Genomic DNA, 127,923 nt, shown 5'->3' with positions numbered 1-127,923 from the left:
AAAAAGAAAAACAGATCAAAAGGTTGACTCCGATTGATTCTTCTCTGTTCTGTTCTTATTACTTATTCTTCATTATGTTTATTTTTATTTTCTGTTTATATTTTTGCATTCGTAACAAAGATAAAATAAAAAGGAAGAGGAGGACTTACCGTTCGTTTCGTGCGCTGCATGGGCTGCCGTCGTTGAATCGCCCGAAAGTTTGAGTTAGGGTCTGCTCTGATTCAGGCTATGCGAGTAAAGCTTCGATCGGGTCTCAAACCGGGACTAGAACGCCCTTTGCGACGGTGGCGCAATGGCGCGCTAAGGAGACTAAGGCGATGTGAGAGGGGAGAGAAAGTTTTTTTGGATTTCTAAAACAAACATGCTGAATTTTTTGTAAAAATTGGCTTAAATACATAATAGAAACGGGCCGTTTTGATGCTATGGGCGTCGAAACGACGTCGTTCTGCTCTGGACCCGCGTGCGACCCGACCCGGTAGGAGGGGATCCGCGCGTTTCATGAAGTGGGCTATTTATGCCCTTGGCCCTTCCTCGTTGTTGATTGTTTAATTTAGTCCTTTTGCTTGTTTATTTATTTTCTTTAATTTGGCCCCACGAAATTTCTTCATGATTCAATTTAATCAGCGCACGAATGTTGTGCCTCAGGACTTGGGCATATGTCCGATCAGTCCTTTGCACTTTGTGCATGATTCATTCCAGCCCTTGAACCTTTTATTGCAATTTTAAACCCCAAATCTTGTTTCAATGTTTAATTTAGTCCTTTTGTTATTGTTTATTTCCCTTTTTATAAAATAATATTATTACTGTTATTATTAAGTTGTTCATTTATTTTTTATTTGGAATCTTTGTTATATATACATATATGCGTTTTCATGTTATATATATATATAATATCCATATTTTTTTTATGATCTATCTATCTGTCTATATATATATACACATACTAATACCCTTATATTTTATATTTCGTAACTTTATACATATCTATATACATGTCTATATATGTATTCTATTTCATAAATATATATATACTTACATTCTTCATATTTTAAATATGTATCTTATATATGTTATTATATTCTATGACTCATATATATATATGTATCTATATATATACTTTTATATTTTATGATAGTTACATACGTATATATGTATATGTTTACTTATATATATATTTATAATGATTTAAATATGTACATACATATATTTTTATATTTCCATAATTTATGTATATACACATATATGTATGTTTATTTTTTTATAGTTTTATACATTTTCTTTGCTCATTCTTCATTTACATTTTCATTATTTAGAATGAATGTTTAATTTTATTGCTTATATGCTTGTGATTGTATATTATATTAGTTTGTCTCGTATTTATTTACTTCGTAGCCTTTGCTTGTATTATTTTAATTACATCATCATTATTGTTATTCCATTACAACTATTTTTATCTGGATTTCAAAAAAGAAGAAATTTTAAAAATATGAGTAATACTCGGAATTTGGAACTTCGAGAGAATCGAGCCCTAACGTATTGGGTTCCGATTTTCTTCGTTGAATTTAAATAATCGAGATTACTCTTTTAAAAATGATAAAAAGCTCGTTATGAGAATTCAATACGTTGTGTCCTAACGCATTGGATGTGACACGTTGTTTCTCGAGACGAGGTTTTTTTTTCGAAATAAATGCAGTATTCAATGTTTAATATTTTGAGAAATTGTGCCCTAACGTATTGGGTTGCGATTTCTTCATTTGATTTAAACAATTTAATATTCTTTTAAACTTTATTACACGAATTTTTTTAAACTCAAGTTTTAAATGATATCGGGAATTAAAAAAATCGCGTCCTAATTTACTGGTCGTGATCTCCTTTTTAAATCCGAGATAGCTAAAATGTCTTTTAAACAAGCATTTTTACGCATCGAGAATTCGAGATATTGTATCCTAACTCACTGGATATGACGTCTATTTCTCAATTAACGTGAAATGTGCTTCTTTCTCAAAAAATTTCTTAACGTTTAATCAAGATCGTATTTTTAAAATTTTTAAGTATCAATTTCGACATCAAGACATAACTAATCAACTAGGTACAATTTTGGGCTTACGAGGGTGCTAATCCTTCCTCGTACGTAACCGACTCCCGAACCCGTTTTCTGAATTTCGTGGACCAAAATCGTTGTTTAATAAAATTAAATCATTTATTAGAAACAACCAGTTTTTGAGGTGATCCAATCACACCTCATTAAAAAGGATTGGTGGCGACTCCCGTTTTTTCGTTTTCGTCAAAACCCAAGTCGATCCCGTTTTTTTCATCCAAAAAATGGTGTCAACAGCTTGGCGACTCCACTGGGGAACCGATAAGAGGGTCAAGCCACGTGGTGATTACTTTTTGTCTTTTGTCAAAAATTAAATTTGGTTTAAATTACGATCCTTTCATCGCATTTTATCTATCTTATCATAATCATCACCATTGGGGTTATATTGCTCTGTTTGTTAAATTTTGGTATCTTTCCGCATTGCATTGCATGACCGTTGGTCACACCTTTAAGTGGGAGTGAGAAGCTACGCCTTCGTGAGGTTTTCACCTCCGCATGGGATAGTGAATCGCTTTCGGGATATATCGTACCTATGTCTTCGTGAGATTTTCATCTCCGCATGGCCATAGGGAAATGTATCCCCTGAATCGAACTTGGTCCGTATGAGCCTATAATGGGTGAGGATCGAGGAATCTGCTGGTTCAGGTACTCTACTTTAGAACCAAACCACATGTAATGAGCCATAGGAACTGACCTAAGTGGAGCTACTCCAAATTTTAGTGCTTACCTAAATGAATGTTGTATTTATTGTCGCTTATTTTAAATCTTATTCTGTGTTTAATGCTAATTTACTTTATTTGTGATTGCATGGCATCTTCATTCTAAAAGAGGTGTCGATTTACATTCAGTTTCTTGGTAGAAAGCTTATCATGGAAAAGGGGTTGTTGATAAAGTAGAGGATAATGCGGCTGTGCGAATATGGGCTGAAACGACACAACAAGAGAAAGGCGATAGTCTTACCGAAGGGTACGTGTCAGAATTGTGGGATTTTACCCGTATCGGTGTAATCCAGAATGACCTTCGAGAAATGAAAGAAGTCTGGGATCAATGGGATGTCGAGGCCAAGCAGCTGTTCTGTTGTAACTACGGTGACCTACCTTATCTGCTTAGTGTCAAAGTGGACAAGTATTTGTTCCGAGCCCTTGCTCAGTTTTGGAATCCTGCCTACAGTTGTTTCACTTTTGGGAAAGTAGATTTGACGCCTACTGTGGAGGAATATACGACCTTGCTTCGGTGCCCAAAGATTCAAGTCGACAAGGCTTATTCCAGAGCTGCTTGTGTCCCTCCGTTGTTAAAGAAATTAATGAACATCACTGGGATGAGCGAGCAGTGGGTCGCTGCCCGGATCCAACAGAAGGGCGACAGTAAATGTGTTCCTTGGAAAAGTTTGCGAGACTTGGTGCTTGTACATCCTGACTTAAAGAAAAGGGTCGATGTCTTCGCTTTAGGTATCTATGGACTAGTGGTTTTCCCCAAAGCTTAGGACACATAGACGAGGCTGTATCTGATTTGTTCGATCGGCTTAGTAAAGGGTTACACCGGTTCCGGCAATACTCGCTGAAACTTTAGATCCTTGAGTGCGTGTCGGAAAGCAGGGGAGGGAAGGTTTATTGGATGCGCGCAGCTCTTATTGGCATGGTTCCATAGCCACTTCTGGAAAGTCGAAAAGGTCTCTTATCGGGTATCTCTGATAACTACTCCCCTCTAGGAGAATTGGTGGCCACGCCAAGACGGGATGATATTTCAGAAGAAAAATGGATAGAGATACTCCAGAATCTCCAGGATGAAGATATTGAATGGAGGGCTCCTTGGTTAATTCCCGATGAGATATTGTACCGATGTGGAGATTTTGACTGGGTTCCGCTGCTCGGGATATGGGGAGCTATCGGATATGCTCCTCTACTCGTATCAAGACAGTATAGATCACGACAATTCATACCAGCAACGCAGGGGTTGGCTTATAGTGATTTTCCTATAGGGAGGACAATTACAAGAAGAAGGTTCGAGAAATATCTAGTGCTGGAACCAGACTCGTCGAATGAAGATCTTAGCCGTGGGTCCGACAATTACCCCCGAGTATGGTCAGTGGCGTGATCAAAGGATCAACGACAACATCCCGGCGTCAAATTCAGAAACTGCTCGATCTTTAGAGGAACGCTTACAAGTTTTGCCTTCTGAGATGGAAATCATCAAACAAGAATTTGAAAAAAGGAGTTTAGAATTGGGGAAGAAGATAGAACAACTAGAGGAAGAAAAAATGCAGTTAGGACTGGATGTGGACATTCAAAGATTAGAGGCCATAAATTGAGAAAAGGAAAGAACAAAGCAGAAGAAGATTTAGACAGCCTGAAGACAGATTACAAGAAGTTGCGCAGGTCGGTAAGAACTGCTGGCTTGGGTAAAGCGCCAGAACATGGCGACAAGAAATTAGGAGGAAAAGACGAGAGCTAATCAATGGGAAAAGAAATTTCAGGATACTCGGGCTCGAGAAGTCGCCTTGGGAAAGAGTCTACTAGTTTGCCAAGACGAGAAGACGGAGTTGAAGGTCGGATAACTGAACTAGAAAGATCGCTTCACCAGTACTGTAATCGTAATGCTACGGTTGAATTAAGGGCGAGCTTAGACAAAATTGAAGAATTAAAAGGACAAATAGGAGGGCTAGAGAATGCATTGCAAAATAGTGAAATCCGGATAGAGCTTCTGGAAGAAAATAATGAGCAGTGGCAAAGACAATTCCGTCGGTCTCAAGAGCAGATTAGAGAAAGAGATTATATTATGGGAGAGGCGGTGGCTCAAGTGCGCGAAGTAGCTGATCATCTGCAGACTCTAGCGGTTCAGGCTGATCTATTAAGTTTGAAGTATGAGTCAGAGTCGGACAGGGGCCGAGAATTAGCTTGGCTTCTTAGAAAGGTTAAGGCTTTGAGTGTGAGGGCAAAGCCGTATATGTAGTCTATTTTATGTAAAGAAGCTCTTTATCTAGTAAAGTTTTCTAATGAAGTTGAATTAGAATCAGTGCCTCTTTTCTTTGCATTCTTTTCATGCATTGCATCACATCATATGCATTAATGACCATTAAAAAAACCTAATCGAATAAAATCATTTCAGTTAACCTGGAAAACCAACAAAGTTACGGCACCCGAGCTAAGGCAAAAATTATGGACCAAAGGTTGGAGAAGCTAGAGCGACTTCAAAAAGAAATGCAAGACCAGTTGCAGGCGCAAATGAAAGAGCAAATAGAAAAGATTCAGCGTGACATGGTGCAAAAGATGGAGGAGTCCCAAAATGATCTGGTGGCTAAGATGACGCAATTATTGAAGGGAGTAGATAAGGGTAAAGGTCCTGTGATTGTTAGTGAAGAAGAAAACAATGGTGAACCACTTTATCCTCCAGGTTTCACGCCTCCGCATGCGCAAGTACAGACTGAGCTGCATTCGCGGAGACCCTCTGTGTCGGTTAGACCCCAGCAGTTCCAAGGCGATGCTTCAATCCCAATGAATTTTCAACCCGGAGCGGGCTTTAATCCCGGTGATAGCCCGAATAATATTGCGGTCCCAGATCTTGACGAGATGGTTGAAAAGGACAAGGCGAAGGAGGAATTTCCAAAACAATTTGAGGAGAAATGGAAATGGATAGAAGAGAAGTTTAGGGCAATAGAAAGCATCGAAAGCTATGGAACAGATGCAAAGGATCTGAGCTTGGTTCCGGACTTGGTGCTCCCTTACAAATTTAAGATGCCGGAATTCGAGAAATACAACGGGACTAGTTGCCCAGGATCCCATATTACTATGTTTTGTAGAAGAATGACGGGGCATATTAATAATGATCAATTATTAATACATTGCTTTCAGGAAAGTCTTACGGGAGCGGCGTCAAAGTGGTACAATCAGCTGAGCCGAGCTAAAATTGCTACTTGGAGGGATTTAGCACAGGCTTTCTTGAGACAATACAATCATGTCTCAGAAATGATGCCTGACAGGATAACTCTGCAAAATTTAGAGAAGAAATCGAACGAAAGCTTCAGACAATATGCGCAGAGGTGGGAGAGGTGGCGGTTCAGGTGCAACCACCGCTTTTGGAAAAAGAGATGACGACGCTTTTTATTAATACTTTGAAAGCCCCGTTCATCACTCACATGTTGGGAAGCGCTTCAAGAAATTTCTCAGATATAATCATGAATGGTGAAATGATTGAGCATGCCATTAAAAGTGGAAAAATAGATGGAGGAGAAAATAATAGGAGGGCACCCCCGAGGAAAAGAGAAAATGAAGTGAATAATGTGAATACTTATGGTAGGTCAATTACCGTGAATCAGCCAAAGAAAGTGGTTGCTAATCAACAGGGATCATCAAGACAAGAGTCGGGAGCTAGGCAAACTACTGAAAAGCCCCAATTCACGCCAATCCCGATGTCATACAAGGAGTTGTATCAGACTTTATTCGATGCACATGTTGTTGCTCCTCGTTACTTGAGTCCTCTACAACCCCCGTATCCAAAATGGTATGATACGAACGCGCAATGTGATTATCATGCGGGAATTTCTGGGCACTCGATAGAAAATTGTACGGCCTTCAAGAAGGTAGTAGAAGGACTTATCAATTTAGGTGTTGTCAAACTTGACGACTCACCTAACGCAAAGAATCCGTTACCTAATCACGCAGATAAGGGGGTGAATATAGTTAGCGAAGGTACGGGAGAAGAAGTCAAGACTGACATTGCTGAAGTAAAAACTCCATTGAAACGGGTCTGGAAAGAAATGGCGAAAAGAGGGTTGGTTATTTCAGATTCTGAGAAAGGGCATGAGATGGGAAATTATTGTGAATTTCACCATGAAACAGGGCATGAAATCCAAGAATGTGAAGGATTCAAGGCCTTGGTTCAAAGCATGATGGATAACAAGGAGATGAGGTTTTATGAAGATGTGAAAGAAATGAGGAGCATATGCGCGACAGAGTTGGGAACAAAGGCTCCAAAAATAAATCATCCTGTGGTCATTATCTCACGCCCTAAGGGTAATGAGGTTAGGGCTCAGGTAACACCGAAAATTGTAATCCAGAAACCATCAAATTTCTCTTATAAGATAACAAAATGGTGCCGTGGAATTACGGGTGTAATGTGACCATTTTGGGAAAAGAAGCAGAAAGAAATCAGGAAATAGGTTCTTACGCGCGCAATGGAAAAGGATATGACGCTCAAGCAGAGTCGCCCAGGGAAGAGGATTGGAAGAAAGAGCAGAGGAAAGGGAAAGCAGTAGAAGTTGAGCCATTGGTAAATGAACCAATAAAAGAAGAGGAGGCAAAGGAGTTTTTGAAGTTTTTGAAACACAGCGAATACAGTGTTGTGGAGCAACTGCACAAACAGCCAGCCCGCATTTCGGTATTAGCTTTACTCTTAAACTCAGAAGTACATCGGAATGCACTCTTAAAGGTGCTAAACGAAACATATGTGGCTGACGATATTTCGGTAAACAAGTTGGATCGGTTGATCAACAATATTGGTGCTGACAATTTTATCTTCTTCAATGATGATGAAATACCATCCGGAGGAAGAGTTCTACTAAAGCCCTGCACGTTACTGTCCGATGCAAAGGGTACACACTCCCGGGGGCCTTGGTTGATAATGGATCTGCACTAAATGTATTGCCTTTGTCCACTCTTAGTCGATTACCAATAGACAGTTCGCACATGAAAGCATGCCAGAGCATAGTAAGGGCATTTGATGGAACAAAAAAGGAGGTTATGGGGAGAATTGAGGTGCCATTAAGGATTGGCCCAGTCACTTATGAGGTGGATTTCTTGGTAATGGATATTAAACCCTCCTACAACTGTCTATTGGGGAGACCGTGGATACACTCAGCAGGGGCAGTACCTTCATCATTACATCAGAAGGTGAAGTTGGTATCGGAGGATCGTTTGGTAACAATAGATGCAGAGGAGGATATTATCGCAATGATGACTAGCGATGCACCTTATGTGGACATCAACGATGAAGCACTAGAATGTTCTTTTCGGTCGTTAGAATTTGTGAACGCGATGTTTATTGCGGAGGGAAATAGAATTCCAGTACCGAAAATATCCAGGACCACTGAGATGGGATTGCGATTGATGGTAGGAAGAGGAGCCTTGCCCGGGAAAGGATTGGGAAAATATCTTCAGGGAAGGATTGAGGCACCAATGCCGAAGGAAAAGTTTGATAGATTTGGTTTAGGGTACAAGCCAGACATGAAACAGAAGAAGAAAGAAGTAGAGAAGAGACAAGAGAGAAGAAGGGCGCGTTTGAATGGACATGAAGCTAAGTGTGAGCCTTTAACCTTTCCCCACATATCTACATCTTTTGTGTCGGGAGGATTTATTCATTCTGAATGTGGAGTGTCCGGTAGCGGCATGGGAGGAATGTTGGAAAATGTTTATACCAACGCCATAGAAGCAACGGAAAGGAGGGCTTTGTTGGAGATCTGCCCTTATGAGCCTGGAAGCGAGCTAAACAATTGGACTGCTGAAGAAATCCCTGTAGTCTTTAGGGCTTATTCAGAGTAATGCTCAAAACATTCCTGTTGTTTGTTGGCCTAGAAACGATATGAAATCTTTTGTGAAATAGGCATTGGGCCTAAATATCATTATTTTAATGAAATACGTGTCTACGTTCATCTCAATCAGTCATTTTTTTTCCTTTCATATTTTTATTTGGTTGATTGTCTTACAAATAATTCTTTCATTTGTAATTCTTTTGCACAAACATATTCATAAATTTATATTCTTGGTATATTCTTTGATATGCCCTCATAGGTCTTCAGATATCAATGACATGAGTGACGCTGCCTCAAACGCGGAGCCTATTTTTGAGCAAGAAGTGTGTTTAGAGGAATCCTGCGACTTTGAAAATGACGAAGATTATGATGCATCTCCGGACTTGTTAAGAATGGTGGAACAAGAGGATAAGCATATCCTACCTCATAGGGAATCATTAGAAATAGTGAGCCTAGAGGATGGAAAGGAGGTGAAAATTGGAACTGAAATCACCGCAAAGACAAGGCAAGACCTCATTAATTTGCTCCGAGAATTCAAGGATGTTTTCGCGTGGTCGTACCAAGATATGCCTGGGCTAAGTACTAACATTGTGGTGCATCGTCTGCCCATAAAGGAGGATTGTAAACCCGTTCAACAGAAGCTCAGGAGAATGAGACCTGACATTGTGTTGAAAATAAGAGAAGAAGTCAAAAGACAATTCGACGCTGGATTCTTACAAGAGGTCAAGTATTCGGATTGGGTAGCCAACATCGTCCCTGTTCCAAAAAAAGATGGAAAGGTACGAATGTGTTGGATTATAGGGATTTGAACAAGGCTAGTCCAAAGGACAACTTTCCACTGCCTCACATTGATACTTTGGTAGATAACACGGCGGGCTATTCATTGTTTTCTTTCATGGATGGTTTCTCTGGATACAATCAAATAAAGATGCATCCTGGAGACATGAGGAAAACCACATTCATTACCTTATGGGGAACATTCTGTTACAAGGTAATGCCCTTCGGATTGAAGAATGCGGGAGCAACATATCAAAGAGCTAGGTGACTTTGTTTCACGACATGATGCACAAGGAGATCGAAGTCTATGTTGACGATATGATCGCAAAGTCTAGATCGGAAGAAGAGCATGTTCAGGTCTTGAAAAGGTTATTTTTGAGATTAAAGAAATTCCAGCTCAAGCTTAACCCGGCCAAATGCACGTTTGGAGCCAGATCAGGGAAGTTATTAGGCTTCATAGTTAGCAAAAAGGGGATCGAGGTTGACCCAGACAAAGTAAAGGCAATACGAGATTTACCTCCCCCGCGCACTCAGAAGGAGGTTCGAGGTTTCCTAGGGAGGCTGAATTACATTGCTCGGTTCATCTCACAACTGACAGAGAAATGTGATCCAGTATTCCGGCTCTTAAAGAAACATAATCCGGGTGAATGGGATGAAGAGTGTCAGAAGGCTTTCGATAAGATAAAGCAGTACTTGGCTAATACCCCAGTCTTATCACCTCCAAGTCCAGATAGGCCATTGATATTGTATCTAACAGTGTTGGAGAATTCCATGGGATGCGTATTGGGCCAACATGATGAGACGGGAAAGAAAGAAAGGGCAATATACTACCTCAGTAAGAAATTTACCGATTGCGAAATGAGGTACTCATCAATTGAGAAGTTGTGTTGTGCTCTAATCTGGGCGACCCGAAGACTGAGGCAGTATATGTTGTATCACACGACTTGGCTGATTTCAAAGTTAGATCCTTTAAAGTATATGATGGAATCGACTGCTTTGAACGGGAGAATGGCTAGATGGCAGATCTTGCTCTCAGAATTTGATATAGTATATGTCAGTCAGAAGGCCATAAAGGGAAGTGCAATAGCCGATTTCCTAGCTAGTAGAGCCTTGGAGGACTATGAATCTTTGAACTTCGATTTTCCAAACGAGGACTTGATGTATGTGGCGAATACTGAAGAAAATCCTCAAATGGACCATGTATGGAAGCTAAATTTTGATGGAGCTTCAAATGCTACGGGTAATGGAGTTGGGGCAGTTTTGGTATCCCCAAGTGGAGATCATTATCCTGTTGCTAGCAAGTTGGACTTCGATTGTACAAATAACATGGCAGAATATGAAGCATGTATTATGGGCATTCGTGCAGCCATTGAACGGAACATCAAAGTACTGAGAGTATACGGGGATTCAGCGTTGGTGATATACCAACTCAAAGGGGAGTGGGAGACTAGAGATCCTAAGCTAATCGGTTATAGAAAACTAGTTCTTGAATTGGCTGAGGAGTTTGACGATATCACCTTCTATTACCTCCCACGGGAGGAAAACCAAATGGCTGATGCATTAGCTACTCTAGCTTCGATGATTCAGGTGAATAGACTTGAGGCAATGAGGCCTGTTCAGATGAGTATCTCTGAGACCCCAGCTAATTGCTGCAATATTGAGGAGGAGGGAAAAGATGATTGTCCTTGGTATCAGAGTATCCTACAATATGTAAAGAATCGGGAATACCCTGATCAAGCGACAGAGAATGACAAAAGAACTCTGAGAAAGATAGCCATTGAATATGTCTTAGATGGAGAAGTGTTATATAAAAGAAGGAAGGATCAAGTACTGTTAAGATGTGTGGATACTGTGGAAGCCAAGAAAATTTTGGAAGAAGTCCATGAGGGTATTTGTGGGACGCACGCCAGTGGTTTCACGATGGCCAGACAGATCATGAGATTTGGGTACTATTGGCCCACCATGGAAGGAGATTGTATTGATCATGCCAGGAAGTGCCACAAATGCCAAATTTACGGAGACAAAATACACGCGCCCCCTTCACCTCTTCACGTATGACCTCTCCTTGGCCGTTTTCCATGTGGGGTATGGATGTTATTGGGCCAATATCACCAAAGGCTTCTAATGGGCATCGCTTCATCTTCGTAGTAATTGATTACTTTACCAAGTGGGTGGAGGCTGCCTCATATGCAAATGTCACGAAAGCAGTAGTCAGCAAATTCTTGAAGAAGGAGATCATTTGTCGATATGGAATGCCTGAGAGGATCATATCTGACAATGCGATGAACTTGAATAATAGCACAATAGCTGAAGTTTGTAGCAAATTTAAAATTAAGCATCATAACTCATCGCCGTATCGTCCAAAAATGAATGGTGCAGTGGAGGCGGCCAATAAAAACATTAAAAGGATTGTGGGGAAAATGACTGAAACCTACAAGGATTGGCATGAGAAATTATCATTTGCTCTCCTTGCCTATCGAACATCTGTTAAAACTTCTACTGGGGCAACGCCTTTTTCTCTGGTTTATGGAATGGAGGCAGTATTACCCATTGAAGTTGAAATCCCTTCTCTACGGGTGTTATCTGAGCTACAGTTGGATAAAGCCGATTGGATCCAATCTCGGTACGATCAGTTGAACCTAATAGAGGAAAAGAGGCTAAGGGCTATTCACCATGGGCAAATGTACCAGAAACGAATGATGCGAGCTTATAATAAAAAGGTTCGCCCCCGAGAATTTCGCGAAGGGGACTTGGTACTAAAAAAGATTCTTCCTATGCAAAAAGATTTTAGAGGAAAATGGATGCCAAATTGGGAAGGCCCTTATGTTGTAAAGAAGGCCTTTTCCGGTGGAGCTTTGATCCTATGCGAGATGGATGGCAAAAGTCTACCAAATCCTGTAAACGCAGATTCCGTCAAGAAATACTTCACTTGAAAGAAAGCGGAACCAAAGTGAAAACCCGTGAAGGGCGCTTTGCTTCCTAAAAAAAAAAAGAAAAGGACTTTGGAGAGTCTAAGGTGAAAACCCGTAAAGGGCACTTTGAGACCAAAGAGGGCTTGAGTCGAAAACCCGAAAAGGGCGACTCAAGTATTGGGCAGGATTGGAACATCAGGACTTGAGCGGATCAAATTTTGATCGGGGGGATATGATGATCTTCCTTTACTTGAACCAACAAGAAAGGATATGCAACGTCTTGAACATTGACAGAGTATTGCAGATCTCCTGAACACCTGTCAAACTCAGAAGGGTCTTCGGAAAGTTTGTACAGAGAAACTCAATCTGCGATAACTGGGGCACCTAGTTCTTATGTGTATTCTTGAAAATACATTCTTTCTTCCTTTCTTTTTGTGAAAATACACATTCTCAATCCACTTCTTTGTTACCTTTCTTTCGCCATCTTTGATGTTTTATTTGAGTTATGATCAGAACCAACTTTATTCTTATCCATTGTTATGACCTTTTTGCAAACATGTTGCATTGGAATAATGATTAATGGACTAATAAAACGTTCACAAAGGAAGTTTTGCATATTACTCTGAAAAGTTCTAAATAATATAGGAACCTGAAACAGGACTATTGTTTAGAACACGCCAATTTTAAAGGTTGGAAATATCTAAGAAGGAAGAGTCTAAGTTAAAGACTATCTTTTCAGATTTTGTTGTCTAAACATTGATTGAACAAAATGACAAGATGTCGTGTTGGTGGCAAAGCTTCAATGAACCAAAAAGCGATGTTTACCAGGCAAGAAGAAAAGGTCTTCTAGGAGAAGAAAATTTTGCATTTGTGCATGAGCATTTGGTATGACACCTCGGGGATGAGGTAAAGGACCAAAGAGTTTCACATTCAATGTCATTGAATTGCGATAGGAGAAGATTGAGAAAAGCCATACCTTTCCACCCTTGGGTTACAGTGGGAGATTGATGGCACAAATTTTATGTCCCAGTGGATTGAACTTTGACGTGCACAGTGGGGGGCAATCAGATTAAGTGTTTCTTTGGATATGCTAACCGAGCAAGAAGGCGGTGTAGCGCGTCAGTGATAAAGCCTTAATAAGCTTTTGTGTGATGATAACCTAAGCATTAAGGAATCGTTTTCATGACATTTTGCATGTCATTCATACACATCTAGTTAGGAGCATTTGTTTCATTTTGATAATGTCATCTTAATCATTAAGCATAATTAGGTTCATTATAAAAGGTCTTATTCCCCTGAGATTACGATGGAACAGACCAAAGAATTGCAGATCTTATCTCCTTGAGATTACAGCGGAGCAGATTGAATATAGTAATCCTATCTCCCTGAGATTACAGTGGAGCGGATTAAAGGATCTTATCTCTCTGAAGTTACAGTAGAGCAGATCGCACCAGGTCTTATTTCCCTGAGATTACAGTGGAACAGACTAAAGAATTTCAGATCTTATCTCCCTGAGGTTACAGTGGAGCAGATTGAGGCCAGAAATCTTATCTCCCTGAGATTACAGCGGAGCAGATTGAAGACACTATCCTATCTCCCTGAAGTTACAGTGGAGCGGATTAAAATAAATGATCTTATCTCCCTGAAGTTACAGCAGAGTAGATCGCATCAAGTCTTATTTCCCTGAAGATGCAGTGGAATAGACTGAAAACAACAAGTCATGCCCCCCTAAAGTTGTAGCGGAGCGGACAGTAGATAGCAATCTTATCATGTCTAATCTTATTCCCCTAAAGTTGTAGTGGAATAGACGGAAGCGAAGTCACAAACCTTGTCTCTCTGAAGTTGCAGTAAAGCAGGTTGAAGTCACGAATCTTATCCCCTTGAAGTGAAGGGGGCAAGTTGAAGATATGAGTCCGATCTCCCTGAAGTTGCAGTGGAGCGGGTCAAAATTATGGACCTTACCCCCTGGAGTTACAGCAGAATGGATTGAAGCCACAGGTCATATCTCTTCTTGAAGTGCAGTGGAATGGATTGAAGCAACAAGACACAGTGGACTGGAGTGAAGCTACTAGAAGAAAAGCACCACGACGAGTCCAAAACAGGCGAGACCGGGCAAAATTGGCCTTTCTTGGTCTTTGCTCTATTCTCGTTACATGACAATGAGCAAAGAGGGGCAGCTGTTGCAGGCCCATTTACCCGGTGGCCCACTACCCGTTACAAGCCCAATTACAAAATAAACCAAACCCATCTAAAACCTAACCCAAAACCCGAGCCAATTCCCCCTAAAAACCCAACTAGGGTTTCAGAAAAACGAAACCCTAGCCAAACCTAGCGCCGCATCCCTCCCTCTGCCGTCTGCCTTGTCCCATCGCCACCCACCGTGCCTAGCTTCATCAACACCTGCAAAATGGCAGAGAAAGTCGGAGCACACAACAGATAATGCAAAGAATACAACTAAAATACAATGTAAATGGGATATAAAAGCAAAAACAATATCTCTGTAAAAAGGGGAGGAGACAACGTTTTTTGAATCGGAAAAAAAGAAAAACAGATCAAAAGGTTGACTCCGATTGATTCTTCTCTGTTCTTGTTTCTTATTTACTTTATTCTTCATTTATTGTTTATTTTTATTTTTCTGTTTATATTTTTTGCATTCGTTCAACAAAGATAAAAATAAAAAGGAAGAGGAGGACTTACCCGTTTCGTCTTTCGGTTGCGCTGCCATCGGGGTCTGCCCGTCGTTGAAATCGGCCCCGAAAGTTTGAGTTAGGGGGTCCTGCCTCTTGATCTTCAGGCTATGCGAGTAAAGCCTTCGATCGGGTCTCAAAACCGGGACTAGAACGCCCCTTTTGCGACGGTGGCGCAATGGCGGCGCTAAGGAGACCTAAAGGCCGGATGTTTGAGAGGGGAGGAGGAAAGTTTTTTTTTTTGGATTTTTCTTAAAACAAACAACAGCTGAAATTTTTTTGTAGAAAATTGGGCTTAAATACCATAATAGAAACGGCGCCGTTTTGTGACTGCATATGGGCGTCGAAATGACGTCGTTCTGCCTCTGGACCCGCGTGCGACCCGACCCGGTAGGAGGGGATCCGCGCGTTTTCATGAAGTGGGCTATTTATGCCCTTGGCCCTTCCTCGTTGTTGATTGTTTTAATTTAGTCCTTTTGCTTGTTTATTTATTTTCTTTAATTTGGCCCCACGAAATTTCTTCATGATTCAATTTAATCAGCGCACGAATGTTATGCCTCAGGACTTGGGCATATTGTCCGATCAGTCCTTTGCACTTTGTGCATGATTCATTCCAGCCCTTGAACCTTTTATTTGCAATTTTAAACCCCAAATCTTGTTTCAATGTTTAATTTAGTCCTTTTGTTATTGTTTATTTCCTTTTTATAAAATAATATTATTACTGTTATTATTAAGTTGTTCATTTATTTTTATTTGGAATCTTTGTTATATATACATATATGCGTTTTCATGTTATATATATATAATATCCATATTTTTTTATGATCTATCTATCTGTCTATATATATATACACATACTAATACCCTTATATTTTATATTTCGTAACTTTATACATATCTATATACATGTCTATATATGTATTCTATTTTCATAAATATATATATACTTACATTCTTCATATTTTAAATATGTATCTTATATATGTTATTTATATTCTATGACTCATATATATATGTATCTATATATATACTTTTTATATTTTATGATAGTTACATACGTATATATGTATATGTTTACTTATATATATATATTTTATAATGATTTTAAAATATGTACATACATATATTTTTTATATTTCCATAATTTTATGTATATACACATATATGTATGTTTTATTTTTTTATAGTTTTATACATTTTCTTTGTTCATTTCTTCATTTACATTTTCATTATTTAGAATGAATGTTTTAATTTTATTGCTTATATGCTTGTGATTGTATATTATATTAGTTTGTCTCTGTATTTATTTTACTTCGTAGCCTTTGCTTGTATTATTTTAATTACATCATCATTATTGTTATTCCATTACAACTATTTTTATCTAGATTTCAAAAAAGAAGAAATTTTAAAAATATGAGTAATACTCGGTATTTGGAACTTCGAGAGAATCGAGCCCTAACGTATTGGGTTCCGATTTTCTTCGTTGAATTTAAATAATCGAGATTACTCTTTTAAAAATGATAAAAAGCTCGTTATCGAGAATTCAATACATTGTGTCCTAACGCATTGGATGTGACACGTTGTTTTCTCGAGACGAGGTTTTTTTTTCGAAATAAATGCAGTATTCAATGTTTAATATTTTGAGAAATTGTGCCCTAACGTATTGGGTTGCGATTTCTTCATTTGATTTAAACAATTTAATATTCTTTTAAACTTTATTACACGAATTTTTTTAAACTCAAGTTTTAAATGATATCGGGAATTAAAAAAAATCGCGTCCTAATTTACTGGTCGTGATCTCCTTTTTTAAATCCGAGATAGCTAAAATGTCTTTTAAACAAGCATTTTTACGCATCGAGAATTCGAGACATTGTATCCTAACTCACTGGATATGACGTCTATTTCTCAATTAACGTGAAATGTGCTTCTTTTCTCAAAAAAATTTTCTCTTAACGTTTTAATCAAGGATCGTATTTTTTAAAATTCTTTTAAGTTATCAATTTTCGACATCAAGACATTAACTAATCAACTAGGTACCAATTTTGGGCGTTACGAGGGTGCTAATCCTTCCTCGTACGTAACCGACTCCCGAACCCGTTTTCTGAATTTCGTGGACCAAAATCGTTGTTTTAATAAAATTAAATCATTTATTAGAAACAACCAGTTTTTGAGGTGATCCAATCACACCTCATTAAAAAGGATTGGTGGCGACTCCCGTTTTTTCGTTTTCGTCAAAACCCAAGTCGATCCCGTTTTTTTTCATCCAAAAAATGGTGTCAACACACCGCATAGCTTCCAAAGGTAAATCCTCCACTTAAAGCTTATCCTCATCATAATTCCGATATATCTTTGTACATGATAATTTTTTAATTTTCTATATATTATCAGTGTACTAAATACTAACCCTTCAAATATATATATAATTTATTAATAATATAAATAAAATTGTCTAAAATTTTAAATTCATATTCCGAAACTTATTTATGATATTGATATTATACATAAACCTAATCTAAACTTAAACTGGCACAGTTCATACTCCCCTCTTCAGCCACCTGTTTTTACTTTTCTTTTAATTTTACAATTGAAATTTGAAAAATGGAGGGGTCAGAGTAATGAAATTAAATAATTGGAAGGAGTATGCAGAAATTAGCCCTTTGTTTTTTTATTACACCGAAAACCGAATACAAAAATAGAAAACCCTAGCGAGTCACTGCAAAGCGAAATTTTCCTATATAACCAAACGCTGCCGTAAAGACCCGTAACCCTAACTCTCTACTTCAGTACTCACCACCCGCCCTTCCTATTTTAGTTTATATACTCCCTCCAAAACCCTAGCGCTTTCACTCGCCGCCGCCAATTTCAACCAGTGAGCTCTTTCAAAAATTTCAATCTCTTGATTTACTCTTCGATTATTACAGCTGATTTTCAGATATAGATTTATTTTTTTTAGAATTTTTATTTATTTATTTTTGCAGCAATTAGATAGATTCTTGATAAGATTCGAAAGCGATGTCAGACGACGAGAGAGAGGAGAAGGAGCTGGATCTCACCTCCTCTGAAGTTGTTACAAAATACAAGAGCGCTGCTGCGATTGTTAGCAGTTAAACTCTTCGCCTTTAGCTTATTGGAAATGTGTTTTTAATGTAATTTTTGTTTAATATTTTGTTTTTTTGTTGTTGTGTTTGGAAATTTGCAGAAGCGTTACAATTAGTTGTAAAAGAATGTAAGCCCAAAGCTAAGATTGTTGACATTTGTGAGAAGGGTGATGCATTTATAAGAGAGTAAGTGTTTAGTTAATATAGGATATATGTTTGAAAATTGATAATGAAATTTGTAAATTTATGGTTTTTTGTTTGTGTAATTTAAAGGCAAACAGGTAACATGTACAAGAATTCTAAGAAGAAGATTGAGAGGGGTGTTGCCTTCCCTACTTGTCTTTCTGTAAACAACACAGTCTGCCATTTCTCTCCACTTGCTAGTGACACCTCGGAGTTGGAAGAAGGTGATATGGTCAAGATGTAAGCTTTATATTAGCATTCATGGTAAATGTTTTAATGGGGACTTCTTGTTCTGAGTGGCAACTGAATTGTTTGTTTTCTTTTGTCCCTACCTTGAATGTAGTGACATGGGTTGCCACATTGATGGGTTTATTGCAGTAGTTGCACATACTCATGTTGTTCAGAGCGGGCCAATCACTGGTAAGCAGGCTGATGTTGTTGCTGCTGCAAATACTGCTGCTGAAGTGGCCTTGAGGCTTGTAAGGCCTGGAAAAAAGGTAAATTGTTTTGAATATCTGGGCTATGCCATTTCCATGTTTATCTTTTTGTGAGCTTTGAATGTTTGTTAGCTAGTTCTGCTTTTGCCGCCTCAAAATTCTCAAGCCTAACTTCTGGTTTTTGAGTTGAATCTGTGGTTGATTTTTTAAAAGAGTAAAGACTGTTTTAATTTGTCACATTCACTTGACCCCCTAAATGATGAACTCTTTTTTATTGGCTATGGATCTATGTCCAAATGAAGCTTTTTTGTCATAGTTACTCTGATAGGGGAATTGTTCTCTCAACTCAGTTTTTGCAACAAATTTTGTGGTGTTCCTCTATCCTTTTGCTGTAAGTAATTCTTTGAAGTGATTGTAACATGTATGGTAGAAAATTATGTTTAGCCAGGTGATCTGTTTCCTGTCAATCTCCTCTTCTCTCTGTTACTATTATTATGTTTGGCCATGCTAGGCCTTTTATTGGTTTTTATATCTGGGCTATGACATTCCATGTTATGCTTTTGTTGTCTTTGAATGTTTGTTTATCTAGCTCTGCTATTGCTGCCTCAAAATTCTTTAGCCTAACTTCTGATTTTCGAGTTAAGTCTGTGGTTGATTTTTGAAAAGAGTAAAGACTGTTTTAATATGTCACTTTCACTTGATTCCCTAAATGATGAACTCTTTTTTATTAGCTATGGATCTATATCCAAATGGAGCTTTTTGTCATAGTTACTCTGATAGGGGAATTGTTACCTCAACTCAGTTTTTGCATCAAAATTTCCATCCTTTTGGTGTAATTCTTTAAAAACAACCATAAAGTTGTTACTCTCATGGTTTTACGAATCTATTGTAAAGTGGTTGTCCCTCTATGTAAGATGTAGAATAGAAATTCGATGGCTGGGCAACTTTGCCGAGGTGGTCAATTTCTTATCGATCTCCTCTTTTCCCTGTTGCCAAAATTATGTCTGGTCATGCTAGGCTCCCTAAGGATATAGACATTTTCTTGTTTTATTCCAATTGCCTAAGGGACCTAAATTTTATTTAAAAAATACTACTAAGTGGCTGTTAGCCTCATGATTTCTTTTATCAAACAAGATTTAGAGTAGTTACCCTCGGAATTGTTTTTATCAAATTATCGTAAAGTGGTTGTCACTCTGTAAGATGTAGGCTGGAATTTGAAGGATGGGCAACTTTGCCGAGGTGGTCAATATCTTATGGATCACCTCTTTTCCCTGTTGCCAATATTATATCTGGTCTTGCTAGGCTCCTTAAGGATATAAACATTTTCTTGTTTTATTCTAATTGCCCAAGGGACCTAAATTTTCTTTAAAAGTTACTATAAAGTGGTTGCCACTCTGTAAGGTGTAGAATAGAATTTGAAGGCTGGGCAACTTTGCCGAGGTGATTAATTTCTTTTCAATCTCCTCTTTTCCCTGTTGCCAATATCATGTCTGGTCATGCTAGGCACTTGAGGATATAAACATTTTCTTTTATTTCCAATTGCCCAAGGGACCTAAATTTTCTTTAAAGCTTACCTTGAAGTGGGTGTTACCCTCATGATTACTTTTATCAAACTAGATCTAAAGTAGTTATCCTCGGGCTGGTTTTTATCAAACTATCGTGAAGTGGTTGTCACTCTATGTAAGATGTAGAATAAAAATTTGAAGGCTGGGCAACTTTGCCGAGGTGATCAATTTCTTATCGGTCTCCTCTTTTCCCTGTTGCCAATACTATGTCTGGTCATGCTAGGCTCCTTGAGGAGTTAAACAGTTTCTTGTTTTATTCCAATTGCCTATGGGACCTAAATTTTCTTTAGAAACTACCATAAAGTTGGCATTACTCTTAATGTTGTTTTTTTCAAACATTGAGAAGCTGTCTAGTGTCTACTTCTCTATTTATCACTATTCTAAAGAATTTTCTTGTTTCCATCTGCAAGTCGCCCTATGTGATGAATAGTTTTCAAAAGCTATGGACCAACATCCAAGTGAAGCTTTTGTCATAGTTACTCTGATAGGGAGATATTTTTATCATTTATCTTTTTTGAACAGACTGCTTGTGAACTGCTTTTCTGATAAATGCATAGCCAGTTTCCTTTGCGATTTATATTGTTTTTGCATCATTGCGTATTTAAAATCAGAATTGTTCATTGTACTTAGTTTCTTTTCATTATTGTTTTAATGGCAGAACAAAGATGTATCTGATGCAATTCAGAAGGTAGCTGCCGCTTATGATTGCAAAATTGTTGAAGGTGTTCTTAGCCATCAACTGAAGCAGTTTGTGATAGACGGGAACAAAGTCATACTAAGTGTCTCCAATCCAGATACCAGAGTTGATGATGCAGAGTTTGAGGAGAATGAAGCTTATGCTGTAGATATAGTTGCAAGCACTGGTGAAGGCAAGGTAATTGTCTTTTCTTGTCTTTCAACATTGTTGCTATACTTGTGTCGGGGTTAATTTATCATTGAAGATTTCAACGTGTTATTGAAATTGCAGCCAAAGTTGTTGGACGAGAAGCAGACAACTATTTTTAAGAGAGCTGTCGACAAGAACTATCATTTAAAGATGAAGGCCTCTAGATTTATTTTCAGCGAGATAAATCAGAGATTCCCCATCCTGCCATTCACCGCTCGGTTTGTAATTGTTTTGCACTTGTACTGAGTTATGCCATTGGTGATTATTTCTGCTGTTTGACACTTAACATGAGTTTTCCTCAAACAGTGCCTTGGAAGAGAAAAGGGCTCGTCTAGGTTTAGTTGAATGTGTGAATCACGATCTCTTGCAGCCATACCCTGTTCTCTATGAGAAGCCTGGTAGGCATTCATGGCTGAAATCTTGTTTGATAATGAACAGAGGATTGTATCTTGCAATATATTCACAATGAGCTTACCTGTTATGTACCAAAATTCTGCAGGTGATTATGTTGCTCATATCAAATTTACAGTATTGCTAATGCCAAATGGATCAGATCGGATTACATCCCATCCCCTGCAAGAACTGCAGCCAACCAAGATGATAGACGATCCTGAAATCAAGGCCTGGTTGGCTTTGGGAACAAAGACAAAGAAGAAAGGTGGTGGGAAGAAGAAGAAAGGTATGATGTATATGTTGATATTATATTGGAGGTTTAAAAAATTTTGCAGAACAGTGTTGACCGTTGGACATGAATTTTGATATTTGAAAAATTGAGGACTGAATTTTAAAAAATAAAAGTATAGGGATTAAATTTCAAGTTTACAATGAGTGCAGGGACTTATGGCATATTTAAACCTATTTCGGAAGCAAATGTTGAGGGTTTTGTAGTAAAAACTTAAGAACATGTACTTGGTTTGTGCAGGTAAGAAGGGTGATAAAGCTGAGGGTGGAGCCGAGGGTGAGGCCATGGATGCATCGACAAATTGTGGTGCATCATAAGGAAACAATAATAAAAATGTTTTTGCGCATATTTTCTAATCTGCCCTTTTATATATTATGATGATTGCCAAAATTTTTGATACTGTGTTCACTTGTAGCTTGTTGGTTATGAGTTAAAATTTTAATAGAGTAGTTTTTTATTTTATGGCATGACATCCACTTGGAGTCTTGTGTTTGTGTGTGATGTGCAACTTAATAGGAAATTCAATTTGCTTCATTTCTCTATCGTCTGCTTATTTTATACATCCAATGCTTGTTTTGTTCTTCATTGCATGCAGATGCTGGCAAAATTTAGATGTTCAACCAAATAATTCAGATATTTTCATATTTGGATCACCAATGCAGTTTTTTTTTTCCTCTGCAAATACTCGGTTTTATATTTACATTGTTATTTATGGGAAATCTTTTTTGTCGCTAATTAAAATTCAAAAGTTTATCTAATATATTTTTTAATGATAAAAATTACTGAAAATTATTAAAATAATAATTTTAAAAATTATCATCAGATCTTCATTGAAACAAGCATGTCAATTTAAATTTTCCATCAAGAAAGCATTAATAAAGCATAAAATACTGAAATATTTTTGAGCTAGAAAGGAGAATATAATTTGTTTTTTAATTTTATTAAAAAGTTTCAATTGAATCCTTAATTTTGATACCATCACATGTAATACTCCACACTTAATTTGATCATCAGATCTGTGTAATATCATATAATTTGATCATCAGATTTGTGTAATATCATATTATGTTATCGAAATAACTCAGACTAATTTATTTCTTAATCATATCATTCAATGTATAATCATCATTCATATCAATTCAAATATCTATCTTATTTACAAACTTAACGTTTATAATGTTAATAATTTGATTCATCAGATTATAGGATTATGTTAAATTAATTTGGGAGGACAAACTTTTCCTATTTCCTTGTTTTAACTTCAATGTTCCTTATCTCAAGACTTGGAACAAGGTAAAATGAATTTAACTTCGATGTGTCCTTGTCTCGAAACAAAGACTATTTTATCTCCAGACATAAGTTCAATTATTTCGAGACTTTTTAAGTTGATCTCGATTTCAAGCCTATTACAATGTCTCAATTGGCAATAATTTAAGTTTAGTGTCTCGAAAATATATTCCAAGTGTTTCAATTTGTTTTTTTTATTATCAATCTACTATAGCTATCAATTTAAACATTATATCCCATCTTGAACTTGACTTGGTTAAAAATATTAATTAATCTACATTTGTTTAGAGTTAAAACATATTAGAATAAGGGCCCTTTTAGATAGGTATTAACCTCCAGTGTGATGCTTTTAGTTTTTTTTTTCATAGTACAGTATTGCTATAATATTTATTTTTACTTCTACTCTTATTTTTATATTGACTGTAAATAAACGTACCACTCATCCAAAAAGATTTTTTAACATGATATTTAAAGTCGAAGAAAATTCTATTATGAGCTACTTAAAATTACTAAATTTGGGTTGCAATATTATAATGTTTTCAAAAAATTATTGAATTCACTCTATATAAATTGAAATTCTTCCAAATTATTTAACAAAACTACTAAAATCTCTTACAAAATTATTAAAGTTTTTTGAGCTCATGAAAAATCCCTTTCAAAGAGTATTTTCTGGAAGTTTCCATAACTGATTAAAAAAAATTGGTTAGAACTAGTACAAAAAACAACTCGATTAAAGCAATATTTTAATTTAAAAATTCACTTAAAATATTTAAAATAAAATTAAGAAGTATTTTAATTTTAAAGAAAGAAAAAGCATCTTTACATCTGTATGTCTGACGTAAGCAAAGCCTGACAAGAGAAAACGACACCGTTGTTCGTGGGTCCGTCCCACTTGGCATTTGCTTCCTTTCTTGCCTTTTTCCTCTTATAGATATAGCAAAGCAAAGGGCCAGTGGGTTTCACTCATAATATCACTTCGCTTTCTCTTTTCTTTTCAATTTCTTTCTTTATATTTATATATTTTTTTGCTTGTTTAGCTGCACCAATGGCGACCGATGCTAAAGCAGATCCAGAGCCGCACTGCAGAGAAGACGATGACAACGCTCCCGCCACCGCCGCAGACGATGAGGACACCGGTGCTCAAGTAGCTCCTATCGTCAAGCTCGAGGAAGTCGCTGTCGCTACTGGTGAAGAAGACGAGGATCCGATTCTCGATCTGTGAGCTAAATCTCTGCTGTTTAGAATATTTTTCTTATATTCTTTTAGAGATCTTTCTCTTCTTTCTTTTTTTTTTCTGCTGAAAAAAATTAATGATTCGTTGCAGGAAGGCAAAGCTGTATCGATTCGATAAGGAAGGGAATCAATGGAAGGAGAGAGGAGTTGGAAATGTGAAGCTCTTGAAGCACAAAGTCAATGGCAAAGTCCGTCTAGTCATGCGCCAATCTAAAACCCTTAAGATCTGTGCTAACCATTTCGGTCTGTTTCTTTTACTACAGTCTCTTACTATTTTTCTGATTTTGCATATTTAACGAAGTTGAAGTTTGTTCAAGTAGAATTTAAAGTGTTATTATTTTGATGTAAGTTACTTTAGGGTTTAGTAAATTAAAAATTTAAATCTTATTACTGTTTCTATTAGAAAATCTTAATTTAATCATTAATACGATTAGTATTTCTGTCAATATTTTTTATCGAAAATACTGCTGATCTTAATGATTGAAGCTAGAAGAATTTAATTTAAAAATTTTAAGTACATGACTAAATCTCATATTTGAACCTTATTTTTGGTTATTTTATTTTATTTTTGGTTGGTGGGGATTGATTTTGATGCTTTTGAATCTGCAGTTATTCCAACAATGACGGTGCAAGAACATTCTGGAAATGATAAATCATGCGTTTGGCACGCCGCTGATTTCGCTGATGGGAATTTGAAAGAAGAGATGTTCTGTATCAGATTTGCTTCTGTTGAGAGTGAGCATCTTCTTTTCGTTGCTTTAGTTGTCTCTTACTCTTTCATCTTTCTTTTATTTGCTAATTTTATAACACTTATCAACATCTTCTGCTGCATATATGTTGGTACTCCGACCGTTAGTTAGAATAAATAATGCTTGTGTGATTAACTCATTCTAATTCTTAAATTTAGTTATCAAAATTTTCCATTTAGGCCCTTTATAATTTATAAAAATTTAAATTAGTAATGGTAAAATTTCACTTGACTCTCCCAAATCATAAAAAATTGATTAATCTCTTGAAAATTATAAAGATATAAACTATTAAAATGGTAAAATTACATTTTTACTATCGTAAAAATATATAATTTAATTCCGACCCTCCCCAAATTCTGGCTCCGCCACTGGACTTGGAATCCACTCAATTGTTTCCTTTTAAAATGTTTAGTATGCAATGCAGACTAAATAATGTCAATATATAATCTAAGGATAGGATTTTCATGTTTAGCTTATATCAACATTTTTGTTTTAAACATGCTTTATTTGATTTAAAAGTTACTGTAGTGCAAACTTATGGTATAATTCAGAGTGAAATAACAAACTTATTTTGGTGCCCCTTAGTTTTTAGATTGCTTCTTGTGGTACATAAAAGCTTAAAAGATCATTTATGAATATTAGTGCCAATGTACCTTCAGTGAAGGAAATAAGATGAAACAGTTGTTTGGTAATCTTAAGTGAAGGAAGATATAAAAAACAAAACCCATTTATTTGTATTCCCCGCATATCTTGGGGAAGTGAAGCATGTAAGGTGATTATTTGCTTCTGCATGTTTGAGTGTTTGTTCTATGAGGGATTTTTTCAACCAATGTCCATTTTCGAGTTCAACATCTTTCTGATCGAATCTGTTCAATCGTGTAACAATGTTACTTGGACTAAAGTGTGAGTGTCGGATATAGGTATCTATTTGTCATGTGTAGACCTGTCAAAACCGACCTGATTAACCTGAATTTGAACTGAACCCTTTATATATGCTTGGGGATCACTGACATATTCGTGAATGTTCAGATTGTAAGACCTTCATGGAGACAGTTCAAGATGTTGCTGAAAGTCAGGGAAAGAAAGAGGAAAATAAAGACGCCACAGTCACTGCTGATCTCCTCGACAAGTTGAGTGTTGGAGAAAGTAAAAGTGACGGTAAAGAAGAAGATACGGTCGTTGCCTCCGACACCAAGGAAGCCGTCAAAGATGAAGCAAAAACAGAGGAAGATAAGAAGGATGAGGCTGCTTCAAAAGCATAGACCTGAAAGAGAAAGCAACAATATACTCGAGTAAGTTTATTATAAAAAAATTAATATTTAGTGGTTTAAGGAGAGAATTATATAAATATATTCCCACTCAGGTTACGTAGTTTTATTAATATTTGCAAAAAAATCAAATTATGTTGGAACCTGTGGATGGGAGGGTTTGTTTGTTTGTCTGCATGGAATTGTAAGAGTTTTAATTTGGAAAATCTAAATGTATTACGTTTGGTTTGAAGGGCAAACCGATGTTTTGATGGAAATTTGCGTTCTAGTTGGATTTAAAATCACAATTCTAAAAGTAATTTCAATGTAGAATTGAATGAATCCTTTATATCTGGTTTACCAGTATTAATACAGAGGTATTCAATTTGAACAATAATGTATTCTTTTCGAGTTTCCCATTTCTTCTTGAACGTCTAGCCCCTCTCTGAAAATAAAAACCATTTCCAAAGTGGCCGGTTGACTGGTTGCTGGTGCTGTGCTTGTTGGTTGCTATTGTTTTAAAAGGTCCTTTGGGCTTAGGATTTTGGCTTGAGGTTTCGCTCTTTTCTAGTGTATATTAGTTTGGCTTAAGGGTTGGTTTCAAAGCTCTTTCGGGGAATGCATGCACTTTACAGTCTTGTGCTTCTTGTTTAAATTTTTTTTTTTAAAAAAAAAAAAAGCAAATGAAATCGGAACTCATTGATATTGATCCCAAGAAAACTGGAAAAGCCCAGAAGTAAGAAATCCCTCCAGATATTCTCTTTAATTTGTTTTCAAGAAAAATAAAAAACTTTCATTTCGCTCGCTCGCAAGTAAAAGACTAAAAAGACCATGAACTCACTGTTGTGTTGCTTTAAAAGCACCCAGGTAAGGAAGCAGCAGGGCTATTTACAGTCTTTTTTTTGTTGCCCATGTAACAGATGAATAAATCAACACACTCCAAGCCAAGCAGCCATTTAGGAAAATATACAAAGAATGTAGGAAACACCACCAAATTCATCTCAACAGAAACCTTCAATATCACCTGGAATGAAACCAATAAAAAACCCCCTAAAATTAGATACAGGTACGGCATAACTATCACATATTAAGATTCCAATGGTTGGAAAGTTTTTATTTTGCTCAGATTACTGACAAAAGTAAAATTCCATGAATTCCTACTTACGGTTAAAAAAAACAAGTGCTCTGGCCAAATTTGAGATATAACCATTGTACTTGGATAAATATAAAAACTACACATGAATTTTGATTCACAAATTATGGACATAATCAAATTAGCACTATTTTACATTGATATTTTGCATACACAAACAATTATATTAATCCAAAATGAAAACAAATGTATGTATTCATTCTTTAAATGCATACAACTGAATCAAAATTAAAGCTTCATGTAATATATGAACCACAGTTCAAGTGCCATGTGTACAATTACACCAAATCAAATTCATTTATCAATTGCACATACAAAATTCATATATAAATTTGATATATATCCCTACTAAGAAAGCTAAAAGAATTTTTTTTTAAATTCCTATTCAAAAGGAATAGTCCTATAGTTGACACTGTTAGTATTTGTCAAAATTTGTATAAGATCAGGTATGCTTATTGAGATCATAATTGTTTGCTTTTTAAGTTAGTATGATTGCTTAAGAGTTAAGTGACACATTTTGACAAAAATACTTGCATGTCTAAGGATTGGACTAGGTTTTTTTTTAAATCCTAAAAGAGGGTTTAACTTTTAACGGGGACTAAATGTCCAACTCCATCCAAGGATAGGGATTAGCAGCAGACCAAAATCAAACAATGCAATGGTAAAGATGGTATTTATAAAGATGGTATTTAAGGGCACGCCTACTATATAGAAGATTGGAAAATCTTACCTAGATGTTTTCTCAATCTTTGGAAAAATGGAAAATAATCAGCCGGAAAAGAAAGACCTCAGTTGATAAAAGAGAACATCAATGCTGGCTTATGGCATCTTTAGCGCCTGCTTCAACTGTGCAAAAGCTGCTGGATGTATTTTAGCAATGGCAGAATTAAACGACTCTCCATGAAGGGCAGCACAAGTTTGAAGGTTGTCTCTCACTGAGTTTTCTAATGATAACCGGTTGATAGGGTCCGAGACTTTGATCTGAATGATGGCACAACCAATTCGTCACAAATAAATAAATGGTATAATAATAAACATAATTTAATCCTCAACGTTTATATTCTTTTGTCAATTTGACCCTAATTCTTTTTTGAGCTAATTTGACCCTTCACTTTTCAAAAAAAAAAAAAGTCATTGTTTTTCTTAATGTCGACTAAAACATTAACCTTTTCAATATGTTGGCAGGACAACCTGTTAGGCAGTCCATGTGCACTTCATGCTAATATAGCATTATTTGTTTATATGCCATGTCAACAAAAACTTAACATTCTAATCAGTATTTCCATTAAAATGCATCAAACAAACTCTTTTTCAAAGGTTGATGGTCAAATTTGACTCTTTTTAAAAAGTTGAGGACCAAATTTACTAAAAGAAAAAAGAATTAAGAGCCAAAATGACAAAAGATGCAAATGTTAAGGGCTGAATTGACATTATGCCTAAGTAAATGTAATTCTACTAATGACCTAACTAGAGAATGTTAACCTGTCTTCTCCTTAACTCCTTACTAGGAAGCAAATCCTCATCGTGCGACCTGCCATAGCTCATGTTATCACCACTGCAATTTCTTACCAAAAATTAGGATTAAAAATAGTTACAAATCTCTGAATCGATTAAAATAACACAAGGGTTTGAGGGTTAACCTTGACTCTTCCTCAGTTAAGTCATCAGTCCCTCCGAGAATTACACTAGTGCAAACACTGCATGAATAAAAGTTTCTCACCGTTCCCTATAATATAATCTTACACTATGAATCAAAGTTAAGATTGAGCTCATACCTTAGTATTTGATCTAGTTTGTCTAGTACTTGAGGCAACCTTAAAGTTAAAATTATGGAAAGTGCTAGTCCAAATGCTTTCTTCTGGGGCAAAGATACATTGTCTACCTGTAGAAACATACAAAGGTTAATAAGTTTGTGCGTCTCATAGACTGATGCAGGAGCATCTAAATATGTTAGTATTGACCTCATCACTTTGGGTTTAAAAGATTCCTAGAGTGTCTACTTTATCAAAAACATTCCCCAATCAAACTGTACTGGTAAGTCTCTAATTGGATTCTTTTAATATCTGGATTTGATTCCCTATCAAGACTCTAGTTGGCCAATTAAGCCTCTAGATAGTCAGAATGGTTGTTTTCTTGGAGTCAAAACATCGATTCAAATAGCTCAGAAAACTAACAAACACTTTGATGATCTTTTGACTAGTCTCCTTAGGTATATATTTTATACTAACCTTGTCAAGCCATACGCCAACTAGAGAAAGAAGAATATTATCTTCAATAGCTACACCAGTTCGCTGCAGTACTGATGAAAGAGAAGGTTCTGATGTTAGTTGTGCAAGATAGTTGGTATTCATCACCAAAATCCTTGCTATGATAGCAGCTGAAGATGCTTTCACGGCCGTCTTGGAAGGATCACCATCATCTCCACTCAAGCAAATAACAACTAGTTTCTACCAACATTTAACAAGGCATAACAGGAATTAGATTTACTACAAGGTATATTACCATGGAAATTATAATTGAGAACATGAACGATGAATAATCTCTGCAGTTAAAGAACAATGCTTACTTGTAAAGTACTGCTGATTAATGGCGGCACTTCCATGGGGAAACACTATAAAATAGCAAAAAGTGAGCACTTCCAATGCAACTTTAATGATCTAAATCTTTATCATCATCAATCAACAATTTTATCATCTATAGGTATCAATCAATTTAAGGAATAACTGTATTAAGTAAGACAAGTAAGTTGACAGTATATTACCAGTATTAGAATGTCAATGATGGAAGAATTGAAAGCAGCCCTCTATCGTTGACGTTTCCAACAATGAGATCTAGAAGTTTAGCCACACTGGAAGCGTGCATGCTAAGAAATTCCCTTCCACCCAAAATAATGTAATCTTCAATAATATCAACAGCTACCTGCAAGTATATTCAGATCAATGTGATATTAAAAGAGAGGACAGGTGAGTCAGCAATAAACAATCATTTCTGAAAAAGCCTAAAGCACCAAATGCTGTTTGTAAAGGGGGGATGAAAGCACAGACCTAACAAGGGCAGTAATAATTCAAGAAGTCTAACCTGCAAATGGTCAAAATTTCTTTCCAGGATTTCCAAAAGACAGGGAAATATGCTAAGAGTTGAGGCACCATTGCAGGTGCATGAGACAGTGTGGCTTCCCATAACTGCAAATATGAGGATACTTGCACAAAATGTTATTGGCTATAAAGGCAGCCAGATAAATAATCGAATATTTGCACAGTAGTCTAACCAGCATGCTATCCTCCAAAAGATTGAGTTCATCAGGGCCATTTATATCAATCCCTTCTGAAGAATGGGCAAGAGCATGCTGTAACAACTAGGTGACTGATATCCAAGGGCAATAACAAAGTTCCGCAAAGCAATAAGAAGCTGTATCCGTAGAAGGCTTTCTCCAGAAGATTCCTCCCAACCTTTTCATAGGAAATTAATAGAAATATTATTAAAAAGACAGCTGCTAAGTATAGTTGGACATGTCCAGATATGCACTTAACTGGCATCCCAAATTATAAATTCTATTGTTGTAGTCAACTACTTATTAGGACACACACACTTCTTGTAAAAGTGCATCAAGTTCCGTAACAGCAAACATGCAACTCACAGAGAAGAAAGTAAAGCAGTGACAACATACCATCTGGAAAAATGCATCAAGTTGCTGGCATATGGGATGACTTCATTGACATGGCCAAGAAGAACAGAAATCAAATTTAAAACCTGGACCTGAAATTGATGAGAAAAGCACAACATATGAATTGAATGTCAGAAGTATACAAAGATGCATATCATGTGCATAAGCACAAATACAAATACACACACTAAAAAAAACAAGAGTTACAAACTCATAAAAACATCTAGATTTCTGACTTATACTTTTATTTTTAATGAGAACCAAAGAAATCAATTATGATCTTAAGTAGGACTGGACAAAGAAAAATCTGTAGTTTTCAAGTAACATCCACCATCTATTCAACTTTATCATCAGAACTTTACAAGCATGAAAGAATTTTTTTAAAGCTCAGACTGTAGATTCCAGAAAATTTCCACAATGCAATAAAATACACATATCACCTTCTCTTGAAAAGCAGATAGGGAGAAAGAATGCCTTAGTAAACAGTGAACATTAACAACAGCAGCATAATATACCTTTGAATCAAACTCTTGAACTTCTTTGACCAACTTAAAACATGAATCCCAGCAAACAGGAAGTAGATCAGAAAAATCTCTCTCTGAAAAGTTTGCATCTTCAACATGTAAACATAAGGATCGACAGGCTGCCAGCTAAAACAACAATAGACAACATAGTAAGTGAGCAAAGTACAAAATAACCTTCGCATTATGAAGGGCAGAGAACAAAGCCGGGAGTTATCATATAGAAGAGAAAGCGAATGATGGAGCATACCCTCACAGATAAGTCTTTGTCCTGTAACAACCGTATCAAGGCACAATATACAGCTCTTTTTGTGTCATCCTTTATCTGCAGGATCACAAACATCAGAACATTTATGACCAATTCTCCTGCTGCAACCAATGCACTTTATTAACATTCCCATTAATAGAAATTAAAGAGGAATAACAAATTATACACAATACTATTTGACATTAGGAATTCCAGACTCGTGATGCATCACTCTTCTACTATCACAACATACAACAGATTACCCGATTCTTGATGCAAGTCAATGCAAAAAGCACTCTTCCAATGCTCGCCAGTTGGAGCCTATTCCTAGTGACATATTCAAACTTTGCATTTGATTTATGTACTCTATATTCAGTATTGCAGCCAAAGAACAGGATCAAGTGCCAAACGATATTACATCTCACACTTTTCTTGAATCATCAGTTTCTTCCCTGAGGGAATCAAACTGCAACACTCAATTAGAAATCTACCATGTCTGAAACATTATCTACCATTAGTTTTCCAGAGGGGAAGATTCAATTTTGATTGGACAAGCTTCTGACCTGAAACTATTGGTCACCGTGATGCTATACTGATGGAAGCCTCAACATACTGCTGTGGCATGCATACAAACACATACATTTCACAAGAAAGAACTCAGAGATATGAAATGGCCTACAGAAGAATATTATGTTACCTCAGAAACCCATTGTCCCAGTATTAGAGCAACTTTCCGGTGGATGATACGCATATTTGGATGATCATTAGAAAGTTCAAGGGATAAAGCACCATTAAACCTGCAATCCGGGATTTTTCAGGAAAAATGAATTCATTGTACCACCTATTGAAACATAAGAAGATGATACTCATTTATTATTTACAATGCATTAAGAGCAAACTTCAACAAGTAAGAACTGAACGAAGATATATTAGAAAGAAAGCAACTAAATAACATTCCCACTTTGCTTGGATTATTAAAATTAGGGTTTACTAACAAAATAAGGTTTAGGGTTTAACACTCCCCCCCCCCCCCCCAAAAAAAAAAAATCTTACCCCAAATCAACAAGGGCAGAAAGCTTATAAAAGCAGCAAAACTATCAAGCAAGTATAAACCAAATATAGCCTACTAGCGAGTGGGTATACCAATCTCTGAAGCTGAGATAATTTGAGAGATCATAATATACATATGCAGCAGCACCATAGGCAGCATCTTTAAGAAGTAACCCCGGAGTTATTTCAGTTGTAGAAGTTGGGCAACCATTCATTGCCTCTTGAAGGATGGACACCACAATAGGAGCCAGCAGCTAAATGCAACAAGTTAAATTGAATAAACATACATGCATATAAAACAGCTGCCAACAAGGAAAAAGAAAAGAAAGGATCACAATAACATGCAAAATGATTAGTACTATCACATACTTGACTGTGGTTTTCAAACAATACAATATATAAAGCCTCCGCACAAGGCCTCAGTTTCTCTGTCCATTGAACCATATCCTGCTCATGATGAAAAACCTCAGGATTCTCATACCATTCCTCCAAATCACTCGTGGTTAGAACAAAATACCTGTTAATACATTATTTCGGACAGATATAAAGCAACGCAGGAAAAAAAAAAAGAAATACAGGGTGCTTTGCTAACAGAACTATTGATGTAAAATCATGATAATAATTTAGAAAATATTAATTTTAACCGTGGTTTTCCACCACAAGATGGGTTAATGGGTGGAAAAGGGAACATCAGAACATGCAACAGGCCAAAGACAAACAGATAAAGAAGGAAAGCATAATTACCTTCTTATTAACACATTGCATAAAAGTACTATCCGTTCATTGGGCAGAAGTCTAGTCAAAACACCAGCAACAGCATTAGAAATGTTTTTCTTCATCTGCTCTAGTGTAACACCATTCTCATCCATAACCCGTCCTGTAACACTTGGTTTATATTCTTTACATTCAAATACACTTTTAGCCATTACCATACACTTAATCAGGAATTGCTCAAAGGATAATATATCTGGCTCAGGATCTGTAATCTTATTTAGCAGAAATTTAGAACAGGCTGAAGGACACATATATCACCAAAAGAATAAGGATGCCTTTGTTGAATTGCAACTAGAACCTTCATCAATTTGGTACATGCCCTCTTTATAAACTCCCAAAATTTAGGATGTCTATTCTGCAAAGATGTATCTGTAAAATAAGGTAACATAAAATAAATCAATCAGACAAATCTTCTACAACAAGTATTTGAGTGGCTTCAGCTTTATTGTTCAAAACAAGATTAAAAGTTCTTTTTTGTTTACTGACCAAAATAAAAAATCAAAAGTTCCAGAATAAAAATGTCAGTTCCTTCCACAATGCGAATGGAATAACATAGATTCCCATCGGACCAAGGAAACAGAATTTCTATATTCCAGAGGTTCTACCTAGTTCTGTATGTACATGAAAAACATACACATATAGATATTAAAACACACCAAGGAACATGGTTCAGTTTCATACACTAATTCTAGATGAGGTCACTATTCTGCAACAATGTTGTAAATATCACACGTTCATAGTGTGTACGGGTATGAGTCCTGCAAAATAGAAAGCAGGAGAAATATTTGACCAATTTGTAAGCTAATTATATTGATTGCTTATTTTGTGGCTAATTAAAATTACAATATAACTCATTTGACCAGACATGCTTATCGCCTAATTTTTAGGAGAGGAAAAGGCAAAGTTCAAGTGTAAATGAATTTGGTTTTTTGCACATGGGAGCAAAAATTGAAATCAAGCACAAGCTATCTTACAATATGGAAGAAATGATTGGGCAGCATTCAAAAGCACAGGAGAGACCTCTTTGACTGGTCTTATCTCCTGCAATATGAAACATTCAAATAATATGCTCTCATTCCAAACTGCTATAGAAGAAAACAAGAAAATATAATGAAATGGTGATTGACTCTAAAATCCTCAAAATATTCTAAATGGAAATGGAAAGAGAAAGAAGTACCTGTATACATTTCGCATCACTTTGAAACCCTGAAATCACTAATTGACATATTATCTTTAGACAAAACAACCATCTCTCACATGTTAGATAAAGATCATCATGACGCTCCTCCTTGTCATTTGAATTATAGCTCTGTGTGATTATAGAAAAACCGTGTGATATTGTTTGTAAATCACTCTGCCAAATATGCCAGCAATATTTGTATAAATGGGATGAGATCTGCCAACAAAGTTTAGTAAGTCAGACTCTTTCAGTCTATAGAACAGGACAGTAAATGCAAAATTAGGAGTTTGTATCTATAGCAAATAAATTACAATCTCTAAGTGAAGAATGTAATGTAACACATATGAAGTACTCATAAACCAAAATGCAGAAGCCACTAATTAAAGTTCTAAATGTATATAGTAGGCATTAGCATGAAAATGTTTTTCAATTAAGCTGTCAGTGTAGCATCCACCTTAATTTAAGCAAAAATGAGAGGTCCAGCACAAGACTTTCATTTAGTGGGGTGCTATAAAAAGGAAGATGTTTCAGCATTCACATACCTCTGCAAAATTCCTTTGGTCTGCAGTAAGACGTTTTGTGGATAATTCTTTCAAAGTTCTAAAGAGAATCATAAAAATCCTGTGGGAGGTAAGAACATCAGCGGATGGGAGCTGCTGTGCAAGAAATGAGAAAAGCTCTGGCCTGAAGTCATTACACCAACAAATCAGTAAATATTATTAGCTAGAAAAGGAAAAGTCAATGAGATGTCATAATGCCGGAAGAAGAAAGACTTATTCTAGCTCAATGAAGTGGGAAAAATCATTAATGGATATCAACAAATTTAGTGAGTGATGATAATACACCATTCCCGGGGATAATCAAAGCGAGCAATTTTTGAAATAAGCACTGCCAGCATTTGAGCTATCTGTATCAGAGAAAGAAAATGAAAATGATAGAAAGTTATTAAGGACTACTAAACTAAAATCAAATTAACATAAACAAGGTCCAATTCATACGCAACTTCAATCAAAGCCCTAAGCATCTGCTTCGCCAGTATAAGTGAGAAACAACTAATACAAATAACCTTAAATTCTTTACCAATAACAACAAGAAAAAGTTTAGAGAAACACCTGATAATTCTCTTCTCTCAAGTGTGATAACAATTTTTGTTTTAAATGTTGTTTCTCTTCATTGCTTATCCCCCTGAATATATAATTTCAGATCATTAATATATCTATAGTTAACATTCTTCATCAGCTTGTAGCTGTACAGTGTGACTTGCTACTCAAAAATTCAAATGCAGTTTCCAAAGAGTTAAAATGAAAAACCGATCCTCATATTTGAAGTTTAAGCTTACTTATGAATAACATGCATGAGAAAAAAGAAAGTGCACAGCTTACGAGAAATCGCGTCGCTTCCTCCAATACCGATTAATACTGTTTTTGAAATATACAGAAGCCATTAATCGAATATCCACTTGCGACGCTAAATCTTTCGCTGTAATCACTTCCTAAATCAATAAACAAATACAAATTGCAACTTAAAAGCATATAAATTTCAAACACATTGTACAGAAAAATGCAAAATGAATACAACTAAATTTACCATAAGACAAGAGCAGAAACCAGGCCTGCTTTCAGATTGAGCAAGATCCGACTCAGCCGGTTTACGATTAGACTCATCTTGACTCATTGAGTTGGCGAGCAACGAGTATATGGCAGACAAATCAGAAACCGAGAGCGCCATCGGTATATCCTAAAATCTTCTCTCTTAAAACTTTTTAGTAAGAGAACAAGCTGAGTCGAGTTAGCGAGTCGGACCGGTGAATCGCGAGAAGATTCGGAAACGGCAGGAGAGGCTTTTTCACATCAAATGGATGATAGATGGTGAAGTTTCTTAGATGGAGTTGTTTTCAAGCTTTCTCTTCTGTTTGGCTAAAGTGATACGACAGATCTTGGTGAAGACGATGATGAAATGAGGAAGTGAAGAAGAAGAGATGGTGCAGAACCACCGTCTTTTAAGCCTTTTTCGCAGCTATTTTATGCTCTTCACCTCACTCACTCAGCCCTTTCTCTCTATTTTCTTCCTACTCGGAGTATATATATATACTTTTAAAAAAGGTTAAAACAAACAGAAAAAATATATATAACAAACAGAAAAAGATAGTGAAATGATTTTATGGATGAAATTTAATATTTGATTTTTTTTTTGAATTTTGATAATATTTGAATATGGTAAATATATTAATATTTCTATATTTTTTTATATTTATTATTCGAATTTGTGGGTCCATTTTTATTTTTTTAGATAAAATATTTGTGATAATGGATTTAAATTCAAATATTTATTGTTGGAATTCCATTTATTTTAAATATAAAGATTACATTACAGTAGTAAAAGAGGTATCAATGGAAATAACTAAACAATAACAAAAGAATAATTTTTAATAATAAAAATAGATAAAATTATTAAGACTCATATTTCAATCAAATTTAAAAAATAATCTTTTAGTTAAATTTAAATTCATATGTTCAAATTCTTAATTTCTTTTGCTATTTTTACTCATTCGTTGCTTAATCGAGTTGATTTCCAACAAAACTTTTAAATTGTTATTGAATGACTTCAAATTTAAATATTTATTACTCAAATCCACATTTCAATTTTGCAAATAAATTTTACAATTTTACCTTGATCGACATAAACATTGTTGTCAATGTAGTACGTTAAAATGCATTACTCTCATATTTATAGGTTGAAAAAAAACTATGGATTACAAAATATATTTCCATATTCAAATTGAAATTAAAAAAAAGTACAAATATTCAACTAATTATAAAAAAATTATTCTATTAATGGTTTTAAATTTATCAAATCATGTACCCTAAACAATAGTCTCTTTGAAGAAAAACAAATGCAAATAAGGTATAACACCAATGGCTATTGCTATATCTTTTGAAAAGCAAAAATCTCATATTTCAATCCTCCTTTCTTTTTACAGATGAAGTGATAAAAAAACACATCCTTAATCCTGTGAATAAAAATATTAAATTTAACTCAGACTTTAAATTTAATCAATATTAAATATGAGTTCATGTCAGAACAAATTGGCACCTTACAATTTGCTGATACATCTTCCCAAGTACTAATTGCTTTCAAGACACTAACACAATTTTGACTCTGAATCCAACCCAAACCCAAAAACTCAATAAAAGCACCATGAAAGCTCCATACAAAATGTTGTTTTCATTTTGCTCTCGTTATCCAAAAATAACAAATTAATTCTTGTACGTTAAATTTAAGAGTCAAACAAGTCTTTCCAATTAAAATTTTATCTATTTTTATTATTAAAAATTAGTGTAGCTGTCAGTAATTACCAAACAATTACACATAAAACAATTATGTCACATATACCAAGGACCAAATGGTTTTTTTTAAGTAGAATGGCAAAATACAACCAGACTACTACTACAGGTCTCCATGGTACATTTGGCCAACCGCTATCCAATTAACCAAATCAAGTAACTTAAAATACCCAAAAGTTTAAACCCCAAAATGACAAAAACAAGTAACTTAAAACACCCAAACTCGAATGGATTCAATCCAAACCCAATCTGTGCTGCGAATGAAAGATTCTAAACAAAAGAGATCTAAGATCAAATCATCCAAAGCTTCCTATTTATCAGGTACTTTTTTAAGTATTTTCTATTACTTTCTCTACAGAGTGATTGTCATGAGCTATACAATACTTTGATTCATCAACATTTGCAATCAATGTGAACACACCTAATCAATAATCAGAATAAAGCAAAAAGACAATACTTGTAAAAATACCCATTCTATAGAAATCAGTAAACTGTTCTCAACAATTTAAAAATCTAAAAACCATCCACTGCTGGATTAACACCGATTCAAAAGATCGAAATAAGAAAGTAAACCAAAAACTAAAACAGAACCCACAGATTTCACTGTCTACTTGGATCTCTGCCTCATCTTTCGGCGCTTTCTCTTCAATCTTCTCATACGCTTCTTCTTCCACTGTTTAAGAAGAATACCCCCAAAAAAACAAATGAAAACCCATAAAATGATAATAATATTGAATAAATTTTAGCATGACGAAATGTACTACGCAGTGCAATCATCCGAGTGAGATGGGATTCATAAAATTACCTTGGCTCTCATGGTGATGTGATGACGAAAAGCTTACGGTCGCGCGAAAAAGCTAAAGGTGGAAGATGCTGCTTCATCGGGTTTACACCATTATATAGATAAACCCTAGGGCTTATTTATGATCCAGCTATACCTTCTAAATGATGGGCCAAAGGTTAGACCAGTTGTCTACAAATGGGCTGCATGACAAACTCTGATTACTGTTTCTGATTGGTTAAATTCTACTATTAGACCCTGTAATTTACTTAAGTTGTGGATTTTGTACTTTTACTTTAATTTGGTCATTTTCTGTCTAGAATTTAAATATTTTAGTCCTAATTAAATGATAATTATTAAACTCATTAATTTCTGTTATTTTTAAAATTTGATATGTCAAACATATTATCACATGTGAAATGCTATTTTTGTTTGTTATTTTCACATATTACTTACAGATATTTAGTTAATGGATTTAACAATTAACGTTTGCATTAAGACTAAGATTTTGAAATTCAAAAATATAGCCACATCCAATTGGTGAACATGAACTAAATCTATAACTATATGCATAATACAGGACTAATGACATAATTTAACCAAATAGATTTAACTATTACCATTGGGTCAAAATTAAATTTTTCAAATTCGAAAAATATAAGGACTAAATTGATCAAGTTAAAGTACATGTACTAGATCCACATTTTACACATAGTCTAATATCTCCAATTTGTTGTCCTGGAAGTCGATCGGGATTATCAAGATGCAATAACAATTACTCTCAAAGGTTTAGTGTTGGAGTTTGGTGAAAATCCTCACTGCCTTCACCTCCAATAACATTTCATGCAACAAACAACTTTGAAGGGCCAATACCACAAGTAATTGGCAAATTCAAAGAGTTTTGTGGACCTAATGCTTTCACAAGATCAATCCCATCATTTATTGGAAACTTGCAACAGCTTGAGTCCTTGGACCTTTCAAGCAACAATCTACGTACTGAGATCCCTTTGCAACTAGCAAACCTCAATTTTCTTTCATTTCTTAACATCTCAAATAATAAGCTAGTGGGCTCAATCCCAACGAGCACCCAACTTCAATCATTTCCAGAAGCTTCATTTGAGAACAAGACCGGATTATGTGGACCTCCTTTGAAGATAATGTGCAGATTGCCACTAGCTATAAAAGACAGCCCTTCATATTATGAGATTGGGAGTAGTATACACTAATTTATTTTAAGTGTTTAGGATTTTGTTAGAGATTGTGTGACCTGAATTTCGTTACATGTTGAAAAACAAATACAGTGGCAAAATAAGTGGATCTGTCAAGGTCTTTAAATAGCTTCTCATCACAAGTCATGTGATTGGTGCAACCATTATTAACTAACCAACTGTCACATGGAATGCTTGATAAGAAGTAAGAGACAACAAACAACTAGTATTCTTCTTCTTTAACTGTAGTATGTGCTCCACCTTATTGCTTATTTCTTGTTTCCTTGCAAAACCTCTCAATATTCCCCATCAAGTTGCATATTCTACATTTCACATCTGGCTTTCCCTAGCACCTGAAATAGGGGTGGTTCTACTTTCCATAGTACTTACATGAAGAGTATTTGTTGAAATTTCCAACACCATTACCTTTTGCAACAACTTCTAAACCATTATCACCACTACTCTTCTTCCCTTTCCACTTTTTGCCCTTTCATCCTTTACCCTGCTACATCTTAGCCTTCAATGCTTCTTTTACGCTTTCTTCTTCCCTCAGTAACCTCCTCTACTTGTAAAACACTGATCAACTCCATTACTCTCAGCTAATTCAAGTTCTTGGTGTTCTCCAAATAAGCAATTGTTGCTTTATGCTTCTCAGACACAGACTAGTATTTTCTGCACTAGTCTACAATTAGAGAGATCAATCCTGAGAACCCTTACCTTATTAGTAATATCTATCAGCTTGTTTGAAAATTCTTTGATTGACTCAAACTCCTTCATCTACAGCCTCTCAAATTTCCTGATCAAGTTTAACACCTTCATGCTCTTGATCCTCTCATCTCCTTGATACTCAATCTTGAGGTAGTCCCATATCTCCTTTGTTGATCCAAAAACCATAATTCTATTGAATATGGTTGGTGAAACAGAAGCATAAAGGCAAGCCTTTGCCTTTTCCTTCCTGGTGGTTCTCTCCTTGTATAGTTTGATCTGGTTTATAGTTGGATTATTGTGAAGTGGAGCCATCTCATAGTCTTCATCTACAGTTTCCTAATAATCACAACCATCTATGTATCCTTGCATTCACAACCCATGCTTGATAATTCTCTCTATCAAACACAGGTGGGGCTAAAACAAACATGTTACTTGATTTTAATTCCATTTTTCTCAATTCCTCATAAGTGTATCCCTTGATTTTTTTTCTCAAGATTCTTACAGAGCTTCTCTCACAGATCCCTTAAGAAAAGGGTGTTGTTCCAATAGGGTCGGAAGCGTGTAAATTATTGTACTAAAAAATCACACAAAGTTCAATTCCCAGGGAAGAGAGGTGGATCACATGGATCTCTTAAATACCAAGTCTTTCCTTAGACAGAATATCCCTTCTATAGTAATTTAATAGCACAATTAAATATTACTATTATACCCTCAAATATTGAAAGAAAAATAGGACAAGAAAGAACACAAGAGTTTTAACGAGGTTCGGTAAATTATACCTACGTCCTCGGGCACTAACACCAGATGATAACTTTACTATCTTCAAAGTATTACAAACAAATAGAATTCCTTAAGAATTCTCAAATGGGAGAAAAAGAAAACTAAGAGAGAAAGATTGGTTGGGATGGTTGAAATGAGAAATGGTTAGGCCTATTTATAGTTGAAGTTCAGGGACTAACTTGCAAATGGCCTAAAAAATTAGGGACCAAAATTGCAATTATCCCTTTCAACTTTAAACAACTTGCCAACTATTTTTTTTCTTTCGGTGCCAATTGCACCTCCCACCATTTTTGACTTTTCAACAATCTCCACCTTGAAGATTTGATTAGGATAATCACATCTTCACATACTTCCTTCAACTCCCCAAATTCGATAAAGCTATCTTTTGTAGTGCCTCCAAATGCGCTCTCAAGCGCCATACACCTAAAGGTGCTCAAATTCTCAGGATGTTAATCAAGTTCAAACAATGATTAAACTTGATTGTTGTTACCACCTTGGTCATCATATCTGCGGGATTATCTGCTGTCGAAATCTTCTGAAGTAGAATTTTTCCTTTTTCAAAGACTTCCCGCACAAAGTGATATCTTACGTCGATATGCTTGGTTCTTGAATGATAGACTTGATTTTTCGCTAAATGAATAGCGCTCTGACTGTCACAATATAAACTTATGTGACTTTGAACAACTCCTAAGTCTTTCAACAATCCATTAAGCCAAATAGCCTCCTTAACAGCTCTGTAACTACCATATATTCTGCCTCTGTAGTAGACACAGCTACTGTAGACTGTAAGGTAGACTTCCAACTCACTGGGGCTTTCGCAAGAGTAAACAGATACCCCGTAGTTGAACGACGTTTATCTAAATCACCAGCAAAGTCGGAATCAACATATCCAACTACAAACTGACCAAGTGCTTCATCCTGTTCAAAAATTAAACCAACATCTATGGTTTTTCGAAGATACCGTAGAATCCATTTCACAGCTTGCCAATGTCCTTTTCCAGGATCATGCATATACCTGCTCACAACTCCAACAGCTTGTGAAATGTCAGGCCTCGTACACACCATCGCATACATCAAACTCCCAACTGCATTAGCATATGGGACTTTTACCATATATTCTCTTTCTTCTTCAGTTTTCGGAGATAATTGAGCACTAAGTTTCAAATGAGAAGCAAGTGGGGTACTTACATGTTTTGTGTTTTCATTTACACCAAAACATTGTAATACCTTTTTCAGATATTGCTTCTGATTCAAACAAAGCTTGCCTCTCTGTCTATCTCTACTTATCTCCATGTCGAGAATCTTCTTGGCCTCACCTAGATCTTTCATCTCGAACTCTTGATTCAACTGAGCCTTCAGCTTATCTATCTCATTTTGGCTCTTCGAAGCGATTAACATATCATCAACATACAAGAGTAGATAAATGAAAGATCCGTCATGCAGCTTCTGCAAATATACACAATTGTCATATTTGTTTCTTGTGTACTTCTGCATTCTCATAAAGCTATCAAATCGCTTGTACCACTGCCTCGGGGATTGCTTCAATCCATATAGCGATTTGTTCAGCTTACAAACCCAATTTCTACCACCAGCATCTGTGTATCCTTCTGGCTGAGTCATATAGATCTCCTCTTCTAACTCACCATGCAAGAAAGCCGTCTTAACATCAAGTTGAGCTAGCTCCAAATTCAACGTGCTACCAAGGCCAACAAAATTCTAATGGAGGAATGCTTCACAACAGGGGAAAATACATCATTGTAGTCAATTCCCTCCTTCTGAGCGTAGCCTTTAGCTACCAATCTTGCCTTGTAGCGAATATCCTTCTTGCTAGGAGATCCATCTTTCTTTGCAAATACCCACTTGCATCCGATTGCCCTTTTACCTTTCGGTAATTGCGCCAACTCCCAAGTATTGTTCTTCCGGAGAGACTGCATTTCTTCATCCATGGCGCTTTTCCATTTATCACTTTCTAAGCTTTGCATTGCTTCTTGATAAGTGATAGGAATATCATCAACAACGGGAAGGGCGTAGGCCACCATATCAGTAAATCGAGCAGGTTTACGAATTTCTCTCCGTGGCCTTGCAACTGCAACTGGTTCTGGTGTACTTAGTGGTTCTTGGGTCAGAACCTCTTCAACCTCTAATTCCTCTATTGTGGCTGGAGAATTAGACTTATTAACTGGGCAAATCCCCATCTGCTCAAACTCCACCTGTTTTGGAGTACACTCCACCTGCTGTGGAGTATTGCTCGTCTGAATATCTTTATCTGCTACCTTTTTTAATGTGGCAGATTCATCAAAGATAACATCTCTGCTACAGATCATTTTCTTTGTGCTTAAGCACCAAAGACGAAATCCCTTCACTCCAGAAGTGATTCCCATAAAGAGAGCTTTCTTTGCCCTCGGATCTAACTTTGACTCCTTCACATGGTAATATGCAGTGGATCCAAACACATGTAAGGAATCATAATCTGTAGCCGGTTTTCCAGACCATACCTCCATAGGAGTTTTTCTTTCTAATGCAGATGATGGCAAACGATTAATAAGATGGCCAGCGTATGTCACAGCCTCAGCCCAAAATTGCTTGCCCAACCCAGCATTGGACAACATACATCGAACTTTCTCCAGCAATGTTCGATTCATACGCTCTGCCACTCCATTCTGTTGTGGTGTATCCTTAACTATGAAGTGTCGAACAATACCATACTCTTGGCACACATCGAAGAACGGATCACTTTTATATTCCCCTCCATTGTCCGTCCTAAGCCGCTTGATTTTCTTGCCAGTCTGGTTTTCGATCATAGTTTTCCATTTAAGAAAAACTCCAAGCACTTCATCTTTAGTTTTCATGGTATACACCCAAACTCTTCTGGAAAAGTCATCAACAAAAGTAACAAAGTAGTGTTTTCCTCCCAATGAAGGTGTCTTGGAAGGCCCCCACACATCTGAGTGAACATATTCCAAAATACCTTTTGTATTATGGATAGCAGTGCCGAATTTCACTCTCTTTTGCTTTCCCAGAACATAATGCTCGCAAAATTTTAATTTGCAAGCCTTTGCACCTTTCAACAATCCTTGCTTTGCCAGAATTTGCAAGGATTTTTCGCTGGCATGTCCCAACTTCATATGCCACAACTGCATTGAGTCCAATTCTTTGTTACCGGAAGCTGTAGCGACTGCTCCAATAACTGTACTACCTTGGTAGTAATACAAGTTATTTTTCCTGATGCCCTTCAATATCACAAGTGCGCCAGATGTCACTTTCAAAATCCCATCTCTCATAGTAACAACTGAACCATTGGATTCCAAGGCTCCCAATGAGATGAGATTTTTCTTCAAACTGGGCACGTACCGAACATCAGTCAGAACTCTGGTTGATCCATCTTGATTCTTTAATTGGATTGAACCTATCCCAACAGTTTTACAGGCATTGTCATTGCCCATATAAACAACTCCTCCATTTAGTTCTACTAAATCAGAGAACCACTCCCGGTTAGGGGACATATGATAGGTACAACCCGAATCCAATATCCACTCATCTGAATGGAACGACGATGATGATGCAACCAGTGATAGTTCAGAGTCACTAGTATCATGCTTAGCAACACAAGCATCTACAGCAGCTTTTCCCTTATTCTTCAGCTTTGGACAATTTTTCTTCCAGTGGCCTTTCTCATGACAAAAAGCACATTCATCTTTCCCGAGTCTGGACTTTGACTTTGATCTCCCCTTTTGAGTTTTCTTCCGAGTGTATGAACGACCTCGAACTACTAAAGCTTCTGTATCTCTGATTGAGTTTTTCTGTTTGTCCTTCTTTCTCTGTTCATAACTATATAAGGCCGCACAGACTTCGCTCAGAGATATATCACTCCTGCCATGAAGTAGAGTAGTTTCTAGGAACTCAAACTCCTCAGGAAGTGACCCCAACAGCATCAAAGCCAAATCTTCATCTTTGAATGTCTCATCCATATTCAGCAAATCAGTGACTAACTGATTAAATTTGGTGATGTGGTCATTCATTGTGGTACTTGGGACGTATGTGAAGCGAAACAGTCTTTTCTTCAAGGTGAGCTTATTTTGACTGTTTTTCTTCAAAAATTTTTCTTCAAGTGCCACCCACAACTTATTTGCAGAAGTCTCCTTTGAAAAAGCATACCTCTGCTCTCGAGAAAGGCATGATCGAATTGTGCCACATGCCAACCGATTGATCGCCTTCCAATCTTTCTCCTGTACATCATCTGGTTTCTCTTCATCAATGGCAATGTCTAGACCCTGCTGAAAAAGGGCATCTAGAACCTCACTTTGCCACATACCAAAATGGCCCGTGCCATCAAAGATCTCCATGGCCAATCTTGCATTTGCAATTGTCGGTCTTGTCCACATGGACGATGTTGAAGCTCCTACACCGACCGTTTTCTCCATAATCTTTCAATATACCTAAGGAAATCTTTTCTGATGTGGAAGATCAGTTTAAACTGCAACCACAGAGCATACTACGATTAACCTTTGGCTCTTGATACCACTTGTTGTTCCAATAGGGTCGGAAGCGTGTAAATTATTGTACTAAAAAATCACACAAAGTTCAATTCCCAGGGAAGAGAGGTGGATCACATGGATCTCTTAAATACCAAGTCTTTCCTTAGACAGAATATCCCTTCTATAGTAATTTAATAGCACAATTAAATACTACTATTATACCCTCAAATATTGAAAGAAAAATAGGACAAGAAAGAACACAAGAGTTTTAACGAGGTTCGGTAAATTATACCTACGTCCTCGGGCACTAACACCAGATGATAACTTTACTATCTTCAAAGTATTACAAACAAATAGAATTCCTTAAGAATTCTCAAATGGGAGAAAAAGAAAACTAAGAGAGAAAGATTGGTTGGGATGGTTGAAATGAGAAATGGTTAGGCCTATTTATAGTTGAAGTTCAGGGACTAACTTGCAAATGGCCTAAAAAATTAGGGACCAAAATTGCAATTATCGCTTTCAACTTTAAACAACTTGCCAACTATTTTTTTTCTTTCGGTGCCAATTGCACCTCCCACCATTTTTGACTTTTCAACAAAGGGGCTATTGATACCACTATTAAGGGGCTCTTGTCATAATATCAAATTAGTGTTACTTGGCAGAAATTTTTTGAAGAAAGATTTTTGAAGAAAAAGACAAAGAGGGACAATAGATGATACCTAACGTTTCATATGTATTGAAATATAAACAAATTAATAATTGATTCTTAGAAGACATTATTGAAATTCAACAAGCCTTTCATAATTTACAGCATGACTAAAACCAAAACCAACAATGTTTTATACAAAGAGACAGAGGAATGCAATTTGCTTGTCCAGTTTCAAATTTCACTTGTTTTAGTCTTCCTACAACACAACCATGCAAGTCATTCCGCAACAATTTATTTTTTGGTCTACACCAAATCATTGTGCATTCATACTCCTAGAGCATCCTAGCTTCCCCCCTCCCTCCATTTCTTTATACTGTTTGATTTGAGCGGTCAAGAAATTTCAAGTCCAATTGACTATTCAAGTAGTCTTTTCCATCTTCAACATCTTCGGCAGCTCAATTTGGCCTTAAATCTATTCATGACAGCTTTTCCTACTAGATTTGATAAGTTGGAGAATTTGAGATATCTTAATTTGTCTGAAGCTGGCTTTACAGGGCAAATTCCAATTGAGATTTCACACTTGACAAGGTTGGTCACTCTCTATTTATCTATTGATACATTATTTCGAACACCTTTGAAACTTGAGAAGCAAAATCTAAAGACGCTTGTTCAAAATCTCACAAAGCTAAGAATTCTCTATCTTTATGGTGTAAATATATCAGCTATGGGGAATGAATGGTGTCAAGCCTTATCACCATTGACTGAGTTGCAAGTGTTGAGCATGTCCGACTGTTATCTTTCAGGACCTATACATTCTTCACTTTCCAAGCTTTGATCTCTCTCAGTAATTCGCTTGGACAGAAACAACTTGTCTGGTTTGATTCCACAATTCTTTACAAAATTCCCAAACCTGACTTGCCTTAGGCTTAGTAGCGTTAACTTTAGTGGACCCATTCCATCTTTCTCATCATCCATAAATCTTAGAGATCTAATACTTGCTCTTAATCAGTTAAATGGCACAATTCATTCCACTGACTGGTCAGGTCTTTCTAAGCTAGAAATTATTGGCTTAGGAAACAACAAGCTAAGTGGAACCATACCACCAACTTTGTTCGGCATTCCATCACTGCGGACACTTAGCCTTTCTCATAATCAATTCAATGGCAGCATTGGTGACTTTCATGGTAAGGCCTCTTCACTGATTAATACCCTTGATCTTGGCAACAACATGTTACAAGGGCAATTTCCAATGTTTGTGTTTGAACTCCATGGTCTCACTTCACTGAATCTTTCTTCAAACAACTTCAGCGGTTTGATACCAGTGAGTGCCTTTCAGAACCTAAGGAATCTGTCTGCACTTGGTCTCTCATATAACAGGTGGTCTATTGATGCCACTACTATTAACATTTCTTCACTTTCTTTACCCACACTTGCCGAATTAGATTTGGCATCTTGTAACTTAACAGAGTTCCCTGGTTTCCTAAAAAATCGGATTAGTTTACACGTCCTAGACCTTTCAAAAAACCAAATTCATGGGAAAATACCCCGATTGGATTTGGAAACCGATAGATCTTGCGCGCCTAAATCTTTCTCAGAACTTTCTTGTAGGATTCGAAAGACCTTTGAAGAACATAACTTCTAGTGTTGAGATTCTTGACCTGCATGGTAACCAATTGCAAGGGGAAATCCCAATTCTATCAAATGCCGCCTATTTGGATTACTCAAACAATAATTTCAACTCTGTTTTACCAGCTCAGATTGGTGACTCCCTTCAGTATGCTTTTTTCTTCTCCCTCTCAAATAATAACATTCAAGGGAGTATCCCTGAGTCGATATGCAACAGTAAATATCTTGAAGTACTTGATCTCTCTAATAATTCCCTGAGTGGTCCAATTCCTCAATGCCTATTTCAGATGAATAGATCACTTGGGGTATTGAATCTAAGGCGAAATAATCTCAGTGGCATCATTTCTGACACTTCTTCGAAAAGTTGTCAGTTACAAACTCTCAATCTCAATCAAAACCGATTGGAAGGAAAGGTTCCAAACTCATTGGTGAATTGCAAAATGGTGAAGCTTTTAGACATTGGCAACAATCATATCAACGACTCGTTCCCATCTCATTTGAAGAATATAGCCACGTTGCAACAAATTCAACGGTTACATTAATTGTCCCGAAAATAATAGTGGATGGCAAATGCTTCAAATTTTAAACTTAGCACCCAACAATTTTAGTGGTAAACTGCATCTGACATGTTTGAGGACGTGGGATGCTATGCAGCCTAATCCGGATAAAAACCAATCAGAGCTCCAACATCTCCAATGTGAAGATCTTAGAAGTGGTGTTAAATATCAAGATGCAATAACAATTACCATCAAAGGTTTAGTGTTGGAGCTGGTGAAAATCCCTACCGTGTTCACCTACATTGACATTTCATGCAACAACTTTGAAGGGCCAATACCAGAAGTAATCGGCAAATTCAACGCACTTTATTCTCTTAACGTTTCGCATAATGCTTTCACAGGTCCAATCCCATCATCTTTCGGAAACCTGCTAGAGCTTGAGTCCTTGGACCTCTCAAGCAATAGCCTACGCGGTGAGATCCCTTTGCAGCTAGCAAACCTCAATTTCCTTTCATGTCCTAATGTCTCAAATAATAAGCTAGTGGGTCCAATCCCAACGATCACCCAACTTCAAACATTTTCAGAAGCTTCATTTGAGAACAATGCCGAATTATGTGGACCTCCTTTGAAGACAAAGTGCGGATTGTCACCAGCTAAAGAAGACAGCCCTTCAGATTCTGAGACAGGGAGTATTATACACTGGAATCATTTAAGTATCGAGATAGGGTTTCTGTTTCCACTGTATGCTGTTTTTGCTGGTTATTTTTCCCCTTTTTATTTTGCTTGTAATATGTGTATCCTGTTTCTTTTCGATTAAATAAGTTTCTTCTACCGATACAATTGATTTCCGGTCAATGTCCAAGCTTCTTGACAGTGATTAATTTGCAGGCATGGTTCCAGTAAGTCTGTTATTAGAAAAGTCAATAATCTTTAAGTCCAAAAGCACTCAACCGTGATATCGGAAGTAGAACCGTTAACACCGCCGGCAAGTACTCAGTGATTAGGAGGAGCCACAGAGAAGAACTGGAAATGTTATGAACTGAAGTTGGGACAGTAGCAAATAGATTCATAATCCTCTTCCACTACTTCCCAAATATCCAAAGCTTCCATATACGCCTCCATACGAACTGCCCAAACCTGGTAGTTGTCTCCATCAAACACCAGTGGAGAAATTGAAGAGAAACTGGAACTTGCTTCGACGTCCATGACACAGCAATCTCGCACACTCACTCACAGATCCCTTAAGAATACAACTCCGAGACCAATTGTAAGTATTTTAGTGAAAAAAAAAACTCAATGGATGAAGGAAACTGAACACACTTTATTCAACAATCATTCAGAATTTATACAAAATAAAATCAACAACCCACTAACTTTCTCCTAAACTTAAGCAACACACAAATAACTAATTCCTAAAAGCAGGAACAAACTTTGACACAATCAACTTAACAAAAAAACACACGTGGACATGTTTCAGTCCTGAAGCATTTTCTTAACAAGAATCTTACATTGCTAGATCTTACTGATCATCAGTTAAGCGGCACAATTCATTCCACTCACTGGTCAAGCCCTTCTAAGCTAGAATTTGTTGAAGTAACCACAAGCTAAGTGGAAGCATTCCACCAACTTTGTTTAGGATTCCATAACTGCGGAGACTTATCCTTTCTCAAAATCAATTCAATGGCAGCATTGGTAACCTTCATGGTAACGCCTCTTCACTGCTTCATACCCTTGTTCTTAGCAGTAACAAATTACAAGGACGATTTCCAATGTCTGTGTTTGAACTTCATGGTCTAGAAATATTTACACTTTCTTCAAACAACTTCGGCGGTTTGATACCAATGAGTGCCCTTCAAAACTTGAGGAATCTTGCATGTTTTGATCTCTCATATAACATGTTGTCTATCGATGGCACTGCTATTAATATATCCTCACGTTCTTTCCCCACATTTTCTACATTGAAGTTGGCATCTTGCAACTTCACGAAGTTCCCTGGATTCTTGAATAATCAGTCCAGTTTAACCTATTTAGACCTTTCAAACAACCAGATTCATGGGGAAATGCCCAATTGAATTTGGAAAACAAGATATCTAAGTTACCAAAAACCTTTCTCAGAACTTCCTTGTAGAATTCAAAAGACCTTTGGATAATAGAACTTCTAGCTTTATTGTTTTGGATCCGTATGGAAATCAATTGGAAGGGAAAATCCCAATTCTTCCATTAGATGTCACCTATCTGGATTAATCAAAACAACAATTTCAACTCTGTTTTACCAGCGTACCTTGGTGACTGCCTTCAATCTGCTTCTTTCTTCTCCATCTCTAACAACAACATTCATGGGAGTACCCTTCGTCATTGTGATGTACTTGATTTGTCTAATAATTCTGAGTGGGCCAATTCCTCAATGCCTCTTTCAGATGAACGTGCCTTTTGGAGTACTGATTAAGGCGAAACAAACTCAGTAGCACCATTCTGACACTTTTTCAAAAGGCTGTTGATTACAAACTCTCAGTCTCAATCAAAACCGATTGGAAGGAAAGGTTCCAAAATCATTAGGGAATTGCAAATGTCTGGAGGTCTTAGACATTGGCAATAATTAGATCAATGACTCGTTCCCATGCCATTTGAAGAATATAGCCAAGTTGCATGTCCTTGTTTTACGTTCCAACAAATTCAACGGTCACATTGATTGTCCCCGAAATAATAATGGATGGCCAATGCTTTAGATTTTTTGTTGGAACAATGGCAGCAGCAAACAGCAAACAAAGTTGCAAGCAGGAACAAGAGTGATCGAGCCAAAAAAAAAAAAAACAAGCAAAACAGCAAAAATGTAACTTGAATGCTCAGCAAAATTTGTAACTGAACTACTACTTTCATTCAAAATTCAAAATGTATATAAGTTACAATATGCAATATGACAGTTACCTAATAATCTAACTGCCTCCACTAATGCACATCTAATACAAGCTTAGACAAATACAAAGATAAGCTGACATACCAGCTTTTACATCAAAGATCCAATCAAAACTTAATCCTACTAACTTCATAAACTAGTTACAAAGCAACTAAGCTAGATTACATTACAACAAAATAATTAAAAACTGGTTGCTTCATTCGGTCGATTTTCATTCTTGCGCACCAAGCAAATTTGTTGAGCTCAATAGCTGCAGTTGTTTGCTGCTGATCTCGACAGTAGCTGGCTTCATGTTGCATTGCAGTCCAGCTCTCAACATTTTTGACATAGCATCCAACAATTTTAGTGGTAAACTGCATATGACATGTTTGGAGACATGGGATGCTATGTAGCCTAACTCAGATAAAGGCCAATCAGAGCTCAAACATCTCATAAATTTAGACTTCGGAGATGATGATTTTAAATATTATGAAGATGCAATAACAGTTACCATCAAAGGCAATAAGTTGGAGCTTGTGAAAATACCAGTTAACAACTTTGAATGGCCAAAACCAGAAGTAATTGGTAAATTCGAAGCACTTGATGCCCTCAACTTTTCACATAATGCTTTCACAGGGTCAATCCCAACAACTTTCGGAAACTTGCGAGAGCTTGGGTCCTATTCGGTGAGATCCCTTTGCAGCTAGCAAACCTCAATTTCCTTTCATTTCTCAATGTCTTAAATAATAAGCTAGTAGGTCCAATCCCAGCAAGCACCCAACTTCAATCATTTTCAGAAGCTTCATTTGAGAACAATAGCGGATTATGTGGACCTCCTTTGAAGACAATGTGCGGATTGCCACCAGCTAAAGAAGACAGCCCTTCAGATTCTGAAACAGGGAGCATTATACACTAGAATCATTTAAGTTAAAGAGAGGTACTTTAGTTTCTGGTTTCTGTTTCAACCGTATGTTGTTTCTGCTGCTTTTGTTTTCAGCTTCTATTTTCCTTGTAACAAGTTTATCCTGTTTCTATTGGATTAAATAAGTAGAACACTTGGCAGATGGAATAATCTGCTTGTATATTCATCTTCATTTTCATTCCAAAAATTTACCATATAAATGTGAAATTAATCCCACTAAACATCTACGGAAAGCAAAGATAAAATGATTAAACAAAAACATCAATTTTAGCACATGCGAACCTTGCTCGCACTTCATACGAGGGATCGCCAAAACCCTTAACAGTTCACATTTTGATGAGCTTGTATTTTTGGTGAGGTCGTCTCTTTAGGAGAGCTCACAGCTTTCGATGAGTTCACATCTTTTGAACTCGCAACTTCGCAACCTTAATTCGTCATTTCATGAATGGTCACTTCACAACACTTGATTTATTACTTGTACTTAGATTACCATGCAGTAACTGTAAGTAACCAAGAATTCATCTTAGTGAAATGATAGTCTTGAACATAGCAAAAAAAAAAGACTTTGAAGTCAATGGTTTTGGGATATTATTAGTGAGAAAAGAGGTGTATGGAATTAATTCAGTGGAAAGTTGATATGGACATCCAACCAACCTTTTAATATCCTTGTTCAGTCTCCTCTCATCTCATATATCGTCCAACTCTATTGCAGACTATAATCAACTGGTTATGGTCCAGGAAAAACTAAAAAGGCAAAGGAGGGAAAGTAGATGATACAAACTAATAATTAGTCATATTCTTAGAACACACCATTGAAATTTAAGGAGCCTGCCCTGTTGCCTGCATTAAAGCCACATGGAATTTTTGGTACACTTCTCAACTTTTTTAGAAGAGAATTAATAGGTAAAAATAACTATTTCATCACTCTCAATTTTAAAATTGAGCAAATTGGTCCTTCTCAAAAAATTTAAAAGTAATTTAATCTCTATCAATTTCGAAAGTGAGCAATAAGGATAATTAATCACGAAGTTAATATTTTTTATTAATTGTACATGGTTTTGATTGGTATAATAACAAAATTAACCCTTAAAATTCATATATTTTGTCAATTTGGTTTTAATTTAACAAATTTATTTCGCAAAATTTGTGCAAATGTATAAATGTTGATACTGAATTTGTTTGAACTTTTTAGAATTAAGGCTAAAATGACAAAACATATAAACATTAAAGAATAAAATTATTATGTAGATAAAAACTATGTGCAGTTGATAAGAGACATTAACGTTGTGCTTAATTATCTTTAATTGTTTATTTTCGAAATTGACAGACATTAAATTACTTCAAATTTTTTTAAAGAGACTAATTTGCTCAATTTCAAAATTGAGAGAAATTGGAGAGATCTTTTTACCAAATTAATAATAGTTTGCATTTTTCTTCACTAGCAATTTTGTGGGTTGCATGTAACTATTTACTTTTTCAAATAATGTAGTTTTAGTTATTGTAATTAGTGTAAATTAATACTGATAAGTGTTAGGTATAATGGTAAGACATTGTATTTTTAAGAGGAGATATAAGTCCAAACTTTAAAAACAACATTGTTAGGAGCGATAGCCACATATCTCAAATATGAACCGTAAAACAGACATGAATAATAAAAAAATTAGTGTAAATTAATATGAAATGTAAGCAGTCCCATTCTTGACATTTTTGGGGCTATAGGCGAAGCAATAAATTGAGCCCCTTTTTAAAAATATATATATATAAAATGTAATACAATAAAAGTTAAAAAAATTTTGGGACCCTAAGGGTGAGTTTGGATGGGCGGTGCGTTTACCTGCAGTTAGTGTAAAAACAGCGGTGGCGGTGAAATTAGATACTGTAGCGATACTGTAGCGTGAGACAAAAAGTAAGCTAAACGCACTGCACCGCACCCAATCCCATCCAAACCCACCCTAAGAGATGAAGCATTTATGGTAAAAAATTGAAAACTGTAACATTTAATTAATTTATTTTAGTCTAAATTTTTTTTTCATATTAAAAGCTGAAAATATATTTTTTTGAGTCATTTTCAGTCCTGAGCCTTCTATTTTAAATTAAAAAGTGTAGTTTTAACCCTTCCAATTGCTAATTGCCTATTTTTCTTATTCACCCCATTTGACCCTTCTATTTTTCTATTTAAGTACTTGTTATGTAAGTATTCATTATTAACCCTATTTTTCTTTTCCTTTGTCCAAAGCTGGTGGTTTTATAGGGGAAATTCCAATTGAGATTTCAGGCTTGATAAAGTTACTCTTAATGTATCTTAGGGTGAGTTTAGATGGGCGGTGCGTTTACCTGTGGTTAGTGTAAAAATAGCGGTTGCAGTGAGATCAGATGCTGTAGCGATACTGTAGCGTGAGACAAAAAGTAAACTAAACGCACCGCACTGCACCCAATCGCCCATCCAAACCCACCCTTAATTTGTAGTCAAACTTGAGAAGTCAAACCTAAGAATTCATCTTAATGAAATGATATATGGACATCCAACCAACCTTTTAATTTTCTTCTTCAGTCAGTCTTTTCGATATGGGACCTAAAATGTTACATGTATTGAAATATAACCAAATTATTTAATGTTAGGAGAACCTTGGCCAGGGTTGATGGAGAAATTAACCCACCACACACAACTCTATAATCCTTTTTCTTCTCTCTCTCATTATTAGACCAAGTGAGACGTTTGCAATTTTCTTCTCCACTCTCCCTATTAATCACTTTTTCAATCTTACTACACTGCAGCATCGAGAGTCCCTAGTGCGTTTATTTGGATTAGTGTAAAAATTACAATGACGATGAAATAAAATATTATAGCGATACTGTAGCGTAAGACGTATCGCAACTAAAATAAACACCCATCCAAAGTGCCTCGAGTATTCATAGTCTTATAGCATCCGAGCTTTCTCCCTCCCCCATTTCTTTATATGCTCAACGTCTCTTACAAGTTTCATTCATCTTTCAATAGCCTCAAAAAAAAGAAATATGAGGATTTTACTGCTTTCATGGCTCTTATTCAGTTCATATTTTGCAACTTTCCTTAGTATTAGCAACTTAGTTTTAGTTTCTGGTCAATGTCGAAACGATCAAAAACAGTTGTTGCTCGACTTGAATTTGACAAGCAGCTCCGATCTTTTTATATATCCTATTCCATTAGGAAAGCTGATGAAATGGAATCAAGCCATGGATTGCTGTTCCTGGGATGGTGTAAGTTGCGATGGCGGTGGTCATGTTATCGGTCTTGACTTGAGCAACCGAGCAATTTCAAGCTCAATTGACGGTTCAAGTAGTCTTTTTCGTCTTCAACATCTTCAGCGACTCAATTTGGCTTTTAATCAGTTCATGACTGCTTTTCCCGCTGGATTTGATAAATTGGAGAATTTGAGTTATCTTAATTTATCCAATGTTGGCTTTACAGGACAAATCCCAGCTAAGATTTCACGCTTGACAAGGTTGGTTACTCTCGATTTATCTACAGATTCATTCTTGAGTGGAGAACCATTGAAACTTGAGAAGCCGAACCTAGAGATGCTTGTTCAAAATCTGACGAGGCTAAGATTTCTCTATCTTGATAGCGTAAATATATCAGCTACGGGGAATGAATGGTGTCGGGCATTATCGCCGTTGACTGAGTTGCAAGTGTTGAGCATGTCCAACTGTTATCTTTCAGGACCTATACATTCTTCACTTTCCAAGCTCCAATCTCTCTCGGTAATTTGCTTGGACTACAACAACTTGTCTGCTTCAGTTCCACAATTCTTTGCAGAATTCCCAAACCTGACTTCCCTTAGTCTTAGTAGCACTGGGTTGAAAGGAAGACTGCCAGATGAAATTTTCCAGATACCTACCTTACAGACACTTTATTTGTCATACAACATGTTACTCAAAGGTTCATTTCCAAATTTTCCTCTCAATGCTTCTCTTCAAGCTCTCGCACTTAGCAGCACAAAGTTCGGGGGGCAAATTCCAGAATCTCTCGATAACCTAGGACGACTGACAAGAATAGAGCTTGCTGGTTGCAATTTCAGCGGACCCATACCCAAAGCAGTTGAGAAACTTACCCAACTTGTCTCTTTGGATTTTTCCAATAACAATTTTTCTGGTCCAATACCGTCCTTCTCTTCATCGAGGAATCTTACCAACCTAAGCCTTGCTCATAATAAGTTAGTCGGCACAATTCATTCCACTGACTGGTCAAGCCTTTCAAAGCTAGAAAATGCTGACTTAGGAGGCAACAAGCTAAGTGGAACCATTCCACCAACTTTGTTTGGCATTCCATCACTGCAGAGACTTGACCTTTCTCACAATCAATTCAATGGCAGCATTGGTGACTTTCATGATAAGGCCTCTTCACTGCTTAATACCCTTGATCTTAGCAACAACAAGTTACAAGGGCAATTTCCAACGTCTTTGTTTGAACTCCGTGGTCTAGAAACCCTACATCTTTCTTCAAACAACTTCAACGGTTTGATACCAATGAATGCCTTTCAGAACTTGGGGAATCTTTTTTCTCTTGATCTCTCGCATAACAGGTTGTCTATTGATGCCACTGCTACTAATATTTCCTTGCTTTCTTTCCCCACATTTACCGGATTGGGGCTGGCATCTTGCAACTTAACAGAGTTCCCTGGTTTCTTGAAAAATCAGTCCAGCTTAATGTATCTTGACCTTTCAAACAACCATATTCATGGGAAAATACCTGATTGGATTTGGAAACCAATAGATCTTGCGCGCCTAAATCTTTCTGATAACTTTCTTGTTGGGTTCGAAAGACCTTTGAAGAACATAACTTCTAGTGTTGAGATTATTGACCTGCATGTCAACCAATTACAAGGGGAAATCCCAATTCCTACATTAGATGCCACTTATCTGGATTACTCAGACAACAATTTCAGCTCTGTTTTACCAGCTCACATTGGTGACTCCCTCCAGCATGTTTCTTTCTTTTCCATCTCAAATAACAACATTCATGGGAGTATCCCTCCATCGATATGCAGCAGTACATCTCTTAGAGTACTCGATTTGTCTAATAATTCATTGAGTGGGCCAATTCCTCAATGCCTCTTTCAGATGAGCGGATCTCTTGGAGTATTGGATTTAAGACAAAACAATCTCAGTGGCATCATTTCTGACACTTTTTCAAAAAGCTGTAAGTTACAAACTCTCAAACTCAATCAAAACCGACTGGAAGGAAAGGTTCCAAAATCATTAGGGAATTGCAAAATGCTGGAGGTTTTAGACATTGGCAACAATCAGATCAATGACTCATTCCCATGGCATTTGAAGAATATAGCCAAGTTGCATGTCCTTGTTTTACGTTCCAACAAATTTAACGGTCACATTGATTGTTCTGGAAATAATGGTGGATGGTCAATGCTGCAGATTTTTGACTTAGCATCCAACAATTTTAGTGGTAAACTGCATCTGACATGTTTGGGGACGTGGGATGCTATGCAGCATAACCCATATAGTAACCTGTTAGAGCTCAAACATCTCCATTTTGTAGATTCTGGTTCTGGAGGCGGTACTAGATATCAAGATGCAATAACAATTACCACCAAAGGTTTAGAGTTAGAGCTGGTGAAGATCCTGCCCGTATTCACCTCCATTGACATTTCATGGAACAACTTTGAAGGGCTAATACCAGAAGTAATCGGCAAATTCAAAGAACTTCATGGCCTTAACTTTTCGCATAATGATTTCACAGGTCCAATCCCATCATCTTTCGGAAACCTGCGAGAGCTTGAGTCCTTGGACCTCTCAAGCAATAGCCTACGGGGTGAGATCCCTTTGCAGCTAGCAAACCTCAATTTCCTTTCATGTCTTAATGTCTCAAATAATAAGCTAGTGGGTCCAATCCCAACGAGCACCCAACTTCAATCATTTCCAGAAGCTTCATTTGAGAACAATGCCGGATTATGTGGACCTCCTTTGAAGACAAAGTGCGGATTGCCACCAGCTAAAGAAGACAACCCTTCAGATTCTGAGACAGGGAGCATTATACACTGGAATCATTTAAGTATCGAGATAGGGTTTATCTTTGGGTTGGGAACTATCATTGTACCTCTTATCTATTGGAAGAGATGGAGGATCTGGTATTTCGAGCGTATTGATCATGCTCTCTCCAGGCTTTTCCCTCGTCTTGGTCGTGAAACAAAAAAGCATGGGAGGAGAGCAAAGCAGAGCCAAAGGGGGAGGACCCAGCAACGATTGGTATTAAGGAGTAGGGAATAAGTTAAAAGAGGTACTTAGCTATCTCTTTCCTTGTATTATCCAGTTTCTGGTTTCTGTTTCCACTGTATGCTGTTTTTGCTGGTTATGTTCTCCCCTTTTTATTTTGCTTGTAATATGTGTATCCTGTTTCTTTTCGATTAAATAAGTTGAATTATCTTCTACCAATACAATTGATTTCTGGTCAATGCCCAAGCTTCTGGACAGTGATTAATTTGCAGGCATGGTTCCAGTAAGTCTGTTATTAGCAAAGTCAATAATCTTTAAGTCCAAAAGCAGTCAGCCGTGATATCGGAAGTAGAACCGTTAACACCGCCGGCAAGTACTCAGTGATTAGGAGGAGCCACAGAGAAGAACTGGAAATGTTATGAACTGTAGTTGGGACAGTACCAAATAGATTCTAAATGATTCGAACTTAAAACAATCCAAACCCAAAATATCCAAAAACAAAAAAACTCGAAAACTTAAAAAACCAACACAACCTGTCCAATGTGCATGTTTATAGTTGGGGTAGTGGTGCAATTTGGTTTCTTTATTCTCAAATATTTCAAAGGATTAAGGGGTGCAATTTGGTGCATAAAGCCAGAATTGGACCGATGATCTAATTGGTCAGACCATCAATTTTCCCTCTTTTTTTTTTTATATCAAATCACAATAACTTTCTCTATATTTAGTTATATACCACTGGTCGAACCAATCAAACCATCAAATCAACTAGCCAATCTAATTCTCCCACAAACCACAAACACAATGAAATTCACACGTGGTGTTGCTATAATTTTCAACCATCCACTTGTACATACATTATCCAAATGAAACCAGTGGAAAACATGTTGGTTCAACCAAACACAAGGCACTAAAACCTCAGCTTTCTATGTTCATTTCCCAACACAACCCAAAACAGAGCTGCCATTGCTACAATCTGCTTCTCAATACACATATCTACATTTACTTAGTTGCCATAAAATGAAACCCAAAAAAACTCAATAGCAGAGAAGAATAACTCAAATTAAAAGAGTAATGTTAACAACAGCAAATTACAGCATACACAACAAGTTTTCTCAATTTAAGACATTACAATAGAAAAATTAAAGAAATTAAGCATTAACTAGTAAAAAGGGATTCATCAATTTCAATTTTTATCTTCTCATCATCATCAAACTTATCTTTTCTCGGTGGTGCTGGTGGAACTGCCACCCTTGGTGGCCCTCTCCCCTTCTTCTTGTCCCTAGGCCTTGCCTATTCAATTTCATTATGCATATATACAAAACAAAATCAAAATCTATTCAAATTTCACCAAAAATGGGGACTAATAATAACAATAGCACTTAGGTTAAATTCTATCATTAGTCCCTGTACTTCGAGAAAGTTGTGGATTTAGTCTTTGTACTTTAATTTGGTCAATTTAAGACTTTGTACTTTTCAAATTATAAAATTCCAGTGTTCACCGAATGAGAATTGTTAAATTCAGTAAGTTTTGCTATTTTCAGAATCTAATGCGACAAACATACTATATGTGTAATGTCAAAATTCGGAAAGTATAGTACATGACTAGTAACTAAATTTAATCAAATGAATTCAACTACTGCTATTTTGAGTTATGACTAAATTTTCTACATTAGAAAAGCAGAGGGACTACAATTACCAATTTCATAAGTACAGGGGCTCAAATTGATAAAATTAAAGTACATAGACTAAATCCACAACTTCAGTAAAGTACAGGGACTATTAGCAGAATTTAACCATAACACTTACATTGCCAAAAGAGTGATTGAACCGCTTCCCCCTCTCTGTTTTCTTATCCCCTCTGCCACAGTACACTGAAAAAAAAAACCAAATAAAACCTAAAATTTGTAATCTTCAAAAGAAACCCAGAAAAATAACAAAAACAATTTTTTTTTTCTAGCTACCATAGGGGATTGAAGGAGAAGAAGCTGCTGAGAGTGAAAAGGATGAATTTGAAACTGATAAGGAAGTTCCAAGGGTTTGGGAATGAGATGAAGAGATACGAGAAACTGATGAAAGGTTAAGGGATTGAGCTGAGATTGGAGCTGCTCCAAGTAGTAGTGACGCCATTGTTGGTTTCTCTTTTGATGATAAGGTTATCACTTATCACATTTATATCACCAAAAAAAGGACTTAATCTTTTCTGGGTTTTATATATGCTTTCAGGTTTTAGCCCAATCCCAATATATCCCTTATCTGTTCTAAGCCCAGATTAAATCATGGATCATTGAAACAATTCTTAATGGGGGTGTAAATTGACCCATTGTAGGATCCCGGCCTAAGTATAAATAAGGTTAGACAATCATGGATCAAATTTTAGATGGGTGTCTAAACTTTAAAATGTTTTGATTTAATCCCTTCCTATGCTTTAATTAAATCAATAGGTGTGATTAAAATATAGAAACGAGAAAACTGTAGCAGTTTGATCAAGTCACAGAAACTAGGAAATTTTGTTGATGACTTAGAACTTGTTAAATTGGTTATCGAATACGTTTCCCTCTAGGGGTGAGCATTCGGTCGAGTCGAATCGAGTTAAAAAATTTTGAGTTAGTCGAGTTGACGAATCATGTTTTAGCAACTAAACTCAATTTGAATTTTTTTCAAATCGAGTAAAAAAATTTCAAGTTGAGTTAACGAATCCTATTATTTATACTTAATGTTACGTTTACATGGACTGATTATTTAACTAGTAGACGAAGTACAAGATGACTTAACTACATAAGTAAAGTTGATGGGTAAACATTTATCAAAACAATGTAGTTTTTTTTTAACTTAATGGTTTTGACTTTTAACTTTAGAAAAGGTAAACATTATCAAAACGACATAGTTTTGCCTTTTCTTATTCGAATTTTCAAATAATTCGAATTATGTAATTTATATTCGAGTTAAATCGAAAAATTTAATTTTTTTTCGAGTTGATCCGAACAACTTGAACTATTTAATTCAAAATTTAAATTTTTTATCAAGTTTTTGAAAACGAATCGGATTTTGCTTGCCCCTATCTCTCTCATTCTTTTGGTATTAAAACCAGTTGAATCGGTTAAAAGCTAAACTCATGTTCCTCAATATAAATCCTACATGGCATGATCAACGGTGGGTTTGTATTTTTTTTCCTTTTTTATTTCAACCGTTGATTTAAAAGAATCCAATGGGATTCCACTATAATAGGATCGTTAAATATATGTCACATTTTACTATACTTAAATTTAAGATTTAATCTTTATATTTTAAATTGACATGATTCGATCATTCTATATTTTCAAATTAGATTATTAACTATTTCATTAAAATGTTTATTTGGATTTTTCTTTTTCAAACTAACCATTCAAGTCAACATAAAAAGTTTTTTTTTTATTTTTTATTTATTTCAATTTCTAGCTAATGAAGTAATTATACTCACTTGTGGACATTACATGCTTAAGTCCACTCCAACCTGCAATATTCAGGAATTTAGGATCAATTTAGAATGAGGGTCAAAATTTGAGGGTATTTGATGCAATTAACTCATAAAGAAATTTTATGGTTATGACAAACCTGACAAAATTGAAGTACCAAGTAACTGAAAAGACAAGATTTGGGTTTAACTAAACTTCTGACAAAACTGCAGCTTTCACTAAGCAAAAAAAAAAAAAAACCTTGCTTATTGTCGTAATCTTCCTTTAATCTTAAATTACTTCAATCTAATCCATTCTTAATGATGCTTATACTAAAAGCATTTAATTCTTCCTTTTTTTGTTTATATTATTTTACATTTTTTTTTACTTTAATCCATGAACAAGGCACACAATTGGTTTAAATCTCTAAAAAGCTGTAATTAGGGCAATAATTAAGCTTCATTATATTTCTCATAAACTTGCTTTGAAATATGGTCAACTAAAAAACCTTACAAGTTAAGATTGACAGATTTATTTTAAGTAACCCATTTTTCAACAAATTATATACTTCATCAAACAAATGGGATTTGTTTGTTGACTTCAATTGTACTTCTTCAAAATTGTGATTCATTAATGTCATGCTTTTAATGGTTTATTTATGGTTGTAGCCCCTCTACTTTAATTTGATATAATTTGGACCTTCTCTTTGTAATGTTATTAGCATGCACAAGTTCATAATACCTATAGTTGTTGCAATTAAAGTGATAACCAGATTTTTTTTTATTGATATTTGGTCTCATAGTCGAGTTCATGTGGAAATTCAATCAACTCTGTTTAACCAATAATATGTTTTACATGTCATTTGAATACTTGAGGTTGTTTTAAAAAGGAAAACTCACAACATCGCTTTAGCAGAAGTAATTAACGGTGTTACTAATTTGGACATTTTAATAACATTATAAAAATAGAATGACCAAATTATATCAAATTAAAATAAATAGATTAAATCTAAATTTTAGCATGGTAAATGGACTGAAACCACAATTAAACCTTTTTTTCTATGTAAATTAAAATGATATTAAAATTCTAGGTGAAATAATAAGGTGCATTGGACTCTCAAAGAGAGAACTCGTGGGACAATCATAAAACCTAAAATAATTAATCATCATAAATCGTAAAATGAACATAAAAAAAATATCTTAATCATAAAAATAGTAATATAAATGATAGGGTAGATTTGGTCAATACCAGCAAGATCTTATGGGAACCAACTCTCCCACATGAATCACAAGTTGTGTCAAATTTCTTTACTTTACCTAATCATCAAAAAAGGAAGGCAACAATACCAAAGTGGGTTTTGACTTAGCTTCAAAAGGAAACCTAAAACATGGTACTTGAAACCCTAATCATGCTTGCAATTGATTCCCCATTCTCCCCTTTTTCTTTATTAATTACTTGTAATCAAACTTTGTGATTAGCCCCATCAGATTCAGCACTTTCAAATGGGGACATTCACACACTTTCTCTTTATAAAACAAAAAGAAAGCAAAGAAACCTATATCTTTGGGTTGCATGTGCTAGAAGAAATAAAATATATAAAACCCTTTAGGTGATTTTTTTTTTATAAAAGCTACTAAAGTCAAAATATACCATTAATACATCAAATTTTAATTCAATCCATTTGTTGATATCAAGACGAAATCTGTTCATTATCATGTATATTTTCTCTTTTTTCATAATGATTTACTTGTAAAATTGGTATAACTATATAGGTTGGTTGATGGTAAATTTTGACGGTAAATACTAATAGTCTCAATAATATGATAAAAAATACTAACCCTAAACTCAAATTTCATTTAAGTACTGGCACTAACAATATTTTTTTTATACAACGCCTAAAATTACCCATAATTTATCCTTAACCTTTAAATAGAAGGATAAATTCGCTTAAGGGTGCTCGAACTCTCTTTTTCTTGCACAGAAAGCAGTACCAATACCAGTTGAGCTAAAAGCTCGACTAACTGACGATATATATTTTTTGAATAATCTCATTATAGGTTCTGATCATATCTTCTCTTTTTGATACAATACCTAGAATTACCCATAGCCCCTCCCCAATTCATAAACAGAAGGATAATGCGCTTCAGCACACTCGAACCCACATCCTCTTAACTTATACCGATCGAGTTAAGATTCAATTGACAACTAACGGAATATCTAAATAAACAGATAATTAAAATTTACAGCAATGCTGAAAGATAGAAATGATTAGCCAAGTATGATTGTAGATGATATAAAATAATATATGCATATCGTGTAGGCATCGTATGTTCACATGTGAAATTCAATGAAGGGGGAATATTTAGGAGTAATGAGTGGCACGTGACAAGCAAATGAGCTAACGTGTAACCCATGTGAAATGTGGGGGCGGGTAACCCATGTTTAGGGGATGAATTCGAAATTATTATCAATAGATTTAAACATAATTTTTTAGATATCTATCGGGGTGAACTCAGTAATTAATCTTTTGTATTTTATAGATCTATTAAGGGATAGATGCTGACCACGAGTTTTCAAATTATTTTTATACTTAAGGTGAAGATCGAACCCTCGACCCCTATTTAAGATAGGAGAGACCCTTACCATCTCACATAACTTCTATGGTTGATTTTTTTATAATTAACATTTTCGAAAGCATGATAGATGTAATAATTAGCACTACAAAAAGACTTTAATATAAGTTATTAAGGATGAGAAAAGAGGGAGAAAGCTGAACATAATACTATTTATATATGATTTAATTGGATAGCAAAGGAATCATCACAAATTCAACACACTATTTTTTTAATTATCAACTAATTTAATGGAGAAATTTGAAAGAAAAAATAGGAAAAGCAAAGGGCAAAAATCCAGCACACTAAGCATGTAGGGGAGAATATTGCTATCTCCCCCAATATATGATACAACATATGGAGGAAAACATGGAAATCATTGGTGGGTTTTTTTTTTCTCTCTTTGGGATATGGAGGAAAAGGTCAAATTTCGGTTTCGTCCTTCTACTATGTTTAAATTTGGAATTTGGTCTCTGTATTTTAATTTGACATGATTTGTCCTTTTATTTTTATAATGCCATGAGCTAGTCCAAGTAGTTAACATCAGTATCTATTCCAATTAGAAAGCTAACATTGAACTTTTTCTTAAAAACAACCCTTCTCATTCATCATGCTGATATGTTTTCTTCTGGTGTTGGAATGGGTGTTTTTAGGAAAAATTCACGTTGGCATTTTAATTGGATACAGTTAACTATTTGTGGCTAACTAATGAATTTATAAAAGAGAGATCAAATTATTTCAAATTGTAGAGACTAAATTTCAAATTTGAGCATAATAGAGGGACCAAAATCGGAATTTGACTGGAGAAAAACGGGGAGTAGTTGATGTTGGTTGAGAGTGAGCTTAATGGTGCATAGCAGCAGCTGGTGATGTTGGTGTTGGAGGCTTGCATTGATAACACTTGGCAAACAAGCCAAAAGAGTCAATTTGCCTAATGAAATTGGTCATGCTAGCCCATCCCCCGAACCCGAACCCGATCACTAGAACCCACACCACAATAAAGGCGTTTAATGCATACATTCCAGTCCAACTTGGCATGAAGAATGGTGGCTTTTCTGCAGCATTCTGTTTCACCAAAGAAAAAAAATAGCAAGTAAATAAAAATCCTAGTAATATACAGGGACTACAACCACAATTTCACCAATTCGTCTTTATACCTGCCGAGCAGAGGCTTTTCTATAGGTGAGCATATGGGCTAAAGCTGGGATGATATATACGGTAAAGCTAACCAAAAGAGCGCCGACCGCCGAGTTGATGGGGCCGAAGAATGGGAAGATGATGGCCAAGAACCATATCGGGATCACCACCGGCAGCCGTGCCAATGCCCTCAAACAAATGCTTTTAGTGTCATGCATCCCTATTACTTTCTCCCACACGAAGTACAGCGGTGTGCAAGCAAACCCAAATGTTATGAACTGCAATACCCCATTTCATGATGTCACAATTTGTTAAATTGGTTTGAAATACAGGTTTAATTATACTGTATCATTCTACTTTTATAATGTTATTTGTAGATCCGAATGGATAACACTCTTAATAGGTGTTGTTAAAGTGTTAAAAGTATCCAACCCGACCAACTCAAATCTAAACCTGATTTGATCGTAAAAAAGTTAAAAAGCTTAACTTTGAATTAGCTTAAACCTAAACTAACCCTAAACAAAAATTAATGTGAACCCAAAACTATTCAAACTCGAAATAACTTAAACTTTATATAACCCAAAACTAAAGTGATAAAAAACCTAAAATAATCCGAACTTATAATTTTACCCAGCTTGAAAAATAACCCAAACTTAAAATGAACAAAACTCAAACATGAGAAGAAATGAACCTAAAACTTGACCCAAATTGATTTGATCGAAAACCAACTTGACCTGCAATTATTTTACCCATCCAGTGTTAATTGATAATTGATAATTGATAATAGCGTTAACGCATTCATGGAAATTCGCACCATCAATTTAATTGTAATAGTTAACAATACTATCAATTTTTACGTATTAATGACATTATTAATGTAAAGAAACTAAATTATATACCAAAATGAAATGGAGGGATCAAAAACAAAAATAGACCCAACCTGGTGAATAAGCATTAAGATAACGGCGGCGTCACGGAAGCCATTCTTAGGGAGGAGAGAGAAGGCATTGGAATGGTTGAGGAGTTCGTCACCGAAGGCCCAGTAAACGGCAGCAGCTGACGGAAGTGTAAGGGTAAAAACGTAAAGTGTGGCCAATAAATATATGTACTTGAATTTTTGAGGCTTCCACATTGCATGCATAATTTCCCTGAAAATAAAAAAAAAATTCAACCAAATAGTTATTTTTTACCCTGAAATTGAAGAAGGTGATAAAAAACAATAATTATGTTCATTATATTGACTATAAATTATGAAGCATGGTTAAATGACCAAAATACTCGTAATATTTTAGTAATTTTCTTGGGGTGAAATGAACTATGAACTATTGAGCCTACGATAGAGAAATTATGGTCAGCTAAAGGTCTACGTTAAATTAAAATATAAAATTAAATCCAAAGGTTGAGGATAGTAGAGGGACCAACTTGAATAATTAACCCTATGTTCAGTTCACTGTTAAATCTTCCTAGAGAAATGGGGAAGGCATTGGATAATACGGTGAAATTTTACTTTTGGCCCTTACTGAAAACATATAATTTATTTTAGGTCCTTTTAGTCTAAAAATTTTGCCTTTTGAACCCCATAATTTATATTATCTTGACCTTGGTAAAATGGAGAATAGGAAAGAAAGAAAGGAAAAAAGAAAGAGTGAAATTGTCGTAATTCATCAAAGTTTCGAGCACTTTTTAAAAGTGGTTTTCAAAAGCAATGTTAAATTAGCACGAAGTAGATAAAAAGACTTACACGGTGACGGCATGTCCGCCGAAAGTGTAGAGAATGTTGGTGGCTCCGGTGAAATAAAGCACAAGCTTCGTCGGACCGCTATGCGTCACGCCCTCAGCCTAAAAAATAACCAAAGAAAAAAACATTGAAAAAGGTGGTTTTGCAAGTGCATGAAATGGGAGATCATTATCGAACCGGCCGGGATGGAGATCAAATAAATTATTTAAAATATCTTTAAAAAATTTAATTCAAATTTTTTAACTCGATTCAACTGGTTCCGCACAATTTTACCTGGCCGTGAACGAGGGCGGCAATAGCCAAGTACCAAGCTGTATAAGTGGTCATCCCAAGGCCAAGAAAAGACCAAATACGGTAGTTGTGAAAAGATGGTATGAAAACTGTTGTTGCACAACAAGCTCCAAATATGTAGGTCCATGTCCTCTTGTCCAATTTGTCATTAACGTAGTATATATTACTGTTATTAAACCAATACATCAAAATAAGATGAAATAAAATAAATAGTCAAATTATAGTTATGATCCTCTACGATAAAAGGACCAAAACCATAATTTGACCTAAAAAACCCGGGTTTTGAGATTGATGCAAACCTTGCACAGCCTATAAGTTGTATGACAGATCCAAATAAGAGGAAAGTACAATTGAAGGCAAGTCCTAATGCCTTCCAATATGGACCCAATAACCCATCAAGCACTTCGAACCACTGCAAATTTTAAAAAGTTACGATTTAGTTTAGCATTACTACTAAAAAAATATTTTTACAAAATATTTAACGGTTAGTGTTCGAGACCTGAATGACATGATTCTTGAAGTTAACATTCTCTTTCTCTTTCCTGCTTCTATATTCAATATAGAGTACACTTATGAGGTATGCAGTCCAACTTCCAATAATTCCATAGAAAACTTGTAGCAGAATCCCAGATAGCATGCCCAATTGAGAAAATGAATATGGTAGAGTTAACAACACTTGTGCTACCTATAAGAATCAAAAAATAAATAATGTAAATTTAAGAGACAAAAAAGAAAAAGGGTCTAAATATACTATCAATACCTGTACTTTGACAAAGTTCAAAATTTAGTCCATATACAATTAAATCCTTTTACTTTTTTTTTATTTGAAAATTCTAGTCCAGATTATAAACATATGGCATGTCATATATGGTAAATTTTGATGAAAAATACTATTAGTTTTAATGATTGGATTAAAGATTTTAACTGAAAGATAATTATTTTTAACTTTTTAAGTATATGGACTAAATGTCGAATATTTTTCAAAATACAAGGCACAAAGCATATTTTATCCATAAAAAATTCTTGGAGAAAAAAAAGTCAAAATATGCTACACTCCTTGTATTTTAGCATAATTCAAGATTTAACCCTTATATGAAAAAAAAAGTTAAAATTTGAACTTTTTTCAATTTAAAAACCTAAGAACAATCATTAACTTTTGTTAATATTTTCACCCTCCACGTGTTTACTTTCTGTCAATCATACGACATGTCATATAAAGATATTTTCATCAACATGTCGAGTTGGTATAACAAGAAAGGGTAAAAAAAACTTTTGTTACCTAACTATCTTGAAAATTTTTGGTGTTTTTATTTTTATGTTAGTCCGTAGGTGATAAAAAAGAAAAAAAATTGAATAATTGAGTGGTCATCTTGTAAATTTTCATAATTAGATGACAAAAAAAATATAGTTGGGTGACTTGTATACCAAAAAGAAATGGTGGTGAGGGGTAAGTGGGGGAAAGAGGGGGGTGTACTTGATTAGAAGCACAGCTGAACCAAGCATCCCAAGCAGAACCACCATGCCAAAGTAGATTCTTAACATTAAACAATGACTGGTTTTCTTCTTCTTTCTCTTCATCTCTATTCTCAACATGACGTTGTTCACTTTCGTTATAATTCGACACTATTGCTTCTTCACTTTGCTTTTGTCCCAACATTCTTTTTTTATTACCAATCTACTAGATCTGCAACATAAAAAAAAAGAAAAAGAAAAAAAGACAATCAATGAGACACAACAAAACAAAACCCAGAAAAAAGAAAGAAAGAAAAAAAAATACTTTGAAACAAACCTTTGAACTGTCTCTCTCTATATGTATATTTATATATAGAGAGAATTCTCTAATTTTTCTCTGTTTTTCTCTCAGCTCAACAATGGTGTTGAAGAAAAGATCCTTTTGGCTGCTCCTATTCAGCTCCTATTATATATGTATATATATATATAGTAGGACTGTAGTGGAAGAGGGTTGAAGAAAGGGGTGAGAGTGACAAAACCCAAAAATTCTCTGCGTATTCCACTTGCGATTCGATTCTTTTGAGTTGAGTGAATTTAGAGATCTATAAGTGACTTAGACGTTGTTCTCATCACAAAATAGAGAGCTTTGGGTTTTTTTTATATACAGACTCCTCTTCCCCGTTGGTAAACTTTTTCACTTCAAACGGCTAACATTAGTCTATATAATGGGTTAATTTTACTTGAGGTACTTAGACTATGGATAAATTTTAAATTAGTCCTTATCTTCAAAAACATTATAATCGATTCCTTACAAATAGGTTTAAGTGCGATTGAATCCATATCCTTCGTATTGTTGTAATCTAATTATAGGTTTTGATCATATATACTTTTTTTAAAATAATATCTAGAACTACCCACAGCTCCTCTCAACCCATAAATAGGAAGATAACGCGTTTTTGCACACTTAAACTCATGTGTTCCTACGTTAGTAATAATGCCCGTATCAATCGAACTAAAACTCGCGATTTGTTTATTTTATTTATTTATTTATTAAGAAATGATGCTCAGATCCAAATCCAAATCTCAGTCAAATAATTCCGGGGATTCTTATTATAATTAAATTTTGTTTCCAATTAAATTCTTTCTTTTTTTCTAACCTGTTTTCTGATGCTGGTTTCTTTTTTCTAATCTCCCACTCATTTTCATTCGCGCGTGCATTCACTTGCAAGAGGGAAAATGATGCTGTTCTTTCCACGCTTGCCAGAGGCGAGTGGGTATCACAACAAATGATTTTTTTTCCTAATGGGCTGCCTAACCCAACCAACCATTGAAAATTAAGGCCCATTTTCACTTTTTTTTCTTTTTGGAAAATATAAAAACATTAAAAATCCATTTATTCATTTTCAGTTGGGATAATATCTGTTTTTTGACACAATATCTAGAATTATCTATAGTTCCTCTCCAACTTATAAATAGGAGGACAATGCGTTTCAGCGTTTTCAAACTCATGTCCTCCTACATTGACAGCAATATACGTACCAATCGAGTTAAGACTCAATCGATTGGATATTCTTTTAAAAAACAAAGCATGTGCTAGTAAATTATTATTTTATTGTGATTTTGACTATGTTTCACAACACAGATTTTTTAAGTTAAAAAATAATATATTTTAATAGCGATTAAAGGTTTTCTTATAATTAAAGCTTTAATTATTTGAAAAAGAAAATGTAAAAGAAGTCAATATCGGCGCGGCCGGAGAAAATGGAAGAGCTTTTTAATGGAAAAAGGAATGGCTGGAGCCGCCAAGCCGAGATGGACCCACGGACGACGCGGCACGCTTTTAAAGGAAAACACGCGCACAATGAAGCCTTAGAAACGGTCGGCTTGATTGTGGCCCATTATTATTGTGTACATGCTTGGACCCCTCTCTCTTCATTGTCTTTACAATTCAACCTTCTTTTATTTTCTCCATCCTTCCAACTTCCAAGTCCTGTTTCTCATTTTTTATAATTTCGTCCTTCCAACTCTTGGATTCTCTTTTCAATTTACTTTTCATTTAGGAAAAAAAATGCAATTGACAAATGGGGTCTTGATATTGATGGTAAAGATTGAGATTCAAGTCTAACTATGCACAATTGTCATGTGTAGATCTCTAATCTCGTCATGTGCTGATGAAATGTGTAGATTTTAGTTACAATTAGTACGTTTATCCTTAGTATTGGTTTAATTCTACTTTATAGTTACTCAAAAGTTATAAACATGAATGAAATCTACATTGATTTCCATTTTTATATCATATCTCAAATATAAATACAATAGATGTGTGCAAGTATCATTGGTTATTACTATAATTCATCACATTCACACTCACTTTTGGGTGAATAATATTTTTTAGGCATAATAATTTATTTGGTCCTCTAATTTTATAAAAAAATCATTTTAGTCATCTATTTAATTTTTCTCCTTTTTTAGCACTTTATTTAATTTTTAGTCTTTTCTAGCTCTTAAACTTATGTTTTTTTTTGTCAAATCATCCTAAAATAGATGGAAAAATTAACGTTTTTTTAACTTTGTTGATATGGCATACATGTGGATTACCAAGTGGATGACATTTCAACATTTAATTAAATTTTTAAAATATAATTTTTTTAAAATAATAAAAATATTTTTTAAAATTAAAAACCATTAAAATTATTTAAAAAAATTAACCCTTTAAAAAAATTAACCCTTTATTTATGTTTATATGATTTACTTTAAGTATAATTTTTTTATAGCCTTAACATAAATTTATTGTTAATAAGAGATCACATAATTTATCATAAAAGATTGTACCCTAATTATCCAAATTAAATAATTAATGAAGGAGGAGATGACGATGGAAGTGACGGTGGCAAAATGGTGGTGGAATGGTGGAGCCACCAGGTATAAGGGCGGAAGAAAGTCCATGTTAAATGGAAGAAATGTTGATAATATTCCATACAAAACACCCCACGTAGTCCCCTTTTAAGCGTTAACTTGTCGGCTTGGTGAGGGTTCGCCACCCAACACCATCCTTCCACTTGCCCACCAAAAAAATACAAAAAACTCTCAAGTGATCGAGTTAAATCGTTTTGACTAATAATAAAGTGAACCTCGACATGAAATACTAAGGCTTTTTAAAGTGAAAATCTATTATGTTTTGAATGAAATTTGTTTTTTTTTTTTAATTTTTTTAATTAATGTTGGGTAGGAAATCACGCCACACGATTTAAATCAGTGTTCAACGGAATTTAACAAGAATTTTAATGATTATTGCATAATTTTTTTTATATTTTTATTGTATTAGGGTAAACTACCCCGCATGTTAATTACTCAACTATACTTATGTTTCTTTTTCGATTACTCAACTATAAAAAAATTACAAAATCAACACCTAACTAGCCACGATTGTCTATTCTAGTCCAATTTCATTAATTCTTGTTAACTTTGTGATTGATACTTTTCTGGGCAATGCCTCACAAATCACAAACGTGGGTTAAAGATGAACTGCATTATCTTTCTATATTTGAAATTTTCATTCTTTCAATGTCTACTTATCAACGCATTAATACGTTTGAACAGCGTTAACTTCCTATATTTGAATTATCGCATCATCTTTCCATCACAAAGTTAACGAGAATTAATGAAATTGGTTATGGTTATTAAACTTGAAGATAATTCAAATATAAGAAGTTAATGCTGTTCAAACGTATTAATGCGTTGATAAGTAAACACTGAAAGAAGAAAAAAAATCAAATATAGGAAGACAATGCAATTTATCTTCAACCTACGTTTGTGACTTGTAAGGCATTGCCTAGAAAAGTATCTATTATACGCTCAAATGCCAATCTCCTTACAAACCATTCTCACTATTGTGTCACTTAGTGAGCTTACTAAAGAAACATTCAGTGTAATTTACCCATAATATTATTGGTTAATTCAAATCATTAATACAATTAAGTGTGAACTATTTTGGTTTGCATTCTAATTGGAATGATTAACACTATTAATTATTTTGGATTAATTAATGATATTATAAAAATAGAAGATTAAATCATGTCAAAAGACTTGCATTGTGTAAGTTTTTATTGACATTAGGTCGCAAGTTCAAATCTAGACAACTTCTTTCTTTTATCCTTGATAAATAAAATAAAATAAAAATCTAAATTTAAACATAAGAAGGACTAGAATCATAATTTAACCAATTAACAAAATTTTATTTTGGCATATATGATTTAGTGGGAGAAGTAATGATTAGTGAATAGAAATTTACTCCTTAATTTGCTTTGGTGTTTCCTAAGAGTACCAAAAGTCGGAGTATTATGTTGCATGTATGACTCTCACATGGGTCCCTCATATTTCCCCATCTTTTGAAATTCACTTCTTTTCTCCCTTTGGGTTTTGTCTTCAACATATTGATGGATAGCTGTGAAAGACTTTAAAGAAAGATTATCATAGATGTTTTAATCATGTTGTTTTCAACTTTTATCCTTGTAGGTAAGATCATGTACACTTGTCAGTCATTAATTACAGCAAATCCAGATTGAGTAAATGCAATTTGACACATAATTGTTTGAGGATTTGGTTACTTTAGACCTACTTTTCATTGCGTTGAATTAGTTTTGAATTATATCAATTTTGGGTTAAGATTGTTTCGGGTTGAGGTTAATTTTATGTTTGGAATATTTTAAAGTCAGGTCATCTAAGTTTTTTTGTTCGGTTTTTCGAGTTAAGACATTTTAATTCTTCTTTTCATTCAAATTTAATTTAAGGGGTCGAGTCATTTTAGATTACTTGTTTTTGATTATTCAAAGGTAAAATAAATAAAAAATTGGGAGGAGGGCCAAAAGTAAAATTATATTCATTTGGAGGGGGGAGAGCCCTTGCCACCCCTAGCGTCGCACTTGCGGTTATTTCAAGTTCATGTCATATTAGAGTAGGTTATTTTGGATTTAAACTATTTTAAGTTGAAATCATTTTAGATTCGAATAATTTTTATTTGAGTCATTTTTTTAATTTGGATTAGTCAAATTTGAGTTGTTGATTTTTAATGATGAACTTATATTAACGACTTCAATTTTTTGAGTTTGTGTCAAAATTAATAAGTTAATTTATATCTAAAAGCATTAATGGAAAATTATTTAACTATTATTTTAATTTAGGCACTAATTAAATTTATAATAAATATTTAAAGTGATTTTTTAACTTTAGTAAACATGCATTGTTGGCACGTTTATGCACCATCATGTACATCCAATGCAAATTTCAATCATTCTACCGAATTGGTTCTTCAAAACTATGCATCATAGGTATCATCTATCATGTAATATCAAAGTTGACAAGGTTAATTTCAACATGACAAGTACTTTGTAATTAAGTTGTCTGCCAAAGCATTCAATTAATGAACATGGTTACATGAACACTAGCTTAAAATTCCATGGCAGTACATCTTGTAATAATGAATTTTAATGTTCAGTGGATCTTTTGCCCCTCCCCCCCCCCCCGCCCCCCCAAAGTTTTCTGCTAAAAAGCATGCTTATTACCGAAAAAATGATTAAAAAAAAATGGAATCTTTAATTAAATATAGGAGTAGAAGCCTAGGAGGGTCTAGGGTTTAGTGGGAACCTAGAGACAGAAAATGCCTTTTATTGGATCAGGGTTAGTGCGCTTAGGGTGACAAGTAATCGATGCCTTTGCTTACTTAGCCTTTCAGTTATGTGTATGGTCATATTGGACACCATATATTATTCATTTACAAATGGAATTGGGATGAAATTATAAAATTTTAAAAGGGTAAAGTTAAATAAGTTAAATAATTAATTTTTAAGAGGAGTCAAGACTATAAAAAATTTTGTTCATTTAATTAAAGAGGTAAAAAGGACATTGAATTATTAATTTTTTGGATTTCAAAATTATGATATTTTTTCATTTAACAAGCGTTAAAAGGACTGAAATTAAATTATAATTTTTTGACGAAAGGGTCAAAAAGATTAATTTTTTCATTTAATCAAGAGGGACCAATGTCTCTCATTGTCCTTGGATTCGCCCTTGATTATTGACAAGAGAAAGTCTTTGAGAATTTTGATATTTCAAGTTTAAGTCACACCATATGTGAGTTTGACAATTATATTAGAGCTATCTAAATATATTCTTGTTTGATTTTTCGATTAGTTATTAAGTGATACATATGATATATGAAAGTAATAATTGATTATCGTTATAAATTCTCAAATTATTGTATTTTAAGAAAAATGCAATAGCCTGGTTATTCATATTTACTTGCATGAAAAGAAATATATAAGGAATGATTCTTTGTATATATTAGTCCATGGCTTGCGATGTTCTTACTAGTGTGGTTCTGTATGCTGGCACATCATAAACCACATGTTGTAGATAGTTGATGCATCTGATTTTGAAGTTGGTAGTTTTTTACTTTGTGCTTATCTTGGAGAAGTTTTAGTCCAAGAAGGAGACTTGAAGATTGACTTGAAGCATTCAAATAGTGACTTGGTGATAGAGTATTGATATATGTTGTATTTATCCACACTATAAAAAGAGAAAACTAAGTAAGAGAAGCCAATATTCATAGCATATATATGTGCCTATTTCATGGAAGTTACATAGGCTTGGGGCATATTTTATGTTCATTGGGTAATTGGTAAAGTATAGTTGTTTGACACCTTTGAGTGTTTATTATTCACTTACTATTTGTAAGTTTGAGAGTTGAGGGCTTTAAGCATGAAAGGCTCATTGGGGGGAGGGGGTTCATAAATGTACTTGGGTGAGGTTGCAATTATCCAAATGTTAGGATAGATTAGGCTTAATCCATTACTTGTACTGTGAAGTTATAGTAGAATTCTTCTATACGCGAGGCCCTGCAAATGTAGGTTAAGTTTGAACTAGGTTAACAACATTTTGTGTTTTGCTATTTCATTATCTTTGCATTTGTTAGGTTGTGTGACAAGGCTTCTATCTACATTGCATAGCACACTAAGGGTGAGTTTGGATAGTCGGTGCGTTTACCTGCAGTTAGTGTAAAAATAGCGGTGGCTGTGAGATTAGATACTGTAGTGATACTGTAGCGTGAGACAAAAAGTAAGCTAAACGCACCGCACCGCACCCAATCGCCCATCCAAACCCACCCTAAGTTGCCATAGCTTACTACCAAACTTTGAATTTTTCCAATTAGCATTAGAGCTACACATAAAGTACTTGTGAGAGCCTGCATTTGCTATTTGTGCAATGGAAGGAATGGAGTTCAACTCTATGTCCCCCTCCCATGGATAAATCTAGTTTTGTTGGAGAAATGGAAAATGGTTTGTGATGTGAACAAATCCTTGAGTCAACAAATTGCTAATATAAAGGAGGTCAATCTAAAATTTTTTGAGGTTATAAAAGAAAAATATTTTGTGATTGTTGATCTAGAGAAGGCTAATGAGAACCTTGAAAAAATTATCCAAGAGAAGAATAGCTTTGTTATTGATTTGAATAGTTGATAGTAGATCAAACCATCTTGATGAAATTGGACTCTAGTTATGAGAAATTTGATGAGATCTTGGTTGCTGGAAGAAAGGAAATTGTACACAAAAGCCTAGGTTATTGATAATAGTAAAGAAACCTTTTTCCTTACTTGTTTTTACTATGATCTAGTAGGCCATATAAAATTACAATGCTATATGATTTTTTAGTAATTTCAGAAGAAATTGTCATGTGTCAGCTAGTTATGTGCCCATACACATTGCTACCAAACAAAATTAGAAGCAAGAACAAATCACACCCCAAAAATGCCAAAAGGCCAATATGTTATTCTTGTGATAAGGTAACATTAGACCTTAATGTTATAATCTCTTTAATGATTTGAGATGGGAGCAAAATAAAAATATGTATACAAAGTTCCTACAAGACAAGCAACAAGCATTAAACCAATTGATATAATGGTGATAGCAAGTCACTTTGCCTCAATCTTTGGTATGGAATAAATTCATTTCCTCTTATTCCATTTACAACCACGGAGAAACAAATGGTGGTTACACACTCTATGATTCTCTGAACCCACCATTCTCGAAAACCTAAACGTAAGAAAAAGTTCGAGAAAACTTCATTTGACATGTTTGTAGGCTTTGGTGAGAACAAGTTTAAAAACCACAAACCTTTTTTTTCCCATTTCTCACATGTTTCATAAAATGGAAGGCTTATTGAGAAATGATAATGTTGTCTTGGATATGATGTCCTGGCCTAAAAGCTGACTAAAAAGGAGGCACCACTAGCAATAAGGTTGTTCTAGGTATATTTTCCATGACTTTTGCAATGACTTTGTAATTGAAATTGCATGCACTAATAGGTCTAAAATGGGCAATAGTCTCTTGGTTTTTTACTTTTGGATTGAGAACAATGTTTGTAACATTGAAGTCCTCTAGCATACTTCCACTAATAAAGAACTCTTTGACACAGATGACTAAATCCGAATTGCAAATATAATTAAAATATATCCAAGCCTAAACTAGAATAAATTTGGATAGCACCCACATATGATGAGATTTAACTCCTAATAAATTTCAAGAGAACTTACATATGATGAGACTTGAACTTGAAATCTTTGAGATCTCATAACCTCAACTATGCAATTAAACCACGATCCTATTGGCAACTATAGTTTTTCCTTAAATGCATGATTGGAATCATATATAATGAAGTCATTATCAAGTAATAAACAACTCTCTCTAACTCTTTTTGAAAGGGAAAACTACTATTGCATAACACTTGCACTCGTTTGCAAAGAAAAAAACATACGAAAACAGTATTAGGTTACTCCCCCCATATATGATTTTCAAAGGATAATATGTGAAACCAACATTATCTAAGCTTTTAGTTTCATGTTCTTTAAGTTTTCTTCCATAAAAATCTCAACTTTTATATTGTCCTCAACCTCTACTTTAATGGATACTTTATTTTTCATTTCCATGTTCATCCTTTTTTTTATTTTCAGCATGAGTAGCTAAACCTAAAAAGGTGTATGAGCATTTCTAATAACAAAGTCGTGATGGCCATATGCGCCCAAAGCGGACAATATCTTACCAGGTTGGATATTGGCTATAACATTTATAATATCAGAGTCACTCGTCGTGCCTCTTGAGCGATGGTAGGGCAAACCTTAACGAGGACACTAAGTCCCTAAGGGGGTGAATGTAATACCCTAGGCAAATCCCACATCAGCAAAGCACGGGAGAGACTTGGGCTATATAAAGGGATAACAACACTTAAGTGATAAAAGGCCTTTTAGAGGTGTATGGGCACTCCCAAGAATAAAGCCATGAGGGTCATGTGCGCCTAAAGCGGACAATATCTTACCAGGCTGGGTGTTGGTTATTACATTTATTGATATCAGAGCCACTCGCTGTGCCTCTTGAGTGATGGTGGGGCAAACCTCAGGGAGGACATTAAGTCTTTAAGGGGATTGAATGTAACACCCTAGGCAAATCTCACATCAGCAAAGCACAGGAGAGACCTGGGCTATATAAAGGCGTAGCAACACTTAAGTGGTAAAAAGCCTTTTGGAGATGTATGGGCGCTCCCAAGAACAAAGCCGTAAGGGCCATGTGCGCCTAAAATGAACAATATCTTACCGGACTGGGTGTTGGTTATGACATTTATTGGTATCAGAGCCACTCATTATGCCTTTTGAGTGATGGTGGGGCAAACCTCAGCGAGGATGTTGAGTCCCTAAGGGAGGTGAATGTAACACCCTAGGCAAATCTCACATCGGCAAAGCACGAGAGAGACATGTGCTATATAAAGGGGTAGCAACACTTAAGTGGTAAGAGGCCTTTTGGGGTGTATAGAAACTCTCAATAACAAAACCATGAGGGCCATGTGCGCTCAAAGCGAAAAATATCTTACCATGCTGGGTGTTGGTTATGACATTTATAATGTAAAACCTTAGGCAAATCTCACATTAGCAAAGCACGGGAAAAGCATGTGCTATATAAAAGGGTAACAACACTTAAGTGGTAAGAGACCTTTTGAGGGTGTATGAATGCTCCCAATAACAAAACTGTGAGGGCATGTACGCCCAAAGTGAACAATATCTTATCGAGCTAGGTATTGACTACGACAACACCAATATTATCTACTCACGAGATGCCTATATCCTTCCTCTTATTCATCTTTTTCCTTACACCTTTATGTTTTTACTCTTTTCATTAAAAAGCTCTTGAATTAACTAAAAAGTATTTTAGAGCCCAAACTCCCATACTTCTAAATTTATCTTCGTCGTGTAAAAATCCTAACCTATTTCTAAACTCGATTCATTGCCAAATAAGCATTTGCATACCCTAAATTTCGATGCAGACAAATGAAGCATGTTTTATATTCAATTATAGTGGGCTATGGACTATTCAATGTAATGTTTATAGGAACCTAGATTTTAGGGTATAGTTTATAGTATTAAAAGCCTATATATAATTTATGGTCAATGTAATCCTAGAAGATAAATATAATTAATAAATGAAGAAGACATACTAATGGTTAAACTAAGTTTTCATAAAGAATAATGAGATGGGACATAAGTACCATATGGTATGACATAGCACAATATATTATTGTGTATCCCTTTCATATTTTCAATAATTCCCCATATCCACCGCTTCTATCAAACCATATGTTTTGAACCTGAAATCATTGCAGCCCCTATAAATTAATACTAACTACTCCCTACTTTAATTTAATGAAATTCGATCGTTTAAAAAAGAAAAAGAAAGAAGAAAATGGTCAGTTTTCAGATAATTTTCTTAATTATCAGTGTTATGCATGCATCCTAAAATGAATTTGATGATTTGGTCAAGCATTTGGCAAATCCAATGACCCCCAAAAATTGTGATTTTGGTTTGTTTTCCCCTCAAATTCTTTCATATTTGGAGGGATCATGTCTAAAACAATTAAAGCATAAGTTGAAAATCGGAAAGGGAGATTAAGTCATATTTAATAAATTATAAAAATAATCACTTTTATTAGCCTTAGATTACATTTTAATCACTTACGCTATCGTTTTGTTACGAAGTGATGACCCTACCGTTAAGCTCCGTTACCTCCCTAACGGCGAGCCTACGTGGCAGTCTAAATGGGTTTTCAATGCCAAATTAGATTTATTTAATTAAAAACCTATTTTCATCCTAACAACTGGATATCCAAGTTGGCATTTAAAACCCATTTGGACTACCATGTACCGTTAGAGAGGTAACGAGGTTTAACGGTAGAGTGACCACTTCATAACAAAACGATAACGTAAGTGACTAAAACGTAACATTTCAAATATAAGTGACTAAAATGTAATCTAAAACAAACAAAAATATATAACTTTTTTTTATAATTTACCTTTTAATTATCTATACCGACAATTTTGATTAAAGAAAAAAATTTTAATTCAATTAATTTAAATTTAAATTGACCTAATTTAGTTTATCATAAAATGTCAACAATCCGGAATGACAGAAACTTAAATTTGACTAAAATGAAAAAAACCCTGAAACCACACATACCCCAAAACTTTTAAATCAAAATCAATTTAATCCAAATTAACCCAATTTAAAACAAATGCAACCATTCTTTCAAATTAATTGCTATGATCTTTAATCATCGGTTTGGATAAGAGACAATCCATTGGTTTGGTAATGAATGGGGGACCTTCAAAAGAAAATTGATGTGTAAAGGGAGGGCCAGCATATATACTATTTTGTACCTAACCATCTAGTATTGGTCCCTACTGGCTTTGGCCTATGGGGGAGTCTTAATATCAAAGCTATAAATGGCTTACTCAGTCTTGCTCTACTTTGCACTTAATTCCACATTCAAGCATTACCTTTCATTTTTCTTTGGAAATTGTATGAGTTTTCTGTCCACCTTTATATGAAAGCATATACTTTTTATAGCTTTGGAACTAGGCGTGGGACTAAATTTGAAAAGCATATATACATATACTTTGTTGGAATTTATCCTTATCCATATTATATTTAAGTATTTGATTGAATTGGTCTCACAAGTTAATCGCGCTTGATTAAAATTCTTTTACAATTATTAGGGTATTTTTTTATTTTTTAAAATAAAATCTATAGAAATGTCGATTGAATTTTAATTCGATTGGCATGGACATTGTTATCAATGCAGGAGGACGTGGGTTTAAGTGTGCTGAAGCACATTATCCTCCTATTTATGAGTTGAGGTGGGACTATGGGTAATTTTAGGCATTATCTCAAAAAAACTAAATCTACAAACGATATCAAATTTTAATACTTTGTATTATATTCAAGAGCGGCGTCAAGAAATAAATTGAGATATAAAAAATATCAATTTTATATAACCTTTTTAAAAATTGTAAAATTTTAGATTTATACAATATTAAAATTATTTTTTACCTTTGAAAATTGTAATTTAATTTTGGTTCCTTCAAAAATGATACATTTATAATTTAATCCTTTTAAAAATTATAAAATTACCTTCTTTTTTTAACTCTTCCCAAAAATTTACCTTTGGCCCTTTATCATATTTATATTCTGTAATAATATTCTATCTACATGATTGATAAACCCCTACCAAGAAAGGTAAAAATAAATTAAATTAGATGCAAATTTCACATCTAATTATTAATGTTGAGATAAATCGAAACATTTGATCATGTATTATCATTCATAAATTATGCTGCCATCCCATCCCATGCCAGCTGTTTGCATTATTTTGGAATAAAAACCTTGCCTAACCTATTATTGTTGTACTACTTGCCAGTGTTACGTGTGGTTGATAAATAGCCAAATTGAATGTACATGTAAGTATATATTATATGGTGAATTACACAACATCCAATGTGCTTCCACCATCTTTCGATTTACAAGGATTCGAATTATGTGTTTCCTCTATGTCATATATGTGTGTATGTATATTATGGAGAATCTAATGTATATATAGTGCATGTCAATTCTTATCAATAGTATATTTGATTGTATTAAATGTTGAGCGGAATGGTAAAGTATATTACATTATCAAAGAAAAAATGTAAATTCGAATTTTAAAAACGATAAGAGAAATTATAACCACGAATTTTAAATATAGATATAAAACGGATATGAAAATTACCAAAAAATATATTTGTTTGCGATGATGTTAGAGATTGTGTGACCCCAATCACGTTACTTGTTGAAGACATAAATACGGTGACAAAATAAGGGGATCTGTATGGGCCATACAGCACAAAATGAATCCGTATAGAATTGTTCTTTTTCTATTTGACTTTGTTTAGAACATGATTTTCCAACCCTCTTGTATCATTTGTTTTCCAATATTAGTGAATTTCTCAGACTTTTTACGTAAAATCTATATGTATTTTTTCTTATTACTTTGCGATCGTTTTATCATCATTATCCACGTCTATTATTAAAGATTAATATATATGCACGGCATTACTGATCTAATTTTGGAAAAGCATGCATGGGACTTGTGTACCAAGGAATGGTCGAGTTCTAATGGAATTTAGGGTCTACGAAGAATTAGAAAGGGAAAAAAACTAAGAGGAATATGTGTCTATATGTCATACATATATATATACCCAAAGATGCTATCAAAAAAATTTCAGGCAAGATTGATGAGCATCGGAAAATGAGTGAGAGTGTATTTAGGATGAGCAAAGGGTTAAATTATGATTCGGAAAATGGCTTTCTAATCGTTAACATTCAAATTCTTTTGTTAAATTCAATTTTATTATAACGTCATTTTTTTATTACATGGCTACTAAGTGAGTATATTTTTATTTCAAAATATAACATTAGTGAATTTTATATGAAATTTTTGAACGATTTAATTTTTGAAATCTGAAAAATAAAAGAATTAAATTCTTAACAATAAAGTAAAAAATGAAAATTTAAATATATAAAAGTATAATAACTTGTGAGGAAAATAGAAGCTAATAATTAGTGTAATTGAGGAATTTAAATGCTTATTAGCAATGAATCAAAATCGGATCGGTGATCAAATAAAGTAGACCATTAATTCAATTAATTCGTCAGTTTAATTAAAAAATATATTAAAATTTTGTTTAAAATAGATAAAAAAATCGATTTTTTAATACAATTTCAAGTTATTCATAACCTACTTATTTCTAGGGGTTAATATTCTGGCTGATTTCTTTTGAGTGTTTTTGTGAGTTTATCTTTCATGGAGGCTAATTTTTCTATTTATAGGACACGGTTCATGAATGTAACGTGCTAAATAGGTCTCCATACATGTCAACACGAACCATATTCTAGGTCAACACATGTTCCTAAAGTATGAATTCGCTTACATGATAATATGAATCTACCACGTGCAAACTCATAAAAGCGAACTGTACAAACTCAAATAAAAAAGATTGGGTCGATCTTAATCAGATAGCGAATCAATAATGACGAACACCATGACAATTTTTAATCTAATAAAACTAACCAGCTGGTGAAATATGATTTAAACAACATTGCTTATTAATGTAGCAATTCTTAAGGTGGCCATCAAATTCTATATTATTAATTGCCAACGACAGTTTCTTTTCCTCGTTTGATGAGTAAACCGCCTACGGAGGCGGAGACACCGATGGTGTCAGCCAGCAAGAATTTCCCGATGCAAAGATCAACAGCGACAAAAACTGTAGGGAATTTCACAAAATCGAAGCAAACATATTTTTTTGTCTATCTTTTCACATTTAAATTGCAAACTTCGAGTAAAAATCATAATTAACTTTTGACTCTGAAATTTTAGATATAAACCTCGATTGTCTATATTTTTCTAAGTTCATGCCCCTTGGTGTATGTTTTATGCTTAAAATTTCATCGATTTTTGGTACAAGTTTGTGGTTCAAAAATCCAAGCCTTGCAACGTGCATGTTTCTTGAACCCAAAATCTGATATGGCAAGAGGATCAGATTATAAAATTTTGTTATACTATGGGGGGAATGGAAATTAAATGAGAATGATGCCATGTGATTCTTCTTCATTATTTATTTATTAATGTACTTTCACTTGTCGATATTGCAAGCAATTCAATAGTTCATACGGCAAGCCAAAAAATTAAGTTAGTGGATTTGAAAACTATAAAATTTTAATTTTATCATTTTAAAAAGGTCACCTCTCTTTTCGCCTCTTGATAGATAGGGGCGAAATTAGGGGCTAATAGAGGCTCGGGTTTCTTAAAATAGAAAAAAATTTTATTTAGGTTTTTTGAAATTTTTAAAATTTTAAATTAATAAAAATAAAATTACACTTTGACCCCCTTAAAAATGATAAGAAATTAATTTAATCCTTTAAAAATTATAAAGATATAGGCAATTAAAATAGTGAAATTGTATTTTTACTATCGTAAAAATTATAATTTAATTTCGGTCCCTCCTAAAAAAAATTCCTAGCTTCGCCTCTATTGATGGATAGAAGTCTCTCAACTTTTGATTAAGTAAAATAATATCAATTTTACTTAGTCCCTTCTAAAATAATAAAATTATAAATTAATATATATGATAAAGTTACATTTTAGTCCCAGAAATGAAAAAAATCCCTTTTAATCTCTTAAAAATATGAAATTATAACTTAATAAAAGATAAAATTATGTTTCGACCTCTTAAAAATTCATAATTAAATTTTGGTCCATTTAAAAAAATTACATTCACCCTTAATTTTAGTTATTTTTAATTATTAAGTATTTAACTTAAGGTTTTATAAAATAAATTTTGTACCTTTGTCCGCTCTCTCCAATTCTAAAATTTTATTTCCGCGTGAAAATGTAAAATTATGGTTAAATCAACCAATTAAAGCTAGTGTTAGTGATTTTGACTAAGGCATAATATTAATTGGATTAATAGCAACATTAGCCCCTTCCAGTTGTAAAATATTAAATTTAAGCACTATTTAAATAAAAAAATTACTTTCAGCTCCTCCAAACTTCTAAAATTTTATTTTGACCTTTTAAAACTGAATTTCTGGCTCCCCTCATATTAAGTATAACAACAAAATCATAATTTGAATAAGAACAAAACCGTAATTGGACCCAATTAATATCTTTAAGAGCAAAGACAAGACGAAAAGCTAGATTTCGTTAGGAAGGGCAGTGTTGTCAAAATTGGATCCTATCGGCCGGTTGAATTGAGAATCGAAGATTCAATCGGTGGTACACTTTTGAAAATAGAGCAAACCACTATATTGGAGATTTCTGCTCAGAGATTTAGATATGAAAGTCTTAGATGAGTTTTGATTTATATGGTCTCATTATAGGTTCTGATCATATCTGATTTTTTTTTCACACAATGCCTAGAACTATTCATAGCCCCTCCCCAACCCTTAAATATGAGGATAATGTGCTTCAATACACTTGAACCCACGTCCTCATGTACTGGCAACAATATCCATACCAATCAAGTTACGACTCAATCAACAAAACGAAACAAAAAAATTAAATATAAATTTATACATTATGAATATTAATAGATAGAATATAAATCCGATTCTTAAAAATAAATTAGAGTTTCCATCAATAATCCTCCACTCGACACCATGTGGAGAGAAAGGTGGACAAGGCAATCTCAACTACCAATTTTACGTACTAAAACATACTGTGGCCACAAAATTTTGTCTTGGTGATTAAATGACTAATAATTACTTTTGGTGAAAATGATACAAACACGTAACTAGAAATTTTCATGAAAGAATCCTTCCCACGTGGCCCTCCTAGGCTCAAATATGCAATTCTTTTTTCTGTAATTTTTTTTATCTTCGATTTACTATTTATGTTTAGAGTTTATGATTATTTTTTTTAATGATATTATTTTCAATATTTAAACTTATGTTTTTCATTAGAAATACAATATGCATTATCACTACACTCGATACTTATTAATTTAAATATCTAATTTTTATGAGTTTTCGTGCCAATTCATTTTTAAATGTACATCTCAAGTTTATTAGAATTTTATAAACTTTTGAATTTTTTATATAATTATAATTTTTAAAAATAAATGCCAGAATGTCAAATACATGGGCAACATATTGGATTCAATTATATATTGATGGAGCAGTCAAGTTGGACTTGGAGGAAGCTGTTGCAGGTGGAGTGCTGAAGGATCATCACGGCCAGTGGATTCTTGGATTTAATAGAAGATTGGGGTGGTGTTCTGTATTCAATGCTGAATTATGGGGTATTCTGCATGGATTGATTATTCTTCAAAACAAGAAATGGGACAAAGTGTCAATTCGGACAGGTAGCATAGAGGTTATACAATCCATTAAGGAAACGTTTACAAGGCCTTCTCATTCAGCACTTATCAAGCGAATTCAACAGATTTGGTTAGAAATGATTCAATGAAAATTTGTTCATATCCTTAGAGAAGAAAACATGGAAGTTGATCGCATTGCAAAGTTGGCTTTTGACCAGAATGAGGGCTTGCAACTGTTTGCAAAGAATCCACTGAATACTAGTAGTTTAATGTGCTTTTTTATTGGTATATTGTACACCAAAAATAATTATGAATTTTCAAGTTTTTTTAAATAATTTTTAGGTTTTTTTATTTTAAAATTATCTCTAGAAAATTCTTAAAGTATCAAACTGATTTTTTAGCTATTTTTCAAGGGTAAAATTAACTATTGACCTTTGAGTTAACTGTGTTACATCATCATTTAATTAAGGGGGTAACACAAGTTAATGGACGAGTGACCGAAATGTAACATTGCAATAATGTGGGTGACCATAATGTAACTTTTAATAATTGAGTGACCGGAATATAAGTGATATTTATGTAGTTCACCCTTTAATTTTGAACTTTTTTAAGACCAATTCTCTAACATTTCCAAATTATGGGGATTGTTTGGTATCAAATTACATAACCAAACTTATGCTAATTCATTTGAGTAATTCTCGTAAATAAAAAAAATTGGCTCAAAATATATACAACTCAATCACAAAATCTCAAAGTTAATTTTGTTTTAAAATAATTAAATTATTCATGCCATCTTTCACTAATGAAGTTAATATAAGTCATGAAATTTATTTAATTCGATGAAATTAAAAGTAGATATTAAATTGTCTTGACTTGAATGGAACGATGGTTAAGGTTCTTGTCAGACACTCGTTTGAAACGAGTTCAACTTTGTTATATTTAGGGTTGGATCTAGGGGGTTGGCAGGGGCCCCAACCCCCCTAAAATGGAATTTTTTTTATTTAGGCTCTTTATAATCTATAAAATTTTAAATTAGTAATGGTAAAATTATACTTTGGCCCAAAAAATGATAAATATTTAATTTAATCCTATAAACTATTAAAATGGCAAAATCGCATTTTTATTATCATAAAAATATACCATTTAATCCCGACTCCCTAAAAAATTTTAACTTTGCCCCTACCCCTGAGTTATATCTCTGAATCCACCACTGGTTATCCCCATCCTTACCCCTAGTATTGTAAAAAATATACATTAAATTTAGTGAGCAAACACAAATTCTTTGTCCAAGAAATTTAGAGTAAGCTAAAATCTACACAAGTTACAACCGTATATATGTGTTGACAACTTCAATATAGCAATTGCAATATGGGCAAATTAATTTGTCAACTTGCATGACAAAATTGCAACTTCAATTTGTATTTGGTGTATTTCAAAGCTATATATTTTGAAATTCAACAAGCTTGGGTTTTTTTTTTATCTCGAGTGTAATTCTCAGAGAGGGCCAAAAAAAATGTAATTAAATTAGGGATATAAAAGAAATTTTTGGCCCATGGGAAAGATGATAATGGTGATGGTATTGGATTAGGAGACTTGTCGGATGCCTAGCTTTTTGGTTACATAGCCATGTGAGAGTTGTTCAAAAAGGTCTTCAGTAAAAAATTTGGCTAATGAATAAAAGTAGGGTAAATATACATTTTGGTACCTAAACTTAGCTTTAAGGTTCAAATTGGTACCTAAGGGTTTTTTTTTAAATCCAATTAGGTAGCTAAACTTGGCCTCAAGGTTCAATTTAGTACCTAACATTTTTTTTGCCCAATTAGGTACCTGAACTTGGCTTTATAGTTCAAATCGGTTCAGACAAGTTCAAGTACCAATTTAAATCAAGAAACCAAGTTTAGGTACCTAATTGGACAAAAATAAACTTTAGATACCAAAATAAATATTAAAACTAAGTTCAAATACCTAATTTGATAAAATTAAAATCTTAAATACCAATTTCAATCTAGAAGTCAAATTCATCTAACAAAATGTATGTTTACCCATAATAGTAAGGTCAATTGCATTCTAATTTATGGGTTAACTTTTATATCGTTTCAATTAAATATTTAGGGTGGGTTTGATGAACGGTGAGGTGCGGTGCGCTTAGCTGACTTTTTGTCTCACGCTATAATATTTAATCTCACCGTCACTGTTATTTTTACACTAATCGCAGGTAAATGCACCGTCCATCCAAACCCACTCTTAAACTACAATAATATTTCAACCATGTATTTTTTTTTCTCAGTGTAGTATCAACTTTGATAACTGATGCGATTATGTTCTAAACAATATAGCATTATTGGTTCATAATTAGTCAAATCAATAACATAATTAATGGGTTAATTACAATAAACATCCTTAAATTATGATTCTAATTTTAAATTGATTCTTAAATTTTAAAATATTTTAATTGAGTCATGAAAGTATCAAGTATTATATCAATCACATATTTTCGCTAAAAATTATTTAACATGTTTTAAGAATACTTCATATCATATTCGAGCTACAATTTAACATCCAAACTCTTAATTACATTAATAAAAAGATATGATTAATACGATAATGATATTTAGAGAATTTAATTAAAATGTATTTAAATAAGTATGAAAAGAATAAGTGAGGAATTGAAGAGGAACCCCAACACTTTTTTTTATATAATATTTGAAATTATCTATGGTCTTTCCTCAACTCTTAATTAAGAGAATAATACATTTCAATACACACAAATTCGTATTATTCTACACTGACAACAATTTAAATATCAACCGAGTTAAGATTACGAAACTTATCTCATTAACAGGTGTAATTTCATTTTCACGTCATATTCCATTCAATGGAGAAAACCTGAACATCTCTAGGCTTAATGAGGGAACAAAGAAAAAGGAGCCTGGATTTCAATTTCACATCAATCTTTTCAATGTTTTCTACCTGCCAAAAATTCCATTATTTTCAAAACTAGGAGGACTAGTTTTGGGTTTTGTTAAATGTCCATTAGGTCATCAACACCTATATAATATTCTTCAAAAATAGGTAACAATTTGTATTTATACATCAGTTGAATCTTGAATCTATAAAAATCTATTTGTATTAGTTTAAATATTTAATTTTGTAATCTAAAAATTAAGTGAGATGGTAAATGTCTCTTTTACTTTAATCAGTAGTCAGGGGTTCGATCCTCGTTCTGGGTATGAAACAGCTTTAAAACTCGTGATCAACGTCCACCCTTACTGAGCCTAGAAAATTTTAATTTTATAACAGATAAATTGATGGTTCAATTAATTGAACCAAAAATAGATGGTTTAATCAGTTTGATCATCAATCTAATTCTTACAATATTGTACATTAAAATTACATCTTAATCTCATAAAAATTAATAATTCAATTATAATCCTCCAAAAATAATTTCTAATTCCGTCCATATAAATCCAATAAATAACATGTGGGATCCATTTAGATGTTTGAAGATAAGGGTTAATTTAGAGTTAAATGCTTATGTCTCCTACAGCTTGACTATTCCCCTCACAAACCCCAATTATTTTCTTAGCTGTTAAATGGTACCCCACACCCCACAAATGGACCTATTGCTCAAATATGAACTTGTTCACTTAGATGCATATCATCACCTTATGAACATATTATTTGATAATTTTTTTATGTCAATTTAGCTACATTTAGAGGGGCAAATTATGATGTATATAATTTTCATAGATTGTCAATTCGAGCATTAATGGCCCCTCTGAATGACATAAAATGAATCGAATGAAGTAGCTTGGGTGTGTATTTAATCATTTGGAGCTATCCAAGACAAACATTCAACATTGGAACCTCCCTTCCAAATTTAATTGAATTTGATTATAAAAATAAATAATATAATTTTATTTAGTTGGATATGAAAAATAATTAAAATTAAAAATAAATTGAATCTGAAATAAGAGATACAAACAAATAATTTGAAATGATTAAAATGCGAGTGTCGAACCCTAAACTTTAAATAATCTGATTTGAAATAACATGACTTGAAAAACTCGAGTAGTAAACACGAATGACCCAAATTTAAAATAGTCTAAATTCAAAACGACTTAAACTTGAAATGAATCCCAAACCCTAAATTAAAAATGATTTGAACTCAAAATAATTCAAAATCAATCCAACCCATTCAACAATACCCCATCCTTATCCCTCCATGTTTGTCCATGTGAATCATTGTCTTCTAACATTTCTTGCTTAATATCCTTGTTAAAACTGCTAATAACCTGAAATTATCAAAGTCCGAGTTTCAAATCCTAAAACCTGAATGGCTTAACTTTCAAATAACTTGATCTAAAACATTCGATCAATAAAATAAATGATCTAAACTTCGGACCATCTCTCTCCTTATACCCCACCCTTACTCATCCCTCCATGTTTGTCCATGTGAATTATTCTCTTCTTCTAACATTACTAATATCTTTGTTACAATAGCTACTACAACCTTGTCAACTTGGCAAATGAAAATGCATAATTTAGTGTGCCTTTGAATGAGTAATGGCTGTGATGCGGTGAAATTTTTTACTTTATAGTTACAATAATTAATTTTACTATAAACATTATTTTTAACCTTATCAACGATAAATGTATCATATATCCAAAATCATAATTAATAAACTTAACCTTATAACAACCTATTATCTCTTGTGCCTATTTTAGAATTGTTTTTAGCTTAGAATCTTTTGATATATTTGGAGACCCTTTGATGGAATCCAATCAAACTGATAATCAAATGATTATTTTTTCCCAATTCGATTTGTCCTTTCAGATTATAGGCACCATTGAATTTGTGGGCATCTTTTTGACTAAGAGGATTCCTCTATCCCCATTATTATTTGACTACAAAAAGAGGGGGGGGGGTTCACACTGGTAAGTAAATGGCTTATTATGGGCTCCACAAAGCTATAAAAAAGAAAAGCTCATGAGACACATGAGCCAATTTGCAGGTGATTGAAAGGTTTAATTGTGGTTGTAGTCCCTTTATTATACTGAAATTAGATTTAATCCTTTATAGTCTAATTTAATAGTATTTGGTCCTTTCACTTATTGTCACAATATTATTAGGTCCAAATTAATATCATCGATAGTTGTTGTCAACAAAATTGGTGACATGGGTTTTTCTTTTAGAAAAAAATAGTTTTAAAACATTCCACGAACATTTAATTTATTATAGGTTGAACATAGTTGATCTGATTTCCATATAGTCTCATGTGATTGAATAATCGTAAAAGAAAATTATAAATCCTTACTTTTGGGGTGTTTTTTATGTTTACTTTAAGGTTCAGGTTCAATATTCGTGACTGTCCCTACTAACAATTTTATCCCCAAATTCAAACCTAGATTCGTATATTATACATTATCACTAACTTAACACTAATTAATTGCCCTCAAAATCTAAAACCAGGCCTTCATGGGCCTAATAGGGGGCTAGCATAGTCTCGCAGCCACTATTGGATGTAGGGGACATATGTATGATCTAATTATGTCTGAGCCCCTATATTTTTCACGCATTTAAAATTTAGTTTATTTACTTTTAATCCTAAGAATCTAGTTTTTTTCTCTTTTGATTTAATAATTGAAGTCTAATTAATAACATATTAGATTGTTGGGCATTTTTAAAATAATGTTGAAGAAACTTACAACCTCAAATTCAAAATAAATAAATAAAAATCTTACAATCCCATACTTAGTGGCAAGTCCCCCCAAGTGGTAGAATTGTTTTAGAGCCCCTTTGGAAATTGTAAGAATACAATTTAGTACAGTTATAAAATTTCATTTTGACTCCCAAACATTTATAATTTATTTTTGACTCCTCCAAAAAGAATTTCTAGCTTCACTCCTACTTATATTTAGCATTTTTATTTGCTTATTTGGCATATAATATTAGTGTGACTAAATTTTCTTTATTTCAAAATATTCATATAAAGGATTTAAAGAGTGTCTTCTTCTTCCCTCCACTTTACACGTGAAAACCTCTTTACCTTTGCTTTGTCTTTTTGCCTTGCTTTCAGCTCTTTTCTGACCCACTTTCTAAGGTTGTTATATTCAGCATGGGACATTGAATGGTGCTTTATCTTTCTTTTATTTGTCTTTAGCATTTCTTATTCATTTTAGTCCCCCCCTTTCCACAACTTTTTCATATCCAAACACTTCATTTAGATATAGGGTTTAGGGTTAGGGTTCCTTGAAACAAAGCTAAAGGTTTTTTTTACCTTTGCTATAACAACAAATAAGTGGCATTCATGACCAACTCCTAGTAGGTCAAGGGTTCTTGTGATGCCCTTTAAGTAAAAGCTTTAGGTTTAGAGTTTTGACTCCATTTAGAGATTTAAATTAGCTTAATCACAAATTTAATCAAGACTTAGCGTGGTTATTCGATATCATAGATATTTAAATGATTGGTTTGATTAATAACCGAATCTAAATTTCATTACTTAAACTAATTGGATTTAAAAACAAAATATAAAATTTAAACATATTAAAATGACTAAAATGTTTTATATATGTAAACTATGACTTAAATAATATGGTATTAAACGGGTAATTTAGTCATTAACCTTTACTGAAACGAATTAATCAAAAACCGAAATTTTTAAAAAATGTCTTCCAATGATCAATTGAATTATAATGATCAGCAACCAACCAATTAATCGAAAAAATTCATTTTGATCAGTAAATTAGAGTTTAATTTTAATTAAATCAATAATTCAGTTGATCCAAATAGAATTAATCAAAAACCGAAATTTATAAAAAAGACTTTTCCAATGAAATATAATTAGAGTTGTCTATGGATTAGGCCAATTTTGGGCAGGGCCGAATAAAAAAATTTAGGCCCGTTTTGCCGATAAATAAGCCTAAAATTTTGCCCAAGCCCATCTCATCCAGCCCGTATTAAAAATTTTTATATTATTTTTTATATAAAAATAAATTTAAAAATATAATACATCAAAGTCACTAAAAACATTAAAATAAATGTTTCCCAATAAATGAAAAAAAAACTATACTTAAATAATACTAAGATAAGTGCAACTTAGCAAACAAATACCTCTACAATAGTAGCAAAATTGATAATAAAATAAGGGTTATATAATATCTAAATAATAACAACAAAATAATAGTAATATAATAGTGAAATGATAACAAAACAATAAAAAAATAGTAAAAATTGCAGCAGTTTTTTTTTTTTTTTGCAAATTCGGACTGAGCCAATGCCGGAAAATCTTACCTGAGACCCGGCTTGTTTAGAAAACGAGCTTTATTTTTTTGTCTAAATCCATTCTTCAAGTCTATATTTTTGTCCAAACCCTCTGACTTTCGACTCGATCTATGAACAAGTCTAAATATAACCAATAATCACCAACCAATTAATTAAAAATTTTAATTCAATTGTTAAATTAAATTTAAATCTAAAATTTGAACACCCTACCAAATATAAAAGAGTCTTCCACCAAAAACGAATAAGTGGGATCCATGACCTACAAAACATTAGGAATTGCTACATGTGCAGATGAACCAGTTTGGTAGATATCTCCTCAAACATTTGAAGGGAAAATGCATTGAAAAAAATGAAAAGAATATCTACGGCAAAGTCTTTTTCAAGTTTCGAGTTAATGGGGTTTTTTTTTTCTTTTTTGTATAAGAATGATAACAACTTCATGTTTAAAGTGAATTTCTTCTTTAGTTTCCACTATCGTTTGCCTCCCTTTGCACGAATGGATTGGCTAGTTTGTGGCAGACATGAAAGAACCTCACATTAGAGACTTGCATATATTGAAGATTTTGGATTTGTAAAAAGAGATTCTTGGCGAAGTCAATGGATTCCCCATAGTAGGCTTAGGGCTTAGGGTTTTGTTACGTATTTATTAGTGTAAATAAGGATATTATTTATAAAAGAATTGATGAATGTGAAATGGTTGTATGGATTTTCAATGATGGTGGGTAAGAAAATGATTTTTTGAATTGAAGTAAGAGCCATGATTGAAGGTCTATGCATAGCATGAGACAAAGGTTATAAGCAGTTAGAATTAGAATGTAATAATGTGCTTCTAGTGGAGTCTTTGCTAGAGGGTGGTGTTGCTAATAGTAGTCTGGTTGAATTATGATTAATCAGCAGTTTGTTCAAACGAGATTGGAAAATTAGAATTCGCCATATACTGAGAGCTCAGAATGTGGTTACTAATCGAATGGCTAAGTGCGTGAATAGAGGTCCCTTGATTTTGATGTTGTTTGAGGAACCCAGTCTCTAGTACAAGGGATTTTTCTTTTTGATAGTGATGAATTGACACGGGTTTGATTCATTTTTGATATAATCGCTAAATGTTTTTTTTTACAAAATAATAAAAAGAATTGATCAACAAGTGTCCGATGCAATGATAAAGTACATTGTACTTTCAATAAGAAAATTGGAATTTGAATTAAAAGATGATATTGTTGGGAGGAAAGGTATGAGCCCGGAAGTAATTACTCTATGAACTATAAAATAAACATGAATTATACTTCGATCTCAACAGGAAAAGAAACTACAAGCAAACTGCAAATGGCATCAAATTAGTGGGTCTTTTGAATCTGGAGTAATATTGGATACTAACTTAGGCCAGGCCTGTTTTTGAACTAAGTGATAAAAATGGCTTTGCATCTGAGATGGGCCTTAAATGTGCCAACATTTATGGGGCTTGGAGCATTAATAAGACCATTTAAAACAACTGTCCTAATTGAAAATTGCTGTTAAGAATTTATTGATAAAAGTATTATTGAGACCTCGTATCAAGAGTTAGATTATTTTTTGTACCTTTTATTTAAGAAATAGGTAAATTAAATTTTTTATTTCAAATTAAAGAGTAAGTTTTATTAAAAATTTCATTAATTTCTATCGTTAAAAATATGTCCTTACATGTCAAAATAAGGTATACATGGCACACTACGTATAACTATTTGACTATTTTGTTAGAAACACCAGTTTTTAACCGTAGGAATGGATGAAAATTTTAATAAAAATGATCAGTTTATTCTTTGATCAAAATACAATCTGACTTTTAGTATATAATACTTTTCTCAAATTTATTTGATCATTTCATATGGTTACATGTATCCCCTGTAATTCAATAGTGATACGGGTTTAAAATTTTCAAATTATTTCAACAACTTCGACTTAATTTTAAATTCGAGTCTTTTTATTTATTGAAATCTTGTGTAGACTTAGAGCACTTCTCCTTTTGATCAAGCCATAAATGAAATCATTTAATTGTGGTTTCATCCCAATGCTAGACTCAAACTTGAAAAACTAATTTTTATATTTTAATTTAACACGATTTAATCTCTTATCATCAATATAATGTTATGCTTTAGCCCAAAGCATTAATACCATTAACAAATTTCTTCATTCAACTGATGTGTGAAGGTCTGAAAAGACAAATTAGAGATGGAGATGATACGTACATTCATAAGAACAAGCTTTGATAAGAAACAATGACGTAACATAAAATAATCTCTATAGGGCTGTTGTTCTTTCAAACCCCTCTTCTTCTTGCTCACTCCAAACGGTACTACACAGTATATTATTTTAAAGTTTAACTTAAGGAGAATGGTGAGGGTAAAGAGAAAGTTTAAATAAAATAGAGAAGTTTCATATTCACACGATTGTCTTTGAGATTTGTTGAAAAAATCTCATATGAAAGTTTGAAGAGGATGTGAGATGGGTAGAAAAGGAAGAAAAATAATTTTGTATGTTACTGGAACCGTTGAATAGCCATTCATTAGGCTGTAATGGCTATTCAATAGAATAAGTTTTTCAGCCAACCAAACTATTGAATGGTTTTGTTGTATTGAATAAGGTAAGAATGACTAAGCCATTCATGTGAACCAAATATGATATAAGGGTCGGTTTGCTCGTTGCTAGCAGTTTGGTTTGGTTTAAATGTAAGTGTTAGGTGACTAATCCCTGTGTTGCTGCCAACAAATGATCCTATCAAAGCCTATACCACAGGAAGAAAGGAGGTTGAAAAAACAAGCTTTCAAATTTTTAGTTGCCTTAGTTTCCTTTGCTTGTTATTGTTTTCTTTTAATTATATCTAGATTTTATAGCATTTATAGCATAAAAATATAAATAATTTTATACAAATTTAATGTTTATATTAAAATATTATATAATTCACAATAGGTAAACCAAATATTTATCCATTTTTATGATTGAAAAATTTATCCTTTTGAATTGGCGTTGCGTTTGCTTGTGGTTAGTGTAAAAACAGAGGTGGTGGTGAAATTAGATACTACAATATTATAACGTGAAAGAAAAAGAAAGTTAAACGCGCCACACTAGAGATAAATGCTCATCCAAAGGGGCCATAGATTTTAAGATTTAATAAGCTCGATTTAGATAAAATAATTTAAAATAATTTATTAAAGTTATTTAAATTATTAGATCAAGCTATTTCTGTTTGAGTTGGGTTTTAATTTTAAAATTAGAATATCCAAAAATCTAAATAACAAAACCATGTAATTTGTGATTTAAGAATTTTCTATTTTTTACTTCAGTGTAAATATCCATTTAATCTCTTTTATTTTTAAAAATAAGTAAATTGGTTCCTCTATTTTTATCTCAAAATTTTAAAAATTCAACCGATCCTAATTATTAAAATTATATAATATAAATAATGAATTTTTTTCTAAAGATCATAAAAAGAATTTGATAAAAATTTTCAATTTTATGAAAAAAAAATCTTAAAATTATAAAAAATTCAAAAGTAATAAACTTACAAAAAAAAATTAAAAATTTTATTATTAAAAATTAATAAAAAATTTCAAAGCTTCAAAAAGATTAAAAAATTCAAAATAACATTAAATATTATAAATATTTCCCAAAATTTTATTAAAAAATATAAAATTTTCTAACAAGTTCTAAAACTTATTCAGATTGTTAATAAAATTTTAATTTAATTTAAATTTCATTTCACTCAAATTAATTCATAGAAATTTTAAATTAAATTTGGAGGACAAAATTATAAAAGTGATTGATCAAAAATTGTCAACTAAAATTAGATATCTTTCGAAAAAGAAATAAATTAAAGGGATTAATCACAAATTTAAACATAATAGAGGGACTAAAACCAAAAGTATGCCTCTTTTAATGTTCTACAGTCCCTTGGTTTCCCGTCCCGCAAGAAAAAAAAAATACTCATCAGTCTCTTAAAAGAGCAATACGAAACCAAAAGCAAAGAAGCAAAGTCTCACACTTAGGCAGAGAAAAAACAAAACCAAAAACCTAAAAACCCAAAATTCAAAATGGATGTAATTAAAACCCAGCAAATTTCATCTCGACCCATAGAGAAGGTAATAGTTCATCCTTTGGTTCTTTTAAGTATCGTCGATAACTACAATCGCGTCGCGAAAGACACGCGCAAGCGCGTCGTCGGAGTCCTCCTTGGTTCTTCCTTCAAAGGCACCGTCGATGTCTCCAACAGCTACGCAGGTTTCCCCGATTTATTTTCGTTTTCTTTTCACTTTTTTATTTTTATTTTCTGGATTTCATTCTAGATCTGATTTGTTTTTATTTTGTTCTAGATCTTATCTTTTTTCATGATCTTTGATTGAGATGGTGTTTGGGTTGAATTGTAATTGTTAATTTATAGGGTTTTTTTAGAGTAATTTTGGGTTTTGGCCTTTAGGGTTTTTTAGCTCAGAAAATGTCGGGTTTTGAATTGAAAGCAAATATTGGGTAAATTGACCTAAAGGTTCCTCTTTTCTGCTTGAATTTATGGAATTGAAGGCAAATGTTGGGTAAATATGACCTAAAGTTCCCTCTTTCTTTGGTTGAATTTATTGAATTGAAGGCAAAGAATGTATGCTATTGAAGATGATGCAATTAAAGAATAATTTCTTAGTATCGTGAGCTTGTGTTAACACTTGATTCACCATTGTTATTTTTATCAATGTTTTTAAGAGTTGAATGTTGAATTTTCAGTGCCTTTCGAGGAAGATGAGAAGGACCCGAGCATATGGTTTCTCGACCACAACTACCATGAATCAATGTTTTCGATGTTCAAGAGGATTAATGGTAATTATGTTACTTTTAGTTCATTTGTTCTTTCTCCTTTCTTGTTTCGGCTTTGAAGAAGTAATTAATGTTCTTTAAATCTGGATTTGTTGTGATAATTGTTTTAGCCAAGGAGCATGTTGTTGGTTGGTATAGTACCGGCCCAAAGTTACGGGAAAATGACCTAGACATTCATAGATTGTTCCACAAGTAAGATTCTATTAATGGTGGTTTCTCAAATGATTTTTAACTTCAATTTTAAAAGTCCAATCTTTTAACTAAGTGCTTTTGGTGTTGCAGCTATGTCCCGAATCCTGTCTTGGTCATCATCGATGTCCAACCTAAGGAGTTGGGGATCCCTAGTAAGGCCTACTATGATGTTGAAGAGGTTAAGGAGGTAAGAACCATTCTGTATGCATCTTTTTTAAATTTGCGTGATGGAGAGAGAGAGAGAGAGCTCAACCATTGAGGCGGAAAGGCAGTTCTTTTTTTTATTAAGAAGCTACTGCCTTTTGTTTGTATTTGTTGGGAATTTGAACTAATATGCCAGTAATGCTGCAGAATGCCACTCAAAAGAGCCAAAAGATTTTCGTTCATGTTCCTTCAGAAATTGCTGCTCATGAAGTTGAAGAGATCGGTATGCCCTTGGATGGAATTTTCTATCTTTTCAGAAAGTTACCCCTTTTTTTATTTTTGTTACCAATATAACTCCATTTTCATTCACAAACAGGAGTTGAACACTTGCTAAGGGATGTAAAAGATACAACCATTAGTACACTTGCAACTGAGGTCTTTTTACCTTTCTTTATTATTATTTTTCAATTCCAATTAGTAATAGAGCTTTTACTTTTATGGAAAATTTTTACAATAGGAGTATATATACCTTGGTTTTAATGACAGGTAACTGGAAAACTCACAGCTTTGAAGGGTTTAGATGCAAGGTTAAAAGAGATACGTTCTTACCTTGACCTTGTTATCGATGAGAAGCTTCCATTGAATCATGAAATACTGTACCATTTACAGGTAAACTAATTTCAGTGAAAGTTGAAAGTGAAAAAGCATTTGAAGTTATTAACTTTAAGTCTTTAATACTTGATTGCATAGATTTCCCTTGAATGGTAAGAGTACCATGGAGGCCTCTATGTTAGAAATCAGATTGCATTTTGGCTCCTTTACTTAAAAAATGGGAAACTTAGTCCCTCTACGTTAGATAAAAAAAACAAATTGATCTCTCTATTAAAAATTTCATTCATTTCTACCGTTAAAAATTGGTCCATGTACCTCAAAATGAGGTACCACGTGTAACTATGTGGTCATATAGTTATCCATAGTAGTTTTTAACAGTAGAAATGAATAAAAATTTAACAGGAAAAGATCAGTTTGCATTTTGATCAAACATATAGGAATTAATTTGCCTAGTTTTTTAGTAAAGGGGGCAAAATGCAATCTGACTCCTAGCACAGGGGCCTCATGGTACTTTTATCCCTTTGAACTTATCTATCTACCTGATTTATCCAGAACATCGACAACAGTTTATAATTTTAAGCCTATTTGGATTGGTTAATGTCTGCCATACTGTTGTTACTATTTTTCCATGTTTAAACTGCAGGATGTGTTCAACTTGCTGCCAAACCTAAACGTAAACGACCTAATCAAGGCTTTTGCAGGTAATACAAAATTAACCACACGTTTCACAAAAATTCGCTTAACATGCTCATGTTCTTTCAGATTAGATACCGACATGTTTTAACTTTTGAAATTCATTGATCCATATTTTCCTCTATTCTGCAGTAAAAACCAATGATATGATGTTGGTTATATATTTGTCATCTCTCATCCGAAGTGTCATTGCGCTCCATAATTTGATCAATAACAAGGTCAGAGACTTGCTTTCAGTTTCCCCGATATTTAAACCATGCTGAACCTTATAGACTGTTCTGACCAGCAATTTTGGGTTTTATCCAGATGTTAAACAAAGAACATGAGAAGGCTGAAGATGCTAGGCCAACAACTGTCCCGGCTACGAGTTGAATCTGAACATCGAGTCCTAATCATGTCAAAAACTTGAGCATAGGGTGCTATTAACTTCCATAGGATCCTCTATTCTTGAGATTTTGTATTCTTCATAGCTCAATCAGAAGATATCAGTAGGCTTCAAATTTGAGAGTTTTTTTCTTTGTTTTTCATACACTATAGACTCTATTAATGAAGTGCATCTCCATTAAGCATCATGTTATGCTGAACTAATCATTCGAGTGTTGGACACTGCTTTTACAGCTATGTGTTTTCTTCTTGTGGTTTGCTATGAAAAAGCCTTTATTTGCATTTTTCTTTATTCTGTTGGTGAAATAGAACCTGTAATTTATGGCATTCAAGAACTTAGATTGAAATTGCAACTTCCTCAATGCACATTAATAAACACTCAAACTATGTGTTTCTATAAGCATAAATTGTAGGTTAAACTTGGCTAGTAGTTATTTCAATTTTTTGAATTGATCAATTTTATTTTCTACTGGATTTTGAATATTTGTTATTGGCAGTTAAATTTATTTGATTAAATTTAATTGTTAATATGATTTTATGAATATAATTGTATATTTGGTTTATATTCTTTAATTGAGTTTTTATGCCTTTTAAAATTGAACTTAATAAATTTAACAATGTTGGTTGATGATGATGAATGAAATTTTAAATTTTAAAAAATCATGAATTACAGATTAGTAATGGCCAATGAATCTGAGGATGAAAAAATAAAATAATGCTCAGAGCCCTAGAGGAAAAGAAGCAGAATGGGATGATAATTTTGACATAAAGAAAGAGGTTAGCTAATATCATTTACATTAGATGACAGAGATTGTGGGTAACACAAGGCTAAAAGGTAGCGTGTGCAGTCGGTCGGACTGGTCTTTTAATATCAATAATCAAGTTAACCGACCAAGTCTCTAAAACCGAACCAAATTTATTGTCAAAACTGAATAAACTGAACCAAGATTTTTCGGTTAGCTAATAAGTTGTAAATGCTCCATTGAAATGGGAGGAAAACAATGGCCTCAAAATTTCATTCTCTTAGCTGGACCTTGATCAATGATGGGATCAACAGCAGAAGGTTGCGGCTCTGCTGTTTGCTGGTTTTCGGGATCTTTCTCTGCTTCTGCTGTTGAAGGTGGAACAAAGCCATCGGGAAACGGGGGTGGCAGAGGCGCAGGTGGTAACTGCAAATTGTAATGCAGGTTTTTAAAATCATGAACAAAATAGATTCTATACAAACAGACAAGTGGACAACAAAGCAATAAAATCCGAAATGAAAAATGTCGGTCCCTAGTATTACGGATCTTATACCATCGTAAAAATTAAGATTGAAATAAGAACATAGGCAAAGGTTTTACATTATGTAGGTTACCTTTCGCTGCAAGGAAGCAAGAATATGATCCACGCGTTTAACTTCCTTGATGTTGATTGCCTCTTTACCGCCCTTTGGTTCAACAGTTTCGCTTTCATTTTCGGTGTCAACTGCAACAGAAATTCAATTCAAACAATGTAAAAAGCCACCAATGAATGATGTGAGAATAAAAGTCCCATGGAGGCCCTTGTACTAAGGGACCAGTTTGTTCTTTGATCAAATGTATCAAGATTAATTTGCCCATGTTTTGAGTAAAAGGGGCAAAATGCAATCTGATTTCTGGTACAGGGGCTTCCATCTCCACGGTACTTTTACCATGATACAAGGCACAAAATAAGATGACCAATGGCTACAAATGAACAGGAACCCGTGATGACAGAGTTTGAAACAGGGAATGGTAATATTAAAGATTTAAAGTAAAAGGGAAAGACCAAAAGAATCTGATTGGTCCTATATTGCATGATTATGACCATTTTCGAGAATTACATTCTTGATCAATGAAAGTATTTACCATATCCGATTTTCTCCAGTTTTGATGCAGCAGTCGTAAAAGCTTTCGATATATAATAGAGAGCACGTCCCTGTCAAATGGATAAATTATCAATAACCAAAAGATGATACATGCATATAAATATGGCGAATGACCAAGACATTCGAATGGGAAACCGGTTTTGGTAACATTTCAACAAAAGGAAAACCGTTACCAGACTGAAACCAGCATCGTTTTGTTATACAAATACGAAACACGAAAGGAAAAACAATATGATGAAACTTACAACTCGAGCTGCAAAGACATTGCAAAGCTGCGGTGCTTGATATATCGAACCATCCAAAATATAATACGCTAGCATCGGTGTGACTTTCTCCGCACTGTCCCTCTTTTGTTTACGAATAACAAAGAGGTGTGGTTCCATAACTTCACTAAGCATGTACTCCATCCCAGTCATTTTCCTATATTAAATTAAAAAAAAAACCCTCATTACTAATCTTATAAGCACCTCCACTATGGGATGTAAAATATATCTCTTCTCACCATCCCCATAGTGTATGAGACAAATGTATTCATTTCGATTAGGGTCATATTCTATGGTTATGATTCTACCATATATGTCTTTTTTCATTTTGTCGAAAATCAGTTTTACGGTATAGATGCTTATGACCTCCCCCTCTATGCCTTGCGGTAATGATTCCTCTGGCATTAAGACCTTTACCACAATGATGCTGTCCATAGATCAAATTATTTCGTGGATTGGATTTCACTTGACTGTCTACGGCTCCATTGCGTGTGCGGGGTAGAAGTTTTGTATAAATGTATCGCCTAAATCTTTTAAACTACAATTCTATGCTATAATTGATGATATAATCAGCAAATGTTCCAATCAAATGAAATACTTTTAATTAAACTGCAAAATCAAGTTACCTATTTGGTAGCCACCCCGACCCTTAATAATTTTTTAGGTTAAATTTTGCTAATAGCCCCTCTACTTTACAAAAGTTGTGGATTTAGTCCCTGTATTTTAATTTGATCAATTTTAATCACTGTAAATTTTTGAATTGGTCAATTTTAGTCCCTATACTTCTTGAATTTTGAACTTTTAGTCCCAAAACAGTAGCAGTTAAATTCAATTACTAGTCTTATACTATGGGTGCAATTGTAGGTTCAGTTCATATTCTCCAATTGGATCATTCTAAGTCCCTATACTTTTTGAATTGGATCCATTAACTGGATTTTTAGTGGAAATAACAAGCCGTGATGACATTACAAATGATAATATGTTGCCACCTTAGATTTTGGAAATTGCAGTTATCTTTGGTGATGGCTGAAATTTTATATTTTGAAAAGTATAAAGACTAAAAATGACCAAATTAAAGTATAAAGACTAAATCCACAACTTTTGTAAAGTAGAGGGACTAACAACAGAATTTAACTTTTTTTAAAGCTTTGACCTTTGACATGCCCAAATCACTATTTCTTCAACACTCAAACTAGGTTTCATAAATTTAACAATTTTCAATTCCAAAAAACAAACAAAAAATATCTAATTTTGCAACATGCCAAAGAGAATTAATTGAAAGGGGAAGAAAAACCCAGACTTACGAAAGTTGAGAGAGATCAAGAGGGTGAATGGATCGCATCCTAAGCTGCTCATTGTTGCAGGTCCAATCATAGAATGGAGATAGGGCAAAGTAATCAAAAACCAGGTTTCGATCAAGCGGGTACGTGTTTAGCCATAATTGGTCTCTGAAACATATACCTGTCATGTCCGTTCCGGGAGGTTGCATCGGTGGTGGTGGTGATGCTTCAAAGTTTCCCCCTGCCGCCACCGGTGGCGTCGCCATTTTGGGGCTATGTTTTGGGTATGTTCTAGTCGTTGTTTTTAGCACTTGAGCTCAGCTTAGCTATTATTCAATTTTAATCTCTCTTTAAGTATATAAGTGTTTAGTTTGGTAAAATTATATTTTAGTCCCACTAAAATTTTAATTATTAGATTTAAATCATTTTAACACTAATTCTTTAAATTTTTAGTTTCGTCCATGATATAATTTGTATTTTATTTGAATTTGTTTAATTTCTCTTACAACCGTATGTAAGTATGTTATTTCTGATAGAATGATTAGAACTACTCATATCTGTTCAACTCAGAAATAGGAGGATAATGCACTTTAGCCACTTGAACCTACGTCCTCCTATATTAACTACAATGCTCATACCAATTTAAATTTTTAAATTTGAATTTGACTTGAAACATAAAACTCAATTTTTTGCTCAATCTTGATTGAACATTAATTTTTAAGTGTAAGTTCAATTCGAAGCTTGATTGAGCTACTCAAGCTCAACTCTATAATTATTGAATATTTGAACTGAATTCTACTTCTTTCGAATCAAAATCGAAAAATTTGCAAGTACTAGTATCTCATTTGTACCCATAGCTCAACCCTTCCCAGTAAGGGCGAATGTAAAGGAGCGAGTAGGGGTCTTGGCCTTCCAAATAAAAAAATTGCATTTCAACCCCTCAAAAATTATTAAATTATAAATTATTCAATTTCGACTCCACCTAAAATAATTTCCAAATTCGCTCCTGCTCCCTGGTAAAATGAGATATTATCAATTTTAACTCCTCTGAATTATCAATTATTCAATTCAAACCCTTTTATAAACAAAAACTTTACTTTTGGCCTCGTCAAAAGTTTATAATTTTATTTCAAACCTCAATATAAAATTTCTAATTTCACTGATAAATAATTTTTAAATAAGTTAAAAATAAATATAATTATTATACATTTCATAATGACATCTTGTGTTTCATTATTGGTGAATGAATTTAGACACTTTTTAGTGTATCAAATATTTCATGCCATTTTTGTTTTATGGTTTTTTTTAATAATTTCATTATAAGTTTTGATTATACTTACTCTCTTTGATACGATGCCTAGAACTGTCCATGATCTCTCCTCAACCCATAAATTAGAGGATAATGCGCTTCAACGCGCTCAAACCCACGTCCTCCTATATTGACAATAATGCCCATACTATCAACCTAAAACTCAACGATTTTTTAAAAAGCTAAAAAAGAAAACGTTTTAATTCAAAATTTAACTTTTATAAACTTTTTCCCCTAAATCACCACCAAGTTGTCCCCGTGAAATTAGGCGATCCATTTGGTTCGATTGCTTTCTGCATCTATTTTTAAGGTCAAATTATGGTTTTAGTCCCTATACTATATTAAATTTGAAAATTTAGTACTTAAACTTTAATTTGACATCATTTAATCATCTTACTATTATTACTATTATACCATCATTTGGCTAAAAAAAAGTCTTTTCCAAATGAAAAATTAGTGGAAAGCTAAATGATGGGAATTTGGAGTTTAGTGACTTTAAAAAAAAAATTCAAATCAAAATACAAGGAATAGTACAAGGATGAAAACAATAATATTGGAAATCAAAATAATCAATGAATTATATAGACTACCCCTATTGTTTTCCGTTTCATTTACAATTTTTTTTTGTTCTAGTTCCACAATCTCTAGCAAGAACATGTGGAAACTGAGTTCGATCTTGACAAAGACGAAGAAGAATTCAAGAACTCGATGCAATCTTCTATGGCTTCAGCACGATGGGAGTCGATAGATTCGGCCAATGACCGTGACCTGGGAAGATTTGAAGAAGAAACCTTACGCAAAGACTTCCTTCTAATCGACACCAACCGTAAAGCCCTCGCGACTCTATCTCCAAGACGCCTCAACAATCTTGCCGGTGAAAAGGATCTTTTAACAAGCCTTAACGTAAACATCGCGACAACGACAACCCTTCTTCTTTTACCTCTTCTTTTGCCACTTCCCCCATGTTTTAGTAACGTCTTTGGGCTCTCATCATCATCGGGACTGGAAATCACTTGCTTGATTGTCGTTCTTCTCAACATTCTGGACTTGAGAAACAAGATTTAAGGGGAGTTCATAGAAAATATTACCAAGGAAGAAGAAGCACTTGATAAGGTTTTTAGGGGTATTTTATTGAGGAATTAGGGGCTATTTATTCAATTGTTAAAGAATTAAATTGTAAATTAACTGTAAAGCATATTCATTGTCAAAGATGTTGACTACAGGCCCTAAATTTTTAAACATGGTGGGCTAACTTTTTCCACAAAGCAACAATCGTCACATGCAATGGTATGTATACGTGCATGGAACATGCACCAAGCGTATTTGAATGAAAAATTGCCTATTCGTTGATGCCAAAGCTAGAATTTCTCAATTGCCCGGGTAGGGTCAAAATTTATTTGAATTTTAAAATTTTCAAAATCATTTTAAAATTATTTTGAATTTGCGTCAATAAAATTTTCAAGTAAGATTTTTCAGATTTCTTTTCATTCCATCTATATATTCGAGTTTTGGTCACTTAAAGTTATGCTTATTTGCAGTTGGCCATTTTAGGTTTAGATCATTGGCAGTAGCGGGATCAAATTTTGGGGTTAACTAAAATATTCAAAAATTTTAGGAGTTTAATGAGATTTTTTTAAGAAAAAATTGAGGGTCCAATTAAATTTTTAATTTTTTGTGAGATTAATAAGAATTAAAAAATGGAAAGCTTAATTAAATTTTAAAAAAAAGTATAATGAAAAGTTAATTTCAAAAATTTGAGGGGGCAAATTAAAATTTGTGATCGAGTTTTTTTTGGGTTCAATTTATTTTGGATATTTTTTTCATTCTAGCTTTATACTCAAGTTCAGGTCCTTTCAAGTTACGATCATATGAAGTTTTAGGTCATTTTGAATTCAAATCTTTCCAAATTCATGTTCATATTTGAATTGGGTGAGAATATGTTCGAAATTTTTTATCAACAAATAATGTATACATTTGGGTTAATTAAAATCAAGGAATCACATTGTTTATCATAATTGATTCATAATTCACTGATTCTAATTTTAAGATTGTCCAACTTGAAACCACATTCATATACAGATTATCTCATAACAATCGATATTAGACTCAAAATTATCAGTACCCTACCAATAAATGTATCGTTTTTGTTCTCAGATCGGTACAAATATTAAAAGTAGGTATTAAAAAAAAAAAAAGCTTAGGTAAAAGTGGGACTACTTATTTAATGTGAGGTGTAGTATTAGGTTAGGTTAGGTGCATATATGTACAAGAATTTGAATAGTAAAGGTAAAGCAATGAGGAAAAAAAAAAAGAAAAGAGGATGATTCGAAGGGCAGATTGGTCAAAAAGTTAATCAAAGAGTTAATTAGGAGCAACGAAGCGAAGGGAACATAAGGAGACAAGCACTTGATTCTCTTCTTATCAGCGTTGCTTTTGAGGTACCTTTTTTTTTTGCTATTAGGTCCCTACTTTTTTATTTTTCTTTTGTTAGCCATATCTTGATTTCGTTATGAGAAATATAGAATTTGTTAAGAGAATGGCCTACTTCTTTGAAAACATATAGGAAAAAGAGAGGGAATATGTTTGAATATTGATATGGGGTATAGCAATATTTAGTCCTTAAATTTGGTTTTTTTTAATTTGGTCGACATTAGTCTTGCAATTTGGTAACTTTTTTCAATTTGGTCCCTGAACTTGGATTTCATTAAGACATGATGATATGACACTCTCAAATTGTGTCACATCAATTTAAAAAAATATTATATAAATTATTAAAAATTATAAAGAAGTTATAAAAAATTCAAATTTTTTTAAACTTTTCAAGCGATGACATGGTACAATCTTAAAATGTCACGCCATCCTACCTTATCGATATATAAGTTTAAGGATCAAATCAAGAAAAAATTGTCAAGTTTTAAACTAACGTAGACCACAAAAAAGTTTTAATAATTAAAGTTAAAAATGTTGTCAAGTTTAGGGACTAAATGTAATTTATCCCTATTGATATCTATGGGAGTGTGAGCCTTGGTGGCTTGGTGTGAATATAAGGGCAACCACTTTTTAGGTTAATTGCATAAGAGGCTCTTAAAGTATGATTGTAATTTTAATTTGATCCTAAACTTTAATCTCAAAGTATCAACAACGTAACAACAGGGGTGGAGGGAAGGGACAGGCATTGCCTTGGCCCCACGAAAATGGAAAATTCTCTATATAGTCCCTTTAAATTGTAAGAAATCACAAGTTAGTATAATGAGAAAATTGCATTTTACCCTCCCAAATTTTTTATTAATTTCTAATCTCAAAAATATTTTCTGACTTTGCCTTTAGATATCAGTCGAGTTCTTCTATTAGCTTAATGTCAACTTGGCGTTAAATGTCGGCTCGATTTGACATGTAGTATATTTAAAATGTGTGTATACCTATCGTAGGAATAATTTAGATCTCGTGTGTTAAAGAAACAAAGAGTTCCATTAGAATTAGAAGAGAGATTTTTTTAAACACATCAAATCGAACCTATCCATATTTAAGCAAACATTTAATCTACATGCTTTAGATATACTTTACATAACATTCGAGCTAATATTTAATGTTGAAGTTAATAGCTAGGCTGACGTAAAGATTTAATTAATAAGATACTAATGTTTCAAAAAGTCAAAACGTTTTGAACTTTGGAACTAATGTAAAATATGAAACATATATAGTTTAGGAACGTATAGTTGAACTAACCCCATTTTTTCTCCTTGGATTTTGCTGTCCTATGGGACGAATTTTTTAATTGGACCAATGTTTGGTCAAAATAATCAAGAAAAAGAAAGCTTTCGAATGACAAAGCAAAATGATTAGAAAAGTAGGCAAAAGGGCGACCCACCCTAAGGACTTATTTGCTTAATTATAGAGCTTTAACATAAGCTTTAGGAAAGCTTTGGAAATCATGGTCGGTGGTGCCGCATTGGTCAGTATATACCGTTTTAGTCTTAATCAATATCAACCAATAAAAATTTCATTCCGATCAAAATTTGTATGTTTCGATGTGTTTTTAAGTTTATACACATATTTATCGATTCATACCAATTGATTCAAGATTATCAATATATTGTAAATAAATAAATTTTAATTTGATATAATTAGACACGTAAATAAAAATGATATGTACATCTATATGATTGAGATTAGAGTTACCCATGGGCTGGGTCACCCGATCAGGCTGGAAGGTTCGCCTGGAAATTTGGAGTGTTTGGATAAAAATATAGGCCCGAAATATGGACTTGGACAAAAATATTAGCTTTTTTTTGGTCTGGGCTTAGCCCGGATACCTTGACAAAGTATTAGTACCTTTTACAAAAGTATCGATATCCTGCCTGGAATCAATACCGTTTTAAGGTTCGATGTTTTGAAAATTAAAGAAAAATTGTCTGAGTATCAATACCTCGTAGCAAGTATCAGTACATTCCCTATTGTATTGATACTATAGATTTTAATACGGGCCGAGTTGGTCCAAGTCTGAATTTAACATATATAATATGGGTCAGACTTAGCAAAAAATTAAGTCTATTTCCAAGTCTAGCCGTACCCGAGCCTACACATTTATTAATATTCGTTCCGGACTGACCCATGTTCAACTCCAGTTGAGACAATTAGAGCAACATTTTCAAAGAAGTAGTTTGAGTTGAAATCAAGATGTATTGGAATTAGAAAATTCTTGGTTTTGTCTTAATTTATTTGGACAAAAATTTGGTTATGAAAGTGATGCTCACCCTAAGTTCATTGTCTTTGGGAGACAAAGAAGGATACCAGTTCATAAATTTCCAGCCTCATTAAAGCAATGACCACTAATCATTGATGCTAATTAAAAACAGTGTGGATTTAAATATTTATAAATATCTAAATAATTTTTTATTGATTTGAGTCCTGTATATATTAGATTTATATATTAATTTTGAATATTTATTGTTTGAATTTGTTTTACTTGTGCAGATAACGGATTTCAATTCAAATATTCGAATCTATTATCCATTTTAATTTTTTACTTGATTTTTTTTGACTTATTAAATTCATATATTTAACATATTTGAATATTCAATAGATAATTTATTTAATTTGGATTCATATTCGGATGGTAATAATACTCGAATTTAATACAAATAATAAGCAATCTTTCATAGTCAAATCATAACTATAACAACAATGAGACTAGAACATTAGAATATGATATTCACATTGTTATGAGACCCTCAAGGCCTCTCTTGGCAACATGGTCTAGTCGAGGCCCGATTTTTATGATACAATGTCTTTTTAAGCGTTAGACAATGATAATAGAGTTCAATGAGTGATAGTCTATTGACAGACTGTTATATAAATTGTCATTCGTTGAACTTAATTAGCGTTAGACAATAACTCTAACTATTATTTCATACAAGTTTTGATCATAAGAATGTGATATTAACCACTATTTCATACAAATTCACATTCGGGTCAAAATTGATTTATATATATTTAATTGGATAGTAAAGTATAGTTAAGACACAAGCTTACCTAATTTGGTTGAGTCAAATATAGTTAAGATACTTAACCTCACATCAATCCATAGAGCTCGAGCTCAACTCAAGAATAATTGAATTAAATTTAAACTATTTCAAATGAAACTCGAATAATTTATAAACATAAAACCGATAATCACTGACGGGTGAAGGTTTTCAGGCCCAAACCCAGGTTTAGTTTTGGACCAGAAAATATGGGCTGAATTCTAAGATTAAGCTAACGTTTGTCAATTCAAGCATGAAATATAGCCCAACAGAAAGAAAACTATTTTGGACTAACTTAAAGCCTGAGCTTCTTTGAAGATTGGTCCATTGGCTGAACTATCATTCAATGATGTGAGAATTGGGGATTGGGGTGGAAGATGCAGCTTATAATAATAAGTCACGGGTTCAGATGCATCTGGATTACTACAAGACAAACATGAGTTTGGGGATGTCGGACTTTACGTTTCGAGATATTTTCTGATATTTAAGTCAAAGTATATTGTAACCGGGAACAGTAAAGTATATTTACACAAAGTAACACTATTAATAAAGAAGATGAGATGAAAAAGAGACAACCTCTTCTTAATGAAATTCGATATTTGATTGAACTTTAAGACATAAAACCGAACTGGTTTGGTTCTAGTGAAAAAGGACAAAAAGAAGCCAATTTGTGGTTTAAATTTTGCTCAATGAATCATTGAGGATAACGAAGTAGGACCTCCTCCACCTCTTCAATGGCAAGTATGGTCCCTTTATGTTCAAAATGGATATATGCATTTAATCACATGATTCAATGCATTTTATCTTGTAGTAATCCAAACCCAAATGAATAACATGGCATATTAAAAAAAAATGTTATTAAAATTTAGGAGGATTATACTGTCAATGCTTACAATTAACGCCTTAATTGACATTAGGTTGATGAATTTGAAGATTAAGCACTGATTTAGAATATAGGTCATAATTTGGGGACCTTTAGTGAAATTAATCCATTGCCTATATAAAAAGCATATGCTCAGTCATCTTCTCTTCGATACTCTACTCTCTGTAATACAAAATATAGAATATCCATTCTCTGCGTATTCATAGGTCCTCTTAGATTCCTTCACCAAATCACCTATTCCATATTAATCAATCCAAAACAACCCCCCCATTTTTTTTTTGCAGTAACTTATTCAGTGCTACATCATGTCTTCTTCTTTGTCCATAAACCCTCATCTCTCTTCTCATCCTTTATTTGTATACCCTTCAAGTTCAAGCAATTCTTGTTCTTCTTCTAATTTAATCCTTCCCAATTCTATTAAAGTTTTGCCCTTCTCTTCATTTTCAAAAACACCCATTAGCTTGAATGGCAAAAAAAGATGCTTTTCTCAGTCACTGAGATTGAAAACTGAGAGAAAAAGAAGGGTAACTGTTGTTAAAGCAAGTGAATTGAGTGTTGCAGAGGTGAAAGAAGATGATGGAGAAGATGAAAATCCTCCTTTGATTGATTCTGAAAACAATTCAAAGCCACGTCGTATTGCACTTTTTGTCGAGCCTTCTCCTTTCTCGTGAGTCTCACTTTTGCATCTTATGTTCTGATTCATGTTGTTCTTGTTGTTAAATTTGAGACCTTTGGGTGTTAATTGGTGTTAGTTAGTGGTATCAATTATGTTCAAGTTTTGATCTTTGCTTATGTAGGTATCAATTTGTTACCTTACATTGTTAAAAATGTAGAAAATTGGCACTGATTGAGTGCATTTTGTTAATGTTTTGAGAGTTACATTGATTTCATGGCTGTTATCAATTATGTTAAAGTTTTGATCTTTGCTTATATAGGTATCAATTTGTTAAAATGTGGAAAGTTGGTACTCATTGGATGCATTTTGCTCCCATTTTTGCAGGTATGTATCAGGGTATAAAAACAGGTTCCAGAATTTTATAAAATATTTAAGGGAAATGGGAGATGAGGTATGTTCATTATGTTTGTTTATGGCAGTACCATTGAGTACTGCTTAGGAATTGAGTTCATTAGCTTTTTTATTTGATTCAAGTGATCTCTAGTTGACAGTATTTGAAGGAATAACGGTCGAACAAATACTGGTTTAGCTTAAGTTCATTCTTATCTAGAAGTTCATAGCCGATGCTGCTGAAATTTTTGACCGGAATATAGTTATGATGAAGTAATTATGTGGCTATTGGTCTTTCATAGGTAATGGTTGTAACAACACATGAAGGGGTCCCGACGGAGTTCTACGGAGCAAAGTTGATTGGATCAAGAAGGTTGGTCTAATCAAATAAATTTGAGCTAAAGTTAACCTTTGATTACATTCTAAGATGTCGTGCAACCCCGTGAATGTTACCATTCACGAAGCATTCTTAGGCAGTTTATGAGGGGTCGGTAAAAGTTCTTAACAATGATTGATTTAGTGTCAGTGTCTTTGTCCCTGAGGATGCAGATAGCTTGGTTGTGAAATGTTAAGCAATTTTCTTCATATATGTTTCAACTATTTCGTTATTTCATTCTTTGGATTTCGTTCTATATTGGTTCTTTTTTTTCATTTTATATATTTCCTTTTTTCTCTTTCTCATTGCAGTTTCCCGTGCCCTTGGTACCAGAAAGTGCCTCTTTCCTTGGCACTCAGTCCAAGAATAATTTCAGAAGTTGCACGGTTTAAGCCTGATATAATACACGCATCTTCACCCGGGATCATGGTACACTTCTAATTGCTGCTCTTTAAGTTCTTGAGGAACAGTAGGAGAAAAATTCCTGATTGTTGCGGATTGCATTGCAGGTTTTCGGTGCTCTCATTATAGCAAAACTACTATGTGTACCCATAGTAATGTCTTACCACACCCATGTTCCAGTGTGAGTTTGATTCTTCTTTGATTCACCTAATAAATCCATCCCATTCCTTCAATAATGATATATCCCGAGACTTGTTTGTTCTACGGAACTGTTATACGAAACCCGATCTCAAATCTAACTTCCCGTCTGTTCTACAGGTATATCCCGAGGTACACTTTTAGTTGGTTGGTGAAACCTATGTGGTTGGTATTAAGTATGTAAGACCTTTTCTATACCCTCGTTTTAAGCCAGTATTCTCGCCCAAGTCCAAGTAATAGACAGTGTTTTTTGCTCTTTTATCAGAATTTCTTCATAGAGCAGCCGATCTTACACTGGTTCCATCAGTTGCAATTGCAAAGGATCTCCGAGCAGCTAGGGTAACTGCTGGTAAACATATATCAAACTAGCCTTCTGCATTTTAGCTTTGGTGTTACTACAAAGTTGGTAAAAGTACCATGGAGGCCTCTGGACGAGGAGTCAGATTGCATTTTGCCTTCTCTATTCAAAAAATGGGCAAATTAATCTTTGTATGTTAGATCAAAGAGCAAATTGGTCCTTTTTGTTAAATATTTCATCCATTTGTGCTGTCTGACAGAATAATCAGGCAGTAAATTGTTAACAGTAAAAGTGGATGAAATTTTTAACAAAAAGACCAATTTGCACTTTGATCTAACACGCGGGGACTAATTTGCCTATTTTTTCAGTAGAGGGGTAAAATGCAATCTGACTTAGTACAGCGGCCTCTATGGTACCTTTACCATATGACGTCAAGCCTTTTATTTTTTTTCTTTTTTGCATTTTGTGTTATTTGTTCTCTTATTTACTTCTATGATTGCTGGCTTGTTGACGATAAGTAGATAGCTCGACCTTAAACTAACCTTCTTTTTATTTATCAACACTTTCAGCTAATAAGATTCGGCTTTGGAACAAGGGTGTTGATTCCGAAAGCTTCCACCCTGGATATCGTTCTCATGAAATGCGGTTAAGACTAAGGTACTCCACGTACCCCTTATTTTGTTTCTCGATCCTAAATTACAATGTAGTACTAAATGCTATATATATTTTGCCTTATAAAGCAATGGTGAACCGGAGAGACCATTGATAATTCATGTCGGGCGTCTTGGAGTCGAGAAGAGTTTGGATTTCCTCAAAAGGTACCATGTCATAGTTGAAAATTGAAAAATTAATGGAGTTACGTCGAATTATCATTGCGACCATAGACTCCCTTCGATTTATGATTTTCTTTTTGCAAATTTTAACGATTGGAATATATATGATTTTACAGTGTAATGGATAGACTTCCCGAAGCTAGAATTGCTTTTATTGGTGATGGACCGTACAGGTAATTCATGTGACTGCTTTAATGCAATCTCAAGTATTTCGGGGATACTATGTTTTCTAAGTCGTTAAATCAATCTCCTTTAAAAACCAATATTTGATCTCTTTACAGGGAAGATCTTGAGAAGTTGTTTTCAGGCATGCCAGTGGTTTTTACCGGAACGTTACAAGGCGAAGAGCTCTCTCAAGCATATGCAAGTGGGGACGTATTTGTCATGCCCTCAGAATCCGAGACACTTGGACTTGTTGTTTTGGAGGCTATGTCTTCAGGAATCCCAGTGGTGGGTGCTCGTGCAGGGGGGATCCCTGATATAATTCCGGCAGACCAGGAAGGCAAAACCGGTTTTCTCTTTAACCCTGGAGATCTTGATGATTGCTTGAGCAAACTGGAGCCATTGTTACAGAATAAGGAGATGAGAGAAACCATTGGCAAAGCTGCACGTCAAGAAATGGAAAAGTACGATTGGAGAGCAGCGACTAAGAAGATACGGAACGAACAGTACAACACCGCTATTTGGTTTTGGCGGAAGAAGAGAGCACAACTACTGAGACCTCTACAATGGCTAGCAAAACGAGTTTTCCCCTCCCCGAAAATCAGCCATAGGTGATTAGAATCTATTCTTACATAAGTTTGCTTGGTAGAAAAGAAATGAAAATAGCAAATTTCTAGGGATTGTCTACTTATTATTGGCTTTCAGAGAGGCTCTTCTATGGGATATGCATGATTGATTCTTTTGCAGTAATGTTTACTTTGTTGTGTATATTTATGTACTTATAATGATAATGCTTAGAAATAGGCACATATTGGTAACTGGATATTACGCCTTGACAATTGAAACTGCTTCTGCCTGCTAAGAGTTATGAACTCAAAAAATAGGATCGTTCAATTGTAACCGATAAAAAACCAGACGATTACATGTGAGTACCACTTGTACTTCGTGCTAACATATAGGCATTTATGGATGGAAGATATATTGGGACGGATTACGATGATAGTTTGATTAAAGGAATTATTTTTATGTCATTTTTATCTTGTACATTAGAGAGATTGACAAGCAGATCGTTCATTTTCCCATGAAAACCATGACTTGAGAGCAATAATTAGTTCATTAAAGAACATTTCTGATGGTGCTTGGCAATGATCTTAGGATTAATTGGGTTGTAATTGGTGGTCGAAACGTTTACTTGCTAGTAAATCATTGTTTCGAACAAAATCTTGTAAATATGTTGTGATTATCGAATCGCATAATAAATTTCTTGAGTGCTTGTGCTTTTCTTTTGCTTGTTTCAAAAGTGTCATACACAATGTTACAACACTTCAATTAACACCACGAACAACATTTACGATAAACATATCTTTCGAATCTAAGTGCGGAATGACTCGAACTTGAACTAATCATTAAAAACTCAAAAGTAATCCAAGCCCATAATAACATTACTCGAAAACATAAATTTATTCAACTATTTAATCCCAGAGAAACTCGAATTCAAAATGATTTAAACTTGAAATTAATCCAAATCCAAATCCAAATTAACTTCAACAGAAACCACCCAATTCAGTCCATCCAATTACCAAGCTCAATTTACATACATCCAAGTGATTCTGAAGGACCAAACAGGATGTTTCTTCACATTGAAGTAATGTTTATGTTAAAAAAACAAAGTCACGTCAACATTTTTTTTCAGGCTCCTGTTGGAATTATATCAGTGCCATTGTACATGTCTTTAAGACAAAAGCTACAGGTATTTGTATCAATCGTCGACAACAACAACTTGGTGAAACACCATGGTTCGGAGTTCGCCTGTTTACTCCCACTAATTTCGCTTTTGATTGATGTTTGAAAAACTTTACAGAAAAAAAAGGCAAAAAAGAATAAATTTTGAAGTGACAAATGAATGTTTCGTTTTAATAATTACTTAATTTTCAGCTCAACATGAAGCTGAATTGAAGTCCATTGAAGTACTCTCATAAGTTGAAGGATTCTATTGCTTGTCCTATGTTGCAATAATGGAAAATTAGAACAGACATTTGAAGATGACATGTTGACAGGTTAATAGATGGATGCTCCAATGAACTGTTTATTAATTGATTTCATTGGTATCATGGTGGTTAAGTTGATGGTTATTGTTAGAATTTTGTGAAGAAATCCGAGATAAAATTTAAAAATTTCGGTAGTTGAAATTAAAAATTGTGTTAAAAAGGCTTAAATTGAATTATTAATTTTTGAAAGAAGTCAAAAAATATAATTTTTCTATTTAATTAGAGGGCTAAAAAGAAAAATTATTAAGTTTTAAGAACGGTCAAAGCCCCTGTTTGCCCTCAATTGTTGTGTTTCGATTAATTCTTATTATTTGTTTCTAAAGCTACTTTAAGAAGGCTACCCTTACCATATAAACCCTACGACCGAGCGGATTGGATTGATTTTGGGACGATTCAAATTGGATCAAGTCAATTCAAATTTTAAAATTTTCAAAATAGATTTAAGTTTCGGTTTTATTTGTATCATTCAGGTTCGAGGTTCAAGTTTCCAAATATTTTTTGTTATAATTACTTTAGATTGAAGTCATTTCCACCTACATAGTTTGAGTCAATTTAGGTCAAATCGATTTGAATCGGTCTAATTGTGCCCTTAGTCTTTATATTTTTTCGAACTTTTGGAATTTAATCACTTTACTTTTAATTCCAGAAATTCAATCCCTGTAATTGTCTGATTTAAAAATAAATTCAACTGACAAAACTATAAACCCCTTCTGTTAAATCAAACATTTAATTTTAAATTTTAAATTTTAATAATCAAGTAAATAGAGAAATTAAATTTCTAAAATAAAGTAAATAAAATAAAAAACCTAAAAATATAATTAAGACCCCTTTTGGATGGGGTAGCTATAGTACAGTGAAATTTTTTATCTTACAATTACAATAATTAATCTCACCACTAACAATGTTTTTAATTTTATCGAGATTAAATTTGGGTCCAAATGAATGGCGGAAGACAACATGGTGAAAACGAAGAGATTGAGCTTTCAATTGGGTAGCCGACAGCTCCACTACACAAGTTTTCGAAATTATAAAATGAAAGGCAAGACAGGGAACAGAAAGTGCAAACTCACATCACCAAATGAAATCAAAACAAAATCACAGCTCATTGGTTCTGGTAATGAAATTTTATGGGGTTTTTTTTTTTCTCAACAACAACCCCTTATTATTGGAATATAAATATAAAATTTTCATCAAAATTAAATTAATAAAATAATTGTAATAGCTGATGCAACATGACAGGGTTCTTTGCATCTAATATGCATACATGCATGCGTGGGAAGAAGAAACCTTTATCACTTTTTGGACATAAAAACAAACATTATTTTATTTTTTTTACTTTCTGATTTAAGATTTAATTTCTTCCGATACAAAAATTCATGTCAATATTATATAAATTAATACATAATATTAATACTCAGATAAATGAATGTATAACTTGTATGTTGGGATTGACTCGTATAAACAACAAATAACAAAATAGAAAAAATCGAACACACAGATATTTATTTGGAAAATCCTTAATTAAGAGGATAAAAAACAACGGACAAAAGAGATTTCACTAATGAGAAAATAATCTGAAAAGTACAAGCTGGAGATAATAATAAACAAGAAAAAAACAACATTGAACCCCAAATACAAAGCCCTTCAACTAAAACACAAAATTCTCTTAAAGCTATTTCTCAATTGTGTTATGTTGTGATGTTGCATCAATCTTTCTAGGGTTACTAAGACCTTTTTATAGGCTAAATTCGGAGGTCAAATATGACTAAAACGTCTTAGATTAATCAGAGTTTAATTGGGAAAAAGAAGTCATATTGATTGTCAAAATGCAACTACATAAGTTGGGAAAATGTCGTCGATGCCACGTTCATCTTGGGGTTTCATCGCGTCGTGACGTCGGGCCTGTTTTGGCCTTTCTTCAGTTGCTCGTAGATCGCCTTTCTAAGTGTCTGCAAAGAGTTCGATAAATACGAAGCACACCCCACAATAAGAATAAAAGAAATTTAAGAGAAAAATGATGAAGGTTGAAAGCATTTGTTAACTATTTAAACCAACTAATAAAATTGTAAATATTGAGAATCAAATTATACCAAATTAAAAAACAAGAATTATATCTTAAATTTAAACATAAAAAAAATTCATAACCATAATTTAACTTTTATTTCCCTTTCGATTTGGTACCTTTGGTCCTACTATGATGCCCCAAGGGGCATGGGAGGGGAGAATCCGAATTAAATTACAAGGTATTATTCGCTTCGATTTATTGAAATTTATAATCAATTTTTTTAAATAAAAAATATTTATTGGAATTATAAGGCATTAGAATAAAGTGGCCAAATTGCATTTCCTATACAAATTGCAGAAAGAAAAAGTGATATTTTTTTTTAAAGGAGGAAAGTGGACAGTTTTGTCATTAATGAAAAAAGAAAAAGTTTTGTATTTTTACATATTGCTCCATGTTGGCCTTAAATAGTTTTGTCCAGTGGGTGGGACCATAAAATTATTTGTGCATGGTGCAGCCAATATGGTGTCCACCAGTCTTTGTCATCAACAACAACAATATCAATTTAGTGACAAGCAACAAGCTCAAGCAGATGCAACAGTGTGGTTGTAATCTGGGTTACAAGTTGCATAATGATTCACGGGATGTCTTGGAGAGCACGATTCAAAGGCATTTGCACCAAGGCCGAATGCAAAAAAGAAAGTTATATTTGATTCTCTTTAAAAATTAATGATTTAATTCCGATCTTTCTTAAAAATATTTTTAGATCCGCTCTTGATTTGCACTTAAATTTGTAAAGTATAACACCCTTTTGGCTAAGATGAATTACGTGCGTGTAACTTTCATGTAATCATTATTTTACTCGATACTTGTATATTTGTCGCACCTTCACTATTAGGAAATTGGACGTTTCAAATTTCTATAAAACAAGAAATTCTATCTCATATGCATGCGGATGGTTTGAAACTACTACTACTAATATATATATGTAATATGTACGAAATTAAAATATAAAAGTAGTTTAAATTGTTATAGAAGGAAATTTAAATAGGTAAATGCGCCGCATTAATAATATTAAATGCACTACAATTGTTTATATAATATATATAAGTGGTAGTTTTCGAGCGTGTTTTTGTTGTGATGTCTTGGTATCATAGATTGTGAGGTTGTACGAGACTTGTTTTATCTCTAACCTTTTGATTAGTTTACCCTCTTTGGGTTTGGTATATAACTTATTTCAAATATGTAAGAATAATTTAGTCCGGGTTTAAATGTATGGATATCATATCAACATTCTAACCAAAATAATTAAGGTTCAGATTTGAATATAGTAGTGGGACCAAAACCATAATTTGACCAAAAGGCTTGTGGCTATTAAGGCAAAATATCCAACAAAGGCACAATCAATCTAATAATAACTGGTGACAACAAAGACATTAATAAATGCCCCAAGCTTCATGTAATAAGCTTTCTTTTTATGGTTCAATGATGCATAATTTCAATGATAATCACATAAACCATTTAAGCGATCTCTCATTACAGTGATTGATAAATATGGGACTAAATTGCATCTTCAACATATACACATGTGGCATTGATCAAAGCTAGCTGATACAAAGGCTTTTGATTGATTAGTCGATGAAGATCTACGGATGTTGCATCGACTGGAAAAGAGCGTTGTACGATCCGAATTGAGGTCCATATGAAGAAATCATCCCACAGTAAGGTGAGAGGAGTGCATTGCCGCTGCTCGTCTGGTCGAAAACGATAGCTGCTCCTTCATTCCGTTGGTTCCACTCGAAATCGAGGATTTCTTTAGTAACACTGGTTGCATTCGGTTGTTGTTGTGGTTGCATGACTGTGGAAGAATTACTTGGAGACAAAGGCTTGCTTTGATCGGGTGAAGAAGAGATGGTATCGGGGATGTTAACCGTCGTGATATCATGGATACTCGACCTTCTCTTATCTTTCCCTCCGGTTACTTGCCTGATGAAGTATTTTTGAGCATGACTCGCCACTTGAGTCGGTGTTCTCGTCGTCACGAAATTCCGCGAAATGTTTCTCCAATCACCTTTGCCATACTTTTTAAGCCCCATTAGAAATTGCCTGTCATGGATAACCAAATAAAACCATCATCGCCTGCTAGACAAAAAGGTCATCCCACAAAACCAAACAACTGATAAAAGTACCATAGAGGCCCCCGTTCTAAAATTCAGATTGCATTTTGCTCCTTTTTAAAGGCGCAAATTAGCCCTTGAACATTAGATCAAAGAGCAAATTGGTCCTTCCTGTTAAAAATTCCATCCATTTCTTGCTCTTTGATCTAATATAGAGACTAATTTGCCCATTTATTGAGTGGAAGGGACAAAATACAATCCAACTTTGACCCAAACAACCTATAGGGTGTCTCTACAAACAACATTTTTCCAACATTTATAACAATTCCAAGGATCAAAAAGAACATTCCCATTACTACAATATGTTTCAAGTATGGTAAGAGTTGTCCATCGATCAAATCCGATCAATCTCAACTAAAGACTTGAACATAAACCTTTTGCGAGTCCACCATCAACAAAGAACTACCCTGACAACCTTAAACACTACAAATTCCAAATGTTAAAAACCAAACATAACAATTTCAAGGATCAAACAAGACATTCCCATTACTACAATATGTTTCAAATATCCAAATTATCAATCCTTTTAACGAATCAAATTCGAGATCAATGTCAACTAAAGACTTGAACATAAACCTTTTGCCATTCCACTACCATGACAGCCTTAAACACTACAAATTCCACATAATAAAACCAAACATAACTTAATATCCTCAATCCAACCATAATTACAAGACATAAATGAACAACAAAGACAAGGAAATTTACCTGTGTTCTTCTTCAGTCCATGGAACACCTTTCTTCCTTTCTTGATCAGGTCTAGTCCCAGTCCCTCTTTTACCACCAGGTGTATAATAATAATTTCTAAACCCATCAAACACTTGACCATCATTAACCCATTCCAACGTAAAAGAATCACTACTATAACCAGGGATTGGGATCAAACCAGCTTCTATATCACTAACATCTTCTTCTAATTCCCTGTATTGTTTGATAACATCACCAACTGTTTTACCAGGAATCATGGCAGCTACCTTAAACCATCTATCAGGTGTGTCTTTATCATACAAAGCTAAAGCATTTTCAAAACACTTGTTCTCTTGTGGTGTCCATTTAGTACCTTTACTCTCTTGGAACAACCAATTTGATGTCTGTAAAAAAGAAGCTGGTGAAAGGATTTCAAGTCCCCTATTCATTGTTCTTTGCCAAAGATGATTTGCCCCTAAAAATAAAAGCTCTGCTTTTTTTCTCCCTCTTGTTCAAAGAGAGAGAAAATCCAAGGAAAAAAATTGCAGAGAAATGGTTGTTTTTTTAACTTTTAAATCATTCAAGCATTAATGGAATCCATGAAGGAATCTCTTTAAAAGAACCTCAAGTTCCAAAATCCAAGGAAAAATCAGATCTTGATGAAAAAAAAACCTAGATATACATAAAAAGATCCAAAATCCAACTAAAACACTGAATTAAAACACTGAAAAATCAATATATAAATCAAAATTCAAAAACCCAAAATCATTACAACATCAAAAATCAGTGAAAATCCAAGAAAAGGGAGCAACTTTGAGAAATTGTTAGCTCTTTTATAAAGCAAAAAAAAAGCAAAAGCAAAGAGAGCAAGAGAGAATGAATGCTTATATAATAATGTATGAAACAGGGGAATTAGAAGAAAGTAAAAAAGCAAAGCAGAAAAAGAAAGGGAAAGGGTCAAAGCTGCTAAGTTGTGATTGGTGAAAATGGAGATTGTGGGCGCCTATAGGTGCTTATGCTTGAGCTAAAGCAAAGTTCTATTCGTAAATTATATATATATAGAAAGTGATTGCATTAAAGAGAAAATGAAAGGGAAAATGAGCAATATAAAATCAATAAGTGAATGAAAGGAACTAAAGTTGGTGGTGATTATGGGGTTTTTCTAGTCATTTTAGCTTTGAAGAAGAAAAAAAAGAAGAAGGTAAATTCACTATTACTCACTTAATTATTATTGAATTTTTTTTGTCATCTAACAATGAAAAATTATAAATTAGTCTCGCAATTATTTAATTTTGTCTGGCGACAACTTTTAAAACTTGGCATAATAGTAACTTTAACCCCCAACATTTATAAATTATGTCAAATTAGTCTTGATTTTAAAAAAATAACCCTCAACATTTATGTACTGAGTAATTTGATTTTAAAACTTGGCATAATAGTACCTTTAACCCTCAGCATTTATAAATTATGTCAAATTAGTCTTGATTCTAAAAAATAACCCTCAACATTTATGTACTGAGTAATTTGATTTTTTTGTGTAGTCTTGATTTTCTTTGTGACATTAAGGTTAATTTTTAAATAAAGAGAAAAGATAAAAATTAGTATATTAGATTTTTGGGTGCTTCCAATTTTTTGTATATTTTCACTCAAATTTAGTTTTTAAGTGAAAGGATCACAAAGATTAAATTTCACCACGTGTAAATATTGAGGATTAAATTTTTTAGAATCAAGACTAAATTAACCTAATGTATAAATATTGAGAGTTAAAGTTACTATTATGTCAATTTTAAAAGTCGTCACTGTTAGTCGGCCAGTGACAAGAAAAGACAAGATTAAATAGTTGGATAACCATTTTGTAACTTTTCATAATTTGGTGACTGAAAAGGAAATTTACTAATTATTGAATAATCGTTTTTATAAATTTTCATAGTTAAATGATCAAATATAAATTTATTAATAGTTGAGGGACTACTAATATAATTTACCAAGAAAAAAAAAGGAACAACCTTGACAATGGCGATGGTCGATGGATGTTGATGACATTTAGTTGTAGCACGTGAGATGTTTGTCTTTTTATCATCGATTTTTGATACTGAGGTTTCTGTAATTTCTATTTCAAAAGCTTTGGTTTTTTCCTTCATAGATTTTTGTAAGAAAAAATCTTATCTTTTTTCTTATTAGAATGTAGGTTTCCATTATTTATTGGTTAATCGGTTAAATCAATTGAATAAAAAATGGATTGATTCGAAAATTTAATTATATGAATTGAATTGGAAATTTAAAAAGTTGTTTTTAATTTTTTGAGATTAATTTTATCAATTATCCTTAAACCGCTACCCGAATTTTAAATTTATCTTTAAATTTCAAGATGTTCTAACTGACTCTTGAAAGTATCAATACAGTAACAATCAAGTTTTTCTATCAACTTAGCTATCAATTTGTTCGGATACGACATAAAGCATATTTAAAACAGGCAAAGTAACATTTAGTCCATGAACTTTGCAACTGTTCTCAACTTAATCTCTGATTTTTTTTCCAGATTAGTCATAAAACTTGACAAATTTCCCCTGTTTTGGTCAATGTGGTAATATGACATTCTGATATTGCATCACATCATAACATAAAAAAATATAATTTTTTTTACAAAAATTATGTAATAATGTGATATAAATTTTTCTAAGAAAAGTTCAGAGACCAAGTTGAGACAAGTTGCCAAGTTCAAGGATTAAATATTGCTTTATTCTAATTTTAAACACATATATATACTTATTACACGGCCAACTTGAATCTAACGTGTAAAAAAAGTAGACAATGTCAATCAAATTTAAGAGGGCAATTTCTTTTTACCCAAGCTATCAGTAATATAGATATACACGTGTTTATATTTTAATCTACGTATTTATCTAAGCTAATGGCTAGGCTGACGGAAGAGCCTAATTGATACAATAATGAAGCTTTAAGAATTTAATTAAAACATTTTGAAGTTCAAGGACCAATTTAAAATTTGGACCATAGTTTGAAGATATTTGATGAAATTAACCTTTTATTGTTGATTATAGAATTGAAGGAGCCACCATTAAACAAATCACTGATTTGACCAAGGTTTGCAAATTTCTAATTAATATCCATTTAGTCAAACTCATATTTATTGCTTTTAGATCATATTTACTCAACAGATCTAGTTAATTAATGTTCACTTTTATTGAAGATTTTTTTAATCATTTTCCAATTTCTTTTATTAAATTCAAGGAAATAATAATGTTAAAATATGAATTCCTATATTTAGAATTTATCTTTTTAATTTTTATTTCAAGGTATTTAGTCTTTCTATTTTTCGTATTTAAAAATACAAATTTAACTGTTAATACGATTAAAATTTTATTGTTAATTAAATTAAAGTTCATTATAACGTCATTTTTTGCTATATAACTTTCAAGTAGCGAATTTAACAGAATAGTTTTAACAATATTAACAATTGAACTTAAATTTTAAATTTTTGGGCGATTGGGTACAGTGCGGTGCGTTTAGTTTACTTTTTGTCTCACGCTACAATGTTGCTACAGTATCTAATCTCACCGCCATCGCTATTTTTACACTAACCACAGGTAAACGCACCGTCCATCCAAACTCACCCTAAATCATCTTGAACTCTCAAAGCCCCCACTAATCATTGGAAGAAATTAGCCATATTCATCTTCTACTTCTAAAACTGTTAAATTATTTCCGCAAGAAGTACCAAAAAAAATAAAAGCAAAATTGATAGAAAGTATAAAAGCGAATGATTATATAAATTTATAAAGTGTCACACCGTTGTTCCATTATTCATTTAATGATTGGGTGATAAAAAAAACAATATCGAAAATATTGGTAACTAAATTGTAACTTTTTCAGTTAAATGGCCAAAAAGAAAAATTACGCATAATTAAGTTACTACTGATGCAATTTAGAATAAAATTTTTTCATTAAAATTGTATCATTAATTATTGGCTAAACTATTACCATACCTCAATTTCTAATATCTTTAAAAGTAAAACCTATGAAGTATGTTTATGAAAAGCATGAACAATTGCAATTCTATTAAATTATTGTGCCTACATATATATATATATATATAGGTTTGAAAAATAGTAGAACCTAAAGCTTTTAATTTTTTTTGACCTAAAATGCCAAATCTAAATAACTTAGAGACCTAAAAGTAAATCATATTAATACTAGAATGATCAAATTAGTAATAATGTCAAAAAATAAATGTGCTAAATAATCAATTTATTCAATTATGAGAATATAAATTTTAAATATTTGAATTCGAGTTTTATTTATTATATAAATTAGTTAAGATTTAATATAATATAAAATCGGGTAATAGTATCATTGAGGCCTTTGTATTAGGAGTTATGTTGCATTTTGTCCCATTTACTCAAAAACGGGTAAATTGGTCTCTCTCTTTTTTTATTAAAAATCTCATCAGTTTCTACTGTTAAAAATGAAAAAATAAAAATTATTATATTGAATTTTTGGATCTTTTTGATCAAATTTAACTGGTAAAATTTTTAGCTTTTAGGTCATAAGTAGAAGCAAAATTACAAAAAAAGATCAGATTAAATAATGCGTAAATGTTGTGGGGTTAATTTTTTTAGAATCAAAACTAAATTGACATAATGTATAAATGTTGAGGACTAAAGTTACTATTATACTAAATGTAAAAGTTGACAAGTTATCTTTCCGTTAGTAATTTAACCGTCGGTGATTAAAAAATAAAAAATTGAATAGTTGAGTTACCATTCCGTAACTTTTCATAATTGAGTAACCAAAAAAATTACTAGTAGTTGAATAACTACCGATATAATTTATCCTTTAAAACAATAAAACTTAGGGTGGGTTTGGATGGGCGATTGGGTGCAGTGCGGTGCGTTTAGCTTACTTTTTGTCTCACGCTACAGTATCACTACATATCTAATCTCACCGCCACCGCTATTTTTATACTAGCCGCAGGTAAACGCACCGCCCATCCAAACTCACCCTTAAATACATATCCAACAAATCTATAAATTTAAAAAATAAACACAATAATAATAAACATTACATTTTTATATATTTTTATCCTATGATTTGTACTATTTTTGATATCCAAATCCGAATTTTCAAAAGGGTACCCTAATAGAATCACACCAACTTTTTATTGCCCAACTAAAAAATATATAAAAATAATTTCAAAAGCTATAGAGTTAAATATAGTAATTTGTGAAGTTATTGGGTTAGTGAACATGGAACCACTTTAAAAGCAAAATAAAATAAAATCTATAATAATTATTAGGCCTCACTATTATAAAAAAGGAACTGCCTTTTAAAAAGAGTATTGATAACTTTTAAAAAATAATAATTTTAATCCGAATTAGTCATTTAATTATAATAAAAATAAATTCGAAAAAGAAAACCAAAATTAAAATCTCTGAAAAAAAAATTTAACGAAGGTTCTCTCTTGCGAACCTCGTGTGTACTTCTGATGGTCAGG

The 127,923-nt window shown here is 33.7% G+C and overlaps 11 protein-coding genes, 2 long non-coding RNA genes and 1 pseudogene across 15 annotated transcripts; 6 read left to right on the top strand and 8 right to left on the bottom strand.

The window, feature by feature from the left end:
- Positions 1–17,708: 17,708 nt before the first annotated feature.
- Positions 17,709–22,382, top strand: LOC107958052 (ERBB-3 BINDING PROTEIN 1). Of its 3 annotated transcripts, none has more exons than XM_016893708.2 (10): positions 17,709–17,866; positions 17,976–18,100; positions 18,197–18,281; positions 18,369–18,518; positions 18,622–18,775; positions 20,939–21,154; positions 21,248–21,384; positions 21,473–21,564; positions 21,666–21,845; positions 22,089–22,382. In XM_016893708.2, exons 2-10 carry the CDS (start codon positions 18,010–18,012, stop codon positions 22,163–22,165), a joined length of 1,182 nt encoding a protein of 393 aa, XP_016749197.2. In that variant the 5' UTR covers positions 17,709–17,866; positions 17,976–18,009; the 3' UTR covers positions 22,166–22,382. The 3 variants fall into 3 exon arrangements, with proteins under 3 accessions (XP_016749197.2, XP_040943694.1, XP_040943695.1); XM_041087760.1 differs by having other exon boundaries at positions 17,718–17,866; positions 17,951–18,100; XM_041087761.1 differs by having other exon boundaries at positions 17,723–17,866; positions 17,976–18,093.
- A 1,691-nt stretch (positions 22,383–24,073) lies between these two features.
- LOC107958051 (ran-binding protein 1 homolog b) lies at positions 24,074–26,734 on the top strand. Its single transcript, XM_016893706.2, has 4 exons — positions 24,074–24,353; positions 24,460–24,611; positions 24,978–25,103; positions 26,147–26,734. Exons 1-4 carry the CDS (start codon positions 24,181–24,183, stop codon positions 26,377–26,379), a joined length of 684 nt encoding a protein of 227 aa, XP_016749195.2. The 5' UTR covers positions 24,074–24,180; the 3' UTR covers positions 26,380–26,734.
- Positions 26,735–27,048: 314 nt separating this feature from the next.
- On the bottom strand, positions 27,049–37,030 carry LOC121214062 (importin-11-like; annotated as a pseudogene).
- Positions 37,031–38,754: 1,724 nt separating this feature from the next.
- Positions 38,755–39,314, bottom strand: LOC121214061 (uncharacterized). Its single transcript, XR_005909666.1, has 2 exons — positions 39,103–39,314; positions 38,755–38,970 (listed from the first exon to the last, which is right to left on the bottom strand). It is a non-coding gene; the product is annotated as an uncharacterized lncRNA (long non-coding RNA).
- Positions 39,315–47,376: 8,062 nt separating this feature from the next.
- On the top strand, positions 47,377–49,066 carry LOC107892565 (receptor-like protein 7). The gene is made up of 3 exons (XM_041086425.1): positions 47,377–47,689; positions 47,744–48,373; positions 48,507–49,066. The coding sequence occupies exons 1-3, from the start codon at positions 47,377–47,379 to the stop codon at positions 49,064–49,066; spliced, it is 1,503 nt and encodes a 500-aa protein (XP_040942359.1).
- Positions 49,067–51,873: 2,807 nt separating this feature from the next.
- Positions 51,874–53,414, bottom strand: LOC121214060 (uncharacterized). Its single transcript, XR_005909665.1, has 2 exons — positions 53,119–53,414; positions 51,874–52,804 (listed from the first exon to the last, which is right to left on the bottom strand). It is a non-coding gene; the product is annotated as an uncharacterized lncRNA (long non-coding RNA).
- Positions 53,415–56,049: 2,635 nt separating this feature from the next.
- Positions 56,050–59,100, top strand: LOC107891561 (receptor-like protein 7). Its single transcript, XM_016816401.2, has one exon. It carries the CDS (start codon positions 56,050–56,052, stop codon positions 59,098–59,100), a length of 3,051 nt encoding a protein of 1,016 aa, XP_016671890.2.
- A 984-nt stretch (positions 59,101–60,084) lies between these two features.
- On the bottom strand, positions 60,085–61,279 carry LOC107891562 (30S ribosomal protein S31, chloroplastic). Its single transcript, XM_016816403.2, has 3 exons — positions 61,008–61,279; positions 60,853–60,917; positions 60,085–60,336 (listed from the first exon to the last, which is right to left on the bottom strand). Exons 1-3 carry the CDS (start codon positions 61,171–61,173, stop codon positions 60,202–60,204), a joined length of 366 nt encoding a protein of 121 aa, XP_016671892.1. The 5' UTR covers positions 61,174–61,279; the 3' UTR covers positions 60,085–60,201.
- Positions 61,280–65,248: 3,969 nt separating this feature from the next.
- Positions 65,249–70,398, bottom strand: LOC107891563 (auxin transporter-like protein 2). Its single transcript, XM_016816404.2, has 9 exons — positions 70,045–70,398; positions 69,730–69,939; positions 68,755–68,940; positions 68,555–68,667; positions 68,238–68,421; positions 67,968–68,065; positions 67,167–67,374; positions 66,247–66,504; positions 65,249–66,154 (listed from the first exon to the last, which is right to left on the bottom strand). Exons 2-9 carry the CDS (start codon positions 69,910–69,912, stop codon positions 65,933–65,935), a joined length of 1,452 nt encoding a protein of 483 aa, XP_016671893.1. The 5' UTR covers positions 69,913–69,939; positions 70,045–70,398; the 3' UTR covers positions 65,249–65,932.
- Positions 70,399–98,149: 27,751 nt separating this feature from the next.
- Positions 98,150–101,369, top strand: LOC107891564 (26S proteasome non-ATPase regulatory subunit 7 homolog A). The gene is made up of 10 exons (XM_016816405.2): positions 98,150–98,470; positions 98,963–99,055; positions 99,163–99,244; positions 99,335–99,431; positions 99,596–99,671; positions 99,765–99,823; positions 99,935–100,057; positions 100,644–100,701; positions 100,826–100,911; positions 101,000–101,369. The coding sequence occupies exons 1-10, from the start codon at positions 98,284–98,286 to the stop codon at positions 101,063–101,065; spliced, it is 927 nt and encodes a 308-aa protein (XP_016671894.2). The 5' UTR covers positions 98,150–98,283; the 3' UTR covers positions 101,066–101,369.
- A 446-nt stretch (positions 101,370–101,815) lies between these two features.
- On the bottom strand, positions 101,816–104,967 carry LOC107891565 (mediator of RNA polymerase II transcription subunit 6). The gene is made up of 5 exons (XM_016816406.2): positions 104,533–104,967; positions 103,211–103,385; positions 102,946–103,015; positions 102,435–102,544; positions 101,816–102,246 (listed from the first exon to the last, which is right to left on the bottom strand). The coding sequence occupies exons 1-5, from the start codon at positions 104,772–104,774 to the stop codon at positions 102,085–102,087; spliced, it is 759 nt and encodes a 252-aa protein (XP_016671895.1). The 5' UTR covers positions 104,775–104,967; the 3' UTR covers positions 101,816–102,084.
- A 1,494-nt stretch (positions 104,968–106,461) lies between these two features.
- Positions 106,462–106,857, bottom strand: LOC107892907 (josephin-like protein). Its single transcript, XM_016817926.2, has one exon. The coding sequence runs from the start codon at positions 106,855–106,857 to the stop codon at positions 106,462–106,464; it is 396 nt and encodes a 131-aa protein (XP_016673415.1).
- Positions 106,858–112,108: 5,251 nt separating this feature from the next.
- Positions 112,109–116,320, top strand: LOC107891566 (sulfoquinovosyl transferase SQD2). The gene is made up of 11 exons (XM_016816407.2): positions 112,109–112,889; positions 113,223–113,289; positions 113,531–113,601; positions 113,916–114,033; positions 114,114–114,187; positions 114,325–114,380; positions 114,470–114,553; positions 115,072–115,159; positions 115,243–115,320; positions 115,452–115,508; positions 115,617–116,320. Exons 1-11 carry the CDS (start codon positions 112,528–112,530, stop codon positions 116,110–116,112), a joined length of 1,551 nt encoding a protein of 516 aa, XP_016671896.1. The 5' UTR covers positions 112,109–112,527; the 3' UTR covers positions 116,113–116,320.
- A 4,614-nt stretch (positions 116,321–120,934) lies between these two features.
- LOC107891567 (transcription factor DIVARICATA) lies at positions 120,935–123,531 on the bottom strand. Its single transcript, XM_016816408.2, has 2 exons — positions 122,433–123,531; positions 120,935–121,653 (listed from the first exon to the last, which is right to left on the bottom strand). Exons 1-2 carry the CDS (start codon positions 122,858–122,860, stop codon positions 121,194–121,196), a joined length of 888 nt encoding a protein of 295 aa, XP_016671897.1. The 5' UTR covers positions 122,861–123,531; the 3' UTR covers positions 120,935–121,193.
- Positions 123,532–127,923: the final 4,392 nt, after the last annotated feature.

The sequence above is a fragment of the Gossypium hirsutum genome, chromosome D01, assembly GCF_007990345.1.
Source record: "Gossypium hirsutum isolate 1008001.06 chromosome D01, Gossypium_hirsutum_v2.1, whole genome shotgun sequence".
Classification (NCBI taxonomy): Eukaryota; Viridiplantae; Streptophyta; class Magnoliopsida; order Malvales; family Malvaceae; genus Gossypium; species Gossypium hirsutum.
This window is presented reverse-complemented; position numbering and strand designations above follow the sequence as displayed.

Bases quoted from the DNA above. Each gene is read 5' to 3' on its own strand.
- LOC107892907 (XM_016817926.2), bottom strand. From the start codon at position 106,857: ATGTTGAGAAGAACGACAATCAAGCAAGTGATTTCCAGTCCCGATGAT.
- LOC107891562 (XM_016816403.2), bottom strand. From the start codon at position 61,173: ATGGCGTCACTACTACTTGGAGCAGCTCCAATCTCAGCTCAATCCCTT. The intron at 60,918-61,007 runs GTAGCTAGAAAA...TTTTTTTTTCAG, and splicing joins TTCTCCTTCAATCCCCTATG to TGTACTGTGGCAGAGGGGAT. The intron at 60,337-60,852 runs GTAAGTGTTATG...GAAATTGAATAG, and splicing joins TCAATCACTCTTTTGGCAAT to GCAAGGCCTAGGGACAAGAA.
- LOC107958051 (XM_016893706.2), top strand. From the start codon at position 24,181: ATGGCGACCGATGCTAAAGCAGATCCAGAGCCGCACTGCAGAGAAGAC. The intron at 24,354-24,459 runs GTGAGCTAAATC...GATTCGTTGCAG, and splicing joins GAGGATCCGATTCTCGATCT to GAAGGCAAAGCTGTATCGAT. The intron at 25,104-26,146 runs GTGAGCATCTTC...GTGAATGTTCAG, and splicing joins CAGATTTGCTTCTGTTGAGA to ATTGTAAGACCTTCATGGAG.
- LOC107891563 (XM_016816404.2), bottom strand. From the start codon at position 69,912: ATGTTGGGACAAAAGCAAAGTGAAGAAGCAATAGTGTCGAATTATAAC. The intron at 68,941-69,729 runs GTACACCCCCCT...TGATTCTTATAG, and splicing joins TCAGCTGTGCTTCTAATCAA to GTAGCACAAGTGTTGTTAAC. The intron at 68,422-68,554 runs GTTTGCATCAAT...GTTTAATAACAG, and splicing joins CAACTTATAGGCTGTGCAAG to TAATATATACTACGTTAATG.
- LOC107891564 (XM_016816405.2), top strand. From the start codon at position 98,284: ATGGATGTAATTAAAACCCAGCAAATTTCATCTCGACCCATAGAGAAG. The intron at 100,058-100,643 runs GTAAACTAATTT...TTTAAACTGCAG, and splicing joins AAATACTGTACCATTTACAG to GATGTGTTCAACTTGCTGCC. The intron at 100,912-100,999 runs GTCAGAGACTTG...GGTTTTATCCAG, and splicing joins ATAATTTGATCAATAACAAG to ATGTTAAACAAAGAACATGA.
- LOC107958052 (XM_016893708.2), top strand. From the start codon at position 18,010: ATGTCAGACGACGAGAGAGAGGAGAAGGAGCTGGATCTCACCTCCTCT. The intron at 21,565-21,665 runs GTAGGCATTCAT...AAAATTCTGCAG, and splicing joins TGTTCTCTATGAGAAGCCTG to GTGATTATGTTGCTCATATC. The intron at 21,846-22,088 runs GTATGATGTATA...TGGTTTGTGCAG, and splicing joins TGGTGGGAAGAAGAAGAAAG to GTAAGAAGGGTGATAAAGCT.
- LOC107891561 (XM_016816401.2), top strand. From the start codon at position 56,050: ATGGATTGCTGTTCCTGGGATGGTGTAAGTTGCGATGGCGGTGGTCAT.
- LOC107891565 (XM_016816406.2), bottom strand. From the start codon at position 104,774: ATGGCGACGCCACCGGTGGCGGCAGGGGGAAACTTTGAAGCATCACCA. The intron at 102,545-102,945 runs GTAAATACTTTC...TTTCTGTTGCAG, and splicing joins ACTGGAGAAAATCGGATATG to TTGACACCGAAAATGAAAGC. The intron at 102,247-102,434 runs GTAACCTACATA...TACAATTTGCAG, and splicing joins TTGCTTCCTTGCAGCGAAAG to TTACCACCTGCGCCTCTGCC.
- LOC107892565 (XM_041086425.1), top strand. From the start codon at position 47,377: ATGACAGCTTTTCCTACTAGATTTGATAAGTTGGAGAATTTGAGATAT. The intron at 47,690-47,743 runs GTTATCTTTCAG...GATCTCTCTCAG, and splicing joins AGTGTTGAGCATGTCCGACT to TAATTCGCTTGGACAGAAAC. The intron at 48,374-48,506 runs GTTTCCTAAAAA...ACTTTCTTGTAG, and splicing joins TAACTTAACAGAGTTCCCTG to GATTCGAAAGACCTTTGAAG.
- LOC107891567 (XM_016816408.2), bottom strand. From the start codon at position 122,860: ATGAATAGGGGACTTGAAATCCTTTCACCAGCTTCTTTTTTACAGACA. The intron at 121,654-122,432 runs GTAAATTTCCTT...TATCCATGACAG, and splicing joins TGGACTGAAGAAGAACACAG to GCAATTTCTAATGGGGCTTA.
- LOC107891566 (XM_016816407.2), top strand. From the start codon at position 112,528: ATGTCTTCTTCTTTGTCCATAAACCCTCATCTCTCTTCTCATCCTTTA. The intron at 113,602-113,915 runs GTTGGTCTAATC...TTCTCATTGCAG, and splicing joins AAGTTGATTGGATCAAGAAG to TTTCCCGTGCCCTTGGTACC. The intron at 115,509-115,616 runs GTAATTCATGTG...ATCTCTTTACAG, and splicing joins ATTGGTGATGGACCGTACAG to GGAAGATCTTGAGAAGTTGT.